The sequence below is a fragment of the Salmo trutta genome, chromosome 2 (assembly GCF_901001165.1).
Source record: "Salmo trutta chromosome 2, fSalTru1.1, whole genome shotgun sequence".
Taxonomy (NCBI): Eukaryota; Metazoa; Chordata; class Actinopteri; order Salmoniformes; family Salmonidae; genus Salmo; species Salmo trutta.
The window spans coordinates 38,581,928-38,726,106 of record NC_042958.1 but is presented as its reverse complement, the minus strand read 5'-3'; the positions used below and the strand labels follow the sequence as shown (position 1 = coordinate 38,726,106).

Here is a 144,179-nt window from a genome sequence, read left to right as displayed (position 1 = left end):
GGTGAATTTACTAAATTACTCACGATAAACGTTCACAAAAAACATAACAATTATTTTAAGAATTATAGATACAGAACTCCTTTATGCAATCGCTATGTCCGATTTTAAAATAGCTTTTCGGTGAAAGCACATTTTGTAATATTCTGAGTAGATAGCTCGGCCATCATGGCTAGCTATTTTGACACCCACCAAGTTTGGCACTCACCAAACTCAGATTTACTATAAGAAAAATTTGATTAAATTTGCTGTTCTTCATCAGAATGCACTACCAGGGCTTCTAGTTTACACCCAATGTTGTTTTGGTTCCAAATAATCCATAGTTATATCCAAATAGCGGCGTTTTGTTCTTGCGTTCAAGACACTATCCAAAGGGTGACGCGCCGGCGCATATCGTGACAAAGAATTTCAAAATATTCCATTACCGTACTTCGAAGCATGTCAAACGCTGTTTAAAATCAATTTTTATGCAATTTTGCTTGTAAAATAGAGATAATATTCCGACTGGGAGACGTCGTTTTTGTTCAAAGACTGAAAATGTAAAATGGACTCTTCACGTCCACGCGCGCACCCGTTTCATTGTTCTCAGATCGACCACTATCCAAATGCGCTACTGTTTTTCAGCCAGGGACTGCAGAGACATCATTCAATGTTCTGGCGCCTTCTGAGAGCCTATGGGAGCCTTAGAAAGTGTCACTTTACAGCAGAGATCCTCTTTTTTCAATAAAGAGGCTAAAGAAGGCCAAGAAATGGTCAGAGAGGGCACTTTCTGTTTGGAATCTTCTCAGGTTTTGGCCTGCCATATGAGTTCTGTTATACTCACAGACACAGTTTTAGAAACTTTAGGGTGTTTTCTATCCAAATCAAACAATGATATGCATATTCTAGTTTCTGGGCAGGAGTAATAACCAGATTAAATCGGGTATGTTTTTTATCCGGCCGTAAAAATACTGCCCCCTATCCTAAACAGGTTAAAGTCACCCAGAACTGTGAGGGGTGAGCCATCCTCAGGAAAGGAGCTTATCAAGGCGTCAAGCTCATTGATGAACTCTCCAAGGGAACCTGGAGGGCGATAAATGATAAGGATGTTAAGCTTGAATGGGCTAGTGACTGTGACAGCATGGAATTCAAAGGAGGAGATAGACAGATGGGTCAGGGGAGAAAGAGAGAATGTCCACTTGGGAAAGATGAGGATTCCAGTGCCACCACCCCGCTGACCAGATGCTCTCGGGGTATGCGAGAACACGTGGTCAGACGAGGAGAGAGCAGTAGGAGTAGCAGTGTTTGCTGTGGTAATCCATGTTTCCATCAGCGCCAAGAAGTCGAGGGACTGGAGGGTAGCATAGGTTTAGATGAACTCTGCCTTGTTGGCCGCAGACCGGCAGTTCCAGAGGCTGCCGGAAACCTGGAACTCCACGTGGGTCGTGCGCGCTGGGACCACCAGGTTAGAGTGGCAGCAGCCATGCGGTATGAAGCGTTTGTACCAATGTAATTCAAAGAGATGTGACTGTTACAGTAACATGTATAACGTTAAACTGCCTTTGTGACAGAGCTTTTCCAAAGCATTTATGATGCATGTATCCAATGTACTCCAACAAATGTCTATCTTCACAACTGCAGAGCAGAACCATCTATCCTTGTCTGTGGTGTTGTTCATCAAAGTGCTGGACATAAAGGACAATGCGCCAAGGCTTGCCAGAGACTACCAGCCATACATCTGTGACGGCACACAGTCAGGAGAGGTACGATGCATCCTTCACTATTTTCACTGAGAATAATGTGACATTGGCCTTCTGTACAGGTATGTGGGCTATGGGCTGAGTCACAAGGTTTGAGCTTCGCTTTCCTGACTGACAATACAGATGTTATGACATAATCACAGGCTATCTATGTTAGTGTACCTTGTCAGATACCTTGTCTTGTCTCAACTACAGTGCCTTCAGAAAGTATTAACACCCCTTGATCAATTTAGTTTATTTGTTTTCACATTTTGTTGTGTTACAGCCTGAATATAAAATGAATTAAATTGAGATGTTTTGTCACTGGCCTACACATGATACACCATAATCTCAAAGTGGACTTATGTCAAACATTTTTTTTTTTACTAATTAATAACAAATGTAAAGCTGAAATGGCAAGCCTAAATAAGTTCAGGAGTGAAAATGTGCTTAACAAGTCACGTAATAAGTTGCATGGATTCACTCCGTGTGCAATAATAGTGTTTAACATGATTTTTGAATGACTACCTCACCTCTGTACCCCACACATACAATTATCTGTAAGGTCCCTCAGTCAAGCAGTGAATTTCAAACACATATGCAACCACAAGAACAGAGTGTTTTTTCAATGTATCAGAATAATGTATTGAATATGTATTGAATATCCCTTTGAGCATGGTGAAGTTATTAGTTACACTTTGGATGCTGTATCAATACACCCAGTCACTACAAAGATACATGCGTCCTTCCTGAGGAAGGAGGAAAGAAACCACTTAAGGATTTCACCATAAGGCCAATGATGACTTTATAACAGTTAAATAGTTTAATGACTGTCAAAGGAAGAAACTGAGAATGATCAACAACATTACTAACCTAGTTGACAGAGTGAAAAGATGGAATCCTGTACAGAATAGAAATATTCTAAAACATGCATCCTCTTTGCAACAAGGCACTAAACTAATACTGCAAAAATGTTTGCAAACCAATTCACTTTTTGTCCTGAATACAAAGTGTTATGTTTGGGGCCAATCCAATACAACACATTACTGAGTACCACTCTCCATATTTTCAAGCTTCGTGGTGGCTGCACCATGTTATGGGTATGCTGGTAATCGTTAAGGACTGAGGAGTTTTTCAGGACAAAAAAGAAACGGAATGAAGCTAAGCACAGGCAAAATCCTAGAGGAAAACCTGGTTCAGTCCGCTTTCCACCAGACACTGTGTCACGACAGTGACGGATGGTGGCGCCCCTCCTCGGCCGGGCGGAGCTCGGCGGTCGTCGTCGCCGGCCTACTAGCTACCATCGATCCCTTTTTGTTTCACTTTCGTTTGGTTAGGTCTAGGTAGGCACGCACCTGTTTTGGGTTAGTCATTAGTAAGGGGGGGGGTTATTTAGGTTAGCGTAGGATGTATGTGGTTGTACGTGATTGTGTTGCTTGTCCGGGTTTTTTGTGCGAAAGGAACGTGTACTGAGTTTTCCTTCTGCCAGTGGTTTATTTTCTTTGTGTACACCATCGCAGAATATTTAAGGGCTGTGCCCCTATACTTTGGCGACCACATCCAGTTGCTTCAAATAAAGAAGTGTGGTCACGAACTCTCTGTCTCCTGCGCCTGACTCTACCTCTCCTGTTGTTCTTCGAGCCAGCCCGTGACACACTGGGCGATGGATTCACCTTTCAGCAGGACAATAACCTAAAACACAGAGCCAAATATACACTGGAGTTGCTCACCAAGAAGACAGTGAATGTTCCTGAACGGCCACGTTACAGTTTTGAAATAAATATTCTTGAAAATATGTGGAAAAACCTGAAAATGGTTGTCTAGCAATGATCAACAACCAATTTGACAGAGCTTGAAGACTTTTGAAAAGAAAAATGGATAAATGTTGCACAATCCAGGTGTGGAATGCTCTTACCAAGAAAGACTCACAACTGTAATCACTGTTGAAGGTGACTCAGGAGGTTGAATACTTATCCAGTCAAGATATATTAGTGTTTTATTTTTCATTTAATTTATTACACATTTTGAAATGTTCTTCCACTTTGACATTACAGAGTATTCTTTTTTTAGATCGTTCACAAGAAATTACAAATAAATACATTTTATCCCACTTTGTAACACAACAAAATGTGGAACAAGTTAAGGTGTGTGAATACTTTCTGAAGGCACTGTAAACTTGGGGATATGTCCTAGGAAGGACTTTCTATTCAGTTTTTCTTTTGACGATGGTCAATGAGAATCATTGTCAGTGAGAACCATTGTCTGACAGCTGCAGTATATCTGTGTCTTGTAGCTCATCCAGCTAATCAGTGCTGTGGATCTGGACAACCTATGGAGGGACACCATTTCTATTTCTCCATGGTCCATGAGAAGCACATCAACCCCAACTTTACCTTCAGATACAACCAAGGTTGAGTACAGATAGATCCTCTGACTGTCACGTCCTGACCAGTAAAGGGGTTATTTTGTTATTGCAGTTTGGTCAGGACGTGGCAGGGAATGTTTGTTTTATGTGGTTCGGGGTTTGTTGGTCTATGTTCCTATGTAAGAGGGCTGTTTGTTTAGAGTGTTTCGGGGTTGGTTGGGCTATGTTCTTGTTAGTTTATTTCTATGTTAGTTCTAGTCTTTCTATTTCTATGTTTAGTTAATTGGGTTGACCTTCAATTGGAAGCAGCTGCTCCTCGTTGCTTCTAATTGAAGGTCTTATTTAAGAGGGGTGTTTTTTCTATGGGATTTGTGGGTAGTTGTTTCCTGTTTTGTGTCTGCGCACCTGACAGGACTGTTTAGTGTCGGTCGTTGTTTTGTATACGTAATTTGTTTGTTTTTTCCTTCTTTTGATTTAATAAAGAAGATGAGTATACACGTTCCCGCTGCACCTTGGTCCAATCCTTACGACGCCCATTACACTGACTGTCATTCAAACTGGCCTATGTATTCATGAACAAAATTTGACATGACTTAGACATCTGTGTAGCAATGCACAGAAAGAAAAAATAGAAAAGCTTTGATATTTACGGTGTCCATATTAGGACAGCATCACACGCCTAAATCAACTTTCATGTATGTGTGATGCTGTCCTAATATGGATAACATACAAATCTTTAAGCTATTAAATCAGGTCTGCTCCTCAACCAGTATCTCCCTATCCACCACAGACAACAGTGCTAGCATCCTGGCATGGCAGAGGTTGTTCACCCATAGGGACAGTACCCAGTACATGCTGCCCGTGGTGATGGTGGACAGTGGCTCTCCAGCCCTCTCCAGTACTAGTACCCTGACCATCAGCGTGAGCAGCTGTCGGTCTGCCGGACACTGCTCCACAGGCGGGGTGGAGGCCCTGGCCCTATCCATGGGGTTCAGCTTCCAGACCCTTCTGGGTCTCCTGGTCTGCTTGGTAACACTCATAGTTCAGTGACACTGTACCCTTGGAATGGGCATATCTGCTTTTTTATATGATGGGTAAATGTTGAATGTGTTTACATGAAAACATATCATGATAAAATAAACTGTTTCAGATCTACAAGTTACAAGTGACTGTTTTTAACAGATCTGTTGTGTTAGTAAAGAGCTAGTGCAGTTCCACTTCACATAAACTTGGCAAGTATAAAGTGTGTGGCTATAAAATTGGATATCTTGAAATGTATCCCACTCTCATTAATAATAGTAATATTTCACTCAGCCTCACCAGTGTGCCCTAAACACAAATATTAAACATCTAAATGCTTAGCAAAGCACAATAATGTTTTCAGCTAGTGATGTGCTTATGTTACGGATACAGGTATCCTGTGTGTGTATTTGTTTTCTTTCCTTCTGCCCTAGTCACAGGTGTCACTCATCAGTCGCCAATCAGAAGACACACCTGATTCTTTTCCCTTACGCAATCACATCCCATTTACATTTACATTTACATTTAAGTCATTTAGCAGACACTCTTATCCAGAGCGACTTACAAATTGGTGCATTCACCTTATGATATCCAGTGGAACAACCACTTTACAATAGTGCATCTAAATCTTTTAAGGGGGGGGGGGGTTAGAAGGATTACTTTATCCTATCCCAGGTATTCTTTAAAGAGGTGGGGTTTCAGGTGTCTCCGGAAGGTGGTGATTGACTCCGCTGTCCTGGCGTCGTGAGGGAGCTTGTTCCACCATTGGGGTGCCAGAGCAGTGAACAGTTTGGACTGGGCTGAGCGGGAACCGTGCTTCCTCAGAGGTAGGGGGGCCAGCAGGCCAGAGGTGGATGAACGCAGTGCCCTTGTTTGGGTGTAGGGCCTGATCAGAGCCTGAAGGTATGGAGGTGCCGTTCCCCTCAGAGCTCCGTAGGCAAGCACCATGGTCTTGTAGCGGATGCGAGCTTCAACTGGAAGCCAGTGGAGAGAGCGGAGGAGCGGGGTGACGTGAGAGAACTTGGGAAGGTTGAACACCAGACGGGCTGCGGCGTTCTGGATGAGTTGTAGGGGTTTAATGGCACAGGCAGGGAGCCCAGCCAACAGCGAGTTGCAGTAATCCAGACGGGAGATGACAAGTGCCTGGATTAGGACCTGCGTCGCTTCCTGTGTGAGGCAGGGTCGTACTCTGCGAATGTTGTAGAGCATGAACCTACAGGATCGGGTCACCGCCTTGATGTTAGTGGAGAACGACAGGGTGTTGTCCAGGATCACGCCAAGGTTCTTAGCACTCTGGGAGGAGGACACAAGGGAGTTGTCAACCGTGATGGCGAGATCATGGAACGGGCAGTCCTTCCCCGGGAGGAAGAGCAGCTCCGTCTTGCCGAGGTTCAGCTTGAGGTGGTGATCCGTCATCCACACTGATATGTCTGCCAGACATGCAGAGATGCGATTCGCCGCCTGGTTATCAGAAGGGGGAAAGGAGAAGATTAATTGTGTGTCGTCTGCATAGCAATGATAGGAGAGACCATGTGAGGATATGACAGAGCCAAGTGACTTGGTGTATAGCGAGAATAGGAGAGGGCCTAGAACAGAGCCCTGGGAGACACCAGTGGTGAGAGCGCGTGGTGCGGAGACAGATTCTCGCCACGCCACCTGGTAGGAGCGACCTGTCAGGTAGGACGCAATCCAAGCGTGGGCCGCGCCGGAGATGCCCAACTCGGAGAGGGTGGAGAGGAGGATCTGATGGTTCACAGTATCAAAGGCAGCAGATAGGTCTAGAAGGATGAGAGCAGAGGAGAGAGAGTTAGCTTTAGCAGTGCGGAGAGCCTCCGTGACACAGAGAAGAGCAGTCTCAGTTTAATGCCCAGTCTTGAAACCTGACTGATTAGGATCAAGAAGATCATTCTGAGAGAGATAGCAGGAGAGCTGGCCAAGGACGGCACGTTCAAGAGTTTTGGAGAGAAAAGAAAGAAGGGATACTGGTCTGTAGTTGTTGACATGGGAGGGATCGAGTGTAGGTTTTTTCAGAAGGGGTGCAACTCTCGCTCTCTTGAAGACGGAAGGGACGTAGCCAGCGGTCAAGGATGAGTTGATGAGCGAGGTGAGGTAGGGGAGAACGTCTCCGGAAATGGTCTGGAGAAGAGAGGAGGGGATAGGGTCAAGTGGGCAGGTTGTTGGGCGGCCGGCCGTCACAAGACGCGAGATTTCATCTGGAGAGAGAGGGGAGAAAGAGGTCAAAGCACAGGGTAGGGCAGTGTGAGCAGGACCAGCGGTGTCGTTTGACTTAGCAAACGAGGATCGGATATCGTCAACCTTCTTTTCAAAATGGTTGACGAAGTCATCCGCAGAGAGGGAGGAGGGGGGGGAGGGGGAGGAGGATTCAGGAGGGAGGAGAAGGTAGCAAAGAGCTTCCTAGGGTTAGAGGCAGATGCTTGGAATTTAGAGTGGTAGAAAGTGGCTTTAGCAGCAGAGACAGAAGAGGAGAATGTAGAGAGGAGGGAGTGAAAGGATGCCAGGTCCGCAGGGAGGCGAGTTTTCCTCCATTTCCGCTCGGCTGCCCGGAGCCCTGTTCTGTGAGTTCGCAGTGAGTCATCGAGCCACGGAGCAGGAGGGGAGGACCGAGCCGGTCTGGAGGATAGGGGACAGAGAAAATCAAAGGATGCAGAAAGGGAGGAGAGGAGGGTTGAGGAGGCAGAATCAGGAGATAGGTTGGAGAAGGTTTGAGCAGAGGGAAGAGATGATAGGATGGAAGAGGAGAGAGTAGCGGGAGAGAGAGAGCGAAGGTTGGGATGGCGCAATACCATCCGAGTAGGGGCAGAGTGAAGAGTGAGAAGTGTTGGATGAGAGTGAGAGGGAAAAGGATACAAGGTAGTGGTCGGAGATTTGGAGGGGAGTTGCAATGAGATTAGTGGAAGAACAGCATCTAGTAAAGATGAGGTCAAGCGTATTGCCTGCCTTGTGAGTAGGGGGGGAAGGTGAGAGGGTGAGGTCAAAAGAGGAGAGGAGTGGAAAGAAGGAGGCAGAGAGGAATGAGTCAAAGGTAGACGTGGGGAGGTTAAAGTCACCCAGAACTGTGAGAGGTGAGCCATCCTCAGGGCAAGGAACTTATCAAGGCGTCAAGCTCATTGATGAACTCTCCAAGGGAACCTGGAGGGCGATAAATGATAAGGATGTTAAGCTTGAAAGGGCTGGTAACTGTGACAGCATGGAATTCAAATGAGGAGATAGACAGATGGGTCAGGGGAGAAAGAGAGAATGTCCACTTGGGAGAGATGAGGATTCCAGTGCCACCACCCCGCTGGCTCGATGCTCTAAGGGTATGCGAGAATACGTGGGCAGACGAGGAGAGAGCAGTAGGAGTAGCAGTGTTATCTGTGGTAATCCATGTTTCCGTCAGCGCCAGGAAGTCTAGGGACTGGAGGGTAGCATAGGCTGAGATGAACTCAGCCTTGTTGGCCGCAGACCGGCAGTTCCAGAGGCTGCCGGAGACCTGGAACTCCACGTGGGTCGTGCGTGCTGGGACCACCAGGTTAGAGTGGCAGCGGCCACGCGGTGTGAAGCGTTTGTATGGCCTGTGCAGAGGGGAGAGAACAGGGACAGACAGACACATAGTTGACAACTACAGAAGTGTTGTTTCTTGTATTATTGTCTCTTGTGTCTTTAGAGAACTGTTTCAATTTGATATCCTTTTCTTCTGTCCTGATTTTCTCTTTCTTTTCTTCTGTTAACTAGATATTCTTTGTTATTCTTCGTTAGCTAGCTAGCTTCTTCCAAAAGAGTCCCTAGCAACTGCTTAGCAACTGGTAAACAATTCAGCTAGCTAAGATAACTACAATTTTATGAAAAATAGTAACTTTTTTCAAAAGCCTATCTTCTTTGTTTGTTGCTTGTTTTTTCTCCTATTCATTCTTGCAGTTTTCTTTTGATTTTTTCCCGATGTACTTCACTCTAAAAACCATGTAAATTTCAATATTTGTAGGAGTTCATTTTTCAGCTGCTGCTGCTCAAATTGGAATTCCGTTTTCCAATCCCCTTTCCCTTGGTTTAAAAGTATCCCAATCAGTTGTCTCTAGAGTTATCTCTCTTTTGTTTTTGCACTTACATGTCACATTTGTCCGTTATTATGTGAGTATGTATTGTTATGGTGTATGACTGTTTGCTTGTTGGTGGGAAAAGGGGATACCAAGACAAGTCACCCATGGGCATACATTACCCGTAGGAAAACATTGTCTAAGAACCCTAGTTAGAACTGGGCGGACCACCCACTGTATTTTATTGGTTAGTTAGCTATTGGTTATTGAAGCAAGTAAGAATAGCTTAGGGGTTTTTGGATATTTATTATTTCTTTCCTTGGGTCCAGCTCAGCCCCTCCCCCTCCCCCTCCCCCTTTATCGTGTGTTTAACAAATAAACCATAAGTGTTTGACGGTAGATTTAGGTTGTCTGTTGTTATTAGTTCTCACTGTTCCTTTTCACTGTTATGATTTGCATGAGATATGTTACGGGTCTCGATTCCATCCCCCCTAGACTGCAGGGCAAAAGGGGTTCGTAACAGCTTATTTGTGGCAATGCTTCAATAACTGTTACATCTTCGAGGGATAGGGTCGGCCACTGGGTCACTCATCTCCCTGGAGTCATGGGACTTTATGGACGCTGACCAGCATCTCCAGGACCCTGGATCACGTCTTTTCAGACTAACCCTCTGGCATGGGGGAGTGGAGGAGGAGACAATCTTCTGAACAGCTAACAGTAATCCCATACATAATAGTACTTAACATCCCTGGACTTAATTTGTACGTCCCGAGGAAAGACACAAATGGCATATGTTATCTTCAATGTATGGTTAAAAACAGTAAAGCTAGCTGTAGTAAACACTATCAATGTTATGACAATTATACTTCTTGAACAGGCAATATATTGAAAGGTTTTAACATTATTTATGGCAACATAACTTTATATACATTTCCTCATTCTGCATTTCTTCATAATATGGGTTTCACATTCTCATGCCAGTATTCTAATATTCATGACAGTGTCATAAGAACATAATGAGTGCCTTTACACATGCCATAACTTTGCATTCTTGGCAGAAGAATTAGATAGGATCTGTAGTATTATAGTTTACAGGTAAACATTACCTGTAACTATCTTTATATATTGCTTTGTATACATACAAAATGCAAGCTGCTTATTTGTAGTCTGTTATAAATTTATAACTAATTTATGAGTTATTTGACAGCCTTGTCAAATAAGTGGTAGTTTAACTTTACAAACTCCAATACAGCCTTTAAACTTGTGTAGTGCTGAACTATCTTTTCAGAAATAAGTGTATTCACTTCTATTCAACGTACAATATGTAAATGTAAGTGCCCTCTCAAGGCCTGATGTCTGCTTGAGAGATCTGCGTGAAATACTGAGACAGTTTCTCCTCTCTTTGGTTCGGAGTCGGAAATGGCTGCTTGGAGCTGTTGTGTGGGTGCTGAATGCTGCAGCTGTGGTTGGATCTAGGTAATATCCAGGTGATAAGGGTACCTACCTCCTCCTCATCATCAACTAATTGGACTGTTCTGCTGTATAAGAAGGTCAATGTGGACTCCGAGGAGCTGCAATCAAACCATTGTTGTAGCGGTAGGGATAAGTCCAAGAAAGACAGCTTATGATGTGAAGAGAAGGGCCCTCTGTAAAATTTTAGATTGTTTATTTTCATCTCAGAATCATTGTGGGCCTCAAAAAAAGGGCCTCCCACTGATTTGAATGTATTACTGTTCATATGGAGCCTGGAAATACACCTTTCACAGGAGCCTATGAACACTGTTGGACAATCTCTCAGAATTAAATTAAAGTTAAAGTTGAGTCTCACAGTGGTATTCAGCAGACCGGGCAGGTGATGCAACGTGTCATTTTCGTCTTTTCAAGTCAAACACCTCACTACCATTCAATATGTGGCACATTGGTTTTGCCATTTTTTTCAAACTGCCTTAGCATCTAAAGTATTTCAGCCCATGAGGACGTTTAGCCTTCCAGTTGGGTTTTGTCATTACCCATGCTGCATATCACGGCTAATTTAACCCAACACTCCCTTTCTTTATGTACATCTGTCCGTTTAACAACCATGTGAAAGGTTCCACACTGTCAACAGTATAGATCTGTTGCTGCCATTGATCCAGATGTTCAATTCTGCACTTCTTTCAAAAGGAACTGCCAATCTTATCATAGTAGCACCGTGCCAAAGTCGAAAGGCTTCTCATTTTATAACTTTCATAGGAGAGACCAGAGACAGCTGTTAGATTGAGAAAAAGCAGTGCCAGTGCATGGTTTTCTCTTTAAAGGAAAACTATTAATGGTCTTCAAATGGGAAAACTTTAATGTAGGATTTTCTCAGTTATGGTTTGAGATTCGTCACCTGCTCATAATAACGTGGTATATCCACTTCTGTATGTTCATAGGTGTAATGAGATCTGGATGAAGAGAGATTAGCGCCATTACTCAAATTTCTCTCTGACATGTAGCATCACATTTCTCTGACATGTTGCATGAAATAAGTTGTAATGACCAGAGATACTATCTGCATATGGATGAGATTGAAGATGGATGGAAATGAAAAAAGTTAGCCTTTATCTATTAGATTTTAGATGTGAACAATTTAATACCATGAAGCACAGTGCATGGAACTAGAATTCCTCTTCTAAAAGAACCATGGTGAGAATGAATGTGTCTGAATGCTTTGGATTTGATTGATTCTAATGAACGTTTGACAGAACTCGGTGTCCGCAATGTTAATTCATTAAGAGAATGTCTGCATTGAATAATGATACATAAGTGTAAGAAAAATGATACTCCTTCTTTTGGTATCAGAAGATTCCAGTTGATCATTAAATTGAATAAGGCTGATCAGAGACTAAAAAAGTTAAATGTCAATGCTTCAGTATTCAGCAAAAACATTAAAATATGTATTCCTCAATCAATATTTAACTAGACTTGGCATATTTTTAGCTAAACTGGCACCCAGTGTAACGGCTGTCGTATAGATGGGACCAAGGCGCAGCGTGTTGAGTGCTCATAATTATTTAAACTCAGAACACTAAAGAAAATAACAAAGAGAAAACGATCAGCTCACAGTTCTGTTAGGTACTGCCGACTACACAGGATACAACTAAACAGAAAGCAACTGCCCACAAACACACTAGAAAAAACCCCAACATAAATATGATCTCCAATTAGAGACAACGCGAACCAGCTGCCTCTAATTGGAGATCATCCCAAAAACCACCAACATAGAAATAGAATACTAGAACAAAACATAGAAATAGAAAACATAGACAAACCACCCAAAACACCCCCTGTCACGCCCTGACCTACTCTACTATAGAAAATTACATCTTACTAGGGTCAGGACGTGACACCCAGAGATATATGTTCCTATCAGAGAGCCCTTTTACTGTACCACTAAATCTATCCCAGCTCTATGTGAGATGGAGTAATACATGACAGAAAATGCAGTACAACATTATGCAAACATTCATATTTTAGTCTATGCAATAGCTAATACCTTGGAGGTAGTTCTTTATCGTGATAGCATTCACAATGTCCGTAATGAGTTTCTCCCTTGCTTTTTGGTTTGAGTTCTCACTGTCACATAATTGAAAACCAAGAATAGTGGCATAATGTGTAATTATCTATTTATTGTTTAAAATCTGGTTTGTTTGTAATAGTTAGTTTCCATAAAATCAGATGAATAATTAATAATTTAAAGGCAGATCTCTGTTTCCCTTTTTTGGCTCATAACTGCATTCTGCAACACATTTGGTAGAGTCTTACCACTAGCCAGTTACAGATCTAGGTCCCAAAGTTTAATATTTGACTGTTTAGAAATGTCTTCTAATTAAACATTTGCCTTTCACAAATTACTAAAATACTGGGAATACGCTAGCCGAGAGCTATACTGTAGGTGCTAGTGGATAATTGAGTCGCCACAGGAACATATAGCTCTTGCCTTGCCCTCTATTTTTCATGGACCTTTGAGCTGGATTCAAATCAGTGAAACTTGTTCAACCATGATCAGAGATTAATGAATTAAGCCTTTGAATTAAGAAAGAAATACAGTCCACTCATCATTCATACCACAGCTCCTTTACCTAATTTAATATTGTTCTTACCTTTGGTTATTATGAGAATACCGTTATGGAATACTACAGGCTCTACTGTAGTCCCATTAATAAAGACATGACTTTAGGTTGCTGTCAGGCCATTCTCTCTCTGCTAAAGGATTGATACATTCTTATTAAATCAACACCAGAAAGAACTACCCTCTCTCTCCATCTCCTTCTGTATCACCCTCTCTCTTTCTCTCAGAGAGCCAAAAGGTTTGTTATTCACTTTTTCTTGTTTAGGCCATCACTCAAAATGCAGAGCTTTCCACTGATGTGCAGTGAAGCAGGGAAATGAGAAATGACTCTCACACATTTTAGCTCTTGTTCATTTTCAATTGCCTTATTATTAAATTAAAACACATACACACATGCATGTCGGGGTCGCACAGATGCATTGGAATTCGATCAAACCTGCAATTGCAATGTTTATGCAGTGTCTTTGCTTACAAACTAGATTACATTTGATCAGTCCCAGAACTAAAAAGACACCTACATCTTTGTAAAGTGGTTTAAAGGGTTTTGTCATAATGTGTTAGACATGGTAAACAGCTGCAATGCCAGCTTTGACATTGAGAGGAAAAATAATTCTGTCATACCACTAATTACCTGCCATTCATAATTTATTAAAGTCAGAATGTAAATAATAAATGGAAATTTATTTTATTTAGGATGTTTTGTCATTTATTGTTACCTGAGCACGTTTCAGGCTCTGTAAATGCAGAGTAATTTGCGAATCACAGGTTACGGCTGTCACAACTTCTGCCAAAGTCAGTTCCTCTCCTTGTTCGGGCGGTGTTCGGCGGTCGACGTCACCGGTCTTCTAGCCATCACCGATCCATTTTTCATGTTCCATTTGTTTTGTCTTGTTTTCACACACACACCTGGTTTCAATTCCATGTTGTATATTTTCCCTCTGTTTCCCCCATGTCCTTGTCAGGAATTGTTTATTTTGTAAGTACTCGTGCTATGTGTTACTGGTGCGCTACGGGTTTTGTACCCATGTGTTTGTTGTTTTGTATGCCGTTAGTTTTATATATTAAACTGCTTGGGCTATTCACCAAGTTCTGCTCTCCTGCGTTTGACTTCCCTGCCACCAGTTACGCACCCCTTACAACAGCAAACGACATGAGAGCCAAAATGAATGTGAAAAGAGTTATAGCTCCCTTCTCTAACTTCAGTCCTCCCCTTTTCTAACTCTTCACTATTCTACTTTCAAAGCAAGTGAATTTTCCATTCACAACAACAGGACCCACACTTAGAAGTAAATGAGCCTGGAACAACCTATTGGGGTTGTACAAATTCAGGGTTTGGCGGATACCAGGAGACGCTACCTGCCCCAATGCATAGTGGCAACTGTAAAGATTGGTGGAGGAGGAATAATGGTCTGGGACTGTTTTTCATGGTTCGGGCTAGGCCCCTTAGTTACAGTGAAGGGAAATCGTAATGCTAAGGCATACAATGACATTCTAGACTATTTTGTGCTTCCAACTTTGTGGCAACAGTTTGGGGAAGGCCCTTTCCTGTTTCAGAATGACAATGCCCCCATGCACAAAGGGAGGTCCATACAGAAATGGTTTGTCAAGAAAGGTGTGGAAGAACTCGACTGGTCTGCACAGAGCCCTGATCTCAACCCCATCAAACACCTTTGGGATGAATTGGAACGCCGACTTCGAGCCAGGCCTAATCGCTCCAAAATCAGTACCCGACCTCACTAATGCTTTAGTGGCTGAATGGAAGCAAATCCCTGCAGCAATTTACCAACAACTAGTGGAAAGCCTTCCCCGAAGAGTGGAGGCTGTTATAGCAGCAAAGGAGGGACCAACTCCATATTAATACCCATGATTTTGGAATGAGACGTTCGACGAGCAGGTATCCACACATTTTTGGTAATGTAGTGTATATACAGTTGAAGTCGGAAGTTTACATACACCTTAGCCAATTACATTTAAACTCAGTTCTTCACAATTCCCTGTCTTAGGTCAGTTAGGTTCACCACTTTATTTTAAGAATGTGAAATGTCAGAAAAATAGTAGAGAGTGATTTATTTCAGCTTTTATTTCTTTTGTCACATTCCCAGTGGGTCAGAAGTTTACACAAATTAGTATTTGGTAACATTGCCTTTAAATTGATTAACTTGGGCCAAACGTTTCGGGTAGCCTTCCACAAGCTTCCCACAATAAGTTGGGTGAATTTTGACCCCTTCCTCCTGACAGAGCTGGTGTAACTGAATAAGATTTGTAGGCCTCCTTGCTTGCACACGCTTTTTCAGTTCTGCCCACAAATGTTCTTTAGGATTGGAGGTCAGGTCTTTGTGATGGCCACTACAATACCTTGACTTTGTTGTCCTTAAGCCATTTTGCCACAACTTTGGAAGTATGCTTGGGGTCATTGTCCATTTGGAAGACCCATTTGCGACCAAGCTTTAACTTCCTGACTGATGTCTTGAGATGTTGCTTCAGTATATGCACATAATTTTCTTCCTCATGATGCCATCTTTTTTGTGAAGTGCACCAGTACCTCCTGCAACAAAACACCCCCACAACATGATGCTTTCACCCCCGTGCTTCACGGTTGGGATGGTGTTCTTTTGCTTGCAAGCGTCCCCCTTTTTCCTCCAAACATAACAATGGTGATTATGGCCAAACAGTTCTATTTTTGTTTCATCAGACCAGAGGACCTTTCTGCAAAAAGTACGATTTTTGTCCCCATGTGCAGTTACAAACCATAGTCTGGCTTTCCTTACTGCACACAAAGTGATAAAGTATCATTCACAAGTGATAGGCTAATATTGTCACCCATCAGACTATTCTTGATTTAATCATGTCTTTACATATACTAAATAAATATATGTGTGAAATTTGTTTTGATTTAGAATGGACCATTATCAGACACCTGTCTCGAAACAGGGGCAGGGGAATACTTACCACCTGCTTATATCCTATACTCAGTGGAGGCTAGTGCCTGGTCATATTTAAGAGGATGGATAACCCACGGTATAGTTGTGGACCGCACAGAGATGACAAATCAGTTGAAAAAAATCGTCAAGAACAAATTCTTTTAACCTAAATATACTGCTCAAAAAAATAAAGGGAACACTTAAACAACACATCCTAGATCTGAATGAAATAAATAATCTTATTAAATACTTTTTTCTTTACATTGTTGAATGTGCTAACAACAAAATCACACAAAAATAATCAATGGAAATCCAATTTATCAACCCATGGAGGTCTGGATTTGGAGTCACACCCAAAATTAAAGTGGAAAACCACACTACAGGCTGATCCAACTTTGATGTAATGTCCTTAAAACAAGTCAAAATGAGGCTCAGTAGTGTGTGTGGCCTCCACGTGCCTGTATGACCTCCCTACAACGCCTGGGCATGCTCCTGATGAGGTGGCGGATGGTCTCCTGAGGGATCTCCTCCCAGACCTGGACTAAAGCATCCGCCAACTCCTGGACAGTCTGTGGTGTAACTTGGCGTTGGTGGATGGAGCGAGACATGATGTTCCAGATGTGCTCAATTGGATTCAGGTCTGGGGAACGGTCGGGCTAGTCCATAGCATCAATGCCTTCCTCTTGCAGGAACTGCTGACACACTCCAGCCACATGAGGTCTAGCATTGTCTTGCATTAGGAGGAACCCAGGGCCAACCGCACCAGCATATGGTCTCACAAGGGGTCTGAGGATCTCATCTCGGTACCTAATGGCAGTCAGGCTACCTCTGGCGAGCACATGGAGGGCTGTGCGGCCCCCCAAAGAAATGCCACCCCACACCATGACTGACCCACCGCCAAACCGGTCATGCTGGAGGATGTTGCAGGCAGCAGAACGTTCTCCACGGTGTCTCCAGACTCTGTCACGTCTGTCACATGTGCTCAGTGTGAACCTGCTTTCATCTGTGAAGAGCACAGGGCGCCAGTGGCGAATTTGCCAATCTTGGTGTTCTCTGGCAAATGCCAAACGTCCTGCACGGTGTTGGGCTGTAAACACAACCCCCACCTGTGGACGTCGGGCCCTCATACCACCCTCATGGAGTCTGTTTCTGACCGTTTGAGCAGACACATGCACATTTGTGGCCTGCTGGAGGTCATTTTGCAGGGCTCTGGCAGTGCTCCTCCTGCTCCTCCTTGCACAAAGGCGGAGGTAGCGGTCCTGCTGCTGGGTTGTTGCCCTCCTACGTCCTCCTCCACATCTCCTGATGTACTGGCCTGTCTCCTGGTAGCACCTCCATGCTCTGGACACTACGCTGACAGACACAGCAAACCTTCTTGCCACAGCTCGCATTGATGTGCCATCCTGGATGAGCTGCACTACCTGAGCCACTTGTGTGGGTTGTGGACTCCGTCTCATGCTACCACTAGAGTGAAAGCACCTCCAGCATTCAAAAGTGACCAATACATCAGCCAGGAAGCATAGGAACTGAGAAGTGGTCTGTGGTCCCCACCTGCAGAACCACTCCTTTATTGGGGGTGTCTTGCTAATTGCCTATAATTTCCACCTGTTGTCTATTCCATTTGCACAACAGCATGTGAAATTTATTGTCAATCAGTGTTGCTTCCTAAGTGGACAGTTTGATTTCACAGAAGTGTGATTGACTTGGAGTTACATTGTGTTGTTTAAGTGTTCCCTTTATTTTTTTGAGCAGTCTATTTCATAAATATATTTACAGTAAAATATTATGGGGAATTGTGCGGTTGTGCGGCTGTTCGGCCATGGAAACCCATTTCTTGAAGCTCCCGATGAACAGTTCTTGTCCTGACGATGCTTTCAGAGGCAGCTTGAAACTCATAAGTGAGTGTTGCAAGCGAGGACAGATGTTTTTATGTGTTATGGTCCCATTCTGTGAGCTTGTGTGGTCTACAACTTCACAGCCGAGCTGTTGTTGCTCCTAAATGTTTCCACTTCACAATAACAGCACTCACAGTTGACCGAGGCAGCTCTAGCAGGGCAGAAATGTTACGAACTGACTTTGTTAGAAAGGTGACATCCTATGACAGTGCCACGTTGAATGCCAATGAGTTCTTCAGTGAGGCCATTCTACTGCCGGTGTTTGTCTATGGAGATTGGATGGCTGTGTGCACGATTTTATACACCTGTCAGCAAACGGTGTGGCTAAAATAGCCAAATCCATACATTTGAAGGGGTGTCCACATACTTTTGTATATATAGTTACATTTGAATAATATCCTAAAAATGCTCAATTATCACTACTCACGATCTCAATCAATTCTACAATGTCACTAAGTAACCAAGCCTCTAAATCACACATGAATAGTACAAGGTTCATCCTCTGATCCTTTGAATGGAAAGACAACATGTCGGTTCATACTGTAAATAGCTTTGATTGGTTGGAAGACGGCCTCTGGAAGTCATCATAATTACCATCTAGGTCTATGGAAGGGCGTGAGGAGCAAGAGTCTCCTAGGTTTTGTATTGAAGTCAATGTACCCAGAGGACGGAAAATAGCTGTCCTCCGACTACACCATGGAGCTACCCTAGAGGGTGCTATTGAGACTACTGTAGACATTCATTGCAGGTATTTTGGTGACGTGAACATATTTAGTATAGTTTTATCTAATAAATATTACTTTTTTAATTGTTTCTTTATTTTTCTGTGAATTTCTGTGTAGGATGGTCTTCCCCTTCCTACACTGAAGATCCTCCACTGACTATACTGTACTTTTATAGACCAATATCTTTACATGACAATCAAAATGGCATCTCAAATATTGTAGTGGCTGCATTGAAGCTACCAATTACCACTTCAATGCAAATTAAATGATGAGTTAAGTATGAGTTTTCCTTGAGTGAACATTTTATGGGTATTTGAAGGGTGTCTGCTTTAAAAGATGTGGGATTTCATCTTACTCATCATAAACAGCTTTCTACCCAAATCTTTTTTCTTCCCAAATCCTTCAGACTGTCCAAAAAGTCTCAAAATATGTAAATCAGGCTGCTCTCGTGATGAATTTCAATCTGAGTTGCTCTCAAAACTCCCTCCCTCACTCACACACACACACAGGCACGCACACACACACACACCAGCGGTTGTCAGTGCACGGTGGAGAATCAGAGAGCCTGCTAATGGAGAAAGACAGCTTGGTTGCTGCTTCATCAAAGTGCAGATCCATGTGTAGCAGGATGTGGGGAAATAGATCAGTTTCCTAGTCCGACGACTTCGAAATGCAGCTGCAGAGAGATCAGTCATACTTTCCCCACTGTATCTACGTTTTTTATCCGGCCGTGAAAATACTGCGCCCTATCCCAAACAGGTTAAATTCAAATAACACAATGGACACCATCCTGGAAGGTAAGTCTCAAAGGTAGCTGACAAGATGTCAAAGAGCTGCAAATTAAAATAGCAGCAGAAAAAACAATGTCAGTGTACTTTAACTCAAAATGTTAACTATTGTAGCTACTCATTTACTGCACAGTACATGTATTTTCCTTTTATATAACAGCTGATGCTGTACATTTAAGACCTGTTCTATATCTAAATCTTTAGTTTTCATGACCTAATAATCTAATGATCTAATGATCTTTATTCTAAATAACTAGTTAAAAACTAAACTTTTGTGGATGTTTCCCCCGCATAAACTTTCCAACACTTCGGAAAATTCACTTCTGTTTTGGAGGAAGACTGCTACATCCACCATACTGTGTTTACTTTCCGATGTGTGATAGCTTTGTGGGGGTGTAAACCGTGGGAGGAGACAGAGAAACAACACAAGATTGAAATCTGCCATGGCAGATTTTGAGTTCCCAAGCATCCTACTCTGTATCTATCCACCACATGGTAAACCTGTATAAGTATCATGTGTTAGTGTCTGTGAATTCAGGCTCACACTCAAACTGCCTCCCCCAGTCCTCTTCTAGTGTCTGCGGCATATGGTCATTGTGATGGAGAGTAAAAGGAAATGACAGGCCATTTGAAGATGCTCTAGTCCCCATCCTATGAATAATGCAGAGGTTGTGGTGTGCATGTACGAGCAAGCTGCAAAGTTTCTCGGCCTCCGCTGTCTCCCAGGGAGAGAATGAGACAACACCACTGCAGGGAGATTAGGCAAACACATCTAGAGCCGAGGACTTGGTCAAACTCAATTAAATAGCACCAGGATAATATCACCTTTTCATTGTTCCCAATGGTTTTATTATAGAAATACACTCTGGATGTGGCACCATTTTGAAATAACTGAATTGAGCCACTGGGCAGTTTCTACTGAGGAATGAGAAACTTATCTACTTCAGAATATATTAAATAAATACCTAAATAGAATATGAAACATTTGAAGGATCAGTCTCTAAAAACAGTTTCAAATGTACAGAAAGTGTTAAGTGACAGTTCATGTTGAGTGTTATGCCATATTCAGTAAACACAAGTACTGTCCACTCACTCACTCGTCCTAATGCTCCAGCTAGCTCATATGGCAGCATAAAAGGTTCTCTTCCACTGCTGTACTCTTATCATAAATCATTTAAGGTATAATGTCCCTGCTTTTCAACTGATGTAAAACATAGATAAGAAACGTTTAGTTCAAAACACAAATGGTGTGTGTAATAGAATGGAGGAAATTGGATCCCTTAGGCTAGCTGGAGGAGTGTGCCCTGCTGATGACAGCTAGTCATTGTTAGCATTGTGCTGTTTTTGTGTACTGACAGTGCAAATAGACTAGACACTTAGGGCTTGATTCCATCTGTATGGCAGAAGTTCCTCATTATAGCGCAATTAAAATGTTAAGGTAATTTCCGATTGAGCCGACATATGCAGCATATACCGTGAATCCAACGCTGGAACATTACCTTTAAATATAAATTGCGCTATACTGAGGGACTTCCACGATACGGATTGAATCGAGACCCAAAACTTGAATTTCGCATCTTGGATGTGCCTTGATTCATCAAGTCAGTTCTCCAAGTCTATTTAAGAACAAGCTTTCCTACAGTCCCTCTTCATGGCAGGTGGCACACTCAAATAAATCACATTAATTGAACAGTGGTTCCATGTTGCGTGTAACAATTTTCCATGTCTACATGATAAACTAACACACATGACACCCACACATCCCATCCCGAGCTTGGCTTATGATGACAAACATACATAAGAGGACAAAGTGGTGCTAATTAGACCTTTGTTGATTATGGCTCATTAATGCTGATGTTGCTCTGACATGTTTTGCCGATGTATAGAAGTTTTCCCATGTATCGTCTTCTCATTACTCCAATTCTTTACTGTTGTAGATGCTATGCGAATGCCAAAAACAAGGTCAAGTTTTCTGTTCAAGACATGGTACTTGTATAGTGTACTTCATTCTACATTGTGCAACAAGCTATATCCCGTCATTTCTACTAAGTAACAAAATGTATAAAGAGATTAGCAGAAATTAATATTTTCTCTGTGGAAGAAGCCTTTGTATGGGAACAGTGTAGAGAAATTCTGATCATGCCCAATCAACAAAAATAGTGGAAATCTAATAACTACTGTTATTTTGCTTTGCCATTTATATGTAAATTATAACAATGAAACAGTTAAGAGTTAATGATTTATTTGACATTCCTGCCTTAAAGGTTAATCATTTTGGATTCAACATGAATTATTACAAGTTTGTTTTCTCCCCAAACCATTCATTCAACATGTTCATATTGGTAGATTGCACGTACTGTAACCTTACTCACTGAATATTGAACTTTAATAGTGAATCTGTCACTCTACTACTTACCAATAATTTATTGTCGTTGACTGCATACTGTTAGCCATCACAAATACTGTAACTGAATGATAGTTAGGCTTGATGAATAAAAGGCTTCTAATTTCTCCTGCTCCCCTCTTTAGTGCCCTCTCCACACAACTCTGTGATATGTCATTATATCTTAAATTGCTATAAGGCATCATGTTACATGGAAAGTCATGTTTCAATAATGGGTCAAATTTGAATTAACTTGAAGTTTTTCATTTATTTAAAATCTTTGTGAAGATTTTTCAAATGTTCTTGCTGCTTCTACATCTTTGGCCTACTTTTGGAGTCCTCTCTAATACCCAGGGCACGCAAGGAGTAAGCTGTTGCACTCACAGCTCACAATATAATTATTTATATTGTGCAGATCTGGGACCAGTCTAATTTGGGTGGAACCATACACAGCCCTCAGGCTTGACATTTCGCTTGCTGAAGGCAGAGTCCTTTGATCTTTCTTTCCCCCCTTTTCTCTTGTTCAAAAGAACAACAGCGAGGGGAAAAAAGTCACGTAGTCGAGGCGGAGGCCGTCTCCCTGCTACCAGCATGCTGGGACGGATGGTCAGACTTCTAGGTGAGAAGTTTTGTTGGTGAAAATGGAAAAAGTAGAATACTAAATCATTAAGTTTTGTTTCATGCTGGTTAAACTTGGAAATAAATATTCACTGGTTTACATTAGCGAGGACTGACTCCTCAGATAGCTACAGAGTTGAAACTACAGTCTCGTCTGAAAAGTACAGCGCATTTGGAAAGTATGCAGACCACTTAACTTTTTCCACATTTTGTTACGTTACAGTCTTATTCTAAAATGGACTAAATACTTTTTCCCCCTATTAAATCTACACACAATACCCTTTAATGACAAAGCGAAAACCGTTTTTTTTTAATGTTTGCAAATTTATAAAAAATAAAAAACACGAATATCTTAGTTACATAAGCATTCAGACCCTTTGCTATGAGACTTGGAATTGAGCTCAGGTGCATCCTGTTTCCATTTATCATCTTTGAGATGTTTCTACAACTTGATTGGAGTCCCTCTGTGTTAAATTCAATTGATTGGGCATCATTTGGAAAGGCACACACCTGTCTATATAAGGTCCCACAGATGACAGTGCACGTCAGAGCAAAAACCAAGCCATGAGTTCGAATGAATTGTCCGTAGAGCTCCGAGACAGGATTGTATTGAGGCACAGATCTGGGGAAGGGTACCAAAACATTTCTGCAGCATTGAGGGTCCACACGAATACAGTGGCCTCCATCATTCTTAAATGGAAGAAGTTTGGAACCACCAAGACTCTTCTTAGAGCTGGCCGCCCAGCCAAACCGAGCAATCGGGTGATAAGGCCCTTGGTCGGGGAGTTGACCAAGAACCCGATGGTCATTCTTACAGAGCTCCAGAGTTCCTCTGTGGAGATGGGAGAACCTTCCAGAAGGACAACATCTCTGCAGCACTCCACCAAACAGGCCTGGTAGAGTGGCCAGACAGAAGCCACATGACAGCTAGCTTGGGGTTTGCCAAAAAGCATCTAAAGGATTTTCAGACCATGAGAAACAAGATTTTCTGCTTTGATGAATGCCAAGTGTCACATCTGGAGGAAACCAGGCACTGCTCATCACCCTACGGTGAAGCATGGGGGTGGCAGCATCATGCTGTGGGGAGGGTTTTCAGCGGCAGGGCATGGGAGACAGGTCAGGATCGAGTGAAAGATTAGCGGAGCAAAGTACAGCGAGATCCTTGATGAAAACCTGCTCCAGAGTGCTCAGGACCTCAGATTGGGGCAAAGGTTCACCTTCTAACAAGACAATGACTCTTAGCACACAGCCAAGGAGTGGCTTCGGGACAAGTCTCTGAATTTCCTTGCGTGGCCCAGACATGAATCCGATCGAATATCTCTGGAGAGACCTGAAAATAGCTGTCCAGTGACACTCCCCATCCAACCTGACAGAGCTTGAGAGGATCTGTGGAGAAGAATGGGAGAAACTCCCCAAATACAGGTGTGCCAAGCTTGTAGCGTTGTAATGTATGTGCTAGGAGTCAGGAAGCAGGTGCAGAAGGTGAGTTTAATAATGAGAATAAGAAGATAAACAAAACAGGAGACGCTTACCGAACTTGAACAAAACCAATACTTCCAGGTGTGCATAACGATGGGGAGCGGTTGTGTGTAATGATGGTTGTCAGTTATGCGTAATGAAGGTTGCCAGGACTGGTGGTTAATAAACCGGCGAAGTTGAGTGCAGGGAACAGGGAACGGGAATAGGCGTTACAAGCATCATACCCAAGAAGACTCGAGGCTGTAATCACTGCCAAAGGTTCTTCAACAGATTACTTAGTAAAGGGTCTAAATACTTATGTAAATGTAATGTTTCAGTTTTTTTAATAATAAATATTCTAAAAAGTCTAAACCTGTTGTTGCTTTGTCATTAAGGGGTATTGTGTGTAGATTGAGAGAAAACATATTTTTTTAATCAATTTTAGAATAAGGCTGTAACATAACAAAATGTTGAAGAAATGAAGGGGTCTGAATACTTTCCGAATGCACTGTATACCCTTCAAGTGAAATAATAGTGTCTCTGCGCCTTGCGAACAGACCTCAAAGTAGGTTTGCAGATGAGTAAACTCTCTTCACACTCCTTTTGGATTATTACTTCGTGGAGAATGGTCAAAAACTATCTGCCAGGATGTTTCTAGGCTGTATATAATGAAAAGGTGTGAGATGTTGTGTACAGCTTCTCTCTCTCAAATTGTTTTACATTTTGATTGTGAAATTGTTACCCAACTTTTTTCCTCACTTCAAATCCTAGGTTCGCTTCCTGTGCATTCATTACATTGTAGAGCGAGAGGCACTGAAGGAAAACAAATGTGGTATGCATTGACACTTTGCTTATCCTTACAGAGAGAGACAACGGGCTCCCGAGTGGCACAGCGGTCTAAGACACTGCATCTCAGTGCTAGAGGCTTCACTACAGACCCTGGTTAGGTTCCAGGTTAGGGTTTGACCGGGGTAGGCCATCATTGTAAATATTCATTTGTTCTTAACTGACTTGCATAGTTAAATCTTTTTTTTTTAAACAACAGAATAACAACAGCCAGCCAGAAACACTGGTCTCTGATGACTTGGGAAATACATACGGTACTGTTGGAGAAATGTTAAGTTGAAAATACAAGAGTGTACATTGTATAGCCTTGAATGTACTCAACCACATAGAATATTAGAACAAAATTGACAGTGAATGATTACTGAGAAACCTGTTGTACACCTTCGCCTCCTCTCGATCCCACTGCCTGGCTGTGAAATGAAGGCCATTACAGAAAATGATTCCAACTACAGGCAGCCAAGAGGTCAGACTCCTTTAACAGTGTTCCACCAGACAATGTACAGAATAAGATGTCCCTCCACCCTCCCTTGTCTCTAAAAATGGCCCCCTCCTCAGAGCAATTTGTTGGTGATATAGTTATAACGTGGAACGTCTAGGGCCTGAAGTTACCCCCCAAAACACCAAGCCTCCGGGGCCAGCAGGGAGTAATCTGCCCCGGTACAGATTGAGTCCCTGATAACAGCAAATCCCTGACTGCTCCTAAGTATCCCCAGGCTCTGGGTGCTGGAGAAACTTTTGCCTGATTTTGATTGACATGTGTAGTCTGGTCAATATCAACAATCAAAACTGCATTCAAGGCTGATATTTGAAACTACTGTAAAACTCAAGGCCATCTCTATCAAAAACAATAGGATACTTGTGTCATTAGTAAGTATGGATGTCAAAGAGTAAGGTTTTATTATAATGGCAGGATTATGAGAAATGTACTGGGTGGGGCTTGATCACCAAGTGACTGATGTACAGTACAGTATTACACCAATTTTCATTGTGAGACTAAGAGAGTATTGTTTTAGGATGACGAAAGACACAAAAGCCTAATTATGAACTTGTGTGACATGACAATGAATTATCTCTGTTTCCACATGCAAACAAGCTTGGTGTCAGGATGGTACTGTGTGTGTGGTGTGTGGTAGGAATAGACTATGAGACTGCCTCAGTCAATGAGTTCAAGCATCCAGCAGAAAGAATCCAAATATAGTCTTAAGGTCAACAAGAATGTGATGGAGTAGCATTTTGATGTGAATAACACATGAAAGGATGTATTGTCTGTCAAATGGTATAGTACTGTAGAAAACATAATCAAAGGATTCAAGGGCAGATTTGACTGCTTATAAGTCAAACAGTTAGGTATAGTCTTTGAACGAATCTTTCTAAATTAGTTAATTGGATTGTGAAAAAAGTTACGATAACTGTTCCTGTTTCTTCGCATTACAACTCTTGAGTGGCCAATACGGCACAGTAGTGTCAGTATTAATTAGTACACATGCTTATCTTTGCTCCTCCTGGCCCATGGTGTCACGTCCTGACCATAGTAAGTTGTTATTTTCTATGGTAGAGTAGTGCAGGGCGTGACAGGGGGTGTTTATCTGTTTTTGTATTTCTATGTTCAGTTTCTAGTTTTGTACTTCTATGTTGGTTTTTGTTTGGCATGACCTCCAATTAGAGGCAGCCGGTTGTCGTTGTCTCTAATTGGAGGTCATATTTAAGTTGATGTTTGTCCCACCTGTTTTTGTGGAGTGTTTGTTTCTCCTGCGTCACAGTTTGTTGTTTTGTCCTTCAGTTTATTTTTGTATTGCAATGAGTTTCACAGTCTAAATAAATATGTGGAACTATGAACACGCTGCATTTTGGTCCGATCCTTCCGACAGCCGTGACAGAATCACCCACCAAAAAAGGACCAAGCAGGGTGCCCAGGAGGAGCAGGGATCCTGGGCCAGGGAGAGGAGTAAATGGAGGACGTCCTGGACATGGGAGGAGGTAATGGCAGGGGACAAGACCCTGCCATGGAAGCAGGTGGAGATAGCGAGGGAGGAACGGCGATATTACGAGGAGCTAGCCCAACGAAGGAAGCACCAAAATATTTGGGGGGGGCACACGGGCAGATTGGCTAAGGCGGTTTTAAGACCTGAGCCAACTCCCCGTGCTTACCGTGGGGAGCGAGTGACCGAGCAAGCACCGTGTTATGCGGTGATGCGCACTGTGTCGCCAGTGCGCACCTTTGGGCGGGGGGGCGGGGGGTACTGTCACATCCTGACCATAGTAAGTTGTTATTTTCTATGGTAGAGTAGGTCAGGGCGTGACAGGGGGTGTTTGTCTGTTTTTGTATTTCTATGTTCAATTTCTAGTTTTGTTTTTCTATGTTGGTTTTTGTTTGGCATGACCTCCAATTAGAGGCAGCCGGTTGTCGTTGTCTCTAATTGGAGGTCATATTTAAGTTGATGTTTGTCCCACCTGTTTTTGTGGGTGATTATATTTTGTGAGTAGTGTTTGTTTCTCCTGCGTCACAGTTTGTTGTTTTGTCCTTCAGTTTATTTTCGTATTGCATTAAGTTTCACAGTATAAATAAATATGTGGAACTATGAACACGCTGCATTTTGGTCCGATCCTTCCGACAGCCGTGACCATGGTTCATACCCTTCAGATGTTCTCCCTTTGCTTTTCTTCAAAGCTTTGGAAACTATGTCAATACCTGTAAGGAGTGCGAGCATATTTACCAGCCCAAGTGAAGGAGTGCGAGCATATTTACCGGCCCAAGTGAAGATGCATAGCAATCTTATTGCATGCTGTTGCATCACGATGAGTTACAGTACTGTCAGTTGTTTTCATGCACCTTGGCAAGCTGTCGAGAAGAAGCCCGAGAAGCTGCCTCTTCTGCATATTGCATCACAAAACTTTATCAAAACAGATGAAACCATGCGGTGAGATATTCATACACAAAAGCATGCAATCCCATGGCACGTGCTTGCTCTCTCTCTCAACACACAGACGCACGCAAGGCAAGCACATGTGCATGTACTGTATGCACACAGACACAAACAGAGTACATGCAAAGTACACACACACCATATGTAGTGGAAAAATGTGTATGTGTAAATGTCACTGTTCACATGTTCTGACCAGAACTATTAGCACACACAGCTAGGAGGCTGATCACCACAGTAGGAGCATCTGGCTAATTTGCAAAAGGCTCTTTAAGAGGTCCAAGAGCGTGCAAGCCATTCATCACACACGCCTTAGCAGAGCGTGAAGCCTGCTTTGTTTCCGACTGGCCTTTCATGTACAAAGCCTCATCTAGAGGACACGGGAAACAAACAGAAAACTTTCTCTCCTCCTCCCTCTGTACCCCTCTCTTACATTCTCTTTCTCTACCCCCCATCTGGATCCCAGAGTTGTGCAAAGAAAATGTGTGTTTGTGTGTGTCTGCGTCTTACGCCTGCTGATATTCATTGCAGGAAAAAGGCAGCTCTGCATCGCCATCTCCTCAAAACAGCCCTCATTTTTTTTCTCAAAGCCTATCTGGTTCACCTTGATAAGATACGACACTGACATACATATTTTTTTATGTTCAAAAGAATTGAAAGTCCCCTCAGTCTTTTGAGGAAGTGAATGTAATTTTTATTGTCCACAAAAATGATAAAAACTTCCGCAAACATCACAATATTTATGCCTCTTCAAAATAAATAAGAATCATTTTTGATTAACATGCTGACTTCCAATGGGAACAGTTTAAAAGGCATTTTGTTTGAAAGAAAATACTTCCTTTGCCTCCTGTTTTCTCACCAGACTTACCAATTAACAAAATGATTCATTCTGCAAAATAATTTTTGGACAAACAAATTTGCTGCATTTACTGTGAGCTACAGGAGAGCAATGTATTTTAGTTATGTAACCCATGGGGCGGCAGGTAGCTTAGTGGTTAGAGCATTGGACTAGTAACCAAAATTGTTGCAAGATCGAATCCCTGAGCTGACAAGGTAAAAATCTGCCATTCTGCCCCTGAAAAAGGCAGTTAACCTGTCATTTTCCTAGGCTGTCATTGAAAATAAGAATTTGTTCTTAACAGACTTGCCTAGTTAAATAAAGGTATAAAATTTAATTTCTGCACAGCATTGAAACCCATTCAAAAAAGCCTTCACTTAATTCAAGTCAAAGTTGCAAGTATCCTTGGGCAAAGCTCTTTTAAAGAGTAAATGTTGGACTGTGAATTCCAAATTCCTTTGCAAATAATGAAAAACACTTTATTTAAATGTTCAATCCAGGTGGATATGGATTTTCCATCTCAACCATAATGTTACATCCTTGTTAATAGATCATTATTACACAAAATTGGACTTGATTGAGCCTAAGGGAAACAGACTTCAAAGGCAAACACCACATTCTAACATCTGTTAAATGCAATGTGAAGAGGAGAAAATGTACGCAGATTTCAGGGCTCTCTCAGGAAATTAACAGCATTGGTTCCTTTTCAACAGATCTGTACACTTGACTACTTGACACAAATAGCAATGAACCGCCACATTTAACCATGGCAAGGTGACTGAGAATATGGTTGAATACAAACAGTGTAGTTATACCCTCCGTAAGGCAATCAATCAGGTAAAACGTCAGTACAGAGACAAAGTGGAGTCGCAATTCAGGGACTAAGACACAAGACGCATGTGGCAGGGTCTACAGACAATCACAGATTACAAAGGGAAAACCAGCCACGTCGCGGACACCAACGTCTTGCTCCCGGACAAGGTAAACACCTTCTCCGGCCGCTTTGAGGATAACACAGTGTCATCGACTCAGCCCGCTCCCAAGGACTGTGGGCTCTAATTCTCCGTGACCGATGTGAGTAACACATTTAAGCGTATTAACCCTCTCAAGGCTGCCGGTCCAGACGACATCCCTAGCTGCATCCTCAGGGCATGCGCGGACCAGCTTGCTGGAGTGTTTACATACATATTCAATCTCTTCCTATCCCAGCCTGCTGTCGCCACTTGCTTCAAAGATGTCCACCATCATTCCTGTACCCAAGAAAGCAAAGGTAACTGAAATAAATTACTATCACCCCGTAGCACTTAGTTCTGTCATCATGAAGTGCTTTGAGAGGCTAGTTAAACTTCTTACAGCTCTTTAAGGATAGGGGGCAGTATTGACAATTTCGGAAAAAATATGTGCCCATATTAAACTGCCTCCTACTCAAACTCAGAAGCTAGGATATGCATATAATTAGTTGATTTGTATAGACAACACTCTGAAGTTTCTAAAACTGTTTGAATTATGTCTGTGAGTATAACAGAACTCATATGGCAAGCAAAAACCTGAGAGAAATCCTACCAGGAAGTGGAAATCTGGATGCATGGGCTCTCTTCAAGTCGTTTCCTATTGAACACACAGTGATGTAGTAATAATTGTACACTTCCTAAGGCTTCCACTAGATGTCAACAGTCTTTACAAAGTTGTTTGAGGCGTCTACGATGAACAGAGACCGAATGAGAAGGCTGGGAAGTTGGTCACCCAGGGAAGGACATCACTTCATTGGTTCGCGTTCAGGAGGGAGGATCCTCTGTTCCAAAACGTTTTTCAAGACACAGGAACCGTCCGGTTGAAATATTACTGAATCTTCACATTCTAAAGGCCCTAAAGATTGATGTTTTACAACGTTTGACATGTTTGAACGAACGTAAATACAACTTTTTTTACTTTTCGCCGTGACATTGTCCGTGCGCTTCATTCGGAGTAGTTGAACTGAACGTGCGAACAACAAGGAGTTATTTGGACATAAATTCTGGAGTTTATCGAACAAAACAACATTTATTGTGGACCTGGGATTCCTGGAAGTGCCTTCTGATGAAGATCATCAAAGGTAAGGGAATATTTCTAATGCTATTTCTGATTTTAGATGACTCCAAAATGGTGGCTATCTGTATTGCCTAGTGTATTTTTCTGAGCTCAGTACTCAGATTATTGCAAAGATTGCTTTCCTCGTGAAGCTTTTTTGAAATCTTTCACAGCGTTAGTATAAAGGAGATGTTCATCTATAATTCTTTGAGTGACAGTTTAATATTTTATCAACGTTTATGACAAGTATTTTTGTAAATTGTGGCGCTGCTTCACCGTAAGTATTTGAGGGAAAATATTTCTGAACGCCACGCGCCAATGTAAAATGCTGTTTTTATATATAAATATGAACTTTATCGAACAAACAAATGCATGTATTGTGTAACATGATGTCCTAGGAGTGTCATCTGATGAAGATCGTCTAAGGTTAGTGCTGCATTTAGCTGTGTTTTGGGTATTTGTGATGCATGTAGTTGCTTTGAAAATGGCTGTGTTTTTTTGTGTCGATGTACTCTCCTAACATAATCTAATGTTTTGCTTTTGCTGTAAAGCCTTTTTGAAATGGACAACGTGGTTCGATTCAGGAGAAGGGTATCTATAAAATGGTGTAAAATAGTCCTATGTTTGAGAAATAGAAATGATTAGATTTGTGGTTTTGAATATGGCGCTCTGATTTTTCACTGGCTATTATCAAACTCAATCCCGCTAACGGGATTGGTGTCGTAAGAGGTTTTAAAGATCATATCACCTCTACCTTACCTGACACCCTAGATCCGCTTCAATTTGCTTACTGACCCAATAGATCCACAGACGATACAATCGCCATCACACTGCACACTGCCCTATCCCAACTGGACAAGAGGAATACCTATGTAAGAATGCTTTTCATTGACTATAGCTCAGCCTTCAACACGATAGAACTCTCCAAGTGAAGGTAGGAAACAACACCTCCCCTTCACTGATCCTCAACTCAGGGGCCCCACAAGGGTGCGTGCTCAGCCCCATCCTGTATTCCCTGTTCACCCGTGGCCACAAACGCCTCCAACTCAATCATCAAGTTTGTGGACGACACAACCATAGTAAGCCTGATTACCAATAATGACGAGGCAGTCTACAAGGAGGAGGTGAGGGCCTTGGCAGAGAAAATGGTGGCAGGAAAATAACATCTCCCTCATGGACTTCAGGAAAAAGCAGAGGGACCATGCCCCATCCACATCGACCGCAGCAGAGAAGGTGGAAAGCTTCAAGTTCCTCGGCGTACACATCACACAACAGCGTTTTGGCTTGGCCCCTAAGACCCTCACAAACTTTTACAGATGCACAATTGAGAGCATCCTGGTACGGCAACTGCACCACCTGCAACCGCAGGGCTCTCCAGAGGGTGGTGCGGTCTGCCCAACCCATCACCGGGGGCACAATGCCTGCCCTCCAGGACACCTACAGCATCTGTTGTCACAGGAAGGCCAAACAGGTCATCAAGGACATCAACCACCTGAAACAATGGCCTGTTCACCCTGCTATCGCAAGGCAATCAGACTGTTAACCTCTACGGGCTAGGGGGCAGCATTGAGAATTTTGGAAAAAATATGTGCCCATTTTTAACTGCCTCCTACACCAACTCAGAAGCTAGAATATGCATATTATTGTTCAGGTTTGGATAGAAAACACCCTAAAGTTTCTAAATCTGTTTGAATGGTGTCTGTGAGTATAACAGAACTCCTATGGCATGCAAAAACCTGAGAAGGTTTCATGCAGGAAGTACCCTGTCTGACAAGGTGTGGTTGTTCTTGCTTCTGTTTATTGAAGAGTCAGGATCTTAGCTGTAACGTGACAATTCCTAGGGCTCCAATAGGCTCTCAGAACCCGGGAAAAACCTGAACGATGACGAGGCAGCCTCAGGCTGAAACACATTATCTCCTTTTCCAAGTGGCCCATCAGGGGACAATAGAATTAGGCGCGTGCGCGATTCGCCCCCGTGGAGTATTTTCATTCGGCTGTTTAGCTAATTGCAGATTCCCGGTCGGAATATTATTGGTTTTTTACGAGATAAATTGCATAAAAATTGATTTTAAACAGCGGTTGACATGCTTCGAAGTACGGTAATGGAATATTTAGAAATTTTTTGTCACGTTCTGCGCCATGCGAACGACCGTGATTTAGCATTCTGATAGTGTCTAGAACGCACGAACAAAACGCCGCTGTTTGGATATAACAATGGATTATTTGGGACCAAACCTACATTTGTTGTTGAAGTAGAAGTCCTGGGAGTGGATTCTGACGAAGAACAGGAAAGGTAAGACCATTTTTCTTATAGGAAATGTGATTTTGGTGAAGGCTAAACTTGCCGGGTGTCTAAATAGCTAGCCCGTGATGGCTGGGCTATGTACTTAGAATATTGCAAAATGTGCTTCATCCGAAAAGCTATTTTAAAATCTGACATATCGAGTGCATAGAGGAGTAATGTATCTATAATTCTTAAAATAATTGTTATGCTTTTTGTGAACGTTTAGTGTGAGTAATTTAGCAAATTGTTAGTAAATTCCCCGGAAGTTTGCGGGGGTATGCTTTTTCTGAACGTCACATGCTAATGTAAAAAGCTGCTTTTTGATATAAATATGAACTTGATTGAACAGACATGCATGTATTGTATAACATAATGTCCTAGGTGTGTCATCTGATGAAGATCATAAAAGGTTAGTGCTGCATTTAGCTGTGGTTTAGGTTTTTGTGACATTATATGCTAGCTTGAAAAATGGGTGTCTGATTATTTCTGGCTGGGTACTCTGCTGACATAATCTAATGTTTTGCTTTCTTTGTAATGCCTTTTTGAAATCGGACAGTGTGGTTAGATTAACGAGAGTCTTGTCTTTAAATAGCTGTAAAATAGTCATATGTTTGAGAAATTGAAGTAATAGCATTTCAAACGTTTTAAAAATCGCGCCACAGGATTACACTGGCTGTTACGTAGGTGGGACGAATTCGTCCCGCCGGTTCCATAGAGGTTAACCTCTCTGGGACAGTGGGACGCTTGCGTCCCACCTACTCAACAGCCAGTGTAATCCCGTGGAGCGATATTCAAATACCTTAGAAATGCTATTACTTCAATTTCTCAAACATATGACTATTTTACACCATTTTAAAGACAAGACTCTCGTTAAAACCTCTTATGGCTAGGGGGCAGTATTTTCACGGCTGGATAAAAAACGTACCCGATTTAATCTGATTATTAGTCCTGCCCAGAAACTAGAATATGCATATAATTATTAGCTTTGGATAGAAAACACTCCAAAGTTTCTAAAACTGTTAGAATGGTGTCTGTGAGTATAACGGAACTCATTTGGCAGGCCAAAAGGTGAGAAGATTCTGTACAGGAAGTACCCTGTCTGACCATTTCTTGCCCTTCTTTGTCATCTCTATTCATTACAAAGGATCTCTGCTGTTACGTGACACTTCCTACGGCTCCAATGGGCTCTCAGAGCCCGGGAAAAACCTGAATGACGTAATTCAAAGCCCTGGCTGAAACACACGAGCGCTTTTGCTAAATGGTCTATCAGAGGACAAAGGGCTTCATGCTCGTGCACTGGCCGCCCCCGCCTTTCTGTTTTTCCCCCTATTTACCGAAACGCAGATTCCTGGTCGGAATATTATCGCTTTGTTACGATATAAATTGCATAAAAATGGATTTTAAACAGAGGTTGACATGCTTCGAAGTACAGTAATGGAATATTTAGAATTTTTTTGTCACAAAATGTGCCATGCGCACGACCCTGATTTACCATTTCGGATAGTGTTCAGAACGCATGAACAAAACGCCGCTGTTTGGATATAACTATGGATTATTTGGAACCAAACCAACATTTGTTATTGAAGTAGAAGTCCTGGGAGTGCATTCTGACGAAGAACAGGAAAGGTAAGACCATTTTTCTTATAGTAAATCTGAATTTGGTGAAGGCTAAACTTGCCGGGTGTCTAAATAGCTAGCCCGTGATGGCTGGGCTATGTACTTAGAATATTGCAAAATGTGCTTCATCCGAAAAGCTATTTTAAAATTGGACATATCGAGTGCATAGAGGAGTTCTTTATCTATAATTCTTAAAATAATTGTTATGCTTTTTGTGAACGTTTATCGTGAGTAATTTAGTAAATTGTTAGTAAATTCCCCGGAAGTTTGCGGGGGGGTATGCTAGCACCCAATCGGACAGTGTGGTTAGATTAATGAGAGTCTTGTCTTTAAAATGCTGTAAAATAGTCATATGTTTGAAAAATGGAAGTTTTCGGATATTAGAGAAATTTGTATATCGCGCCACGCCCATCATTGGATATTGGAGCAGGTGTTCCGCTAGCGGAACATCTAGATGTAAGAGGTTTTAATCTAACCACACTGTCCGATTTCAAAAAGGCTTTACAACGAAAACAAAACATTAGATTATGTCAGCAGAGTACCCAGCCAGAAATAATCAGACACCCATTTTTCAAGCTAGCATATAATGTCACATAAACCCAAACCACAGCTAAATGCAGCACTAACCTTTGATGATCTTCATCAGATGACACACCAAGGACATTATGTTACACAATATATGCATGTTTTGTTCAATCAAGTTCATATTTATATCAAAAACCAGCTTTTTACATTAGCATGTGACTAGCATGTGACTAGCATTCCACGTGACTAGCATACTCACGATAAACGTTCACAAAAAATAATTATTATTTTAAGAATTTTAAGAATTAAAGATACAGAACTCCTTTTTGCAATCGCTATGTCCGATTTTAAAATAGCTTTTCGGTGAAAGCACATTTTGCAATATTCTGAGTAGATAGCCCGGCCATCACAGGCTAGCTATTTTGACACCCACCAAGTGTGGTACTCACCAAACTCAGAATTACTATTAGAAACATTTTATTATCTTTGCTGTTCTTCGTCAGAATGCACTCCCAGGACTTCAACTTCAATAACAAATGTTGGTTTGGTTCCAAATAATCCATAGTTATATCCAAATACCGGCGTTTTGTTTGTGCGTTCAAGACGCTATCCGAAGTTTAAAGAAGGGTGATGCGCCCGACGAATTTCGTGACAAAAAATGTCAAAATATTCCATTACCGTACTTCGAAGCATGTCAAACGCTGTTTAGCCTCTCTGGGCCAGTGGGACGCCCACCTACTCAACAGCCAGTTGAATCCCGTGGCGCGTTATTCAAATACCTTAGAAATGCTATTACTGAATTTCTCAAAAATATGACTATTTTACAGCATTTTAAAGACAAGACTCTCGTTAATCTAACCACACTGTCCGATTTCAAAAAGGCTTTACAACGAAAGCAAAACATTAGATTATGTCAGCAGAGTACCCAGCCAGAAATAATCAGACACCCATTTTTCAAGCTAGCATATAATGTCACATAAACCCAAACCACATCTAAATGCAGCACTAACCTTTGATGATCTTCATCAGATGACAATCTTAGGACATTATGTTATACAATACATGCATGTCTGTTCAATCAAGTTCATATTTATATCAAAAAACAGCTTTTTACATTAGCAGGTGACTAGCATGTGACTAGCATTCCCACCGAACACTTACGGTGAATTTACTAAATTACTCACGATAAACGTTCACAAAAAACATAACAATTATTTTAAGAATTATAGATACAGAACTCCTCTATGCACTCGATATGTCCGATTTTAAAATAGCTTTTCGGTGAAAGCACATTTTGCAATATTCTAAGTAGATAGCCCGGCATCACAGGGCTAGCTATTTAGACACCCAGCAAGTTTAGCATTCACCAAAGTCATATTTACTATAAGAACATTTTTATTACCTTTGCTGTCTTCGTCAGAATGCCTGTTTACATTCAACGAGAGAGAAAGTAAAAGCATGCTATCCCCTCATGCACGAGCCTCAGTCTAAAGGCCCTCTGATAGAGCACTTGCCAAACGCGCTAGTGTGTTTCAGCCTGGGCCTTGAATTACGTCATTCAGCTTTTTCCCGGGTTCTGAGAGCCTATGGGAGCCGTAGGAAGTGTCACGTTACAGCAAAGATCCTCAGTCTTCAATAAAAAGAGCCAAGATTAACAAGAACTTGTCAGACAGGCCACTTCCTGTTCAGAATCTTCTCAGGTTTTTGCCTGCCATATGAGTTCTGTTATACTCACAGACACCATTCCAACAGTTTTAGAAACTTTAGGGTGTTTTCTATCCAAAGCCAATAATTATATGCATATTCTAGTTACTGGGCAGGAGTAGTAACAAGATTAAATTGGGTACGTTTTTTATCCGGCCGTGTAAATACTGCCCCCTGCCCTAACAGGTTAAAATCAATTTTTATGCTATTTTTCTCGTAAAAAAGCGTTAATATTCCGACCGGGAGTCGTTGTTTTCGTTCAAAGAGAGAGAAAGTAAACATGGTGTCGGCTCGTGCACGCGCCTCCAGTCTCATTGTCCTCAGATCGACCACTTACAAAATGCGCTACTGTTTTTCAGCCAGGGCCTGCAAAGCCACCATTCATCGTTCTGGCGCCTTCTGAGAGCCTGTGGGAGCGTTAGAAAATGTCACATCATGCCAGAGATTCCCTGTTTTGGTTAGAGATGATCAAGAAGGCCAAGAAAAAGTCAGAGAGAGCGCTTCCTGTTTGGAATCTTCTCAGGTTTTGGCCTGCCAAATGAGTTCTGTTATACTCAGAGACACCATTCAAACAGTTTTAGAAAGTTTAGGGTGTTTTCTATCCAAATCAAACTAAATTATATGCATATTCTAGTTACTGGGCAGGAGTAGTAACCAGATTAAATCGGGTTCGTTTTTTATCCGGCCGTGCAAATACTGCCCCCTATCCCCAACAGGTTAAATAGCCATTAATAGCCGGCTACTGCCCCATATACATAGACATGGAATCACTGGTCACTTTAATAATGGAACACTAATCACATGAATAATGTTTACATACTGCTTTACTCATTTCATATGTATATACTGTATTCTATTGTACTGTATTTTAGTCAATGTCACTCCGACATTGCTTGTCCTAATATTTATTATTTTACTTTTAGATTTGTGTGTATTGTGATTTGTTAGATATTACTGCACTGTTGGAGCTAGGAACACAAGCATTTCGCTACACCCGCATCTGTTAAATATGTGTATGTGACCAATAAAATTTGATTTGATGTTTGGTTTTTCTTTGTGAGTCTGACTTAATACGTTTTCTTCATAATCTCTGTGAAAAACACAGAACAAAAACAAAACGTCGACACTCTTCATGACTTTCAAATGAACAGTTGAGTGACTACTCTACCGATTAGCCACCGGAGACTGGGCACTTCAGGAAAAAAGGTTTTGTTTTTTTACGAAAAGAGCAAGAGAATTCATCAAAGCAAGACTGCTGGGTCTGTGCCCATGTCAGGAATGAGAGAACAGGTTTCTCCACATAAATATACTGTAGCCTACCATGTACGCTGGACCTCAGCCCAATTTTGAAACCTTTTAATGTTTTTGCTCACAAGGTTTCCTCTTCCGTCAACTCACTTTTGAAATGACTTGTCAAAACATGCCAAGTCACCCCTTTTGAAATCCAAAATCCAAGGCAGATAAACAAACCCAACCTTTGAAGTAATTAGTATTTTTCCAATCTGACTTTGTTTTCACAGACTCTCACCCCCTTTTCTGCCCTTTGGTAGTTTAGTTGTTCATTTTCTTTTTTTATCACAACACATTTGTTGTCTAAGTTCAGGAATGTTTTGGCTATGACAACACGCTGTTGCCGTTGCTCTTGCCGTCGTTGTTGCCATACAGGTCGGCTAGCTTCTTGAAACGTGGCCCCCAGGTGCTGAGATAGTCATAGTTCTGCTCCGAGTCTGTACTTAGCGACTCCAAGGAGCTTAACGATTCAGCTACCGAGCCACTCCCCTCAAAGGCGTACGTCTGCAAAGAGTCATACGGCGGAGCTGACGGCTCAACATCTGCATCTTTCAGCCGGTCCCAGATGAACTCTCGGAACACCACATTGTCTGGCAGGGTTTTATAGACAGGCTGCGAGGAGGAGGACATTGGGTAGGGGAAGAAGGTGTGGGTGTCAGGGGTGACGTCTCGCCGGACCTTGGGGTCTCTGATGACGTTGAGGTTGCGGAGGGCTACCATGTCGAAGGCCTCCGTGTCTTCCTCTCCTCCACCCTCGTCGTCGTAGCGGACGATGTTCTCCCTCACGTCCCTTGCATCCTCCAGAATCAACGGTTCCTTCTTCTTCCGACGCATCGACACGATCAGCAGCACCATCACTGAACAATGGAAAAGAAGAGAAAGAGAGAGAAAGGAGGAGAAGGAGGAAGGGGGGGTCTGGGTAAATGTTTATTCATCGCCAGTTTAGAATACTTCCAATGACCATTTCTTTAATATAAAGGCATAGTACATTTAGGATGATACATCTACATTAGATAATAGCCCATATTTGATGAATGTGAAAATGAAATGTTGAAACATTTCAGATGAATATGTCCTTGAATCAATACATTTCTCTCCTCTATCCTCCATTTTGTGCACTACTTCCATGTCCCAAAACCATAACTCTCCTCACCAAAGCAAACTGGCAAATGTCTAATGATCCGTCATTCATCAATGTCGCACTGGTGCAGTGAAATATCGCTCTGTGAACCCATATTTCTTCCCCTAACTGCATCTGGCTTCCGCGGGCTAGTGTGAGGTCACCAGGAAAGCGAATGCAAACACCGCTTCACACCTCATAATAATAGAGAAAATGTAGGGGTGGAAGGGGTGGGAAAGACACAGATGAATGGAGATTCTTCTGACTGCTGTTTGGTGACCATTTTCTGACAGCATGACTCCTTGCTGCTTTTCTTTCTGTCTGATCAATTTTCTCTCTTTCTTTCTCTTAGGAAAAAGCATCTCTGTCTGTGTCTTCCTCTTTTTTTCTACATAGAGGCCTATAGTATCCATAGCCATGGGAATTAGGGGTGCAGCAGCACCGCCTGATAAAAATAATTAAATATATACACATACATACACACATATATACATACACATATATATCTATACAGTGCCTTCGGAAAGTATTCAGCCTTATTCTAAAATTGATTAAATCGTTTTTTTCTGCTCATCAATCTACACACAATACCACATAATGACTAAGCAAAAACAAATGTTTGCTAATTTATAAAAAATAAAAAACAGAAGTATCACATTTAAATAAGTATTCAGACCCTTTACTCAGTACTTTGTTGAAGCACCTTTGGCAGCAATTACAGCCTAGAGTCTTATTTGGTATGACGCTGCAAGCTTGGCACACCAGTATTTGGGGAGTTTATCCCATTCTTCTTTGCAGATCCTCTGAAGCTCTATCAGGTTGAATGGGGAGCATTGCTGCACATTTATTTTCAGGTCTCTCCAGAGAAGTTTGTTTGGGTTCAAGTCCGGGCTCTGGTTGGGCCACTCAAGGACATTCAGAGACTTGTCCCAAAGCCACTCCTGCGTTGTCTTGGCTGTGTGCTTAGGGTTGTTGTCCTGTTGGAAGGTGAACCTTCACCCCAGTCTGAGGTCTTAAGCAGGTTTTCATCAAGGATTTCTTTGTACTTTGCTACATTCATCTTTGCCTCGATCCTGACTAGTCTCCCAGCCCCTGCTGCTGAAAAACAGCATGATGCTGCCACCACCATGCTTCACTGTAGACATGGTGCCAGGTTTCCTCCAGACCCTTGCCTGTCCTGACCCTCTACCCGCCCGCCTGACCACTCTGCCTGTCCTGACTCTGTACCAGCCGCCTGACCACTCTGCCTGTCCCTGACCCTGAGCCTGCCTGCCGTCTTGTAACTTTGCTCCACCTCTGGATTTTCCGACCTCTACCTGACCTGAGCCTGCTAAACTTCTTCCAATTAAGAATGATGGAGGCCACTGTGTTCTTGGGGACCTACAATGCTGCAGAATTTTTGTTTGTGCCCTCCCACAGATATGTGCCTCGACACAATCCTGTCTTGGAGCTCTATGGACAATTCTTTCAACCTCATGGCTTTTAATCTGACATGCATCGTCAACACTGGGACCTTATATAGACAGGTGTACCTTTCCAAATCATGTCCAATTAATTGAATTTACCACAGGTGGACTTGATATGTAGAAACATATCAAGGATAATTAATAGAAACAAGATGCACCTGAGCTCAAATTTGAATCTCATAGCAAATGGTCCAAATACTTATGTCAATAAGGTATCTGTTTTTATTTTAAATAAATTAGCAAAACATTCTAAAAGGGTGTTTTTGCTTTGTCGTGGCGTATTGTGTGTATTCCTTTTTAGAATAAGGCTGTAACATAAGAAAATACTTTCCGATATCACTGTACTTCCATTCATTTTTTTCAACTGGTACCGGGGGACATTCAGACGAGACTTGTGAGGCCTGTGGGCATCATAGAGCAAAACAACCAACATGTACATGTTAGTGGGAGTGTCACCTTTCCATAGAGGCATTATTAGTGTGTAGCCCAAACTGTTTGGTTGCCAGAGACAGAAGTTGGCAGATCGGCTGAGTCCCTAGACGCTTGTTGGTGTCGTAGAGCAAAACAGAGAACACCATTGTGTTTGTGAGATTCTCATCTTTCCATTTCAACAGTTCGGAGGCTACACAGGATTTTGTGAGTTTTTTATTATGCTAATTTACACTCGGGGAAGGAAATCAACTCTAGGGGGTTAAACGGGCCTATTTATATAATGAACATGAAGCCTTATTTTGCTGTGACTGTGCATCTTCCCATTTACACACACACACACACACACACACACACACACACACACACACACACACACACACACACACACACACACACACACACACACACACACACACACACACCAAACCCCTCCCTCTGCCACTTACAACAATGATTAAATATAACTTCTTCCTCTCTGACAACAAGCGGTTTCAACTTGCTATTTGCATTTGAGGTTTGAGCCAACATAATCAGTTTTATAGACACTGAAACACATTGATACATTATTTTACTGTAATAGACAAGAATTTAACCTCAAACTGCACAAAGAGAAGACATTACTAAAACAGGAGTATCAATGAATATTGATTCTGGAAAATATATGCTCAGTTTCTGTCGCACGCGGTTAGCGCTAGCAGCATTTTAGCCACAGACTGTTAAACTAGCTGTCTAATTTGTGTTTTATAAATGTGCAATGAGCATCAAAAAATTATATTAGGCATTGGAAACTTATTCTCTTTCTGAGAAATAAGTTAGGCCACTTTCTTAATATTTAACCATGCAAGTTGGTGAGGAACAAATTCTTATTTACAATGACAGCCTACCAGGGAACAATGGGTTAACTGCATTGTTCAGGGGCAGAACAACAGATTTTTACCTTGTCAGCTCGGGGATTTGATCCAGCAGCCTTTTGGTTACTGGCCCAATGCTCTAAGCACTAGGCTACATCTGAACAAAGTGAACAGGCTAGCATGGTGTTCAAACAGTTGGACACGGACACAAGGGTGTGTTCATAACAATTCAACTGTTCTACCATTTTAATTAGCAAACAGATCCAAGCTGGCTAGACTTTAAATATAAAGATTAGTTTGCTACTCACTAGCATGTGGGCTTGTGCTTGAGAGATTGTTTATGAGACCTGTGTTATTTTCAACAATGCCTGCTACAAGAAGTTGGTAATTATTATTATGCATGGTTCTGGTTAAATTTGTCAAAAAAATTGCATTTTCATAGACAGACCTAAAAGCCAGATCAGTGATTATTGCAAAAAAAAAAAGCAGGTTAAACTATTTTGATAAAATAATTAGATTACTAGTGGGTCTTATGGTTGTGTAAGGCATGTATTTAGCCTAGGTATAATTTCACAAGCCCTGAATTCATTAGATTATTGCTGACTGTTTAATTAAAATGCAGTGTGTGTTATCTTTTATTGTAAAACAAAGCCTATTTAGAGGTAAAACATAGATATACAGTACCAGTCCAAAGTTTGGGCACACCTACTCATTCCAGGGTTTTTCTTAATACCCACATGTTTCAAGCAGACCACCATAATCTGTGTGCCCAAGAAAGTGAAGGTAACCTGCCTAAATGACTACCACCCTGTAGCACTCACGTTGGTAGCCATGAAGTGCTTAGAAAGGCTGGTCATGGCTCACAAAACCATCATCCCGGAAACACTAGACCCACGCCAATTCGCATACCACCCCAAAAGATCCACAGATGGCACATTCTCAATCGCACTCTACACTGCCCTATCCCACCTGGACAAAATGAACACCTATGTGAGAATCCTGGACTTCCTGACGGGCCGCCCCCAGGTGGTAAGGGCAGGCAACAACACATCTGCCATGCTGATCTCCAACACGGGGGCCCCTCAGAGGTGCATGGTTAGTCCCCTCCTGTACTCCCTGATCACCCATGACTGCGTGGCCAAGTACAACTCCAACACCATCATTACGTTTGCTGATGACACAGCGGTGGTAGGCCTGATCACCGACAATGATGAGACAGCCTATAGGGAGGAGGTCAGAGTACCTGGTAGTGTGGTGCCAGGACAACAACCTCTCCCTCAACGTGAGCAAAAGAAAGGAGATGATCGTGGACTACAGGAAAATGAGGGCTGGACACGCCCCTTTCACATCGACAGGGCTGTAGTGGAGCGGGTCGAGAGTTTCAAGTTCAAACTATCATGGTCCAAACACACCAAGAAAGTTGTGAAGAGGGCATGACAATGCCTTTACCTCCTCAAGAGACTGAAAAGACTTGGTGTGGATCCCCAGTTCTTCAAAAAGTTCTACAGCTGCACAATCAAGAGCATCCTGACCGCTTGCATCACCGCCTGGTATGGCAACTGCTCGGCATCCGACCGTCAGGTGATACAGAGGGTAGTGCGTACAGCCCAGTACATCACTGGGGCCAAGCATCCTGCCATCCAGGACCTATATACTTGGCTGTGTCAGAAGACGGTCCAAAAATAAATCTGAAGTTATCGGCACTCATAGTCAGACAGCCTGAACATCTTGATTCTATGTTTAATTGAGATCTTTAGTGAATAAAGCATTTAATGATCACTTTGACTGCTCTACGTATGGTCTGGATCACTAGTAGATGTGCAAATGTTTTTAAGAGCCACATTACTAATGAAGGGTCTGGGAAACACCTCATATACTAACGATACATCGTAAGAAGGTTCTAACGATGATCATAATGCTACAAAGGCTTTTGGAAAACAAGGCCCTATTCTAGTCTACTATGGCTGGAGGACACCTGGGCTGACAGCACCTGAGGACGCAGAAGCAGCAACACCCCTGGACTCTCTCCTCTGGGCTCTCCTCTTAGCCAAAACAATGCAATCACTCACAATCACGCCCCCAATTGCAGTGCCACAGATTCAAACATCCTTTGATGGAGACGCCAGATCTGGGAGCAAGGACAGAGAGGAGAGAGAAAAGGGTTGTGTGTTAATGCAAGAGGGGGAGGCAGGGAGGAGCGGAGGAGGACCCTTGCTCCCTTCGGCCTCAAAGTAGACTTTGATCTGAAGCTATTCTTGTGATTATTGTGACTTTGCTATTGTAATTGTTTGTAGGCTTATGTAGTCTAAATTGAATCTATGATCATATGCTATCCATTTGTTTTTTGTGTTGTTCTTTGTATGTCATTTTAATATTTGACAATTAACCAATGATATTAGGGCATACTTGGCCATGATTACAGACACCAGTGTGTGTCTTTTGACAATACATAAACGAGTCACCCTGCAGTGTTTGTGATTCTACCCTGATGAAGACAGCTTGCCTGTCGAAACGTTGGACATTACATTTTTGCATCTGAGCTCTTAGAGTGCGCAGCTCTCCTCTATTTTCAAGTTTTGCACTCCGCTAGCCAGCACCTCGCCTAAATAGGTGTGCATTTCTTTTTCCTCTAGGGGTGGAGGAGGGTCACGCAGGGAGAAGGGGTAGGGGACAGCAGAGAAGAAGAAGTGGAGGAGAGAGAGAATGGAGAATAAGGAGACAAAGTTAAGCAGCACAGACTGATGAAGGCAGATGAGGTCTCATGCACCCACGGATCAGCTCATGTACACACACACAAATACACGCATACGCACAAAAACAGATATAGGCTTGGACTGGAAGCCATAAGTTCTAAGCCTGTGGCCTGGGGCCATGCAATTGCTTTTCATTAGTAATGCTGGGTTCAGAACTCCACCACTACCTCTTTCCCCTGTTGCTCTTTTCATCTTCTCATTTATTATAAAAAGTATTCTCCTTTGCAATAAAAAGAAGGTTTACTTTTGCGAACTAAAATGTAAGTGAGTGTTGGCTGGCCCTATTGTATATCCTCCTTTTCCGCCTGAATGACGTGCCCAAAGTAAACTGCCTGTAGCTCAGGCCATGAAGCCAGGATATGCATATAATTGGTACCATAGAAATGTTAAAATAATGTGGGAGAATATAACACAATATATACATAGTAGGAGAAAATCCAAAGAACAACCAACTAGATTTTCTTTTGAGAGAGACCATCCTCTTTGAAATGCAAGAGAAAGGTCATATTGTAAAATAGCTCCCTGGCTTCCTATGGCTTCCACAGGGTGTCAGCAGTCTATGTTCAAGGTTTCAGGCTTGTAACTTCAAAAAACAAATAAGAAATATCAGTTTTTGTATGAGGACACAGTCTTAGAAATCCGTGTTTTTGCACTCCATGACGAAGTTGTGCAGCTGCTAAAATCAGTTTCCTATTGAATATACTTCTTTCCAAAATAAATATTATAGTTTGATTACATTTTAGGGTGTCTGAGGAGTAAATAGAAATGTATTTTGACTTGTTGAAACAAAGTTTAGGGGTAGATTTTTGGATTCATTCTCTGCAAGTTGAACAAGTGGATTACTCAAATCGATGGTGCCAACTAAACTGACTTTTTGGGTAATAAAAAATGATTTGATCTTACAACACGACATTACATGTTATAGCTGGGACCCTTTGGATGACAAATCAGAGGAAGATTTTCAAAAAGTAAGTGAATATTTCATCTTTATATGTGAATGTATGAAACCTGTGCCGGTGGAAAAATATTTTGATGTGGGCGCCGTCCTCAAACAATCGCATGGCATGTCTTTGCTGTAACAGCTCCTGTAAATCAGACAGTGCAGTTAGATTAACAAGAATTTAAGCTTTCAGCCGATATAAGACACTTATATATACCTAAATGTTTAAAACCCATCATAATTATTAGAATTTATTTGAATTACGGGCCCTTCAGTTTCACCGGAAGTTATTCCACTAGCGGGACACCGATACTTTTAAGACTCCATCTCAATGTTCAATTAAGTTCACCAGCGCATTAAACTATTCTTCGGACTGTGCTGTGATGTGGTGTAAAAACCCTGTCTCTGGATTTAATGGGCAATAATAAAGACCATTGGTGATGGTTCATTGTTGCATTTTGTTTGTGGCTTAGTTAATTAAATCTAATTTGTAAGTGCAATCATTAATAGAAAAACCTGCCAAAAAGTGAGAATCCTTTACACATACTGTACCTTCTCCCTATATCCACAAAGGCATGCCCAAACCCTGCAAACAATGAGTCGTTAGGACGTCCCCAGGTCGTCACGAAATGGTCGCTGAAGTCAACAGGCGGTTTCCCCTGCAGGTTTTGTCTAGTTCCCGGTTTGTCCCGGGCACTTCCCCGAGGACGTTTTTTAGGACTTTCTTGGGATGTTGGGTCATGGTCCCCTCAAGGTTTTTGTCTAGTTCCCGGTTTGTCCCAGGGACGTCACCCGATGGTCGCAAAGAAATGCTCTCCCACCAAAAACAGAAGATCTAACCATGGTACGCGCACCCTAGTTTCATTACACATCACCCTTTGTTACTGTTGCCAAGTACATCAAGGCCCTGATTCATGAACCACTGATCCAGTCACAGCTCTTTGGCAATGGTAGAGACACCCACACACAAACAGTGCTCTTGACATTGTGTTTTCAACATACATATTTGATACACAGTACATGACTACACTGTGTATGTGTATTCATACAATCATTATTATTTAACATGTCCTCACCTGGGATTTGAATTGACAACCTCTTGGTTCACAGCATTCTAATCATCCTGCTACGCCACCATGTCTGAATCAATGAGTACGGTTACATACACATGTGATTATTGTGGATAGTCTCTTTAATATAATAATTGTATTTTTAAACATTTACATGCTTTGCAAGAATAGCGATTTTCCTATTAATCCTGTTTACACATCTGAAATCAGGCTACCTAATGGTACTCTGATATATGCAGAAAATCGGCAATCAAAATAAATGTTTTACCACAGCGACCATGTTATTTTTGGGAAGCATATTTGATTCTGTGAAAACTACTTCAATGACGCATACATTCAGTTGCTCCGAATTCGCTTCACTCAAGCTAAAGAGGGAGGCTTGCTCGGCTGGTGCTAGCAAATGCGCAAATCAAATAATCGGCATTCCAGCGGTGTAAGGTTTACATGTCATAATAATTTGAACGATTTCTCAGAAAACCAGGTATTTTAATCGGCCTACGCTTACTTTGATTTTGAACAGACTCCGATTAAGATAAGCGGAGTAAGGTGTTTAGATGACTTTTGCAGAATCTGCCTACTGCCATAATCAGTTTAATATCTAATTATTACTGTGCATGTAAACATACTCAATGACTGATTTCAACACTTTCCACTTCAAAATCAATCTCAGCTCTGTTAAAAATACACTGAAAAAAAAATATTACATTTGTTGTGGTGATTCAGGAGTAACATTAAAACTGAATAATATGACCCACCAATATTAGACAACTATACTGAAAACCCAAACTCAAATTGCTGAAATAAGTAAATTAAATCAATTAGAGAAATGCGCAAATCAAATAATCGGCATTCCAGCGGTGTAAGGTTTACATGTCATAATAATTTGAACGATTTCTCAGAAAACCATGTATTTTAATCGGCCTACGCTTACTTTGATTTTGAACAGACTCCGATTAAGATAAGCGGAGTAAGGTGTTTAGACTTTTGCAGAATCTGCCTACTGCCATAATCAGTTTAATATCTAATTATTACTGTGCATGTAAACATACTCAATGACTGATTTCAACACTTTCCACTTCAAAATCAATCTCAGCTCTGTTAAAAATACACTGAAAAAAAATGGATGTGTCACTGCAACCTTGGCCAAAGCTTTTGATACGGTAGACCATTCCATTCTTGTGGGACGGCTAAGGAGTATTGGTGTCCCTGAGGGGTCTTTGGCTGGTTTGCTAACTATCTCTCTCAAAGAATGCAGTGTATAAAGTCAGAACATCTGATGTCTCAGCCACTGCCTGTCACCAAGGGAGTACCCCAAGGCTCGATCCTAGGCCCCACGCTCTTCTCAATTTACATCAAAAACACAGCTCAAGCAGTAAGAAGCTCTCTCAACCATTTACATGCACATGAAACAGTCTTATGCTCAGCTTATACTCAGCTCTACAACAAAGATTTCTTAGTGTCCAAAAAGTTATCTCTGCCCTTAACCTTGTTCAGAACACCTCCAAAACAAAGGACATGTTGTTTGGTAAGAAGAATGCCCCGGTGTGATTACCAGCTCTGAGGGTTTAGAGCTTGAGGTAGTCACCTCATACAAGTACTTGGAAGTATGGCTAGACGGTACACTGTCCTTCTCTCAGCACATATCAAATCTGCAGGCTAAGGTTAAATCTAGACATGGTTTCCTCTATCGTAATCCCTCCTCTTTCACCACAGCTGCCAAAATAACCCTGATTCAGATGACCATCCTACCCATGCTAGATTACGGAGACGTACTTTATAGATCTGCAGGTAAGGGTCCTCTTGAGAGGCTAGATGTTCTTTACCATTCGACCATCAGATTTGCCACCAATGCTCCTTATAGGACACATCACTACACTCTCTACTACTCTGTAAACGGGTCATCTCTGTAATTCCGTCGCAAGATCCACTGGTTGATTCTTATTTTTAAAACCTTCTTAGGCCTCACTCCCCCCTCTGAGATACCTACTGCAGCCCTCATCCTGCACATACAACACCCGTTCTGCCAGTGACATTCTGTTAAAGGTCCCCAAAGCACACACGCATCCCTGGGTCGCTCCTTTTTTCAGTTCACTGCAGCTAGCAACTGGAAGGAGCTGCAAAAAACACTCAAACATGACTGTTTTATCTCAAACTTTTCATTCAAAGACTCAATCATGGACACTCTTACTGACAGCTGTGGCTGCTTCACGTGATGTATTGTTGTCTCTACCTTCTTTCCCTTAGTGCTGTTGTCTGTGCCCAGTAATGTTTGTACCATGTATTGCTGCCATGTTGTGCTGCTACCATGCTGTGTTTTCATGTGTTGTCTTAGGTCTCTCTTTGTGTAGTGTTGTGGTGTCTCTCTTGTCGTGATGTGTGTTTTGTTCTATATTTTTATTTTATTTTTAATCCCCCGTCCCTGCAGAAGGCCTTTTGCCTTCTGTTAGGCCATCATTGTAAATAAGAATTTGTTCTAAACTGACTTGCCTAGTTGAATAAAGGTGTTAAATAAAAAATACCCAGCAGTGTAATGATGCATCCCAGAATGGCGACCAGGGCCCCTGTACTGAGGCCGGCAGGAAGTGTGTATGGCATGGCTCCACACGATTGGGCCACACCGTCCGAGTCACAGTCACACACGTTCACTGATAAGGTGTTGGTGCTACTGAGGGCGGGGCTTCCACTGTCGACAATCAACACGGGCAGTCGGTACAGCATCTGCTCCTGTCTACGAAACCCTCCATGTTTCGTTACGATAGATGCCGTGTTGTCTGGAAGGGAGGGTCATGAACATGATCAGTCAGGAAGAAGGGGAAGAGTATTTAGAGATCAGATTCTGCATAGTCTGTGATGAGCCTACAGACTGTGGATCAACCCTAGAATGATTGATATCATCTATAATTTAAAACAACTTTAATATAGGAGATTTCTTTATCTCACAAATCACATATACTATAGCTGCAGCGACAACTTTATACTGTTTTGTTTTCATGCTTTGTTTTTGCTTTGTTTTTTATGCTTTGTACTACAGTCCGCAAAAACGCTACAGTAAATACTACAGTATACAACAGTCTGCAAAAACACAACAGTAAATACTACAGTATACTAGTCAGCAAAAACACTACAGCAATTAGTACAGTATATACAACACTTTTTTTCACCAGTATTTATACTATAGTAAACTGTAAATACTGCAGTATACTATAGTATTCCTACCGTAGTATATATACACACAATAGTATTTTTTTCAATTGGGCAGTGACATATGAATAGTAACAACTGAGGAATAGAAGAGAAAGCTCAGAGGCATAATGTCAGGGAAGTCCAGACCAGAAAAAATTGACATAGGAGGAAAATATTTTGTGCAAATGGACATGATACAATTAGAGATTAAATTATACTTTCAAATTGGGTCATTACATTTCAAAACCTGTTTTTGCCTCCACACTTCTAAACCTGCAATTAACATTCATAGATATTCTTATCCATTGAATGGATTTAAAGGTGAAAGAAACATGAATAAGCCATCAGAATCATCCTCAGAAAGTATATTTCAGTAACTACTTTCAATCAAAAAGGTCTTGAAATGTCTAATGTTTGAAAATCCAATATTTACAAAGAACACATCTCAATCCACATTTGCAGTACTGTTGTGGCCATGGTTGACCCTGATCTTACATACCTTACAAACCCTGATCCCTTACATTAAAAATGTTCCTCACATTCTTCTCTGTTGTCAGTAATGGACTGTTGTGAGATAATTGGAGTAATTTGACGAGGAGGAGACACCTACCTTTGTTGTCTCGGAGAGTGAAGTTGGTGTTGCTAGCCACAGACGCAGGTAGGGCAAAGTAGAAGCGATGACCACTGGGAGGCTCATCCTTGTCCACGGCGCTGATGGTCTGGATGACCTGTGGAACACATGACCACACACAACCACTATGATTGTCTGAACCTCTAATGACACAACCAAATTGTGAAGCTGATCGGTTGATTCATTGTTTGATTGATACAATTGCCTAATTGTTGCCGCTAAAGGTCATAAATCCATATCTGTAGTTTCTTTGTTTTAGTCTGGCATCTCCATAAGAATGAATTAACTGTGCTGGTTGAACATGGTGCCTAATTGCATTCACAGGTTAGGATTAATTTACAAACTAGCATAAATCTCGCTTAACACAAGGCCAATGCAATAGTGTAACTAAAATGGTGCAAATAAAGCAGATTTGGAGTCATAGGAAATATTTATTTTGTAACGTTGGCTATGATTTTAAATCACTTAACACTTGCAGTAAGTTCTTATTTGGCAAGAGGAGCCTACTGCAGCCTTTTAGGGATGAGATTCTCTCTGAAACATTATAGGGATGGATTAAATTGTTTTTTCCCCCTCATCAATCTACACACAATAACCCATAACGACAAAGCAAAAACAGGTTTTTAAAAATGTTTGCAAATGTATTAAAAATAAATAACTGAAATATCACATTTACGTAAGTATTCCGACCTTTTAATCAGTACATTTTACATTTACATTTTAGTCATTTAGCAGATGCTCTTATCCAGAGCGACTTACAGTAGTGAGACATTTCATTTCATGCATTTTTTTTATTTTTTATTTTTTTTGTACTGGCCCCCCGTGGGAATCGAACCCACAACCCAGGCGTTGCACACTCCATGCTGGCATTGCAAACACCATGCTCTACCAACTGAGCCACAGGGAAGACAACTTTGTTAAAGCACCTTTGGCATCAATTACAGCATTGAGTCTTTTTGGGTATGACGCTACAAGCTTGGAGCAATTGTATTTGGGGAGTTTCTCTCATTCTTCTCTGCAGATCCTCTCAAGCTCTGTCAGGTTGGATGGGGAGCGTCGCTGCACAGCTATTTTCAGGTATCTCCAGAGATGTTAGATCGAGTTCAAGTCCGGGCTGTGACTAGGCCACTCAAGGACATTCAGAGACTTGTCTTGAAGCCACTCCTGTGTTGTCTTGGCTGTCTTCTTAGGGTCATTGTCCTGTTGGAAGGTGAACCTTCGCCCCAGTCTGAGGTACTGAGCGCTCTGGAGCAGGTTTTCATCAAGGATCTCTCTGTACTTTGCTCTGTTCAAATTTCCCTTGATCCTGACTAGTCTCCCAGTCCCTGCAGCTGAAAAACATCCTCAAAGCATAAGGATGCCAACACCATGCTTCACCATGGGGATGGTGCCAGGTTTCCTCCAGACGTGACGCTTGGCATTCAGCCCAAAGAGTTCAATTTTGGTTTCATCAGACAATATAATCTTGTTTCTCATGCTCTGAGTCTTTTAGGTGCCTTTTGGTAAACTCCAAGCGGAGGTGCCTTTTGGTAAACTCGCCACTTTACCATCTCGCCACTTTACCATAAAAGCCTGATTGGTGGTGCTGCAGAGATGGTTGTCCTTCTGGAAGGTTCTCCCATCTCCACAGAGGAACTCTGGAGCTCTGTCAGAGTGACCCTGACCAAGGCCCTTTTCCCCCGATTTCTCAGTTGGCCCGGTGGCCAGCTCTAGGAAGAGTCTTGATGGTTACAAACTTCTTCCATTTAAGAATGATGGAGGCCACTGTGTTCTTGGGCACCTTCAATGCTGCAGAATGTTTTTGGTACCCTTCCCAAGATCTATGTCTTGACACAATCCTGTTTTGGAGCTCTACGGACAATTCCTTCAACTTCATGGCTTAGTTTTTGCTCTGACATGCACAGTCAATTGTGGGACCTTATATAAACAGGTGTGTGCCTTTCCAAATCATGTCCAATCAATAACATTTACCACAAGTGAACTCAATCAAGTTGTTGAAACATGTCAAGAATGATCAATGGAAACAGGATGCAACTGTGCTCAAATTCGAGTCTCATAGCAAAGGTAAATAAGGTATTGATGTTTTTTTTATAAATTAGAAAAAAATCTAAAATCCTGTTTCTGCTTTGTCATTATGAGGTATTGTGTGTAGATTGATGATGTTTTATTTAATACATTTAAATAAAACATTTAATGTTTTATTTAATACATTTAGAATAAGGTTGTAGTGTAGCAAAATGTGGAAGAAGTCAAGGGGTCTGAATACTTTCAGAATGCACTGTAACTACTCATAAACCAACATTTAACATGTCAAATATCCCCTTATCAGAGTACAATAAACTAACATTTAGCTTAACCTCTACACAGACTTGTGTCAACATCACGATTATGTAGTGGTCTGACTAAAGCAACTGAAATGTGTGGTGCCTCTCGAAGTGGCAGTTTGGGCCCTGGTCAAAAGTAATGCACTATAAAAGGAATATGGTACCATTTGGGAAGCAATCCCAGGGCCATCATAGTGAATGATATACACAGCCATTCACACATCTACAGTCTAGCATGGTGTACTGTCACCACTGCTTCAAATCAAGTTGTCCAAATTTGAAGCCAGAGAGAATAAGAAAAACCTCAAACTTAAGACATCCCTCAAAAACCATGGACCACATCCACATCCAAAATAGCTGTTTTCACATCTTAAATTTCAAATGTGAAACCATATTTACATATGTATTAATGTTTAGTTTACAACATAACATTTTCACTTGAGGAGAATAAGATGTTTTCACCTCATGTGAATTGCAGATTCACATGTGAAAAACATTCAACATGCGAAAATCTCACTTTCACATATTGAATTGAAATTTCACGTGAAAAACATTCAGATGTGAAAATCACAGTTGCCGTTTCATATGTAAAAAGAAACATCAAAATGTGAAAATCTCACTTTTACATGTGAAATTGCAAGTTCAAGTGGAATAAAATCACGTGAAAATCTAATTTTCAGTTTCATATGTGAAAAACTTCCACATGTGATTGTTTTTCACATGTGAACTTGCAATTCCCCATGTGAAATTGAGATATTCACGTGAAAGGTTTTATCAAACGAAACTGCAAATGTTATTGTTTTTCACATTTGTAATTGCAGATTCACGTGTGGTTGAAATACTATTATTCTCCTCAGATGGTGTTACCATTAGGGATGTGATAAATGGAAAATTGTTCTTTCGTTTAAACTGCCAGCTTTCTGTTATAGTACCTTTCATGAAAAAAATTGAAAACAATATGTTTTAGGTTTAGTTATAGTGAAACATCAATTATGGTCTACATTTTGACAGTTTGTAGCAAAAGTGATATAATTTTATATTTTAGGGAGTGAACGTTATTTATAATTGTCACGTCCTGACCAGTAAAAGAGGTTATTTGTTATTGTAGTTTGGTCAGGACGTGGCAGGGGTGTGTTTGTTTTGTGTTGTCGGGGTTTTTGGGTTGTGTTCTATGTTTGGTATTTCTATGTTTTATTTTCTATTTTTTCTATTTCTATGTCTAGTTTATTGTTTTGACCTTCAATTGGAGGCAGCTGTTCCTCATTGCCTCTAATTGAAGGTCCTATTTAGTAGGGGTGTTTTTTCTATGGGATTTGTGGGTAGTTGTTCTTTGTATAGCCTAGTAGCCTTACAGGACTGTTTCATCAGTGTTTTTGTATACGTGTTTATTTTTGTTTTCCTTCTTCAATAAAAAAGAAGATTAGTATACATATTCCCGCTGCATTTTGGTCCAATCCCTACGACACCTGTGACAATAATAAGGATTACATGGAGAAAATCTGACCTATATTTTATTTATTTATTTCACCTTTATTTAACCAGGTAGGCAAGTTGAGAACAAGTTCTCATTTACAATTGCGACCTGGCCAAGATAAAGCAAAGCAGTTCGACAACATACAAAAACACAGAGTTACACATGGAGTAAAACAACATACAATCAATGATGCAGTAGAAAAAAATAAGACTATATACAATGTGAGCAAATGATGTGAGATAATGGAGGTAAAGGCAAAAAAATGCCATGGTGGCAAAGTAAATAAAGTATGGCAAGAAAAAACACTGGAATGGTAGATTTGTAGTTTGAAGAAAGTTAAAAGTTAAAATATAAATAATATGGTGCAAAGGAGCAAAATAAATAAAATAAATAAATACAGTAGGGGAAAAGGTAGTAGTTTGGGCTCAATTAAAGATGGGCTATGTACAGGTGCAGAGATCTGTGAGCTGCTCTGACAGCTGGTGCTTAAAGCTAGTGAGGGAGATAAGTGTTTCCAGTTTTAGAGATTTTTGTAGTTCGTTCCAGTCATTGGCAGCTGAGAACTGGAAGGAGAGACGACCAAAGGAGGAGTTGGCTTTAGGGGTGACCAGAGAGATATACCTGCTGGAGCGCGTGCTACAGGTGGGTGCTGCTATGGTGACCAGTGAGCGGAGATAAGGGGGGACTTTACCTAGCAGGGTCTTGTAGATGACCTGGAGCCAATGTGTTTGGCGACGATGATGAAGTGAAGGCCAGCCAACGAGAGCATACAGGTCGCAGTGGTGGGTTGTATATGGGGCTTTGGTGACAAAACGGATGGCACTGTGATAGACTGCATCCAGCTTGTTGAGTAGGGTATTGGAGGCTATTTTGTAAATGACATCGCCGAAGTCGAGGATTGGTAGGATGGTCAGTTTTACGAGGGTATGTTTGGCAGCATGAGTGAAGGATGCTTTGTTGCGAAATAGGAAGCCAATTCTAGATTTCACTTTGGATTGGAGATGATTGATGTGAGTCTGGAAGGAGAGTTTACAGTCTAACCAGACACCTAGGTATTTGTAGTTGTCCACAAATTCTAAGTTAGAACCGTCCAGAGAAGTTATGCTGGATGGGCGGGCAGGTGCAGGCAGCGATCGGTTGAAGAGCATGCATTTAGTTTTACTTGTGTTTAGGAGCAGTTGGAGACCACGGAAGGAGAGTTGAATGGCATTGAAGCTCGTCTGGAGGGTTGTTAACACAGTGTCCAAAGAAGGGCCAGAAGTATACAGAATGGTGTCGTCTGCGTAGAGGTGGATCAGAGATTCACCAGCAGCAAGAGCGACATCATTTATGTATACAGAGAAAAGAGTTGGCCCAAGAATTGAACCCTGTGGTACCCCCATAGAGACTGCCAGAGGTCCAGACAGTAGGCCCTCCGATTTGACACACTGAACTCTGTCAGAGAAGTAGTTGGTGAACCAGGCGACGCAATCGTTTGAGAAACCAAGGCTACTAAGTCTGCCGATGAGGATGTGGTGATTAACAGAGTCAAAAGCTTTGGCCAGGTCAATGAATACGGCAGCACAGTAATGTTTCTTATCGATGGCGGTTACGATGTCGTTTAGGACCTTGAGCGTGGCTGAGGTGCACCCATGACCAGCTCTGAAACCAGATTGCATAGCGGAGAGGGTGCGGTGGGATTCAAAATAGTCGGTAATCTGTTTGTTGACTTGGCTTTCGAAGACCTTAGAAAGGCAGGGTAGGATGGATATAGGTCTGTAGCAATTTGGGTCAAGAGTGTCACCTCCTTTGAAGAGGGGGATGACAGCAGCTGCTTTCCAATCTGTGGGAATCTCAGACGACACGAAAGAGAGGTTGAACAGGCTAGTAATAGGGGTTGCAATAATTTCGGCAGATAATTTTAGAAAGAAAGGGTCCAGATTGTCAAGCCCAGCTGATTTGTAGGGGTCCAGATTTTGCAGCTCTTTCAGAACATCAGCTGAATGGATTTGGGAGAAGGAGAAATGGGGGAGGCTTGGGCGAGTAGCTGTGGGGGGTGCAGTGCTGTTGAATGCAGTAGGGGTAGTTAGGTGGAAAGCATGGCCAGCCGTAGAAAAATGCTTATTGAAATTCTCAATTATAGTGGGCTTATCGGTGGTGACAGAGTTTCCTATCCTCAGTGCAGTGGGCAGTTGGGAGGAGGTGTTCTTATTCTCCATGGACTTTACAATGTCCCAGAACTTTTTAGAGTTGGAGTTGCACGAAGCAAATTTCTGTTTGAAAAAGCTAGCCTTGGCATTTCTAACTGCCTGTGTGTATTGGTTTCTAACTTCCCTAAAAAGTTGCATATCGCGGGGGCAGTTCGATGCTAATGCAGAACGCCACAGGATATTTTTGTGTTGGTTAAGGGCAGTCAGGTCTGGGGAGAACCAAGGGCTATATCTGTTCCTGGTTCTAAATTTCTTGAAAGGGGCATGCTTATTTAAGATGGAGAGGAAGGCATTTTTAAAAAATAACCAGGCATCCTCTACTGACGGGATGAGGTCAATATCCTTCCAGGATACCAGGGCCAGGTCGATTAGAAAGGCTTGCTCGTTGAAATGTTTCAGGGAGCGTTTGACAGTGATGAGTGGAGGTCGTTTGACCGCTGACCCATTACGGGTGCAGGCAATGAGGCAGTGATCGCTGAGATCTTGGTTGAAAACAGCAGAGGTGTAATTAGAGGGCACATTGGTTAGGATGATATCTATGAGGGTGCCAGTGTTTGCGGCTTTGGGGTTGTACCTGGTGGGTTCATTAATAATTTGTGTGAGATTGAGGGCATCAAGCTTGGATTGTAGAATGGCTGGGGTGTTAAGCATGTCCCAGTTTAGGTCGCCTAGTAGCACGAGCTCTGAAGATAGATGGGGGGCAATCAGTTCACATATGGTGTCCAGAGCACAGCTAGGGGCCGAGGGGGGTCTATAGCAGGCGGCAACGGTGAGAGACTTGTTTTTGGAGAGGTGGATTTTTAAAGTAGAAGTTCAAATTGTTTGGGTACAGACCTGGATAGCAGGACAGAACTCTGCAAGCTATCTCTGCAGTAGATTGCAACACCGCCCCCTTTGGTCGTTCTATCTTGTCTGAAAACGTTGTAGTTAGGGATGAAGATTTCACAGTTTTTGGTGGACTTCCTAAGCCAAGATTCAGACACAGCTAGGACATCCGGGTTGGCAGAGTGTGCTAAAGCAGTGAATAAAACAAACTTAGGGAGGAGGCTTCTAATGTTAACATGCATGAAACCAAGGCTATTACGGTTACAGAAGTCATCAAAAGAGAGCGCCTGGGGAGTAGGTGTGGAGCCAGGCACTGCAGGGCCTGGATTCACCTCTACATCCCCAGCGGAGCAGAGAAGGATAAGTATGAGGGTACGGCTAAAAGCTATAAGAATTGGTCGTCCGTGACGTCCAGAATAGAGAGAAAAAGGAGCAGGTATCTGGGGGCGATAAAATAGCTTCAAGGTATAATGTACAGACAAAGGTATGGTGTGATGTGAGTACAGAGGAGGTAAACCTAGGCATTTAGTGATTATGAGAGAGATATTGTCTCTAGAAATATCATTGAAACCAGAAGATGAACATTTTATCAAATGATTTGCATTTTAATGAGGGAAATAAGTATTTGACCCCTCTGTAAAAGATGACTTAGTACTTGGTGTCAATACCCTTGTTGGCAATCAGAGGTCAGATGTTTCTTGTAGTTGGCCACCAGGTTTGCACACATCTTAGGAGGGATTTTGTCCCACTCCTCTTTGCAGATCTTCTCCAAGTCATTAAGGTTTCGAGGCTGTCGTTTGGCAACTCAAACCTTCAGGTCCCTCCACAGATTTTCTATGGGATTAAGGTCTGGAGACTGGCTAGGCCACTCCAGGACCTTAATGTGCTTCTTCTTGAGCCACTCCTTTGTTGCCTTGGCCGTGTGTTTTGGGTCATAGTCATGCTGGAATACCCATCCACGACCCATTTTCAATGCCCTGGCTGAGGGAAGGAGGTTCCCACCCAAGATTTGACGGTACATGGCCCCGTCCATCGTCCCTTTGATGCGGTGAAGTTGTCCTGTCCCCTTAGCAGAAAAACACCCCCAAAGCATAATGTTTCCACCTCCATGTTTGACGGTGGGGATGGTGTTCTTGGGGTCATAGGCAGCATTCCTCCTCCTCCAAACACGGCGAGTTGAGTTGATGCCAAAGAGCTCCATTTTGGTCTCATCAGACCACAACACTTTCATCCAGTTGTAATCAGAATTGTTCAGATGTTCATTGGCAAACTTCAGACGGGCATGTATATGTCCTTTCATGAGCAGGGGGACCTTGCGGGTGCTACAGGATTTCAGTCCTTCACGGCGTAGTGTGTTACCAATTGTTTTCTTGGTGACTATGGTCCCAGCTGCCTTGAGATCATTGACAAGATCCTCCCATGTAGTTCTGGGCTGATTCCTCACCGTTCTCATGATCATTGCAACTCCACGAGGTGAGATCTTGCATGGGGTCCCAGGCCGGGGGAGATTGACAGTTCTTTTGTGTTTCTTCCATTTGCAAATAATCGCACCAACTGTTGTCACCTTCTCACCAAGCTGCTTGGCGATGGTCTTGTAGCCCATTCCAGCCTTGTGTAGGTCTACAATCTTGTCTCTGACATCCTTGGAGAGCTCTTTGGTCTTGGCCATGGTGGAGAGTTTGGAATCTGATTGATTGATTGCTTCTGTGGACAGGTGTCTTTTATACAGATAACAAGCTGACATTAGCAGCACTCCCTTTAAGAGTGTGCTCCTAATCGCAGCTCATTACCTGTATAAAAGACACCTGGGAGCCAGAAATCTTTCTGATTGAGAGTGGGTCAAATACTTATTTCCCTCATTAAAATGCAAATCATTTTATAACATTTTTGACTTGCGTTTTTCTGGATTGTTTTGTTGTTATTCTGTCTCTCACTGTTCAAATAAACCTACCATTAAAATTATAGACTGATCATTTCTTTGTCAGTGGGCAAACGTACAAAATCAGCAGGGTATCAAATACTTTTTTCCCTCACTGTAGCTACCTGCAGATTCATACAGGGTAGTAACCTTATGAGTTGGGATTATTGTTCATTGTTTAGCTAGCTAAACAAAAAACTCCACTATAGTAGAATGTTTATGATCTCACTGTCGATGCTCACAATGCTCAACAAAAGCCATCTTTCAATCTCTGTTAATTTCTATAAGTCAGCCAGCTCAACTCTGGACTGTTGTGTATTAAAATCAGTCTCGTCCGGCCAAAAAATATAGAATGAGCACATATGGAATGAACTCCAGTGAAGGCTTCAGTTGGAAAATGTAGTTCCCTTTGGTTATTTTAAGACTGATTAATTACTATACTTGACTGATTTGATTATTTTATTGTGTGTATATTGCCTTTAATATGTGTATTTCTATATCTTGCACGCCTCATTTGAAAAAGACACCTGGGTCTTGTTATTCAGTGAAAGCATAGAATAAAGGTAAAACTTAAATAAAAATAGACTGAACTCAGTCCCTGTTTCTCTCGCTACCGAAACATGTGCCATGACATTGTTGTTTCCGACTCCTACCTTCAATTACATTTGTTGTTCCCGACTCTCACCTGAAAGAAATATCTATAATGAACTGATAATTGGAACAGGAACACACACTTAATATGTTAATAACTGAGATCGTTAGAAAATAACATAAAATATTTACACTTATGAACAACAGATTTAAATATTCATAAAAAAATAGCCAGCTCACTATGGTAGCTATGAGTAACTTCTGTTTGTTTTCATTCTTCAGTCAACACAGGAACCCAACAGAAAACTAAAATGAACACACTGTAAAGTCAGGGGATGCTTGGTGGGACTATGTCTATTTGGCGCAGGTTGGAAGATTGGGGGCAGTGGAATGCCAAGAAAGTCACGTATGTAATGGCTACAGTGATGGAAATAATTAGAAGCGTGTGACCTCCCTGCTTTTCCCCTCCACTCCATTGTAATATCAATTAATATTATGGTAGTAGACAGACGCACCAATGATCCGTAACAAGTGGCGTCTCTGGAGAGAGCTAGTGCCATGAGACCACCCCTAATTAACCTGTCTGGGCTATATTTTCACGGCCGGATGAAAAACGTACCCAATTTAAACAGGTTACTATTCTGGCCCAGAAACTAGAATATGCATATTATTAGTAGATTTGGATAGAAAACACTCTGAAGTTTGTAAAACAGTTTGAATGGTGTCTGTGAGTATAACAGAACTCATATGGCAGGCAAAAACCTGAGAAAAAGTCAACTAGGAAGTGGAGGATCTGAGAATTGTAGTTCTTCTTTCTAGTCCCTTTCAAAACTACAGTATCTGTGGGGTTACGTTGCACTTCCTAAGGCTTCCATTGGCTGCCAACAGCCTTCAGAAAGTTGTTTCAGCCTTCACCTGTTACTGGGCAGATAATAGGAGCTCAGTTTCTGAGTGGACTGCCTGGCAACAAAGGGATTGGATATGCTTCTTGAATGAATACGCTATTGTCCGGTTGGAATATTATCTCAATTTTACATTAAAAATACCATAAAGATTGATTTTAAACAGCGTTTGACATGCTTCTAAGTACGGTAATGGAACATTTTGACTTTTCGTCTCTGGTACCGCACTCGCGCGTTATGCCTTTGGATAGTGCTCTGAACGCACGAACAAAACGGAGGTATTTGGACATAAATATGTATTATTTAGAACAAAAACTAAATTTCTTGTGGAAGTAGCAGTCCTGGGAGTGCATTCTGACGAAGATCAGCAAAGGTAAGAGAATATTTCTAATACTAATTCTGAGTTTAGGTTGCCCCGAACTTGGTGGGTGTCTATATAGCTCTCTGTGATGGCTGATCTATGTACTCAGAATATTGAAAAATGTGCTTTCTCCGTAAAGCTATTTTAAACTCTGAGAAAGCGGTTGCATCCAGGAGTAGTATATCTATAATTCTTTAAATAATTGTTATATATTTTGTCAATGTTTATGATGAGTATTTTTGTAAATTGATGTGCACATTCACCGGAAGTTTTTGGTGGGAATACATTTTCTGAACATCACGCGCCAATGTAAAATGCTGTTTTTGGATATAAATATGAACTTTATCGAACAAAACATACATGTATTGTGTAACATAATGTCCTAGGAGTGTCATCTGATGAAGATCGTCAAAGGTTAGTGCTTCATTTAGCTGTGTTTTGGGTTTTATTGACACATGTCCTTGTTTGGAAAATGGCTGTGTGATTATTTTTGTCTATTTACTCTCCTACCATAATCTAATGTTTTGCTTTCACTGTAAAGCCTTTTTGAAATTGGACAATGTGGTTACATCAAGGAGAAGTGTATCTTTAAAATGGTGTAAATAGTTGTATGTTTGAGAAAGTTGCATTATGACATTTTGTTGTTTTTGAATTTGCCACCCTGATATTTCACTGGCTGTGTCCCGCAGGTGGGACGCTAGCGTCCCACGTAGCCCATAGAAGTTAAGCCTGAACAATGGCAGGTTATTCCAAACACCAGGCTTTCGGCTAATCTGCGCTAAAGAGCCACGGTGCCCGAACTACTGGCAAATTTAATAATTTCTTCTTTCAGGCCATTGGGGAGATGTCTTCCAGTGAGCGGCTGTGGGTTTTTAACTAAACACTAAGTTGTTGGGAAGGAGGCGGATGTGCAGATAGAGTCTATAGGAGTTTATTTGTGTGTTCTCTGCTGTTCCATCCCCAAGGGTGGACGTATGGAGAAAAACATGTTAATTAGAATGTAGGAAGGCTCTGCCTTGCCTTGTACAGCCACAATGTCCACCCATCCTGATAGCAAATAGATTGCTTGACTGTTCCATGTTATTCAAATAGTGTTCAAATGTCAACCTTTTCTCCTTCTTTTTTTCTTTTTCTTTTCTTAGGTGGACATTTGCATAATGCCACAGGCAGTAACCACTCAAAAACAAGACGGGGCATCTGAACTTCAAGTTCTATCTGGAGAACACGCGTGATACATGTGTTTCAATAGGTCAACCGTGAAACATTGGGCTGGCCATTCTACAGGAGTTAGAGAGGGCACCAAAGGCAGGCCATTCTTTGACCAGACCTGGGTTCAAAGAGTATTGGTTTTCTTTAAAATGTCTTCTGCCATAATGTTTACTTACTGTTTTACGCACTTCATATGTACAGTATACTGTATACTGTATTCTAGTCAAGGCTCATCCTATATAACTACAGCTGTACACATCTTTCCTATTCATATACTGTCCATAATGTCTATAAACACCATAATATACAGTACATAGTATGTATTTAGTCTGGACTCTGACATTGCTCATTCGGATATTTCTTAATTCCTTTTTATTTTTGAAATTTGTGTATTGTTTTGCATTGTTAGGTATTACTGCACTGTTGGAGCTAGAAACATAAGCATTTCACTGCACCTGCATTAACATCTGAAAAAAACAATAACATTAGATTTTATTTTTGAAATTAGCATTTAATTTAGCCTGCCTGGAGAGCCAGATGGACAGGGCTTAGAACATTCAATTGGTCCCATCTTGCCAGGCAGCTCAATCAAGTAAAGTATTTGAAAGAAAATGAATTCAAGCCTTAGGCCTGTATTCAAAAATTGAATAGGAGTGCTGATCTAGGGTTTGCCTTTCAGATCCTAGATCAGCACCCCTACTCTGAGACACTTTATGTATATGGCCCTAGGTTTGCTTCTGACACAACACTGTAGTGTATGAGAACAAGTAAGGAGGTGATGGCATGTAAAGGCTTAGCAATTTCCCCATGTATCATGATGTAACAAGGGCAAATGCATGTGATGTATAGGCTAGGTTATAGGGCAGCAGAGAGCTCTCTATTAAAATTTGAAAAAGCAGTGTCTTATTAAGACAGATTTTCAAAAGGCATGGACAGAAATGGAATGCTCTACAGCAGGGGTGTCAAACTCATTCCATGGAGGGCTATTGTCTGCAGGTTTTAGTTTTTTTCTTTCAATTAAGCCTGAGGCAACCAGGTGTGGGGAGTTACCTTAATTCATCAAGAACAAGGGAGAAGCGAAAACCCGCAGACACTCGGCCCTCCATGCAGTTTCACACCTGTGCTCTACAGTATAATCCAACATCTCAATTAGACAAATTAATCATTTCCAACACCTCAACCAAGACAAGAATAATTTCTCACCAAGATTATGCCGCCTTTGTCAAATCAAATTTGATTTGTCACATGCGCCGAATACAACAGGTGAAGACCTTACCGTGAAATGCTTACTTACTAGCCCTTATCCAACAATGCAGTTATGAAAATATTTAATAAATAAACTAAAGTAAAACAATAAAAATAATAAGAAACACAATAAATAACAACAACGAGGCTATATACAGGGGGAACCGGTACCGAGTCAACGTGCGGGGGTACAGGTTAGTCAAGGTAATTCTTACATTTATGTAGGGGTAAAGTGACTATGCATAGATAATAAACAGCGAGTAGCAGCAGTGTAAAAACAAAGGGGGGTGTAAATGCAAATAGTATGAGGGCACATTTTATGAATTTTCAGCAGTCTCATGGCTTAGGGGTAGAAGCTGTTAACTTGTTATGGATAGGGGGCAGTATTTTAACGGCCGGATAAAAAAACGTACCCGATTTAATCTAATTATTACTCCTGCCCAGAAACTAGAATATGCATATAATTATTAGCTTTGGATAGAAAACACTCCGAAGTTTCTAAAACTGTTTGAATGGTGTCTGTGAGTATAACAGAACTCATTTGGCAGGCCAAAACCTGAGAAGATTCCTTACAGGAAGTGCGCTCTCTGACCATTTCTTGGCCTTCTACACTCTCTTTATTGAAAACTGAGGATCTCTGCTGTAACGTGACACTTCCTACGGCTCCCATAGGCTCTCAGAAGGCGGCAAACCGCTGAATGATGTCTTTGCAGGCCCAGGCTGAAAAACAGTAGCGCATTTAGATAGTGGTCGATCTGAGAACCATGAGACTGAGGCGCGTGCACGAGGCGACACATTGTTTTTATTCTTTCGTCTTTGAACGAAAACAACGACTCCCGGTCAGAATATTATTGCTTTTTTACAAGAAAAATAGCATAAAAGTTGATTTTAAACAGCGGTTGACATGCTTCGAAGTACGGTAATGGAATATTTAGATTTTTTTTGTCACGAAACGCATCGGGCGCGTAACCCTTCGTCACCCTTGAATAGTGTCTTGAACGCACGAACAAAACGCCGCTATTTGGATATAACAATGAATTATTATGATCCAAACCAACATTTGTTATTGAAGTAGAAGCCCTGGGAGTGCATTCTGATGAAGAACAACAAAGGTAATCCAATTTTTCTTATAGTAAATCTGAGTTTGGTGAGGGTCACACTTGGTGGGTGTCAAAATAGCTAGCCATGATGGCCGGGCTATCTACTCAGAATATTGCAAAATGTGCTTTCCCCGAAAAGCTATTTTAAAATCGGACATAGCGAGTGCATAAAGGAGTTCTGTATCTATAATTCTTAAAGTAATTGTTATGTTTTTTGTGAACGTTTATCGTGAGTAATTTAGTAAATTCACCGGAAGTGTTCGGTGGGAATGCTAGTTCCGAACGTCACATGCTAATGTAAAAAGCTGGTTTTTGATATAAATATGAACTTGATTGAACAAAACATGCATGTATTGTATAACATAATGTCCTAGGCGTGTCATCTGATGAAGATCATCAAAGGTTAGTGCTGCATTTAGCTGTGGTTTTGTTTTTTGTGACATTATATGCTAGCTTGAAAAATGGGTGTCTGATTATTTCTGGCTGGGTACTCTGCAAACATAATCTAATGTTTTGCTTTCGCCGGTAAAGCCCTTTTGAAATCGGACAGTGTGGTTAGATAAAGGAGAGTCTTGTCTTTAAAATGGTGTAAAATAGTCATATGTTTGAAAAATTGAAGTTTTGGGATTTTTGAGGAATTTGTAATTCGCGCCACGCCTATCATTGGATATTGGAGCAGGTGTTCCGCTAGCAGAACGTCTAGATGTAAGAGGTTAAAAAAATATGTTTGAATGATTTGGATACAGTGCCTTCAGAAAATATCCATACCCGTTTTGATTATTCCACATTTTGTTGTGTCATAGCCTGAATTCAAAACATAATAAAAAACATTCTCACCCATCTACACACAATACCCCATAATGACAATGTGAAAACAGGTTTTTAGAAAATGTTTGCAAATTTATTGAAAATGAAATACAGAAATATCTCATTTACATAAGTACTCACACCCCTAAGTCAATACTTTGTAGAATCAGCTTTGGCAGTGATTAAAGAGTATTTTGTGGTAAGTCTCTAGGAGCAACATTTGTCCATTATTCTTTAAAAAAATCTTCAAGCTCTTTCAAGTTGATCATTGGTAGAGTTAATTGCTTTGCTACATTTTTGCAGGATTACTTTAGAGCCTTGTTGCAAGCACAATGCTTGTTTTGTAATATTTTTGTTCTGTATAGGCTGCCTTTTCACTCTGTTAATTAGCTTAGTATTGTGGCGTAATTACAATGTTGTTGATCCATCCTCCGTTTTCTCCTACCACAGCCATTAAACTCTGTAACTGTTTTAAAGTCATCATTGGCCTCATGGTGAAATCCCTGAGCGGTGTCTTTCCTCTCTGGCAACTGAGTTATAAAGGACGCCTCTATCTTTGTTGTGACTGGGTGTAAATGTAAATGTTCTAAGGGATAGTCAATGTCTGATTTTTCTCTACCCATCTACCAATAGGTGCCCTTCTTTGAGAGGCATTGAAAAACTTCCCTGGTCTTTGTGATTGAATCTGTGTCTGAAATTCACTGCTCGACCGAGAACTTTTCTTTTAGGGGGTAGATCAATTTTAATACTGCAGATAGAATGTAGCTTTCATCAATGTAATTTTCTGCATCATTTCAAATCCCCCATATATTATTTTGTAATAATATTATATATATACACACACACACACAACCCTTCAAAAGTCTGGGGTCACTTAGAAATGTCCTTGTTTTTGAAAGAAAACACCAGTCTCAAAGTCAAGAGTGAAGAGGATGCTGGCCTACTTGGCAGAGTTGCAAAGAAAAAGCCATATCTCAGACTGACCAATAAAAACACAATATTAAGATGGGAAAAAGAACACAGACACTGGACAGAGGAACTCTGCCTAGAAGGCCAGCATCCCAGAATTGTCTCTTCACTGTTGATGTTGAGACTGGTGTTTTGCAGGTACTATTTAATGAAGTTGAGGACTTGTGAGGCGTCTGTTTCTCAAACTAGACACTCTAATGTGCTTATCCTCTTGCTCAATTGTGCACCGGTGCCTCCCACTCCTCTTTCTCTCTGGTTAGGGCCAGTTTGCACTGTTCTGTGAAGGGAGTAGTACACAGCGGCTTCAGTTTCTTGGCAATTTCTCGCATGGAATAGCCTTCATTTCTCAGAACAAGAATAGACTGATGATTACCTCTAGGGGCTAGGGGGCAGTATTTTCACGGCCGGATGAAAAACGTCCCCAAATTAAACAGGTTACTACTCTGGCCCAGAAAATAGTAGTAGATTGGGATAGAAAACACTCTGAAGTTTCTAAAACTGTTTGAATGGTGTCTCTAAGTATAACAGAACTCATATGGCAGGCAAAAACCTGAGAAAAAATACAAGCAGGAAATGAAAATCTTGTGGCTGTACTATTTTGGAGTCATTGCCAATGGAACACACAGTGACAAAGGATTCATTTTGCACTTCCTATGGCTTCCACTAGATGTCAACAGTCTTTATAAAGTTGTTTGAAGCGTCTATGATGAACAGAGACCGGATGAGAAGGAAGGGAAGTTGATATCCCTGGGATGTCGTCACTTCATTATTGCGCGTTCATGCGCGTTCATGTGAGATGAGACCTTTTTCAAAACGTTTTTCAAGACACAGGAAAGGTCCGGTTGAAATATTACTGATGTTTCACGTTAAAAATGGCCCTAAAGATTGATGCTAAACAACGTTTGACATGTTTGAACGAACGTAAATAGATTTTTTTTTTAACTTTTCATCGTGACTTTTCCCTCCCGCGCCCTACATTTTGAGTAGCCTACTGAATGCGCTAACAACACGGAACAACATGGAGTTATTTGGACATAAATGATGAACTTCATTGAAGAAAAACAACATTTGTTGTGGACCTGAGATTCCTGGAAGTGCCTTCTGATGAAGATTATTAAAGGTAAGGGAATATTTCTAATGTTATTTATGATTTTAGATGATTCCAACATGACGGCTATCTGTATTGCGTAGTGTATTTTTCTGAGCAGTTTACTCAGATTATTGCAAAGTGTGCTTCCCATGAAAGTTATTTTGAAATCTGTCAATGCGGTTGCATTCAGGAGATGTTAATCTATAATTCTTTGAATAACAGTTTAATACTTTAACCACGTTTTATAATGAGTATTTTTTGTAAATTCACTGGCAGTTTTGGGGGAGACACATTTTCTCAACGACACGCGCCGATGTAAAATGTTGTTTTTGGATATAAATATGAACTTGATAGAACAAAAAATGCATGTATTGTCTAACATAATGTCCTAGGAGTGTCATCTGATGAAGATTGTCAAAGGTTAGTGCATAATTTTAGCTGGTTTTCTGCTTTTGGTGACCTTGAATTGACCTTGAAATGTGACCTTGAACTGAAAATGGCTGTGTGTACTTTTTTGGCTATGTACTCTCCTAACATAATCTAACTTTATGCTTTCGCCGTAAAGCCTCTTTGAAATCGGACAATGTGGTTCGATTAAGGAGATGTTTATCTTACAAATGGTGTAAAATAGTTGATTGTTTGAGAAATTGAAATTATTTGATTTTTGTTGTTTTGAATCTCGCACCATGCTAGCAATCCCGTCAGTGGGATTCTATCCTTAAAGAAGAAAGATCTTTGTTTCTGGCCATTTTGAGCCTGTAATCGAACACACAAATTCTAATGCTCCAGATACTCAACTAGTCAAAAGAAGGCCAGTTGTATTGCTTCTTTAATCAGCACAAAAGTTTTCAGCTGTGTTTACATCATTGCAAAAGGGTTTTCTAATGATCAATTAGCCTTTGGATTAGCTAACACAACGTGCCATTGGAACACAGGAGTGATGGTTGCCGATAAGGGGCCTCTGTACTGCTAGGTAGATATTCCATAAAAAATCATCCGTTTCCAGCTACAACAGTCATTTACAAGATTAACAATGTCTACACTGTATTTCTGATCAATTCGATGTTATTTTAATGGACCAAAAACAAGGACATTTCTAAGTGACCTAAAACTTTTGAATGGCAGTGTTTATAGTTATAAAAAAATATACAGTATTTATTTTTAAAAATCTTGCATGTCTTAATTTCCTCAAGTAACGAATAATATGCGTAATAATGTAGGCAGTTCATGTGAAGGATTGTTACCTATAACTAGGATTGCCATTACATTTTTGGCAAGCAATTATTATTTTAGCAAACAATTATTGTGATTCATCCTATATTATCCCTAACATCATTACCCCATAACAGATTTGGGAAACATACATACTCGTGCATACTCGACCCCACAAACTCAGACGTTCAAAAACTGTTTCATCCCCGAGCCCAACTCAAGAAAGGACTTGATGTGCGAATGCATATTCAATTGCAGCTGTTTGAGAAGGCATCCAAAAATAGACAACAAATGCTACATTTTATTAACCAATGTCAAGTCCCACAGTTGAAGTCGGAAGTTTACATACACCTTAGCCAAATACATTTAAACTCAGTTTTTCACAGTTCCTGACATTTAATCCTAGTAAAGTCCCTGTCGTAGGTCAGTTAGGATCACCACTTTATTTTAAGAATGTGAAATGTCAGAATAATAGTAGAGAATGACATATTTCAGCTTTTATTTCTTTCATCACATTCTCAGTGGGTCAGAAGTTTACATACACTCAATTAGTATTTGGTAGCATTGCCTGTAAATTGTTTTGGGTCAAAAGTTTCGGGTAGCCTACCACAAGCTTCCCACAATAAGTTGGGTGATTTTTGGCCCATTCCTCCTGACAGAGCTGGTGTAACTGAGTCAGGTTTGTAGGCCTCCTTGCTCGCACACACTTTTTCAGTTCTGCCCACAAATTTTCTATAGGATTGAGGTCAGGGCTTTGTGATGGCCACTCCAATACCTTGTCTTTGTTGTCCTTAAGCCATTTTGCCACAACTTTGGAAGTATGCTTGGGGTCATTGTCCATTTGGAATACCGATTTGCGACCAAGCTTTAACTTCCTGACTGATGTCTTAAGATGTTTCTTCAATATATCCACATAATTGTCCTACCTCATGATGCCATCTATTTTTTTAAGTGCACCAGTCCCTCCTGCAGCAAAGCACCGTCAATACATGATGCTGCTATCCCCGTGCTTCACGGTTGGGATGGTATGTAAGTCGCTCTGGATAAGAATGTCTGCTAAATGACGTAAATGTAAATGTATTCTTCGGCTTGCAAGCCTCCCCCATTTCCTCACAACATAACAAAAGGTCATTATGGCCAAAAAGTTATATACAGTTGCAAACTGTCATCTGGCTTTTTTATGGCGGTTTTGGAGCAATGACTTCTTCCTTGCTGAGTGGCTTTTCAGGTTACGTTGATACAGGACTCGTTTTACTGTGAGGGAAAAAAGTATTTGATCCCCTGCTGATTTTGTACGTTTGCCCACTGACAAAGAAATGATCAGTCTATAATTTTAATGGTAGGTTTATTTGAACAGTGAGAGACAGAATAACAACAAAAAAATCCAGAAAAACGCATGTCAAAAATGTTATATATTGATTTGCATTTTAATGAGGGAAATAAGTATTTGACCCCCTCTCAATCAGAAAGATTTCTGGCTCCCAGGTGTCTTTAATACAGGTAACGAGCTGAGATTAGGAGCACACTCTTAAAGGGAGTGCTCTTAATCTCAGATTGTTACCTGAATAAAAGACACCTGTCCACAGAATCAATCAATCAATGAATCAATGAATCAATCAGATACCAAACTCTCCACCATGACCAAGACCCAAGAGCTCTCCAAGGATGTCAGGGACAAGATTGTAGACCTACACAAGGCTGGAATGGGTTACAAGTCCATCGCCAAGCAGCTTGGTCAGAAGGTGACAACAGTTGGTGCGATTATTCGCAAATGGAAGAAACACAAAAGAACTGTCAATCTCTCTCAGCCTGGGGCTCCATGCAAGATCTGACCTCGTGGAGTTGCAATGATCATGAGAACGGTGAGGAATCAGCCCAGAACTACACGGGAGGATCTTGTCAATGATCTCAAGGCAGCTGGGACCATAGTCACCAAGAAAACAATTGGTAACACACTACGCCGTGAAGGACTGAAATCCTGCAGCACCCGCAAGGTCCCCCTGCTCAAGAAAGCACATATACATGCCCGTCTGAAGTTTGCCAATGAACATCTGAACAATTCTGATTACAACTGGGTGAAAGTGTTGTGGTCTGATGAGACCAAAATGGAGCTCTTTGGCATCAACTCAACTTGCCATGTTTGGAGGAGGAGGAATGCTGCCTATGACCCCAAGAACACCATCCCCACCGTCAAACATGGAGGGGGAAACATTATGCTTTGGGGGTGTTTTTCTGCTAAGGGGACAGGACAACTTCACCGCATCAAAGGGACGATGGACGGGGCCATGTACCGTCAAATCTTGGGTGAGAACCTCCTTCCCTCAGCCAGGGCATTGAAAATGGGTCTTGGATGGGTATTCCAGCAGGACTATGACCCAAAACACACGACCAAGGCAACAAAGGAGTGGCTCAAGAAGAAGCACATGAAGGTCCTGGAGTAGCCTAGCCAGTCTCCAGACCTTAATCCCATAGAAAATCTGTGGAGGGAGCTGAAGGTTCGAGTTTCCAAACGTCAGCCTCAAAACCTTAATGACTTGGAGAAGATCTGCAAAGAGGAGTGGGACAAAATCCCTCCTGAGATGTGTGCAAACCTGGTGGCCAACTACAAGAAACGTCTGACCTCTGATTGCCAACAAGGGTTTTGCCACCAAGTACTAAGTCATGTTTTGCAGAGGCGGTCAAATACTTATTTCCCTCACTGTATACAGTTGAAGTCGGAAGTTTACATAAATTTAGGTTGGAGTCATTAAAACTTGTTTTTCAACCACTCCACAAATTTCTTGTTAACACACTATAGTTTTGGCAGGTCGGTTAGGACATCTACTTGTGCATGACACAAGTAATTTTTCCAATAATTGTTTACAGACAGATTATTTCACTGTATATTTCACTTATATAGCAGTTTTGGAGTAGTGGATTCTTCCTTGCTGAGCGATATAGGACTCGTTTTGCTGTGGATATAGATACATTTGTACCTGTTTTCTCCAGCATCTTCACAAGGTCCTTTGCTGTTGTTCTGGGATTTGAATTGCACTTTTCGCAACAAAGTACGTTCATCTCTACAAGACAGAACTCGTCTCCTTCCTGAGCGGTATGACGGATGCGTGTTCCCATGGTGTTAATACTTGCGTACTATTGTTTGTAGAGATGAACATGGTACCTTCAGGCGTTTGGAAATTGCTCCCAAGGATGAACCCAAGGATGACTTGTGGAGGTCTACAATTTTTGTTTTCTGAGGTCTTGACTGATTTCTTTTGATTTTCCCATGATGTCATGCAAAGAGGCACTGAGTTTGAAAGTGGGCCTTGAAATACATCCACAGGTACACCTCCAATTGACTCAAATGACGGCTTTAGAAGCTTCTGATAGGCTAATTAACACAATTTGAGTCAATTGGAGGTGTACCTGTGGATGGATTTCAAACAATAGTACGCAAGTATAAACACCATGGTACCACACAGCCGTCATTCCGCTGAGGAAGGAGACACGTTCTGTCTCCTAGAGATGAAAGTACTTTGGTACGAAAAGTGCAAATCAAACCCAGAACAACAGCAAAGGACCTTGTGAAGATGCTGGACAAAACACGTACAAAAGTATCTATATCCACAGTAAAACGAGTCCTTTATCGACATGACACAAGTCATTTTTCCAACAATTGTTTACAGACAGATTATTTCACTTATATTTCACTGTATCACAATTCCAGTGGGTCAGATGTCATGGCTTTAGAAGCTTCTGATAGGCTAATTGACATGACATAATTTTCTGGAATTTCCAAGCTGTTTAAAGGCACAGTCAATTTAGCCTATGTAAACTTCTAACCCACTGGAATTATTATACAGTGAATAATCAGTGAAATAATCTGTCTGTAAACAATTGTTAGAAAAATGATTTGTGTCATGCACAAAGTAGATGTCCTAACTGACTTCCCAAATCTAAACCATAGTTAACAAGAAATTTGTGGAGTGGTTGATCAACGAGTTTTAATTACTCCAACCTAAGTGTATGTAAACTTCCGACTTCAACTGTATTTAAAAGATCCGAATAGCAATTCTCAAATCAATGCATCATTTTGAGCAATTGTACTTATTCAGTTTTACATTCTCTCTTCCCCCTCCCCCTCTGATCCTATTTTCCAAATGCCAGGAGTAGACGAATCGGCATCGCCAGAGCACAAGTCATTTAGCAACATTGAGGCCAATATATATTCCAGCCTTCCCGTTTTGTTTACATCATGTTGTGATAAATTTTTTCTCTAGTGCCCACTACACTGATCCTCTAATTATACACGCACACACACACATAGACACACACACCAAATGAGAAATTAGACCCGGGCAGACACCCACTCTGCCCCGGCATGAAATATCATTGTAGTGTGTGATATCATTGTAGAGCCAAGCCACTGGAAAATTCAAACACTTTCATTATTCAGCTAGGTGCAGCAGCAGAAATGACTAACATCTCTAATGAAGGATACAAACACCAACAATGCCTGCAATTTGATCTAAAAATGTGGATCTGACAAATGTGTCTCCCTCAATTTGACCTCAAGCTTTGAAAAGGGATGATACACAGTCTGAGGCTGATGCTGATTTTATTTACATTTGTTTCTCAGGTTGCCAATGGGAATCAAATATTGCGTGTGGGTGAGGCAATATCTTGAATGTTAAAAGTTATCATCTAATGGGATGCTTAAGTGCAAATAAGCAGTGGGTAAATCTGAATATGAACTGAATCAACAAGGTTGGTGAATGCAGTACCAATAATTTCCTTCCCCATCAGATAATGTATCTCCAGTTTCTCACCTGTCCAGGAGCTGCATTCTCACATAGGAGGGTCTCATACTCGATGGCAAACACCGGAGCGTTGTCATTGATGTCCAGCACTGTGATGGCCACAAAACCTTTTCCAATCTTTGTTGGATCCTCTGAAAAGGAGGGAGGGAGAGAAGTAGACAGACAGGAGAGAGAGAACAAGATTTTATAAGCATAGCTGGTTCCCGTCAGTACTTTACTGACTTAACTTTGTTAACCTTCATCCACTTACCCTACTATCAATCTTTCTCATGTCTTTTTAATTCATCACAAAGGTTGAGCGAAATGAGCAAAACTGTGACCAAAAGTGGCCATTCTAATGACATATCCAAGGCATTCACAATCAGCTGTCATCCTTAGCTGCTCTGGTGAGGATCAGCCAACATGATCAGGCAGCTAATTACGATTGGAGCGGAGCTAAAGCTTAGGTGAAAATGGCTAGGGATGCTTACGACATTGCATCCTATACCCTAAATAGTGCACTATCTAGAGCAGTGGCGGTCAGTGTCGTTTAAGATGAGGGAAGACCCAAAGATATTTTATGAGCATGGCCTTTTTTCTATTACAGCATATTGGATGCGCAATGTAACATTGATAGGTTTTCTCTATACCCATCATGAGGTTGTTACAACCTAGCCCATGAATGAAAGTTTACAACTTAGGTGCACAGGTCAAGAGAAAATATTGAGTAATAAAACCTTTCCAAGCCATAACCGGTAACAACTACACACAGCCTATACACAATGCCATAGTCAACATAGCTACTACAAGTAACGCATTACTAAATCCGCTACAATCATGCAGTACAGTCAACAAGCAGTTTAGCAGTTACACCGGCAGACCACGGTGGCAATACATTTATAAAACTAAAAGCTTACCTTGACTTGGAATAGTTCCAGTGTTGTATAGCAATAGCAAGCTAGCTAACATGGCATCCCTCTCTGTTTGAGCTGGGTATTTGAGTAGGCTAAACTAGCTAACTGCATTTGATAGCTAAGTGAAAGAGAAAGTGACCAAAAAAATCACTGAAATATAGCTCTCTCTCTTTTGCCTTTCCTTCAATTTTTAACAGTTTTGAAAAAATTAATTTCTTCAACTATTGTCATTCTCTCTCTGAGTCAACTACTCACCACATTTTATGCTCTGCTAGCTAGCTGTGGCTTATGCATTCGATCCTAGATTCATTTTATAATTATTTGATTGGGTGGACATGTCAATTCATGCTGCAAGAGCTCTAATAGGTTGGAGGATGTCCTCAGGAAGTTGTCATAATTACTGTCTAAGTCTATGAAAGGGCATGAGAACCAAGATCCTCCTAGGTTTTGTATTGAAGTCAATGTACCCAGAGGAGGACAGAAACTAGTTGTCATCTGGCTACACCATGGTGCTACCCTACATAGTGCTGTTAAGGCTACTGTAGACCTTAATTGCAGAACAGTATTTTTTCATCAATTATTTGGGTGTCGTGTCTTTGCACTATCATTAATGTTGACGATTGTTTTATCAAATCGATTAACTATGTTTAATTATTATGATGATTTAATTACTTCTGTAACAATCAACTCATCAGCAATCTTGGAGCACCATGGAAACATTTTATTTAACGAGTTAGCATTTCTCAAATTAACTCTTAGATATAATATATCTGACATTAGTCATTAATTGTTTACCTTCTATTAGCCTCATTCTGAATGTCGCAAAATCCTTGGATATCTGCACGAACCCTGGCATAAATGATGAATCAGCGATATACAAATATACAAATTGCGATATACAAATTAATTATTTAATTGCAAACTAAATAATCACACAGAATGACATAAACACATACAGAATAGGTTACACATTGATTGCTACATACTGCAATGAAAAGTCCCTAGGGGGTAGGGGGCGTTCCCTCCTTTTTTCGTAATGTCTGTGCTCACATGGGCATGGCCACTCACTTGGTTAAGACTTCATATGAAAAACAATTCTCTAATTTTGAAGGCTAACATCACATTACATCTTCTCACAAATAGTTTCATATTTAATCATGTCAGTTCCCAAACATTTGAATGTGAATCTGATCACTGAGAATTATACTGTAATGGCTTCGGTAGTCGTGTAGGAGGAATGAGGCGCAGGAAGCAGCGAACACAGGGTAGCGGTGTTTTTAATAACACTAGAGATAAACAAAAGTTCCCAAACATAGGGAATAAAAACAAATAGGCGACAAGGCAAAGCCGACGAACAACACGTCGTCAATGAACAAAATTAATCCCGCACAAACAACGGACGGGCCAGCTAAACTAAATACCCCCTCTGATAGCTAATTGGCCACAGGTGCCCAAAACCAAAAAAAGGGAAAAACAAAAAGGGGATCGATGGCAGCTAATAGGCCGGTGACGACGACCGCTGAGCGCCACCCGAGCAGGAGGGGCCGCCACCGTCGGTGGGAATCGTGACATATACACATCCAGAGATACAGTTATGTTGTTCTACTGTCCTTAGTTACATTGCAAATTATTAACAAATTCAACAGGATTGTTCTTTAAATACACATGGACCATTCCAAATGTTTGGATTACAGAAATACTGTTTAATTTTTTTACCTTTTTGATGTTACCGTACCGCGACGTCTCTCTCTGTGGTAACAAAAGGATTTAACGTCAATTTCTGAGAGTGGGAGAGAGCATTTTCCTGCAGGTATTTATGACCCTGATAAACTGTGGAGAGAGAGCAAGGAGGGGTGCATATGATCCTCCCCAAAGGGCAAGTCATGACAAGTGACGTGAATATATTTAATATAGTTTTATCTTAAAAGGATAACTTTTGAAATTCACTGAGGAGGATGGTCCTCCCCTTCCTCCTCTGAGGAGCCTCCACTGATAGAGTCCACCTCTGGTCAAAAGTACTGCAGTATATAGAATATAGGGTGCCATTTCAGACACAGCCTAAGTGACTGTAGTAGCACTGGCCATCCTGTACCACAGGCTCTCACACAAATGCAGCACTGAATAAAAGGCTGGCTTCTGAAAGCCTGGATGGACAATGATTTAGCCTGGCGTCGGCAGCCACGCTGACAGCAGACATGACGTGTTGGCTGACATTTGGGGACGGCTGATTTGGTAATAAAAAGGACACGTGGCACCCCGGGGCACAGACCTGTTGTCATTGGCGTCTTTAGAGCAAAGTCCGATTGCGGATGAAATGTGGGCGCAATCCGACCGCGGCTCAAATGCATGAAGAAGTGCTTCTTTCCCCTCTTTTGTTACAAAAGCCCATTTTACTCTAAAAGGCGTAATAAGGCGTCCTGGGCTCTGAGGGAGACTGCCTGGACGTCTGATTCTATAGCTGCTGCTTTCCACTGCAAAGAGAATAGAAGTCTGACTGTGTGTCACAGGCCACTGTTTCCTCAGTGAAGGGCTGTTGAGACATTTTGCACTGTTATTATTAATGTTTACTTTGTGTTACTCTATTGAGAGTAACAAGGAATCATTCGTGTTAGGCTTATATTTGTGCTTGAATCACAACGCATTTACTTGAGTGATGAAGATTACCATGTTTGGTTTTGTGACTATTTGTGCATTGAGTGCAAGACTGATACAATGACAATTTGATGTACATTTTATCTTCATTGTGGTTTTAAACTCATACTGATTATAGTTACTTAGTAGAGTAACTAGTATGTCGTTTAATGGAGCTTGTGAGATGATTCCTATCCATTGTGTCTGCGTGGCAGAGTGGGCCAGGGGGGATGAGCGAGCGCCTTTGTCCTTGAAGCCGTGGAGGGATGAGTCAAAGGCATCACAGCACCTCTCCTCACATTAGCATAGTTCACTAGCGGATTTACCATCGCCTGCGCCTGCCCTTAGTCAGCAGCTCGCTCCTCACACACGCCATGACTCACGGAGACCCAGAGGTCGCAGTGACCGCCATAGGTCAGAATTAACATTCGGCTCCATCGCAGAAGGGACTACAATACTTTATGCAGGGCCTTTATAAAACATTGACTAGTCTGACTTTGAGGCCTGATGTGGAAAGTTGTGTGTGTGTGCGCTCTTACGGCTCTCCATGGCGAGTATGGTGAGGTTGTGGACAGAGTTGACCTCTCGGTCCAGGGGCTTGGCAGTACTGATGACCCCACTCAGAGCATCCACAATGAAGAAACGCTCCAGGTCTGTGTTTCTATCGATGGAGTACCTGGAGACAGACACACCGATCCACAGTCAGTAAGTCAGACAGACAGACATAGCTATGATGAGGTATTTTCCTTTTGTAGAAAGTTCTTATTGATTTTAAATTATTAACTGTATCTCTGAAACACTTTTGGAGGAATAAGAACTTTGTACCATCAAGACGTGCCAAATGAACAATTTAAGAGTGCTTTTGGATTCAGTCCATTGGTACAGATCATTACTGAGCTGTCAACATGTGGAATGATGTAGTTTTCTTATCCATTTACAATGCTAGATAAAACAATCATGTTGAACTATGAATGAGGGATCTATACATCTTCAACTTTTAGATTTTGACGAGAACTGCTCTCAAAGTTTTTTTAAGATAGAAGTTAGACAGAGATGGGTTAACTCTGAACACAGAACAAACACTATCCATTCCTATACAGCAGCTCATATTTCTGGACAAAATGACAACTTCAATAAGCCTATATCCAAAGAGAACTATTCAATGTAATTTTACTCAATATAATTGGTTGCATTAGTTCCACAATAATTTAAATGTTACCATTAGTAGGGCCATTTTATGCAAGATTATTAAAGACGCCGAGAGCCGCCACACCCACAATGGCTTAGATTTTCTGATTAACATTACTAACAATCCTAAGGGTCCTAGCATGAATATCACCACACAACACTTTTAATTTTCAATTAATACATAATGGGAGGGAGTCTCATGAGTGACATGGGGCAGATTGCGTTTATGAGTGGTTGCCATTCAAAAAAATATATAACAAAAAAAAGCCATGTAGCTGGTACAGACTGTTGACCCTTCTGGGGGATTGCCCTTCGCTTGTTGATGACATTTCACTTTTGCAAATGTTGCATTCCCTCAAAAACCACAACACCATCTGGCTTTAGTGCGTGTCACACAGTCACAGAGGGAGTTTAGAACTCATGGTGTCAGTGGTTTAAGTGTGTTGTGTAGGTGGTGCTTAAATGTGTCTCTACTGAGATGTGAGAAGGTGAACGTGTATTTACAGTCCTACTCTAAAGGTGTTTGGACCTCCTGTCAACCTGACGGTGTAGCAACATGTTGAAAATAATTGGTGAAATGACTTGGAATTCACCACTCTGTTGAATAGGGCCAGCTGGGTATAGTTGTTTTAGGAAACAGGTGCCACTTCAGAAATTGGCTGGGACAACAGAGAGATTGGCTGTGATGGTCTGTAATAACTGGAGAGCTGGGCTCTACCTGATGGCACTGTTGGAGGAGTCCGGATCGTGCGCAGAGACCCTCCCGATGGAGGTGCCAACTCTGGCGTCCTCAGAGACCACCATCCTGCTGAGCTGCGTTGAGAACACAGGCGACTCATTCACGTCCTCCACCGTCACCTTCACCGACGTTGTGTCGCTGAACGAACCCAGGTGCACGAACGCAGAGTCGATGTTCCGATTGGTGGCTTCGATTCGCACATTAAAGCTGTTCTTGGTCTCAAAGTCTAATGGCTGAACAAGTAAGACCACCAATAAAGAGAGACAAATATAGATTAAAAGAAAGAAAAGAAAAAGCTATTTCATATTAATAAAAAAACATACAGTTGAAGTTGGAAGATTACATAGACTTAGGTTGGAGTCGTTAAAACTTGTTTTTCAACCACTCCACACATTTCTTGTTAACAAACTATAGTTTTGGCAAGTCGGTTAGGACATCTACTTTGTGCATGACACGAGTAATTTTTCCAAAAACTGCTTACAGACAGATTATTTCACTAATAATTCACTGTATCACAATTCCAGTGGGTCAGAAGTTTACATACACTAAGTTGACTATGCCTTTAAACAGCTTGGAAAATTCCAGAAAATTATGTCTTGGCTTTAGAAGCTTCTGATAGGCTAATTGACATACTTTGAGTCAATAGGAGGTGTACCTGTGGACATATTTCAAGGCCTACCTTCAAACTCAGTGCCTCTTTGCTTGACATCATAGAAAAATCTAAAGAAATCAGCCAAGACCTCAGACAAAAAATTGTAGACCTCCACAAGTCTGGTTCATCCTTGGGAGCAATTTCCAAACGCCTGAAGGTACCATGTTCATCTGTACAAACAATACTACGCAAGCATAAACACCATGCGTATAAACACACAGCCATCATACCGCTCAGGAAGGAGACGCGTTCTGTCTCCTAGAGATTAACGTACTTTGGTGTGAAAATTGCAAATCAATCCCAGAACAACAGCAAAGGACCTTGTGAAGATTCTAGAGGAAACAGGAACCCATGTATCTATATCCACAGCCAAACTAGTCCTATATCGACATAACCTGAAAGGCTGCTCAACATGCTCCACATGTTAAAAAACAGAACTATTTGGCCATAATGACCATCGTTATGTTTGGAGGAAAAAGGGGGAGGCTTGCAAGCCAAAGAACACCATCCCAACCATGAAGCACGGGGGTGGCAGCAGTGAAGCATGGGGGTGGCAACATCATGTTGTGGGGGTACTTGCTGCAGGAGGGACTGGTGCCAAAATAGATGGCATCAAGAGGTAGGAAAATTATGTGGATATATTGAAGAAACATCTCAAGACATCAGTCAGGAAGTCAAAGCTTAGTCGCAAATGGGTCTTCCAAATGGACAATGACCCCAAGCATACTTCCAAAGTTGTGGCAAAATGGCTTAAGGACAACAAAGTCAAGGTATTGGAGTGGCCATCACAAATCCCTGACCTCAATCCTATATACAATTTGTGGGCAGAACTGAAAAAGTGTGTGCGAGCAAGGAGGCCTACAAACCTGACTCAGTTACACCAGCTCTGTCAGAAGGAATGGGCCAAAATTCACCCAACTTATTGTGGGAAGCTTGTGGAAGGCTACCCGCAACGTTTGACCCAAGTTAAACAATTTAAAGGCAATGCTACCAAATACTAATTGAGTGTATGTAAACTTCTGACCCACTGGGAATGTGATGAAAGAAATAAAAGCTGAAATAAATCATTCTCTACTATTATTCTGACATTTCACATTCTTAAAATAAAGTGGTGATCCTAACTGACCTAAGACAGTGAATTTTTACTAGGATTAAATGTCAGGAATTGTGAAAAACTGAGTTTAAATGTATTTGGCCAAGGTGTATGTAAACTTCTGACTTCAACTGTAGCTTAAGAGTATAGGTCAGCCGGATTCCAGATATCAACAGAGTGACTTTCCAATCAAGGTAAAGCATGTTCTGATTGTCTAGTTTATAAGCACTGGCCACATTTGCTATAAATGGTGAGGGCAAGCCATAAAGATACTGTATTTGAATGCGCATCGCTCATGCCAACATGGCCGCGTGGTACACCAGTATATTGAAGAAATACAACAACCCTATCCAACCTTGCACATAATCAGACTCTTTCATCCAGACATTTTTATATTGACTTACTGTGTAGTGTGAAAGCAAGCTTTTAATTGCAAGAAAAGGCACACAACACATCACGTTGAAAGGCATTTAAAAATGGGAGTGTTTAGAAGGTATATTGTCATATTTTTGTCTTATTGACTCACAGTTGTAGCCCTATAATATAGGACATTGATGTGACACATTTATTGTCTGTGTTTATTGTCTGTATGACTTTCCACTCTGTGGTACTCGTCTATGACTGGTGATGGTGAAAACAAACAAAAGATCAGATTGAACCCGGTGACAACTGGCTTGGGGCCAACAATAGCTCTCACACCTACAAAGTCTCATGGCGGCCAGTCTCAAATTCTTGAGTGGCCTGGGGATATCTTTTTAAACCTTCAAAAAAAACACTAAAATAGCCTGCAAGTAAATACACTATTGACATAGCAGTAATGTTTTATATTTCGACCACTAAGTAAAAAGTAAGTGAAGTTTATGAGTGCTATAGGCTATAAAATAAAAGCCATTATAATTGGTCAACTGAAAAAACGCATGCCTATAATGCAATTGAAGCTAGACATCAAAGCATTAATATTACACAACTCTGCTACGCCATAGCATCCAATCACATTCTCAGAGTGAGTCATCATCTTTGGACAGTGCAAGGCCATGGCCAGATAGAGATCGATGGAAACGGATGAAAGATATGCATTCGTCACTATCCGTTTTTGTCCGCCAAAAGTTTGACTTAAACTTTTGACGGACAAAGTCAGAAGTGTTGCATGTGTAAAAACAACATTGTCCATGAATGTATGGTCTCCATATAATTTTTTTGGGGGATGGATACAAAATCTCTGCATGTGTACCTTTTGAAGGATGATGACGCCCTCTTGCGTGTCCTCATCTGTAGTGATGTTGAACAACCCAGGTCCGTCCTCCATGATCCTATACTCCATCTCTGCGTTGGGGCCTATGTCTGCATCCACAGCCTTGACCCTGGCCACCACGGATGCCACAGGCAAGGACTCCAGCACAGTGTACTGATAGTTCTCTGGAGGATAGCGGAGTAGTGGTTAGAGATGAGGTGGTTTCCTTACTCCTTAGCAGCTCATATTTATATTGCCCCCCAGCTGCCTGTGATTTCCCTCTCTCACAATGACTGGTAAAACAGCAAATTAATGGATTTTTTTTTTTTCTTCTCAATTTATAAGAGGAAATAGTGACATTATATTTAATGAGTAGTTTTACATTGAATACATTTATGGTGGTAAGGACAAATATTTTTTCTTGAACCTACAACTTTTAGAACAATGGAGTTGTTTGTATTCACATGAAAATGTATTACACATTCTGACCACTCCACGCTACATGAAACATAATGTTTCTTGACCAAAGTGAATGGAAGAGTCCCCGATCCGTGCGTAATACAGTTGAAGTCGGAAGTTACACCTTGGCCAAATACATTTAAACTCTGTTTTTCACAATTCCTGACATTTAATCCTAGTAAAAATTCCCTGTCTTAGGTCAGTTAGGATCACCACTTTATTTTAAGAATGGGAAATGTCAGAATATTTCTTTCATCACATTCCCAGTGGGTCAGAAGTTTAGTGGTTGAAAAACGAGTTCTAATGACTCCAACCTAAGTGTATGTAAACTTCCAACTTCAACTGTGTGTTTTGGTGGGATGAAATGTCTACTGGAAGATTCTATTACATGCAAACTCTCCCATTGTGTTCCCAAAGTCTTGTCTGCACTTCTCCGACTTAAAGCATAAAAGGAGGGAATCATATTCACAATCATAATTTCACCAATCACTATGGCAGAGCTCACCCCAGTGGCTCCCGACATTGCCCTCCTGACATTGTTTGCTGCCTTGTAATCTTTGTAATGGCTTATTAATTTGCCATGGAATAGAGGCTCCTTAAAAGACAAAAAGGCATTCCTCCCCTTCCCTCATACGGTGTATGCCCCTCTTTGCCACCTTCCTCCAGCCTCCCCTCCTATCCTCCAAGGTCTAGTGTTTCTAGACTCTATAAACTGTTGGGCTGTGTAATACTGACCCATGACCTTGGGTGGGGGGTGAGGGGGATACGGGTGGGGGGGGGGCTTTTCACCAAGCCTGGTGAAAGCGGCCGATCGGTAGGACTATCAGCGGTAAAGCAATTGCCGGGGCCACAGATTATCATGAGAAACACCTCACACCTTTGAATCCCAACGCCTGACCTGGAACCCATTAGTGGGCTGTGAAATAGGCTGATGACAAACATTTTTTAGCCTAATCCTGGTATCTACATTCTCCCCTCACTCCCTGCTCTGACATGGAGTGAGGGGAGGAGAGGTTTATACCTCCTAGGGTATCCTACATTTGAAGCCTTTGATCAAAAAAGTCATAAATGTGCTGTGAACACCCTGATGATCAGATGGAGAGATACACAATGTTTATCAAATTTACACATATGCATGAAAGGGGTACTGTGGTTAAATGAATCTGCAATATAAAGTATAGCCTACATTTTCACTCAAAGCTTTCTCCCCAAAACTGTCATTGTGAATGAGAGTGATTTTAGAGATTCATGTCAAACCGCCACTATAGTGAGACTGAGATGACAGTGAATGGAGGGTTTCAGGGCATTGTCTGCGAGGGAGAGAGACACAGTAGATGGAATGTTGTCAGTGTCAGTGACGCACAGAGCATAAAGGACTCAGTCTTACTACGAGAGAAGTGTGGCGGGTTGTCATTGACGTCGGTGAGAGTAATCGTGACAGAGGTGGTGCCTGAAAGGCCGCCCATCTGGCCCACCATGTCTTTAGCCTGGATGACCAAAACGTATTGGTCTTTCACCTCTCTGTCCATGTTGGGCAGCGCTGTCCGGATGATGCCTGGAGAGGAGAAAGAGGGCGATTCAGAGATAGAGAGAGGGATGACAGGAAAGAAGAGAAAGGGATGACAAGAGTGGTGAGAGAGGAGGGAAGGACAGGAGTGGATAGAGAGAGGGGTGACAAGAGAGGAGAGAGAGAGAGTGGGGATGATGGGACATTTTTGAACGGAGAGCAAAGGGGTGAAAGCATAGTTTGCTCAGCTGTACCTGTGTTGTCAAGGAATGTATTACCTGTCTGTCTTACTCTGTTATAATCTATTCATCATACAGAATTTACATGGACTCAAAGTGTCAAACATGCAATATTATCTTTAATTTTTGCAACAAGTGTCCAGTCCTGACACTAAAGTGCAAACACTACTGTGGTCAACTTTATACAGTATCTCTGCAAGGTCCTGAGTAAATTTTAGTCTGAAGCAAAGGCCCGTGGCCCAGTGCAGTTGCTTTGCTTTGGAAGGAATACACCGACTAATAAAATTTGAAATGAGCATTTTATCTCTTGACTGGAAAAATTATAACAATAATCCCACAAAATTACCACAAATCTTGATTGGAAAAAAAGTCATAATCCTTCCAAGGCAATTACTGTTGCATTCATAGTTAACGACTTACAGCACGTAACTCAGTTTCATTTATTAAAAGGCATTTATTGGGGATTCCAACAGAACATGGAAGATTACTCATTAAGTAGCTCCTGAAGAATTGGATCACGTACGTTTCCTTGCTCTAACTCTCTTGTAGGGCATTTTTGACATGTATGGTCCGGACATTGATTTGCTTAAACAATGCAAATAAATTGGTATGACTTATTTGGAAACTAACATTTCTAATCTCTCTTTTGTAGTAAATAAAACATGAGAATTGTGTCTTTACAACAGTAAGGCTAAGTATGTATGTAGGCTAAGTAGGCTAAGTATGTATGCATGGATTAGAAGTCATGCATAGAGGTCCACTTGTCTCTAATGTAAATAATAGTAAATTATTTATATTGTCTTTGGAAAAAATGCTTTAGAAGCTTATTTACCTGTGTGTACCCCTACACCTGCTGACCAATGTTCCCTCTAAACTGCGCACATGCGTGTAAGAGCAGTAGCCCAGAAAGAGAAGCACGATATTGAATTTCACTCAATTTTCTAGAGCAGTGGTCACCTGCCGATTGCGATCGACTGGTCGTTCCCCAAGGCATTCATAGCCATGTGTTCCTATTTTTGTTATTCGTTGCCGTAAATGCACCCAATGCAGCTGCCCTGTGTGCCGGGTAGGCGAACTGTTGCCATTTTGAACCATTTCATGTGTCTGAAGGTACAAACCCTGCCTTCCCGGCGGGCCCAGAGAGGAAATCAAGTGCACTATAAATCTACCGCTGGCCAATCGGATGGCTCAGATTACCGTGCCTGCAATAAAGTAGCAGGCATAAAAGAAAGCTACAGCAAAATTGATACTGTGATATTTCAAAATGTTTAAAACCATGACTAGAAGGAGACTGTCAACAAACACAGCAAGGAGCTGCTGTTTTTATGACTGAGTTCATGTTTAAATACTTAGTCAGCAATGTCAACACTTTTATAAGCCATAAAATGTGGGTTTTTCCTATTTCCACTCAACCCTACAACAAGCACTGCAGCAGTAATTAATGAGTAGGAAAGCATATCTATAGGCTTGTGTTGCTATTATTAGCGGCTTGGGTCTTTTTTAATATTGAGGAATATTTCACTTTCTCTTTTCATAGGAGTAACAACATGATTTTGAGCATGAGGCAGAAATAATGCGGTGCAACTCGATCCAATGCGGTGCAACTTGAAAGGGATGTTGAGAGGCGGACCCTCAGTCTGCTGCTCTCTCCCTCCGCAGAGACTGACCATCAAATGCAGGCACCATCAGCCCAGTAAAATAAAAATAAAAAGCTAATTATTTCAATGCTCATTCAGCTGTGCCTCACAATGAATACAACAACAGATCTATTACCGGTGTGATCATGTAGCCTACCTCAACATTTTAAAATATAATTTTAAAATGTCCCAAACAACAATGCAGTGGCAGGGCAATTCAAGTAAAGCCATTATGCGGTGATAATGTATTGGGGCTATAACTTACACAACAAACCTCATTGCTACAGTACTGTTTTTAACTGGTTAATGTTGCATAGACGTACATTTTTTAAGTTAGGTAAAAAAAAATATATATCTCGAATTACGTTAGATCTCGGCTTACATTTTGACTCAGGAAGTGATCTTGACTCAGAAATGGTTGGTGACCACTGTTAGAGAGTTTTCCCTGTTAACACTATCAACATTTCCCTTTACTGTGGCAATTGTGATCAAATGAATTCAAAATTAGCCACTTTTAATGCTTCATGCAGAAACAAAACGAACTATGCAAGAGATTTTGTTTAGGCAGATCGCATTGGAGTAGGATTCTATTGCATTGACATGCACTACTCAGCCCATACTCTACATAGACCGGTGTGACATAGACAATCAGAGCTGCAGTAGGCCCATATGCAAATAGAGCATTGCCATATATGGATCTGTGCCATTTACTTTGAACTGCACTGTGATGAGAGCATGAGCGATTGCGAGTAGATGTGCTTGTTTTGAGATCAAAGTGAGAGCTGCATGTAGCCACTTGTGCACATTTTGTTCATATCCTTTGCTACTTAGTGAGTTATTAGCGTAGTTATAGATCATTTGTAGTCAGCAATAGGGGAGTGATTGCTTCCTACGAGCACAAAATGTGTACATTTCTAGGCAAATTTGAAAAGCGAGTCAGGTAAAAAGCAATTTTTTTTGTCCTAAAGGGCTAGTGTTGCATTTTGAGAAGGCTTGAATAAAGCTAAGTAGCAAATAGGAAGAGGGTAGCATAATTTGTCTGATAATAATGGAATGGGAATAATAATGCTTTTTATTTTGTAAAGTGGTTTCTTGCATCAAAAAACACAGCAACATTTTCAGTCACCTCCTTGTCTGAAGGAGTCTTATGAAATGTAGGCCTATATTAAACACCACACATTGGCTGCTACTGTAGGCTGATGATAGAACAGCTATTTCCATGTTAAAATGTTATGGGATGCATTTCATTGTTTTTGATGGTAGGCCAGAGTAGCCTATATTATGATCAATTAGCCACAGAAGACAACATGGCCACTGTAAAAAAACATTTTTTAAAGCGGGTAGAGCCTCAGTATTCACAGTAAACGCCAGCTAGAAGTTGCACAGCATTTTCACAGAGTTGAATTTTGCGCTCATGTCATAGGCGTCGTAAGGATTGGACCAATGCGCAGTGGGTAAAGTGCTCATCTTCTTAACCTCTTGACGCACGCCCAGGATAGGGGGCGCTACAGCGATCTTTGAAAAAAATACGTGCCCATTTTAAACGGCCTCCTACTCAAACTCAGAAGCTAGGATATGCATATAATAGATGTGGATAGAAAACACCCTAAAGTTTCTAAAACTGTTTGAATGGTGTCTGTGAGTATAACAGAACTCATATGGCAGTCAAAACCCAGAGACAGATCGTAACAGGATGTGGAATTCTGAATTGCAGACTCAACTTCAGCACTTTGCCTATAAATCACACCGTGAGTTAAGATTCATTGAGCACTTCCTATTGCTTCCACTAGATATCCCCAGTCTTTACAAAGTGGTTTGAGTCTTCTACTGTGAAAACTGACCGAATGAGAGGCTGTTGATCTTGGTCACATGGGGAGGGCCATCACCATTATGAAGCGGGCGCCCCTGGCTACCCTCCCCTTTCGAAACGTTTTGAAAGACAATGCAACCGTCCCCATGGAATATTATTAAAGCTCTGGTTGAAAAAGGCCCTAAAGATTTATGTTGTACAACGTTTGACATGTTTGAACGAACTTAAATATAATTTTTTTGCGCTTTCGTGATGAGAAGTCCCGCGCACGACGGAACATTTTGTGTAGCCAATTTTCTATTGTTCGGTTATGAATATGGCGAAATGATTTTACGCTGGATGTTGATCCCGCATGCGGGATGGGTGCTTTATTAAAGAAAACACTTAAAATAAACAGACTACGAAAACAGTCCCATAAGGCTCACAGGCTATACAGAAAATAACCACCCACAAAACACAAGAGATAACAAACCCAACTAAATATGGCCTCCAATTAGAGACAACGACAACCAGCTGCATCTAATTGGAGGTCATTGCTAAAAACCCAACATAGAAAAATAAAACTAGATATACACATAGAAATAGAAAATATAGAACCTAAACCAAAAAACACAGAAACACACAAAACAAACACCCCCTGACCAAACTACAATGACAAATAACCCCTTTTACTGGTCAGGACAAAAAAAAAACACAAAAACAACCCCAAACTTAAAGGGAGGGAAGGGAGGGTGGCCACCGTCAACGACAGTCCCTGTGCTACACCCCCCCTTCCCAATCCTCCCACTACGGACGTGGCTCTGGCGCTGGGCGCAGCTCCCGTTCAGAAAACTCTGGGCTGCCCGGCATCGCTGGAGACTCCGGGCTGAGAGGCGTCGCTGGAGACTCCGGGCTGAGAGGCGTCGTTGGAGACTCCGGGCTGAGGGGCGTCCCTGGAGACTCCGGGCTGAGGGGCGTCCCTGGAGACTCCGGGCTGAGGGGCGTCCCTGGAGACTCCGGGCTGAGGGCCGTCGCTGGAGACTCCGGGCTGAGGGGCGTCGCTGGAGACTCCGGGCTGAGGGGCGTCGCTGGAGACTCCGGGCTGAGGGGCGTCGCTGGAGACTCCGGGCTGAGGGGCGTCCCTGGAGACTCCGGGCTGAGGGGCGTCCCTGGAGACTCCGGGCTGAGGGGCGTCCCTGGAGACTCCGGGCTGAGGGGCGTCCCTGGAGACTCCGGGCTGAGGGCCGTCCCTGGAGACTCCGGGCTGAGGGCCGTCGCTGGAGACTCCTGGCTGAGGGCCGTCGCTGGAGACTCCGGGCTGAGGGCCGTCGCTGGAGACTCCGGGCTGAGGGCCGTCGCTGGAGACTCCGGGCTGAGGGCCGTCGCTGGAGACTCCGGGCTGAGAGGCGTCGCTGGAGACTCCGGGCTGAGGGCCGTCGCTGGAGACTCCGGGCTGAGGGCCGTCGCTGGAGACTCCGGGCTGAGGGCCGTCGCTGGAGACTCCGGGCTGAGGTGCGTCGCTGGAGACTCCTGGCTGAGGAGCGTCGCTGGAGACTCCTGGCTGAGGAGCGTCGCTGGAGACTCCTGGCTGAGGAGCGTCGCTGGAGACTCCTGGCTGAGGAGCGTCGCTGGAGACTCCTGGCTGAGGAGCGTCGCTGGAGACTATTGGCTGAGGAGCGTCGCTGGAGACTCCGGGCTGAGGGCCGTCGCTGGAGACTCCGGGCTGAGGGCCGTCGCTGGAGACTCCGGGCTGAGGGCCGTCGCTGGAGACTCCTGGCTGAGGGGCGTCGCTGGAGACTCCTGGCTGAGAGGCGTCGCTGGAGACTCCGGGCTGAGAGCCGTCGCTGGAGACTCCGGGCTGAGGGCCGTCGCTGGAGACTCCGGGCTGAGGGCCGTCGCTGGAGACTCCGGGCTGAGGTGCGTCGCTGGAGACTCCTGGCTGAGGAGCGTCGCTGGAGACTCCTGGCTGAGGAGCGTCGCTGGAGACTCCTGGCTGAGGAGCGTCGCTGGAGACTCCTGGCTGAGGAGCGTCGCTGGAGACTCCTGGCTGAGGAGCGTCGCTGGAGACTCCTGGCTGAGGAGCGTCGCTGGAGACTATTGGCTGAGGAGCGTCGCTGGAGGCTCAGGGCTGAGGAGCGTCGCTGGAGGCTCAGGGCTGATGAGCGTCGCTGGAGGGTCAGGGCTGAGGAGCTTCGTTGGAGGCTCAGGAGCATCGCTGGAGGCTCAGGGCTGAGGAGCGTCGCTGGAGGCTCAGGGCTGAGGAGCGTCGCTGGAGGCTCAGGACTGAGGAGTGTCGCTGGAGGCTCCACGCTGAAGAGCGTCTCTGTGGGTTCCGGACTGGGGACCTTCGCTGCAGGCTCCGTGCCATGGGTCATCACTACTGGTTCCGCGTCATGGATAATCACTGGAACCTAAACCAAAAAACACCGAAACACACAAAACAAACACCCCCTGCCACGCCCTGACCAAACTACAATGACAAATAACCCCTTTTACTGGTCAGGACGTGACAGCTCAGCAGACCTGAAATTTGCTCAGTGATGAAAAAAAAGAGAGAACATTGCCGCTGACGACCCAAAAGCATACACTCTCATAGCAACATTGTGAATAGAGCTTGGAGACTTGACAGAAGGATGCATACATTTCACAAATTATTAAGCCTGGGATCACTGAGGAAAAACATTGTTGAGGTATTTAGACAAACTGCCTAAACCTTTGTTATGCTTACAAGTCAAAGACTCTGTTAAGTGTTTTCTTTTCTCTCTCTGTCTTTCTTTATCAATGCCATTAAAGCCCTCAAGCTGAAAAGTGTTATTGGCCAGTCTAAGTAAATGGCTCAATTAGTGAAATTATACGCCGCTGTCCGCCTCTTTATCTGAGGCCTCTGCCATGCTCTCGCTATGCCATAATGATGGTCAATAAAGCCAAGTATTTGTCAATAACCATACAGAACAAACTAATGAATTGTGGGTGAAGTTTTCCTAATGGGAGAACCACAGCTGCCTCTTCTTCAATGCTTTAGTTCCCTGTTTAAGACGAGGAATCAACATGTCAGTCGATAAACTGATTTATTTTTAACTCCTAATGCGTTCATGTTGATCAAAGTATCTGTCTATGGAGCTACTGTATGTGTGGATCGGATCCATCCATCTGCTCCTATATCCTAGCTGCATCCCGCTTTCCTCCATCCATCCACTCATTCATCGATTCATCAGGTTTGCTGCTAGTTTCTCCCACTGTGTAACCCTGTAGCCATTTAAAGAGCATCAACAGCGCTCGTGTTAGCTGCTGTGACACCTGTGAACCCTGTTTGCTGACATGCATGAGAGAGCTAGCTTCAAGCCATCAATTCATCAGAGGTCCCTCAACCAGCTGAGGTACAAAATTAACAAAACATTCCTTGTTCTCTCAATCAATCAAAATTATTTATAAAGCCCTTTTTACATCAGCAGATGTCACAAAGTGCTATACAGAAACCCCAAACAGCAAGCAATGCAGATGTAGAAGCACGGTGGCTAGGAAAAACTGTGGTAGAGAGAGAGATTTGAAAACAGCAGGTCTGGGACAAGGTAGCACTTCCGGTGAACAAGTCAGGGTTCCATAGCCGCAGACAGAAGAGGAAGGAAGATCAGGTCAGGGACTCAACCCACTCAAGTGATGCACCCCTCCTAGGGACGGCATGGAAGAGCACTAGTAAGCCAGTGACTCAGCCCCTGAGGCCTTATATTATTAGAATGCCAATGGAGAGAGGGGAACAGACCAGGCAGAGACACTAAGGGTGTTTCGTCACTCCAGTGCCTTTCCATTCACGTTCGCACCCCTGGGCCAGACTACACTCAAATATAGGACCTACTAAAGAGATGAGTCTTCAGTAAGGACTTAAAGGTCGAGACTGAGTCTGCGTCTCTCACATGGATAGGCAGACCATTCCATAAAAATGTAGCTCTATAGGAGCTGTGCCACTCTGGCTCCCGAGTAGCGCAGTAGTCTAAGGCACTGCATCTCAGAGCAAGAGTCATCACTGTAGTCCCTGGCTCGAATCCTGGCTGCATCACATCCGGCCGTGATTGGGAGTCTCATAGGGCACAATTGGCCCAGCGTCGTCCAGGTTTGGCTGGGGTAGGCCGTCATTGTAAATAAGAATTTGTTGTTAATAATAAAACGGGAGAAACCCCTACCTCCAGCTGTTTTCTTAGAAATTCTAGGGACACCACAGAGACAAAGAAACAAAGTTCTAACTTGAAAGAACAAAACAGTCTTAAAAAGCTTTCTGAAGAAGAAGTTGGCTGTTATAAAAAGTTGGCTAATGGCCACCAAACCCCCCCCCCCCAAAAAAAAACAACAGCGGCTTCCCCAAAAAATTTAAATGAAGCCCGTAAGAAAATAGGTTGTGTTTGCAGCCGGCAGTAAACCAAGTGAATCATCTCACTAAGAAAAGAAAGGCTTCACATCTCTGTTAACCCCGCACCACGGCCGTGTCGTTCCTGGGGAGAGCCGATGATTAAAATCCTTCTGTGGCTGTCACGGCATGGCCCCGCATCGGCATTGTGCCGTGTGTCCCTGGGTTGCCGGAAAATACACATTATAGCAGCCGCGGATTTCCTCTACCCAGCGCTGGTGGCAGAGGGGTAGGCCACTCTCCCTGCAGAAAGCCTAGGATCCTTGATATTTGTCTAGGGAAGAGGAAATACAAGTGTGGGGACTGGAGCACTTTACTAGGATAGGAACCCCTCTGGCCTACCATCCGTGTAGCTATGAGAGATATTGATGAAGGGGATGGACACTTAAACAGGAGTCGTAGGCCAGAGGGGTCCACTTACACCCAATTGATCCATGTTAGATAAAAACAGGCCATATACAGTATACGGTGAATCAGCGTTACAATTTACAAAATTACTATTCGAAAACATTGGTAAATTATAATATTGTCATTCAAAGAATTATAGTTTAACATTTCCTAAATGCTACTGCATTGTCAGATTTCAAAATAACTTTACTGGGAAATCTCACTTTGCAATAAACGGGGTGCTGTGCTAAGAACAATAGGCTAGGATATACAGGTTAGCACCATCTAATATCAATAATACTATTGTCAATAATCCCTTACCTTTGATTATCTTCATCCATTGGCACTTCCAGGCATCCCAGGTCCACAACAAATTTGGTTTCTTTCGACAAAGTTCATAATTTATGTCCAAATAACTCCAAGTTTTCCATGTTGTTAGGCTTCGGTAGGCTACTCAAAAGTAGGGCGGGGGGGGGGAAGTCACGATGAAAAGTTTAAAAAAAGAATCTATTTACGTTCGTTCAAACATGTCAAACGTTGTTTAGCATCAATCTTTAGGACCATTTTTAATGTGAAACATCAGTAATGTTTCAACCCGACCTCTTCTGTGTCTTGAAAAACGTTTTTGAAAAATGTCTCGCCTCACATGAACTCACATGAATGCGCAGGTGCGGGCAATAATGAAGTGACGACATCCCAGGGACGTCAACTTCTCTTCCTTGTCATCCGGTCTCTGTTCATCATAGACGCTTCAAACAACTTTATAAAGATCGTTGACATCTAGTGGAAGCCGTAGGAAGTGCGAAATGAATCCTTTGTCACTGTGTGATCTATTAGCAATGACTCGAAAAATAGTACAGCCACAAAATTCTCATTTCCTGGTTGTAATTTTCTCAGGTTTTTGCCTGCCAAATGAGTTGTGTTATACTTACAGACACCATTCAAACAGTTTTAGAAAATTCAGAGTGTTTTCTATCCAACTCTGTTAATAATATGCATATCCTAGCTTCTGAGTTGGTGTAGGAGGCAGTTAAAAATGGGCACATATTTTTTTTTTTATTCTCAATACTGCCCCCTATCCCCAACAGGTTAACTTTTAATAAATCAGTGAGTTCACTTATGGTCTATAAGTCTGTCTGACTTATAAAACCTCAGCATGTAAGCAGATCTCCCCTGGATGTGTTGTAAGAAGAAAAAGATGGTGATAAGCCAAAAATAATGGAACTACGCCCAATGTTCTGTTTTCTTCCCATGCTTTGCATGAAGCTAGCGTCCCCCACAATGGGATGGTGGCTAATGAGCCAACTAGCTAGCTGTAGCTGAGGACAACAGCTGTACCCTCCAACGAAGCACCCCAAGAGTCAGAACAACTACTTCACATCCCAGCAATGTTATGCAGTTTCATTGCTTTATATTTGTCGAATTAAACAAAAAAATATATATATTCTTGAGTTTAGAGAATGTATATGGAAAATTCTCCAGCATTGAATCAACACTGCCAGTGTTAAATTTAACACTGGGTCACAGTATATATTGGTCCACACTTTTCAGTGTTAAATTAACATTGTGCTTAGTGCTGACGCTGTTACACTTTGTCAGTGTTAGGGACTTTACACTTTTAGTGTTATGCAATAACACCTTATAAAGTTGTTTTAACACTAGCAAGTGTATATAGTTTGAGACAATCAGGTTTTATAATATCACCTCATAATCAATCAAATGTATTTACAAAGCCCTTTTTACATCAGCAGATGCACAGCCTAAAACTCCAAACAGCAAACAATGCTGATGTAGAAGCATAGACCACCTAAACAGGTACAACACTTCCACTTTCACAGGAGGCCAAAAACAACTAACTGAAAGCCACGCCCCCACTAAGCCACACCTCCAATATAATTTTCCAGTGTCCCTTGCCTTTAAGAGTGAATTGTAGAGTTACCACCAATGACTGTATTTGTTAGTGACAGAGAAATGGTTGTTGAATTCATACATTTTCAGTCATTTGGCCTTCATCTAGTGAGTTATTATGTAAATATTATCATACAAATGTAACTCTTTATGACAATACATTACATATCTCATTAGGCCTTATTTTGAGACCTAGTTTTACCGTAGGACTATGGCCTGGAGCGCATTGTTTACAGACCACATCAGGCCTACAAGTCACATTACGATGGTTTACAAAGTGAAGCATAATTACTATTGGAATCCAGGCAGAGTTAGGAACAGCTGGAATTTTCATTCACCCACAACCTGCATTCAGAATGGCTGTCAAGATTGTGAACAGTGATAAAGGAGACTATCTAAACCATTTAAACTGGAACAACCATTTCAGTAATGTGTGCAATAAATCTAACTAACTGATTGGATTAGATTAGAAAAATGTATGTTTTTTATCTTTGTGTAGCATAAGATTGATTGAGTAATCAATGTATATACAAAAACACAGATAATAAAACATTCCAAAAAACAACAACCTACAGTAGAGCATGCTGGGAAATATGATAATGATCGGCATGGTTTGGATGGGAATTTTTTTTTCTCCCAAGGGTAAAGCACTCCCAAACTCAACTCTGGTTATTATCACCAACACTGGGGTTATTTTACACCAATGAGTGTTAATTTAAAGATGCCTTATGAAGAAATCGCTCAGCCATTTCCTGGTTGCAAAAATTGTAATAGTTAGCTTAATTTCAGTTTGTGACAAAACAAGCAAGTATAGTGTAGAGAATCATTGTACCATATAAATCGCTTTGAAATATTGTATACAAAATATTGTATTTTTAGCTGGTGTATAAAACCGAAAGTAAGACAAGAAAATGTAATTTAAGGGAAGAATAGATGTAGCGCTATAGAACAGATCTACCTCTTCATAGACTTGCTTCAATGAGAGTGACAGATCTATAACACACATTTCTATGTGAATATGGTCGGTCGCCCCCAAAAAGTTACATATTGCAGCTTTAAATCTTAGAGTTCATTTAAAACCTGAATCAACACTAGAAATGTTACACTGAAAAATAACAGTACTTATCACTGGCCAATTATCTGTTTGTGATAGCATACATACTGCTACCATGTGTATCTGCTACAATGTAAACTGACATTTTCATGTGAGGCATTTGAGCAGTTTGATAGCATAGCACTTTTTAAAAAAATACATTAAAAAATCCTTAGGAGTATATTTATGCACCTGTGCATCAATCTAATTAACATAATAAAAAAAATCAGCTTAAGATGGAGATATCAGTTTTTGTATGAGCTGTGTCATAATCGGTCTTTCGCATCTGCGGTGGAAGGTCGCCAAGTTACAGTGGTGTTTGTTAGACCAACGGCTTAGACCTTTAGTTAATAACATTTAGTCATACAGTATGTCTGACCAGTCCAGACTGCATGTTCAATTCTTATTCCCAACAGTCAGCAGCCTACCTGTTTTTGGTTCCACTGAGAAGTAGGGTTGTCCGCTGATGATGCTGTAGACCACCCTGGCACTGTTCCCATATGTGGGATCATCTGCGTCTGTGGCTGCCACTTGGACCACCATTGTTCCTGTAGACAGACAGCATCTAATTAGTTATCAAGACAACATCAGCTATTTTTGTCCACCAGAGCTATTTGTAGACAAATGGCTCTCACATCAACAGTATGTGTGACATTTCCACAAAGCTTACAAATGTCAATGTTATATATTCAGTAAAAATCACACTTTATTCTATATGGGCTGCAATTCGGGATGTTCTATATATATGTATATGTGTATATTTGTGTAGATATATATATATATATATATGTGTGTGTGTGTGTGTGTGTGTGTGTGTGTACATATATATATATATATATATATGGGTGAGATGTATATATATATATATATATATATATATATATATATACATATATATGTGTGTATATATGTTTGTAAAAATACATACTGTAATAACACATTTCTGCCCAGTATCCTTGGTGCTTGTTTTTGAGTTCGGAGGAAATGTCTTACCCATGGCATTTAACATTTGGAGTTCTGATTTCATGTTAAAGTGAGTTTAGATCTCTATGCACTCAAATATCTGAAACTGGAAACACTTATCTCCCTCACTAGCTTTAAGCACCAGCTGTCAGAGCAGCTCACAGATCACTGCACCTGTACATAGCCCATCTATAATTTAGCCTAAACAACTACCCCTTCCCCTACTGTATTTATGTATTTATTTATTTTGCTCCTTTGCACCCCATTATTTCTATTTCTACTTTGCACTTTCTTCCACTACAAATCTACCATTCCAGTGTTTTACTTGCTATATTGTATTTACTTTGCCACCATGGCCTTTTTTGCCTTTACCTCCCTTATCTCACCTCATTTGCTCACATTGTATATAGACCTATTTTTCTACTGTATTATTGACTGTATGTTTGTTTTTCTCCATGTGTAACTCTGTGTTGTTGTATGTGACGAACTGCTTTGCTTTATCTTGGCCAGGTCGCAATTGTAAATGAGAACTGGTTCTCAACTTACCTACTTGGTTAAATAAAGGTCAAATTAAAAATAAAATAAAAATGTTTGTCTAAATCTTCCCAATCGCCAAATGTTCAAGCATAAACTGTGCTCTGACTTCTTCTACAAATGCTGCTGCACAACACTGTAACCTATGGATACCATACACCGTTACCAGTGTTTGTACTGTACACTGAATCAAATTAAGGTTCTTAAATGGTTGAAGCTGAGCAATTCGCTCATGCTTTGCTGGGCAGTACAGTCATATCTGAGTAAGATCATAACATGGTGACAGAAGTACTTCAACCTCGTCAAATATAAAACAGGAGAGACTATTTCACAGAACATAATAATGTTACTTGAGTTTTGTCTGGGTTTAGAGAGATGAAAAGTAGCTAACAGCTGACTGCTCTCTCATGTCTTGTTATTGAGCCGAGCAGCCCAAGCAGAGTCGTTGGCATGGATACTCACAGACACAGAGCTACCACGAGCAGAGCCCATGCAGAACGAGCAACACTCAGGGAGCGAGTGACAGACAGACAGAGATCAGCAGCTAAAGAATTTACTAATAGAGGAAGTTATTTCTGATGTTGGTTTTCGGGCAAAGCCGGGCTGGGCCTTAAATTAGGCAGAAGCAATTGGGCCTGGGTAGGGTAGGGCCTGAACATCACTGGCATGGGTAGGTCTCAGGCTAAAAATGAATGCCCTTGCAGGGCTCTAATCTACGGTTCATCAGAATTCTGAAAGGTTCTTGAAATGTATGGAAGCCTGTAGATGTGTCCCTTTCATAACACACATCAAATTGGCCAGTGTTATCTAGTGTTGATTTTTCTGTGGAATATTTAAAGTGTTGATTCAAGAGTTAAATTAACACGCAGTGGTGTAAAAGAACCCCAGTGGCTCATATTTCCCAGAATGCTCTATTGCAGGTTGCAATATCTATGTTTTTACATTAACATTTATTTCATTAATCTTATGCTACTCAAATATAAATAATATACATTTATCTAAACAATTCCAATCTGTTATTTGGGTTTATTGCACCTGTTACTGAAATGTTTAAGGTAGTCTCATATCATAGTCTTCCCAACCCTGGCAGTAATTCTGAATGCAAGTTGCAGGTGAATAAAAAGTCTTATTGTTGGGTAGCCCCACTACAGGACTTTGTGAGACAGCATACTGTGACTTGCAGACCTGATAACTATGAGTTTCAGGCCACTGTATTAGGGTAAAATCAGGCTCTACATATTGTCTTAAATAATTTAATGACAACATTTTCACTTATTCCTTGGTAAAGGCCAAAGGACTGAAAATGAATGAATGTCTCTGTCACTAGCAAACACAGTCATGTGGGGTACTGGTAACAACAACAAAAAATCACTAAAATGGCATCCTGGGAAATATGTGAAAGGAAACTAGGTGTATGTCGCAGGTCACAGGAGAGGCATTTGAACATAAACATGATTTTTTTTTTTTTTATCAAAATGCATTTTTTGGAACATGTGAACTTTCATATGCCTTAATAACAAACTTGTATTCCATCCATAACACAATACAATTGTTAGATTACAAGCCTAACTGGTTTAGCCACAGAAAAAGACAGGAACATTCCCACTAGCCATGACTGGCTGAGATCATGGCTGGGCTGGACATGCCGGGAGATGAGTTTTGATTGGTCTGCCAGGTACCATGCTTCTGTCTGTAATGTGAGCTGTTTCGAATGTGTTGATAGTCCTTTCTACCGTGCCGTTTTTAAAAGATATAACGTTAGCCATCAAGAACAACAAAAGTTCTGCTACTTTTCTCAACAACATTGATGCCATGAATTGAGCAGGCGCTATCGACAGATCAGTTGGAAAAAGTGATGGGCTACTTTCTGCACATGCCACGGTCAGTGTGTGAACCGGAGTGACTTGACACAACGCTGGCCAAACAAGATTTAAGTTGGCTACAAACAAAACAGAGTTAAATGGTTCCAGTCTGCCGTGAAGAATTCACCCATGTATACAGGTAAGAGTCTAGCTGCATTTTCAGATATACATTTCTAATTTTGTCAGAAAGTCATTTTTTATTGCAAGTTAAAACGTACTGTTAGCTAGCGAAAGTTAGCTTCCTGGCTCACTAGCTACAGTGAGGGAAAAAATAATTTGATCCCCTGCTGATTTTGTACATTTGCCCACTGACAAAGAACTGATCAGTCTATAATTTTGATGGTAGGTTTATTTGAACAGTGAGAGACAGAATAACAACAACAAAAAATCCAGAAAAACGCATGTCAAAAATTTTATAAATGAGGGAAATAAGTATTTGACCCCTCTGCAAAACATGACTTCGTACTTGGTGGCAAAACCGTTGTTGGCAATCACAGAGGTCAGATGTTTCTTGTAGTTGGCCACCAGGTTTGCACATATCTCAGGAGGGATTTTGTCCCACTCCTCTTTGCAGATCTTCTCCAAGTCATTAAGGTTTCGAGGCTGACGTTTGGCAACTCAAACCTTCAGCTCCCTACACAGATTTTCTATGGGATTAAGGTCTGGAGACTGGCTAGGCCACTCCAGGACCTTAATGTGCTTCTTCTTGAGCCACTCCTTTGTTGCCTTGTGTTTTGGGTCATAGTCATGCTGGAATACCCATCCACGACCCATTTTCAATGCCCTGGCTGAGGGAAGGAGGTTCTCACCCAAGATTTGACGATACATGGCCCCGTCCATTGTCCCTTTGATGCAGTGAAGTTGTCCTGTCCCCTTAGCAGAAAAACACCTCCAAAGCATAATGTTTCCACCTCCATGTTTGACGATGGGGATGGTTGTCTTGGGGTCATAGGCAGCATTCCTCCTCCTCCAAACACGGCGAGTTGAGTTGATGCCAAAGAGCTCCATTTTGGTCTCATCTGACCACAACACTTTCACCCAGTTGTCCTCTGAATCATTCAGATGTTCATTAGTGAGAGACAGATGTCCAAGGCAACAAAGGAGTGGCTCAAGAAGAAGCACATTAAGGTCCTGGAGTGGCCTAACCAGTCTCCAGACCTTAATCCCATAGAAATCTGTGGAGGGAGCTGAAGGTTCGAGTTGCCAAACGTCAGCCTTGAAACCTTAATGACTTGGAGAAGATCTGCAAAGAGGAGTGGGACAAAATCCCTCCTGGGATGTGTGTAAACCTGGTGGCCAACTACAAGAAACGTCTGACCTCTGTGATTGCCAACAAGGGTTTTGCCACCAAGTACTAAGTCATGTCTTGATGAGTATTCAACATTGGGTACACAGATTAAGTTGATAATATTCATGTACGTTCACACCTGCTCCCCTCCATTTGAGATAAGCAGGGATTATAGCTTGGATACGAGTTCGACTTTATTCGTAATTGGCATGTGAATATGAATGACACAATTCAAACAAAGACAAACCCATATTTGCCCTGCTGTGCTTTGAGGCAATAGGTAGTTGGCAATGCTCTGAGCATGGGTTCTTAAAACTTTTTCAGCCTGGGGCCCAAATGAGAAATTCTGTTTTCCTGTGACCAAAGCTTATGAAAATATGCAACTATGCGAAGATTTGTACATTTCATTACCCTTATGCCTAGAACAAATGCAATATCGACAAAAACAAATAACAATGAAATGAAATACTCATATAAATATCTATTCATGTTTATTTTTCTCCATTAAAAACACATATCTGTCTAGGTTGGAACAGTACAGATGAAAAATGATCAGGCCTACTGCACATCTCACTGTAGAAAGTATTGTTGAAAGTCAAAGCTGGATCTGTTGCTGTTAAAATACAATAACTATTTGTTTATTCTGAACTGGAATACACTGATTGATCAAATCACACAGGTTGACGTTTTCAACAAGCATGTCTATTCTGGACTCAGGTTTTGACAGTGCAACACGGAGGTCATGCTCAGCATTGAGTCTGTTTCTGTACTTGTTTTGTAAGTAGGCCAGAGTTGAGAACCCTGACTCGCATAGGTATGTGGCGCCAAATTGGATCAGAGCATCTACTGCTTTCTCAGTCAGGCAGGAGACCACTTCTTTCTGTAGATGAGCAACCCAGAACTGTGTGAGCGTGTTTGCCTCTAAAAGCATCTTCCAGGACCTCGTAGGGTAGGAGTTGAATAATGATGAGTTTATTATGGACAAAAAATACGAGATTATTTTTGTTTGTCAAATTGCAGGCAAGCATTGATCATCACTTCACCAGAATAAGACCCTCAATTTTTTTGGAATGGAGCATCAAGCTCATAACCTTGCACTTTCACCATCCTGTGAAGTTCATTATAATTTCTTTAATCTGTAGCCTACTAACATTTTGATGAGGCGGTAGCCTTGTTCTAGCCTCACCCATGTACCCAACAACCGGATGTTCCGGTTTTCAGGGGAAATGGAAGGAGAGCCTGTGACGCAACTTCTGCTTTTGGACGTTATCAAGACGACACTCCATCTTAACTCCTCCACATTTACTTTGAACAGTGCATCAAGACCAGTGTGTAGGAGGATCTAGTTTCAGGTGTTTTTTATGCCTGCTACGTTAGGTAAGCCTTGATCTGACATTACATTCCCTATGCCTTGTAATGAGCTCTCATCTGCTCCTTGGGCACCTCTGTCTGCCATGTAGACCTTGGACTTGTGCCTTGTCACATGGCCAACTGTCCTCAAGCCCCTTGTCTTTTATTTGACATCCCAGAGGCGTGATTAAGCCAGTCTTCCCAGATCCCCGGGCCATAAGGTCTACCGTGCGTAAGGACTAGCAACCGTAGCCTAATTACTTTAATTAAATTAATGATTTCCCCTAAATTGAACCCATTCATCACGGGTAGCCGGTCTATGCCCATTAACAATTTAAACACATCTATAAAGGAGTTACGGAGGACGAGGTGCTTGGCCGGCTCCATTATTTTACTGCACTGTAAATTGCCCTGAGCAGCTATTTACAAAGAGCGGGATGCATTATTCATATGCTTTTCTAACAACTTCAGGCGAAACCCTGCGATGTAAATAAACCAGCGTGACTTGGTGTGCTTGTGTTCACGGTGTGTGTGGAACTGGGAGCTCATCCTTTACTGCAGATGATGTGCTAAGCTGCTCTCTCTCACTCTCTCTCTCTCTCTTATCCCCTGTTGGACACGAGACACCAAGCCCTTGTAGTGTAAGCCCTCTACTTCCCTCTGGGGTATGTGGGACGCTAGCGTCATATTTATATCCAAAAAACCCATTTTACATTGGTGTGTAATGTTCAGAAATGTTTTGCCTCCCAAAACATCCGGTGAATGAGCACATCAATTTACAGAAATACTCATCATAAACGTTGATAAAATATTCAACAGTTATTCAAAGAATTATAGATACACTTCTCCTTAATGCAACCGCTGTGTCAGATTTCAAAAAAGCTTTACGGCAAAAGCAAATTTTGCAATAATCTGAGTACAGCGCTCAGATATCAAAACAAGCCATACAGATACCCACCATTTTGGAGTCAACAGAAATGACAAAAATTACATTATAAATATTCACTTACCTTTGATGATCTTCATCAGAATGCACTCCCAGGAATCCCAGTTCCACAATAAATGTTTGTTTTGTTCAATAAAGTCCATAATTTATGTCCAAATACCTCCTTTTTGTTCGTGCGATTAGTCCACTACTCCAAATGCAGGAAGTGTGCGCAAAATGTCACGACGAAAAGTCTAAAAAAGTTACATTTATGTTCGTAGAAACATGTCAAATGATGCATAGCATCAATCTTTAGGATGTTTTATCATAAATCTTCAGTAATATTTCAACCGGACAATTCCAATGTATTCAAAAAAGAAAAGGAACACAGCTAACGCTCACGTGAGTGCGCGCCTCTGAGCTCATGTCATTTTCTCACTCATCTACTTCCAGGAGCTCTTGTTCTCGCCCTATTCACAGTAGAAGCATGAAACAACGTTCTAAAGACTGTTGACATCTAGTGGAAGCCTTAGGAAGTGCAAAATGAACCCTAAGTCACTGTATACTGTATTGGCAATCACTTGAAAACCTCAGATTTCCACACTTCCAGGTTGGATTTTTCTCAGGTGTTTGCCTGCCATATGAGTTCTGTTATACTCACCGACATCATTCAAACAGTTTTAGAAACTTCAGAGTGTTTTCTATCCAAATATACTACTAATATGCATATCCTACCTTCTGAGCCTGAGTAGCAGGCAGTTTACTACGGGCATGCCTTTCATCCGGACGTCAAAATACTGCCCCCTACCCTAGAGAAGTCAGAGCCCTGTACTGTACCCCCATTGACTCAGGGCTGCCTAATCCTAAGGAGATTTCACTGCCTATGTTATGAATGTTATGAGCAAAGCAATGAATTGGCCTGGAAAATACTCTTACCTCTGCCAGTAGATGCCTAGCATAGGCTCTATTTCAACTTTATTCACACCAAATTGTACTGTACCTCAATGTCTCCACTTGTTTGCATCTATGCCTATCAGCCCGAGGAAGATAAGACACATAGATGCAATGTTCTCCTGTCTCTGGATCTGCATGATGAGAATACTGCGCCTGTATGTGCTTGCGGCTGTCATATCACTTAACCCTGAAGATTGGAAGACATTATCTGGCACTTGGCATTTGGCGCCTGTTATTCCTCTCCCTGGCAGATTGTCACATGAATTTAAAATGGAGGCTTAATCAATATTTGCATTCACATAGGATTGGCTCACGGTGTCCCCAAGCGCCTTGTGGTACACTTTTGTTTCCGTGGCAAAACACCTCGGGAGGTGCTCGGTTACATGTCCCATTGGATTTGAATAATCTGCCATCTCTGAACTCGCTAGATTCATTGCTCTACATTGGGGTTTCGTGTCTTTGTTTGTCTAAGCAAGTATTTCATCGCTTTCACCATTCAAACTGCAATACAATGGGAACCACTTAAATGAACTGACCGGTTGCAGTAATTACTTTGTAGAGGGTCAGATTAGATATTGGAGCTTTTAAAACCACAGTGTTTTGAAACCACAACAGTTAACACTGTAGAGACAACATCTGTGTGTGGATAAGGACCCTCTTCAGCATTTATCTACCTCACAACTTGCTAATACAAATGTGTGTATGAATATCATGCACAGCCTGACAGACAAATGAATGCCACAGATTCAGTTTCATGTTTATAATGAAGCATTGGCTGTGTTCATTAATATCCGAAGTGAGAGAGATGAGAGTGGGAGAGATATAAATTAAGGATATTGAAGATTATGGTGGGTAGATGCAAGAGATATAGAGTGAGATTAAGAGAGAGAGAGGGAGACCGACAACATACAACAGAAACGAGGACAAAGGACAAACAAACAGAGGGAGTTGCAGAGAAAGAGGCTCACCCAATGCTGACATCTCCGGTACCCCGGCCATGTAGTGCCCGTCCATGAACTTGGGCTCATTGTCATTGATGTCCTGGACCTTGACCAGGAACTCTGACCTGGGCTCCACAGGGATGTTGGTGATCCGGTCCACGGCCTGGGCCTGAAGCGTGTAATAGGCCTGCTCCTCCCGGTCCAGACGCTTGGTGGCATGGATGTCTCCCGTGTTCTCGTCGATGGTGAAGATGGAGGTGGAGCCCTCTCCTGAGAGCACGTATTTCACCTTGCCATCCCCTTTGTCCATGTCTGAGTGGAGCTGTTATTAGAGACCAGAGACCAGTCAGTGGATAGGAGACATTCAGAAGGATTGGTGACTTATAATAACATATCCAATTATATACTTCACCATTATGATCCATCCATTATTTTCATCTGTATTATTTTAACATAGGTTCAAGGGTGGGTTTTCATGTGCAGAAACATGGTGCTAAAAAAATTAACAACTCTTTGAACAAGTGAACAAAGTGCACATTGTTTGTAAAACAGGAAACCAGAAGTCTCAAATCTCTGAGCATGGCTGTATGTCTGCTATATGAATGCACTTTGGCAGTAATAAGGAGCGTCGCGTTGAGTGTTAACACAATTCTGTAAGATGTGAAGCCCAGAGCTGCCCAGGGATTACAGTGTGGTACGTTTGAAGGAGGGTTATTTCTCAAGCACTTCACTGCGTCTGGCTGTATCCATTTTTGTTTCCAAGTCAATAGGTGTATCAAATGATTGCCTGGTTATCGCTGCGGGCTTAGTGTATGTTTTATATATCCAATAGAGTCTCAGCCGGAAACCAACAGTATTTTATTCATGGATTCCATCAGGCTGTTGATGAATGGCATGTCTGGGGCATAATGATGGTATTGGTTGCATGGGCATGCCTCAGCGTGTGCCTCCTGACACTCCAATAGGGAGGCCATATGTTTATTCACCATCCCCTGCTGTCAGGGGCAAACTTGAGGTAAATTGTCAACCACAGTAGAGAGTGAACATTTAATCTTGAGAAAGCCATCCGTGGCAGTGTGTTCAGGTAAATACCACGGACAGGGAGGACAAAGCTGACAGCCCATAAAGCATGCAACTGAAGGTCACTGGTCAGCTAAATGAAGTATGCAGTCTCTCTCTCTCAAAACATCAGTTGTTAGCTTTACACTTGGCTTTTTTATCACTTTCTTCAATACCTGCTGTAGAAGTAGAAGGGACCCTATGGGCTTCAAGTGTTTCACTTTAAATCTATTCAGAAGTTAGTGAATTACATAGGTCCTATTAAAAAGTGTATCCCTGTAGAATACCGCCTCCTTCAGTTAATCTAACTTGTTTTTAAACCGTCACTGCTCATTTTCAGGTGCTATTTCAAACTTCTGCGGTTATTATGTGCAACTTTCATCAAGCACCATAGTTGCTTCTCTTAAAATAATTTAAATATCCCTTTTGTAATTCTTCTCTTTGCCTCCCTTGATGTGAGCCTAGCACATCAGCGTACCTTAAAGATACCGCCGGCAGCGATGCAGCGAGAGTACAAATGGTTGAGTGGAACAGAACAGAAATGCTCCAGTGAAATCAATGATGAAACTTATCATCACTTTGTATGCAGACAGTCCTCCTGGGACAATCATGTTTGCTTTGTGTTCACTTGTTTACCTTAGAGTGTAAAAAGACTGGAAGAGTAAAACTTTAAGGAAAAACAATGTCACCAAGGCCATATCTCACCTGTTATCCATATTACGCTATATGGCACATTTTCATCACAATCGCTGAGAGGTCGTTTGGTTTTTAATGGTTCTGGAGTCGCTTAATGGGGTTTTAATTTTCGCTGTACTGTTCAGTCACAGTGTGTTAGTGCTGTTATTATTTCACTGTCCATGTCTCTTTTCTTCCTCCCTGTTTGGCTGACGTACTTTGTAGAAAACGGCAAAGACGACTAGAGGCCTTGGAAGAAAGAGATGCATGTTTCAAGCTTTGAATTTCCACTAATCTCTCAGGAGGAGAGCGAGAGAGTTTTCTTCTATTCAATGGACACTGTGTACACAGTTTTGAGCCAAGTGAAAATACAAAGTCCATACCCAGAAGCATCCTGTGAGTAGCACTGGCTCTGGTACACTCAAACAGCCTATTGGCTACAGCTACTGCTCCGGGGTGCGTTAATCAACAATCGCCCTGCAGAATCGTTTCACAGAGCACTGTGGATCGAACACTCAAGTGTAATGGGGTTTCCACGGGGATGATGACATGGTTCACAAACAAACCAAAATAAAACCCTTAAAGAAACAGCATTGGTTGATCTGACTGTGTTTTGTACTTGTGGGGTGCTGTAATACATGTTGTGGGGAAAATAAAAGGAAGCATATGCTGTGAAAAAAATTCTGCCTTAGTTGTAGGCCATTAAGTCAAACTAGGTACTGGATGGACTACACTCTTAGATAGAACAAAGGAGCTTTCTAAAACCTAAAAGGGTTATTTGGCTGTGCCCATAGGAGATCCCTTTGAAGAACCCTTTTTGCTCCTCGGTAGAACCATTTTAGTTCCAGGTAGAACAGTTTTGGATTCAGTGTACAACCCTTTCCACACGGGGTTTTACCTGAAACCAAAAAGGTTTATCCTAATGGGACAGCCTAAGAACTGTTTTGGAACCCTTTTGTGAGTGTATCAAAAGAGATACTGTATAGTTATCAGGGGGCAACATTGCTTGGAGCATTAGTGATCACCATCCTCTCTAGTTCCCTTTGTTCGTAGCTATGTAGTTACTATGCCTTTGCTCATAAACAAAACCAGCACGCACGCAAACACACACAAACATACACACACACATAGACATATATACAGGACTGAATATCATTGGTGTCCAATGGCTAATTGGTTGAGAAACACATAATTACTCATGAAAGACCAAATCACAGCCAACATATTTTCCTTAGCAATGATACGAGACAACAAACTGATACTTGTAGTGACAGCTCAGGGCTCTGTGCCCTCTTCTATCCCTCTTGATTTCTGGTTGAGGTTTGGGTTTGGGCAAGGGACAAGAGTGGCGGGAATTGTAGTTCAACGTTTCTTGTTGTCCTCGGCTTGACTTTATTAAAACAAACTTTATTTGGTTTAAAAGATGTAAATACAATAAATACAATAAAAGAGGGGGTAGGGAAGGGTATGGGATAAAAACATGGTTTATGGTAAGGATTTGGTTTGGGGGAGGGTTGGGGATGGGATATGGACTCGGTTTAGGGTCAGGGTTTTGGGTTGGGGGAGGGGATAAACAACTTAATTAAAAATATAATGAAAAGGTATGGATAACTCTGCTCTTCTAGATGCAGAGGGGGGAGTGCTTTGTGGCTGTGATTGACTGGTTGTATGAGTGGTTGTGGTTGTTGTTGTAATGAGCTTAGTTTTTTTGTCCAACAGGTGCGGGAAGATAGGATTACACACAACACAGGTCATTTCCAGAAAAGGTAAGTATTGTTTGAGGTTAAGACCATTCCAGGTAAGTACACTGAAAATATGCACAAAAAGCTTATATCTCTCAAATGTTGTGCACACATTTGCTTACATCCCTGTTAGTGAGCATTTGTCCTTTGCCAAGATAATCCAACCACCTGACAGGTGTGGCATGTCAAGAAACACATTAAACAGCATGGTCATTACACAGGTGCACCTTGTGCTGGGGACAATAAAAGGCCACTCTAAAATGTGCAGTTTTGTCACACAACACAATGCCACCAATGTCTCAAGTTTTGAGGATGCATGCAATTGGCATGCTGACTGTATGAATATCCACCAGAGCTGTTGCCAGATGGTTTATTTCTCTAACATAAGTCACCTCCAACGTCGTTTTAGAGAATTTGGCAGTACGACCAACCGGCCTCACAACCGTAGACCACGTGTAACCATGCCAGCCCAGGACCTCTACATCCGGCTTCTTCATCTGTGGAATCATCTGAGAAGCCACCCAGACAGCTGATTAATCAATCAATCAATCAATCAAATGTATTTAAAAAGCCATTCTTACATCAGCTGATGTCACAAAGTGCTGTACAGAAACCCAGCCTAAAACCCCAAACAGCAAGCAATGCAGGTGTAGAAGCATGGTGGCTAGGAAAAACTTACTAGAAAGGCCAGAACCTAGGAAGAAACCTAGAGAGGAACCAGGCTATGAGTCGTGGCCAGTCCTCTTCTGGCTGTGCCGGGTGGAGATTATAACAGAACATGGCCAAGATGTTCAAATGTTCATAGATGACCAGCATGGTCAAATAATAATAAATACTGTGGGTTTGATGAAACTGTGGGTTTGCACAACCAAATCATTTCTGCACAAACCATCAGACACCGTCTTAGGGAAGCTCATGTGTGTGCTCGTCGTCCTCACCAGGGTCTTGACCTGACTGTAGTTTGGCATAGTAACTGACTTCAGTGGGCAAATGCTCACCTTCGATGGCCACTGGCACACTGGGGAAGTGTGCTCTTCACGGATGAATTCCCGGTTTCGACTGTACTGGGCAGATGGGCGAGTGGTTTGCTGGTGTGGGCAGGCATAAGCTACGGACAACGAACAAAATTGCATTTTAGCGATTGCAATTTCAATGCACAGAGATACGTGACGAGATCCTGAGGCCCATTGTCACGCTTTTCATTCGCGGCCATCATCTCATGTTTCAGCATGATAATGCACAGCCCCATGTCGCAAGGATCTGTACAGAATTCCTGGAAGATGAAAATGTCCTCGTTCTTCCGTGGCCTGCATACTTAGCAGTTTTGGGAGGCTTTGGTTCAACGTGTACGACGTTGTGTTCCAGTTCCTGTCAATATCCAGCAACTTCGCACAGCCTTTGAAGAGGAGTGGAACAACATTCCACAGGCCACAATCAACAGCCTGATCAACTATATGGTGGTCACTCCAGACACTGGTTTTCTGATCCATGCTCTTTTCAGACGGGCTTAGAATTTTTATTTGCAGAGCGAGAAGCTAGGGTGGAAGGATTCCACTTCGGAAGATTAAGAATTTTCCGAATATGAGAATCATGTCTCTGTCAATTTGGAGTCTGACAGTGAGTTGGAAAAAGAGGATGAGATTGACCCTCAGTTGCATCCTTATGTGATAAGGATGCAACACTGACCGACTGGATGACGGTTACTCATGTGCAGGACATAAAGTGTTCTTTTGGACTGTTCATCACAGACACCATCCAGAAAATCATTCTGGACTGCGCTAATTTGGAGGGAAGGCATGTTTTTGGAGAGAGATGGAAGGAGATGGACCAAACTCATTTACTTGTATACTTTTGTTTTTTTATCCTTGCTGGTGTTTTTAGATCCAATGGGGAGTCCACAGAATCCCTGTGGGATGCAAAAACTGGCAGAGAACTTTTCCGTCTCTGGAAAACTTCCACATTATTTCCAGGATTATCCACTTCGATAACCGAGACACCAGACCAGCTCGGCGGCAGAGAGACAAGCTAGCTGCAATAAAGTCAGTGAGGGTGGACCTCCTTTGCCTGCATTACAACCTTGGGCCCAACGTTACTGTTGATGAGCAGCTTATGCCATTTAGGGGCCGCTGCCCCTTCAGGCATTACATACCATCTAAACCCGCAAAATATGGAGTCAAGATCTGGGCTGCCTGTGATGCTGCTTTATCATATGCGTGGAAGCCAGATGAAGGAGCCCCTGAGAATAACCAAGGGATTGTCCTGGACGTGACACAGGGACTCCGTGGCCAAAAAATCACATGTGATAACTTTTTGGATCAGGAACTCCTTAAAGAGTTCCTTATGAGGATGCTGATGATGGAAGAAACAGTACAAAAAAAGCCATATCTCTCACCTCAGTGTCCTACGTGCCAAAAAAAGGTAAAAATGTCGTACTCATGTGTACGCTGCATAGGGATGGGAGAATATGTGGCCAGGAACATCAAAAAACAGAAATCATAATGGATTACAATGCCACAAAAGGAAAAAAAAAAGCTGGTGACTGGCTACAACTGCAAAAGTAGAACCCTACGCTGGCCACTTGAGATAAAATTCAAGATCTTGGACATTTCGGCGTACAATGCGTTTGTCATCTGGATGGCTTTGAACCCAGATTGGAACAGAGGGAAACTCCAGAGGAGACGGCTCTTCTCGAGGAGCTGGGAAAGGCATTGGTAAGAACCCAAATCCAGAGGAGGCAACATATCCCAAGGACCCCAGCTTCTGCAGCCATCGTCAGGACAATTCAGGAGGATGCTGGTGCCCCATTTGCCCGACCCACAGAACCAACAACTCCAATACTGGAAGTATGAGTGATGTTGTTGTGTGTGTGTGTGTGTGTGTGTGTGTGTGTGTGTGTGTGTGTGTGTGTGTGTGTGTGTGTGTGTGTGTGTGTGTGTGTGTGTGTGTGTGTGTGTGTGTGTGTGTGTGTGTGTGAGATGTTAGTAAAATTCCTATCAATCTAGATTGCAGCCAGTAGCAATAAGAAGCGCTGTGATGTGTGTGGACCCAAGAAGGACAGAAAGACAAATGCATCAAGTGCAAGAAAAACACTTGCAACACGCACAGTAAATCTCTGTACCTTATGTGGTGTGTAGACTGGCCTTAATTTGTGTTCAATGGTGCTCATTTATCATTTCCATAAAATACTGTATGTAAAACTTGCGCTTTTATTGATAAATGGGATCTAGCTGAGGTAAATGGCAAATATTAACCATGTAAGCTGTCTATATCGCCTGTAATTGATATGAGTCAACATAAGTATTATTACGTAATTGTTATGGCTATATTGTTTTAAAAATCCAATAACGTTGTGGGACCATCAGACCCGCGAAAATTGGGTGAATAACTAAAACATGAACACCACACAAGGGTTAAGGTACTGTATCTGTATCAGATGAATCTGTATTCCCAGTCAAGTGAAATCTCTAGATTAGGGCCTAATGAATTTATTTCAATTGACTGATTTCCTTATATGAATTGTAACTCAATTAAATCTTTGAAATTGTTGCATGTGGCATTTATTTTTGTTCAGAATTTATATTTTAAAAGCCTTGAATGTTTTTAGAAGTTCAGTGCAGCTAAGTATACATGTTGAAAGGTCAAGCATGTCTTTAAAATGCCACTCTGGATTAGTATAAGGTAAGTATAACTGTTTTTAAAGGGATTAGTTAGGGGTTAAAAAAGGGGTGTGTCTCTTTCCAAGTTAAAATGTCTTAAAATCTGCCTCAGGCATGCTGTTCCTCCATAAGAAAGAAAAAAATGGTTTAATCTAATCAAATTTTATTGGTCACATACACATGGTTAGCAGATGTTATTGCGAGTATCGCAAAATCCTCATGCTTCTAGATCCGACAGCGCAGCAGTATCTAACAGCTAATATCAACAATTCAACAACAAAACCTAATACACACAATCTAGTAAAGGAATGGGATAAGAATATATGAATATAAAAATATATGGATGAGCAGTGACAGAGCGGCTATGATGCAATAGATAGTGTAGGATACAGTATACTGTATATACATATGAGATGAGTAATGCTAGATATGTAAACATTTTTAAAGTGGCGTTATTAGTGACTAGTGTTCCATTTATTAAAGTGGCCAATGATATCAAGTCTGTATTGTACGCAGCCGCCTGATGGCTGTTTAACAATCTGATGGCCTTGAGATAGAAGCTGTTTTTCAATCTCTTGGTCCAAGCTTTGATGCACCTGTATTGACCTCACCTTCTGGATGGAAGCGGGATGAACAGGCAGTGGCTCGGGTGGTTATTGTCCTTGATGATCTTTTTTGCCTTCCTGTGACATCGGGTGTTGTAGGTGTCCTGGAGGGCAGGTAGTTTGCCCCCGGTGATGCGTTGTGCAGACCGCACCACCCTCTGGAGAGCCCTACGGTTGTGGACGGTGCAGTTGCCATACTAGGCGGTGATGCAGCCCGACAGGATGCTCTCAATTGTGCACCTGTAAAAGTTAGTGAGAGTTTTAGGTGACAAGCCACATTTTTTCAGCCTCCTGAGGTTGAAGAGGCAATGTTGTGCCTTCTTCACCACACTCTCTGCGTGGGTGCACCATTGCAGTTTGTCGGTGATATGTACACAGAGGAACTTAAAACGTTCCACCTTCTCCAGTGCTGTCCAGTGGATGTGGATAGGGGGGTGCTCCATTTTCTGTTTCCTGAAGTCCACGATCATCTCTTTTGTTTTGCTGACATTGAGAGAGAGAGGTTATTTTCCTGACACCACACTCCGAGAGCACTCACCTCATGCCTTTAGGCTGTCTGTCAATGTTGGTAATCAAGCCTACCACTGTTGTGTCATCTGCAAACTTGATGATTGAGTTGGAGGCGTGCATTGCCACGCAGTCGTGGGTGAACAGGGAGTACAGGAGGGTGCTAAGAACGCACCCTTGTGAGGCCCCAGTGTTGAGGATCAGCGGAGTGGAGATGTTGTTTCCTACCTTCACCACCTGGGGGCAGCCCATGGGGTGTCCAGGACCCAATTGCACAGGGCGGGGTTGAGACCCAGGATCTCAAGCTTAATGATGAGTTTGGAGGGTACTATGGAGTAGAATGCTGAGCTGTAGTCAATGAACAGTATTCTTACGTAGGTATTCCTCTTGTCCAGATGGGATAAGGCCGTGTGCAGTGTGATGGTGATTGCATCGTCTGTGGACTTATTGGGGCGGTAAGCAAATTTAAGTGGGTCTAGAGTGACAGGTAGGGTTGAGGTGATATGATCCTTGACTAGCCTCTCAAAGCACTTCATGATGACAGAAGTGAGTGCTACGGGGCAATAGTCATTTATTTCAGTTATCTTTGCATTCCTGGGAACAGGAACAATGGTGGCCATCTTGAAGCATGTGGTGACCGCAGACTGGAATAGGGATTGATTGAATATGTCTGTAAACACACCAGCCAGCTTGTCTGCGCATGCTCTGAGGATGCAGCTAGGGATGCCATCTGGGCCGGCAGCCTTGCGAGGGTTAACCCTTTGAAATGTTTTTCTCACGTCAGCCACAGAGAAGGAGAGCCCCAGTCGTTGGTAGTGGGTCGCATCGGTGGCACTCTATTGTCCTCAAAGTGGGCAAAGAAGGTGTTTAGTTTGTCTGGAAGGAAGACGTCATTGTCCGCGACGTGGCTGGTTTTCTTTTTTTAATCCATGATTGCCTGCCACATACATCTCATGTTTGAGCCGTTGAATTGCGACTCCACTTTGTCTCTATTCTGACACTTTGCTTGTTTGATTGCCTTACTGAGGGAATAACTACACTGTTTTGTATTCGGCCATATTCCCAGTCACCTTGCCATGATTAAATGCGGTTGAACGTGCTTTCAGTTTAGCGTGAATGCTGCCATCTATCCACGGTTTCTGGTTAGGGAAGGTTTAAATAGTCACAGTGGGTACAACATCTCCTATACACTTTCTTATAAACTCGCTCGCCGAGTCAGTGTATACATTAATGTTAGTCTCTGAGGCTTTCCGGAACATATCCCAGTCCACGTGATCGAAAAAAATCTTGAAGCGTGGAATCCGATTGGTCAGACCAGCGTTGGATAGACCTAAGCACGGGCGCTTCCTGTTTTAGTTTCTGCCTATAGGATGGGAGCAACAAGATGGAGTAATGGTCAGATTTGCCAAAAGGAGGGTGGGAGAGGGTTTTGTATGCATCGCAGAAGTTAGAGTAGCAATGGTCGAGCGTGTTACTCGCTCATGTACTGCATTCGATATGCTGATAGAATTTAGGTTGCCTTGTTCTCAAATTAGCTTTGTTAATATCCCCAGCTACAATAAATGCAGCCTCAGGATTTATGGTTTCCAGTTTGCATAAAGTCCAGTGAAGTTCCTTAAGGGCCGTATTTTAAAACAGATACAGTATGAGCAAGTAAAACATGAACATCCAGCGCATAAAAAAAAGGCAAAAAATGTCAGCTTTCAGTGCAGTTTAATAAATGTCCATGGCTAAAAAAGGGTGGCCTCCAGTGCAGTGCCCCCACTCTGCATAGGTGTGTTAAAAAGGTTGTAAATATTTTTATTTTCATTTTGGGTTAAAACCATGACTAACCAAAGTAAAAATATCAGTGGGAGAAAAAGTGGATCAAATCTGGTTAAAATACAAGACTTCCATGGTTGAAATAGCAGAGTAAAAGTATTAAAATGTTAAATATTTAAGAAGCACAGAGAGAGGGTGCTGGATAAAATATGTGCATGTCAGCTTGTTCCTCCTGAATCATGGGCTTCAGAGATGGATTGTCCACCATCCTGAGGGTAAACCTGTGCCCCAGAACAGCCATCCTCTCCTCTATTGTCCTCAGCTCTGACAGTTTGTGTACATATTGTGTGTTTGTGTACGTGGGGAGTCTGCATGCCATCTTGATGGCCAGATTCTGGATGATCTGCAGTTTCTTGATGTGAGACTTCCTCAGATTACACCAGGCCGATGTCATGTACTCAAAGAGCAGCTGGATATAGCACTGATACACTCGGATGGTTGTTCCTGGGGAGTCTTCCCCTTTTTCTTCTGTATAGTACTCTCAAGTGGTTCCTTCTCCAAACACACTGCATGGGCACTCCAAGACATGTTCTCATGGATTGTGACTTCGGGGAACTTGGCTGTCGGGGTTGGAGGGTGTGCCCATCAAGTTTCAGCTTCCCTTTCCTGTTACTTATGGGGTGCTTGGAGAAGAGCACGCACTGTGTCTTCAGTGGGTTGAGCTTGACTAGCCACAAATTGGCCCAGTTCTCTCATTAGCAATGTACTGTATATGAAACATTTATATAAGCCAGTGAAGAGTTACACTTTTTACAGAGGGATAGGGTTCTACCTAAACTCTTTTTCATCCTAAGAACTGTTTTTAGAAGATTGTGTTAATTGACAATAGGTGTGAGAATCCTTTAAAGTGTAGCTATATTAAGGGAATATGTGTGTATGTATCTGTTATTCCCTTAATAATTATACATATACAGTACTGACATAGTTGATATCTTTGCCATGATTTCTCTGTCAAATTAGTAGGAGAATAGATGTGACTCTGAGTGAACCAGCAGACTAGTGTAAGGTACACAGCAAATTGGCCAGTGTTACCTAGTGTTTTTCACTGTAACATTTCTAGTTTTCATTCAGGAGTTAAATTAACACTCAGTGACTGAGTGGTGTTAAAGAACCCAACTGTTGGTTAATAACCAATGTGATTAATGTGATTTTTGTAAAATGTACTCTAAATAGAGTAAAAAACTCAAGACTACTCTCATCATTATCACATTTCCCAGCTTGCTCTATTGCATGTTGATTTTACTTTTTTTTCAATATCTGAACTTTTGCCTTAACTTTGAATGGTTTATTAATCTTATGCTACACAAAGATAAATAACATACATTTTTCTAAACTAATCCAATCTGTAGGATTTATTGCACCTCTTACTGATATGGTTGTTCCAGTTTAGATGATTTAGGTAGTCTCAGTGATCAATCTTCCCCAGCCTGGCAGTCATTCTGAATGCAGATTGCGGGTGATTTAAAGGTTCCAATTGTTATCCTCACTTTGTCTGAATTCCAATAGGAATTACACATCACTTTGCAAGCCAGCATAATGTGACTTACAGGCCTTATGTGGCCTGTAGAACAGTAGTTTCAGACCACAGTGTTAGGTTATAACTAGGCCTTCAGAAAGGCCTTATGATATATATAATGTATTGTCATAAAGAGCCACCAGGTGGATGCAATTAATTATCAGGTAGAACAGAAAATCAGCAGGCTCCAGATCCCATCGGGTAAGAGTTGAATGCCCCTGCTTCAGATGATAAAAGGGTTCTTGGTGGAACCATTTACAGTATAGAAGGTTCTAGAAAGAACCATTCAGAGGGTTCTAGGAAGATTAAATGGTTCTACCTAGCACCAAAAAGGGTTCCCCTTATTGGGACAAGCCGAATAACCCTATATTGTTCTACTTAGCACCTTTTTTTCTAAGAGTGTATAGAATGGAATTAACAAGACTTGTCACACTAGCGTTGTTTTAAAAGCTAGACTAAGCATTCATTTAGGTACCATTCTGGGTCTTTAGACTTGAATGTGTAATGAAGGAGCACTGGGAAGAAAGGGTTCTTTGATGATTCTTTGGGAGGGGTTGTGTGTTGTTTTTATTTTACACAAGGGAGGGTAGCGCATTTTTTCCCGTGGTTTATATTAGCTCTTTTGCAGGTTTTACTATAGAATTTCTTCCATCTAGCCAAATTTCCTCATCTGCTTGCATGTGCCTCCCCTATATCAAGGTAGGCCGTCATTGTAAATAAGAATTTGTTTAGTTAAATAAAGGTTAAATACATTTTTATTCGATACATGGGAATTTAACAGCTAAATTTGTTGTATGTGCACTATGTATTTAAGCACAGACTTCTATCAGCAACAAGTCAATTTGATGGAAACACAACACTGATGGGCAAATGTGCATATTATTCTTATGCAGATTTAAGAATATTCACAAGAAAATCTGTCACCAATTGGAGGGAAACTTAGCTGTAGACACCTTCAAGACTCTGGCAAGTGCGGTAGTCCAGTTTCACTTCGATTATTCCTGCACATCATGGATCACCAGCTGTCCCTAACATCTAAAGAATAAGTTACAGACCAGCCAAAACAAGCTTGTAAGCCAATAAATTAAAGCCAATAAATTACCCATAGGGGAACCCCAGGAGGATAAACACATGCAAATCACTGTGACCATTGTTCAATGTGAATTTTCAAAACAAGATGGCAAAGAAAGAAAACAATGGTCCCTATTCAATCAATCCATATGTAGATAGAGACCTGCCAAAACTTATTGTACAGATATTGTTATAGATATATATCTGCCAATACACGGTGTACACATATCGTTTTGACAGAAGTCTATCCCCATGTCATGTGGCATAAGTCGATAACACATTTTTTCTTGGAATTCAAGAGTGCATGTTTGAAATCATGTACTCAACACAATAATGGCTGCGCATGTAACGGCCGTCGTCAGAAAGAGACCAAGGTGCAGCGGAGGATGTGTTCATCATAACGGATTTTAATCAACAAAACAAACAAAACATGACAAGAAACGACAGCCAACAGTTCTGTCAGGATTAACAAAAACCTAGACAGAAAATAATCACTCACAAACCCCAAAGGAAAAACAGGCTGCCTATGTATGACTCTCAATCAGCAACAACGATCTACAGCTGTTTCTGATTGAGAGCCACACACGGCCAAATCAAAGAAACAAACCAACATAGAAAAATAAACATAGAACGCCCACCCATGTAACACCCTGGCCTAACCAAAATAGAGAACAAAAAAACCCTCTCTCTGGCCAGGGCGTTACAGCGCAAAACAATTAGAAAGCCAACCACATTTAAATTCCAACTTGCTTCTCAATGTTGGGAAGAATGGTATTTATTTTATCTTGGTTAATTGTTTTGATTGAATAGTGCTCAAGTAAAGAACCATTCGGCATACACAAAAGACCTGAGTAAAATTGTCTGTGGATGTGGATAGCTCAGGCATTAAAGTGGATAATATGACTCCTGTGACTTGCTCTCATTATTACTGAAAAAAACTATTGTTACTGAAACTTGATACCTGTGACTGAAGAGAACATGGGGGATAATAATTTAATTCTCGTTCACATAGTCTACAATACCACTACAATCCGATGGGATTAAAACCAACTCAAACAAGCAATACCACTTCAAACAATAAGATACCTTTATTAACCTCAACATGAGAGGGCCTTTGGGAGGGGACACTTTTGATGAGTAAACACATTCTCTGCAGAATTTAATACACATCCCCTGCCCAAGAAACACATGAAATAATTATACCGTCTTAAACATCCCTTCTGTGGGATATCAAGAACAGTCACACAGAACTCAACAAGAACCTTAGATCATATCCCAATCATTTCTATATCATCCCATAGTTTTTGCTTTACATATCTAGCTGCAGCCCAGGGCATAATTTATTACTGTTAGACGATGGACTCATCTCCTCCACTGAAAATGAATGGGCCTCATTCCAAGAATAGGATGACTTCACACAAACTCTTTCCAACAAGACAATTAAGGACACAACTGAATTCAGTCTGAAAAGTCAAGAATAATACCTATGGGCATTGAAATTAAATAAATAGTCTGACCTTATTTCACTGCAATATTAAAGCAAAACAATGCAGAACAGAAAAACTATTCACAACTTGTGAATTTTGGGGAGAGAATATTTTATGGGACAAACCACATTTCCATCCACAGATGTTATGAGAGTAAAGTCATATGCCGACATATAATTTGTTTGTTCGACACAGTGGAATTTTCTTTTTTGTCCGTAAAATTAATTATGTGAGAAATGGCGGTGTAACTGGCTTTTTGTGCAAATATTGATGATATAGTGTGTGGTCCTCCCACTATGACTTGGAAACCATGCAGTTTATTAGGCTACAGATTAAATAAATTGTAATGAACTTCACAGGGTGGGGAAAGTGCACAGTGAAGAGCTTGATGTTCCTATCCGATATATATTGAGGGTCTTATTCTGGTGACATGATGATTGATGCAGACTAGCTTACCCGCACTGTATCTGCGAGCTGTTGGCTACAGTGAACGTGCCAAGAGCAGAGTAGGCACATTTGATATGAAAAGCAATAGTTTTTGTGACAAAACTGTCGGTAGAGTTCAAAATGCGATGGAAACACATTGAACTTTAGATTATTATTCGTTACATGAAAATTAAGCTGAAAAAATACAAATGTTGTGCATTACACCATCACACACTGATTTTTTATCTGCAAGAAGTCCGTTTGCTGGAAACACACCACTGTTGGGAAAAAGTGCATATTTTCTTTATGCAGGTTTTAGAATATTTGCAAGAAAATCTGTAGTCAGTTGGAAGTTAACCTAGCTACTGACAGCATATATTACCTGAAAGCCTCACTGATGACTTGGATACATTTCCAAAATAGTTTCTATCTACTGGTGCATTAGACAAAATGGATAACCGGTTCAGCACTTGATACACCCAGATTAACCTGTTTGGGATAGGGGGCAGTATTGAGAATTTTGGAAAAAATATGTGCCCATTTTTAACTGCCTCCTACACCAACTCAGAAGCTAGAATATGCATATTATTGTTCAGGTTTGGATAGAAAACACTCCTATGGCAGGCAAAAACCTGACAAGGTTTCAAGCAGGAAGTACCCTGTCTGACAAGGAGTCGTGCGTCTTGCATCTGTTTATTGAAAAGTAAGGATCTTAGCTGTAACGTGACAATTCCCAGGGCTCCGATAGGCTCTCAGAACCCGGGAAATACCTGAAGGTTGACGAGGCAGCCTCAGGCTGAAACACATTATCGCCTTTGGCAAGTGGCGGCTCAGAGGACCTTTGAATGAGGCGCATGCACGATTCGCTCCTGAGGAGAAATTTTATTCGGCTGTTTAGGCTCAATGCATATTCCCGGTCGGAATATTATCACTTTTCTACGAGATAAATGGCATAAAAATTGGTTTTAAAGAGCGGTTGACAAGCTTCGAAGTACGGTAATGGAATATTTAGACATTTTTTGTCACGCCAATGCGCAAGACCGTGATGTTGCATTCTGATAGTGTCTAGAACTCACGAACAAAACGTCGCTGTTTGGATATAACGATGGATTATTTGGGACCAAACCAACATTTGTTATTGAAGTAGAAGTCCTGGCAGTGTATTCTGACGAAGAACAAGCAAGGTAAGAACAATTTTCTTATAGGAAATGTGATTTTGGTGGAGGCTGACCTGGGTGGGTGTCTAAATAGCTAGCCCTGTGATGCCGGGCTATGTACTTAGATTATTGCAAAATGTGCTTCATCCGAAAAGCTATTTTAAAATCGGACATATCGAGTGCATAGAGGAGTAATGTATCTATAATTCTTAAAATAATTGTTATGCTTTTTGTGAACGTTTATCGTGAGTAATTTAGCAAACTGTTAGTAAATTCCCCGGAAGTTTGCGGGGGTTATGCTTTTTCTGAACGTCACATGCTAATGTAAAAAGCTGTTTTTTGATATAAATATGAACTTGATTGAACAGACATGCATGTATTGTATAACACAATGTCCTAGGTGTGTCATCTGATGAAGATCATAAAAGGTTAGTGCTGCATTTAGCTGTGGTTTGGGTTTATGTGACATGATATGCTAGCTTGAAAAATGGGTGTCTGATTATTTCTGGCTGGGCACTCTGCTGACATAATCTAATGTTTTGCTTTCGTTGTAAAGCCTTTTTGAAATCGGACAGTGGGGTTAGATTAACGAGATTCTTGTCTTTAAATAGCTGTAAAATAGTCATATGTTTGAGAAATTGAAGTAATAGTATTTCTAACGATTCAAAAATCGCGCCACTGGATTTCAGTGGCTGTTACGTAGGTGGGACGAATTCGTCCCGCCGGTCCCATAGAGGTTAATGAATGTCGATACTGTAATCTGATTAGTCATTCCATGAAAATGACGGCCTCACATTCATTGTCTCATTTGATTTAGAGAAAAAAGCAATTGACTCCTATTAATTTCAAGCTATAGTGCAATATGTTATATTTTAATTACATATTAAAATGAATAAAAATAGGGCTATCATAACTTTCTTGAGGCCCAACAGCTATAGAGTACAATGCCGAATGATCCAAAGTATTTTGTGAGCCAACATCGTACATTTTTTGTATGAAAACAGTCGAGACCACAAGGCAGGTTGTGTGAGTGTGATTTTGAAATGTATACATCCCCCTGGTCTTTGGATTTATACAATAGTTTCAACAAAGGCTGAGGACACCATATCAAATAGGTCTGACTTGGATCCGGGGGCGCTACAGCAATTTTAGAAAGAAAATCGTGCCCATTTTAAACGGCCTCCTACTCAAACTCAGAAGCTAGGATATGCATATATTAATATATATATATTATATATATATTAATACTTGTGGATAGAAAACACGCTAAAGTTTCTAAAACTGTTTGAATGGTGTCTGTGAGTATAACAGAACTAATATGGCAGTCAAAACCCCGAGACAGATCGAAACAGGAAGTGGAATTCTGAATTGCGAACTCAACTTCACATCTTTGCCTGTAATTCACACAGTGAGCTATGGTTCATTGAGCACTTCCTATTGCTTCCACTAGATGTCCCCAGTCTTTACAAAGTGATTTGAGTCTCCTACTGTGAAAACTGACACAATGAGAGTCTGTGGAACGTGGTCACACGGAGAGGGCCATCACCATTATGACGCCGGCGCCCCTGGTTACCCTCCCCTTTCGAAACGTTTTGAAACACAATGCAATCGTCCCCCTCGAATCTTATTGGAGCTCTCGTTGAAAAAGGCCCTACAGATTTATGTTATACAACGTTTCACATGTTTGAACGAACCTAAATAAGAAAAAAATGCATTTTGTTGAAAGAGTAGCCCCGCGCACGTCGGAACGTTTGGTTCAGCCTTCAGAACGCGCTAACAACAACAAGCTAATGGAACATAAAGGATGAACTTTTTCGAACGAAAATACTTTGTTGTGGACCTGGGATTCCTGGAAGTGCCTAAGGATGAAGATAATCAAAGGTAAGGGATTATTGACAATATTATACAAGACTAGATTTGATATGCGATTGTTCCAAGATGGCTAGCCTATTGCTATTGCTAGCCTATTGTTCTGAGTATCGCATCCCCTTTTATCGCAAAGTGTGATTACCCAGTAAAGTTATTTTTAAATCTGGCATTACAGGTGCTTTCAAGAGATATTCATCTATAAATCTTAGAATGACAATATTACATTTTAAAAATGTTTTCGAATAGTAATTTAGTAAATTGTAGCACAAGATGCATTTGAGGGAAAATAGTTAGTCAACGTTACGCGCCGATGTAAAATGCTGTTTTTATATATAAATATGAACTTTATCGAACAAAAGAATGCATGCATTGTGTAACATGATGTCCTAGGTGTGTCATCTGATGAAGTTTGTAAAAGGTTAGTGCTGCATTTAGCTGTTTTTTGGTTATTTGTGATGCATGTGGTTGGTCGGAAAATGGCTATGTGGCTACTTTTACGATATACTCCTCTAACATAATCTAATGTTTTGTTTTTGCTGTAAAGCCTTTTTGAAATCGGACAACGTGGTTCGATTCAGGAGAGGTGTATCTATAAAACGATATAATTTGAAAAAAAAAATGAAAAAAAAAAATTATTACATTTTCTTATGCTAATGGCGATAGGATTTTTCGCTGGATGGGGTTAAAACTCAGGGGTTAAAAGTCAACACAGAACTTAGACAACAATTTTTAACAACTCAATCCCCTACCTCTAACCATATCTCAAACAATAATAGTACTTATGATAGACAAACAACCCCTTCCCAAGACACACTATGTATCCCTCTTGTGCTCCCTTCACATGAGCAAGATTCTGTTTTAATAGGGGGCATCAACCATAAAGACATGTTAAAAGAATTGGATGATATCTCAGTTACAATAGTCCCGGAGGTCATCCATTTTATTGGCCAATGAATGGACGGAAGTGGTGGCCAGTTTTCCCTTTGCCTTAGTCTCAACAGGGCACCCGACCTTTCCTCTTAGGTAGCACATGAAGAGCCCAGGAATGATCAGTCGAAGTCGAAGCCGAAATTGAGGTTAGTATCTGCTGATCTGATGTTCAAAAGTATTTGTTGATCATAAGAAATGATAGCAGATACATTTCATGTATTTTCTGTAGGATAAAGGCCAAAATAATCACAAAATAGTTAATTGAGTCAGAACTCTCAAGACGGCAGCCATACAGTACGGCACTATCTCATGGGTTTGTGGTAAGTGAATGGAGAGAGTGAGTGGATACGATTGGGACTGACCTCTCAGTGGAGGCACACTTGTAGCACTCCGGGCTGTAGGACGCTAATACATTTGAAAGGGAACCTCTAACAGAATGCTAATGAGTGAGCTGATCTTAATATCTCAGACACATGTTCCTGTGTGTGTGTCTGTGTGTGTGAATTCTTCAAAATGTAACGACTGTCGTTATAGGATTATTGCAGAGTATGTTTGCCACCAGAGTAGGAATGCTTCATCTAAGAGCTAAAGGGTGGAAAGCATCTTGCAACTGAAGGTGATCAGTAAAGCCCAAGCTGCAGATCCATTTGTTTTGAAGTTACAGACTACCTGTTGATAGAGTTAGTACAAAATGATGTTTACTTTGCTTAGTTGTGAACTCAGTCCAAGTCTACTTTAAGCTCAACTTTCCAGCTGCACATCCACAGATGTTTTACGATCTCCTGCTTCTATAGTTGTGCCCGTAGTTGTGTCTTTGGCAGGAAAAAGCATGCATAATACTGCCCTGAAAGCAGCCATTAAGGGAAGAAAGGGGAAAGAAGGTTATCCATTATTTGGATCGTTATTCAGGTTTCCGCTTTTGGAAGCGGGCTCTAAAAATAAGTGAGCTGCAGCACAAGGGTCTGTTGTGCACTACGACAGTCCATTTCATGTGAGCAAGTGCAGTATAACAGAGTCAGTATAACACAGGGTACGTTTTTCAAAGTTTGTAAAATGGCTTTAAAAAAATATGAGTTCTTTACACATTCAGGGAAGTACACCCAAGACACAAAATCTAAAGCTTAGACATGAAAGTTGACAACTAATTCGGCATGAAATGTATACTGAATTGCATGCCTACTTAGATAACTAATTCAGCCCAGACTCCACACTGGTACTTGCAAATATTTTGTCACTCGATCACCCTGTGCACAAAACGATAATCACCACACACTGACGTAATGTTTACCGCCGAGCGTCTGTTAAGTGTAAGCGCTACTCCGACGACGCCATTCCCACTTGCTTAAATATGCGTGTCACCAATTTGCAGTTGACACTGTGTAGTTTTGAGTGTCTTTAATGTATGTTTTCACCGGCTTGCTGTGACAGCAGGTTATTCCAGGACAGTGCACTTACCCCAGGCATAGTGCCAAGGCATAATGAGAAATTTGCTTCTGAATTTCACAATCTGCCAGAATGCATTAAAGCCAAGCAGGGCTGCAGATGCAGTGGCGGCAGAATCAGCCAGGCCAAAGTGATGACTTCCCATTTCCCTCTCATTATATCATATTTCATACTGTTTCTGCTTAGAAAAATGACCAGATCCCACTAGGGGGTCTGTCAGATTGTTTGCAAACAGATGTCAAATTATGACTATCCTTGGCTGGCACAGTGGCACTATTGACTCAGTATAGATCATTATTAAGAGTGACTTACTGTGCAATAACGAACAGCCTATAAGTGTATAGATATTCTTACTCAAGAATTGCGGGAACAGAAGAGTCCAAAAGGATGATGAAATCACACTACATTATTTTGGCATAATTGCGGTCATTAATTTTGTCAATTCACATACAGACTGATACATGAGTACACGCGTACATCAATATGGAGACAGTGACTCAATCCCAATACCTCGGTGGGGGAGTGGCACTCGAAACTGGAGCAACTAGTGATAGGGAGAGATAAATTAGGCCTTGGGAAAGGGACATCACTACATCTCTCAAGCACATTAGAAACTGACAACTGATACCACACAATTTGTTAACGACAGGCATTGTATTTTTTACAATGCCTGTACTGGCGGTAGTAAAAGCTTTTTCTTATATTTCTCATGCTACAAATACGTACTTACCATATAAGCAACAAATGAAAACAGCAGAACAACAATGTGCCAGTAATGTAGCCATCCCCTGGCTGTAGGTTACTGAATCAGAACGTTCATTTAATAGCAGTTTCACATGCAATAGTCATATTTCCTTAACTCATTCATTACCCGTGTAAACATTTTAGCTAGAACAATTAAAACCACTGTTCGGAACTAATATTTATACAAAACGTTTTAGGGTCCATACACAGATCGGCTACATAGGTACACATCCATAGTATACAAATCTGCCCGATTCCAGCCTTACTGAAGCACCCCCAGATCATCACCGATCCTACACCAAACTTCACAGTGGGTGCGACACACTTTGGCTTGTAGACCTCTCCATGTCTCGCAACCACTGTGAAATTTGGTTGAGGATTGGTGATGAGCTGGGGGTGCTTCAGCAATGCTGGAATTGGGCAGATTTGTCTTTGTGAAGGACGCATGAATCAAGCCACGTACAAGGTTGTCCTGGAAGAAAACTTGCTTCCTTCTGCTCTGACGATGTTCCCCAACTCTGAGGATTGTTTTTTCCAGCAGGGCAATGCTCCATGCCAGACAGCCAGGTCAATCAAGGTGTGGATGGAGGACCACCAGATCAAGACCCTGTCATGGCCAACCCAATCTCCAGACCTGAACCCCATTGAAGACCTCTGGAATGTGATCAAGGGGAAGATGGATGGTCACAAGCCATCAAATAAAGCCGAGCTGCTTGAATTGTGCCAGTAGTGGCATAAAGTCACCCAACATCAATGTGAAAGACGCATGATTGAAAATCAGGGTTATTCCACCAAATATTGTTTTCTGAACTCTTCCTAAGTTAAAACATTAGTATTGTTTGTTTAAAAATGAATATGAACTTAATTTCTTTTCATCACTGCATCTTTTTTGTTATTTTGACCAGTTGTCATTTTTCTGCAAATAAATGCTCCAAATGACAATATTTTTATTTTGAATTTGGGAGAAATGTTGTCAGTAGTTTATAGAATAAAACAAAAATTTTCATTTTACCCAAACACATACCTAAAACCAGAGTAACTGATAATTTTGCAGTGGTCTCTTAATTTTTTCCAGAGCTGTATATACGCCAATATAGGTGTCACGCCCTGACCTTAGAGATCCTTTCATGTCTATTTTGGTTGGTCAGGGCGTGAGTTGGGGTGGGCATTCTATGTCCTTTTTTCTATGATTGGTATTTCTTTGTTTTGGCCGGGTATGGCTCTCAATCAGGGACAGCTGTTTATCGTTGTTGCTGATTGGGAGCCATACTTAGGCAGCCTGTTTTCCTTTGGGTTTTGTTGGGTAGATGTTTTCTGTTTAGTGTGTTAGGATACCTGACAGGACTGTTTGGCTGTCGTCTGTGTTTCTTTGTGAAGTGCCTTTTTTCATCTAAAATAAAAGATGAACACATTCCACGCTGCACCTTGGTCTACTCCATTCAACAGCCGTTACAGAACCACCCACCAACGGACCAAGCAGCATGGAAGGGAGCAGCACCAGGAGTGGAGCAAGCAGCGTGCTCGGGAGGTGATGGCATCCTGGTCGCTGGAGGTATTAGAGGCAAGAATAGACTGGACTTGGGAAAAGCTATTGGACCATTGCAACAGCCTGCCGGGGAAGCAGGTGGAGGTGAAGAGGCAGCCCCCCCAAAAAAATTTTGGGGGGCACACGGGGAGATTGACGGAGTCAGGCGTTAGACCTGAGCCAACTCCCCGTGCTTACCGGAAGCAGCGTGGTACTGGTCAGGCACCGTGTTATGCGGTAGAGCGCACGGTGTCTCCAGTGCGCGCTAATAGCCCGGTGCGCTACATCCCAGCTCCTAACATCTGCCAGGCGAGAGTGGGCATCGAGCCAGGACGGGTTGTGCAGGCCGTGCGCTCCAGACCTCCAGTGCGTCTCCAGGACCCGGTCTATCCTATGCCTGCACCCAGAACCAGGCCTCCTGCATGTCTCCCCAGCCTGGTGAGTCCTATGCCTGTGCCCAGAGCCAGGCTTCCTGCATGTCTCCCCAGCCTGGTGGATCCTGTGCCTGCGCCCAGAGCCAGGCCTCCTGCATGTCTCCCCAGCCTGGTGAGTCTTGTGCCTGCTCCCAGAGCCAGGCCTCCTGCATGTCTCGACATCCTGGTGAGTCCTGTGCCTGCACCCAGAACCAGGCCTCCTGTATGTCTCCCCAGCCTGGTGAATCCTGTGCCTGTGCCCAGAGCCAGTCCGGAGCCGCCAGAGCCGCCTGCCAGTCCGGAGCCGCCATAGCCGCCCGCCAGTCCGGAGCCGCCAGAGCCGCCCGCATTTTTAAAGTGGCTTTCTTTAAAGTGACAAGTGATACCTTTATTAAATCCATTTCTTAAAGTGGCCAGAGATTTGACTTTGTATGTTGGAAGCAGCCTCTCAATGTTAGGGATGGCTGTTTAACAGTCTGATGGTAGATAGCCTAGTGGTTAGAGTTGTTGGGCCAGTAACCCAAAGGTTGCTAGGATGGATCCCTGAGCTGACAAGCTAAACATCTGTTGTTCTGCACCTGAACAAGGCAGTTAAAACACTGTTCTTAGGCCATCACTGTAAAGTAAAGGTATAATAAAAAAAAGGTATAATAAAAAAAAAGTAAAAAATGGCCTTGAGATAGAAGTTGTTTTTCAGTGTCTCGGTCCCAGCTTTGATGCACCTGTACTGACCTCAACTTCTGCATGATAGCGGGGGGAACAGGCAGTGGCTCAGGTGGTTGTTGTCCTTTATGATCTTTTTGGACTTCCTGTGACATCAGGTGCTGTAGGTTTCCTGGAAGGCAGGAAGTTTACCCCGGTGATGAGTTGTGCAGACCGCACTACCCTCTAGACAGCCTTGAAGGTTGAAAGTGGTGCAGTTGCCATAACAGGCAGTGACACAGCCCAACAGGATGCTCTCGATTGTGCATCTGTAAAGGTTTGTGAGGGTTTTAGGTGACAAGCCACATTTCCTCAGCCTCCTGCGCTGTTGTGCCTTCTTCACCATGTTCTCTGTGTGGGTGGACCATTTCAGTTTGTGAGAACGCAGTGTCGAGGATCAGTGCAGTTGTTTCCTACCTTCAACACCTGGGGGCCGGCCTGTCAGAAAGTCCAGAACCCAGTTGCACATGGCGGGGTCAAGACCCAGGGTCTCAAGCTTAATGATGGCTGGTCTACGCATGCTCTGAGGACCCGGCTAGGGATGCCGTCTGGGCCGGCAGCCTCGTGAGGGTTAACACGTTTCAATGTTTTACTCACGCTGGCCACGGAGAAGGAGAGCCCACAATCTTTGGTAGCGGGCCATGTCAGTGGCACTGTATTGTCCTCAAAGCGCGCAAAGAAGTCTTTAATTTGTAAGGGAGCAGCAAGATGTCGATATCCGTGACGGTGCTGGTTTTCATTTTGTAATCCGTGATTTTCTGTAGACCCTGCCACATATGTCTCCCAGTCGCTGCCACCACCATGCTTGGGATGGTGCCATCCCTTCGGTGAAGCATGGTGGTGGCATGTGAAGCATTCCAGATGTGAGGCTTGGCATTTAGGTCAAAGAGTTCAATCTTATTTTTATCAGACCAGAGAATCTTGTTTCTCGTGGTCTTTAGGTGCCTTTTGGCAAACTCCAAGTGTGCTGTCATGTGCCTTTTACTGAGGAGTGACTTCTGTTTGGCCACTCTACCATGAAGGCCTGACTGGTGGAGTGCTGCAAAGATTGTTGTCCTTCTGGAAGGTTCTCTCATCTCCACAGAGGAACTCTAGAGCTCTGTCAGACTGATCATTCTTGGTCACCTACCTGACCAGTTCTTGGTCACCTACCTGACCTCCTTTTGACCGGGCAGCCAGCTTTAGGAAGAGTCTTGATGGTTCCAAACTTCTTCCATTTTTAGGAATGATGGAGGGCACTGTGTTCTTAGGGACTTCCAATGCTGCAGAAATGTTTTGGTACCCTTCACCAGGCCTGTGCCTCGACACAATCCTGTATCGGAGCTCTACAGACAATTCCTTTGACCTCATGGCTTGTTTTTTTCTCTGACATGCACTGCCAACTGTGGGACCTTATATATATATATAGTGCAGGAAATGCAGAAACTGATGACAATGCAATAAATCATTTTTGTTTGAAGTTGAATTGAACAGTATAAAACAATAAGAATGGAGAAAGACCCATTGAAATCCTAAGGTCACGCACAACTCATAAAGCAAATTTAGAATTTGTATTATTCAAAACATAAAATATTGTCAAATACCGTCATACAGTAACATTTTGTAAAACTACTGTGATATTAATTTTTCGCCATATCACCCAGCCCTAATACCAGGTGTAAGGCAGGTGAAATTCTCCAGCCAAAGGTTCAAATCAGTAACCCAGATTGACCTTTTGCACTGCTCTCATTCCAACTTGTAAATGTCAGGACTGTACAAAGAAAGCAATGAAATGACTAACAAAAGACAAAAATACAGAAACATATTTTTTCCCTGTCACAATCATAGTAAATACACATAATCCCTGAGTCCAATACAGGCTATGCAGTATACTATCTAATGGTATACTGCATATACTGCAAGACACACAAGACTTTAAACAAGATGTGAAGTGGAAACAACTTGCCTTCATTTCATATAGCCGGAAACCTTTAAACAGGTCTGCATATGTATTTTTCTTAAATGCTATATTTAACCGCTCGAGCACTCAATAGGAAATAATAGGAGAGTTACAAATCATCTTATTTCTGCTGCTTGTGCCACTTATCTAGTTTACTGGCTGTCAGGAATTGAGTTAGAGTGCAGAGCCTGCAAACACATGCAGACCAGAGTGATTATTCTGCAGATTAGTGGAAAGCTGAAACCTGATTTGGTAATAAAACCAGAAAATTCCTCAAGAAAACAGAGATCCAGGAAAACCAAATAAAGGCCATCTTCTCAATATGAGCTCAGGCCCTCACTGAGGAACTGTCCACTTACATGTGGTGGTCGAATTAGCTGTGGTTACTACTAGCACCTGCTGTGTGTTGCTGATAGAGTGGTAACGCTTGAAAGAGAGTGTCTCAACACTGAACAAAATCACCTAAAGAAAAATGGAATTATATATAGAACAAAAAAACAACAGCATTCAAATGATCACTAAGGATACTTAATGATAAAAAAATATTTTATCTGTTTGGAATACATTGAACTTGAGAGAGTGACTAATTTCTGGAACATTAGTTTAATTGACCTATTCTGAAAATAGATATGGATGTGTTTAACGAAACAAATAAGCAGTTAGTGTGAATTTTCTTTACATATTGTACATGTGATCAGAGTGTTTAAATCTTGTAATATGTTATCTGAAAATATGGTGAAGTTAAACACTAGCTCTTGTTTGTTTTTCATCCACACTTGTATATAAACACACATTAAGTCCAAACACTTACCTTGACAACATACAAACACTTACCTTGCCAACATACAGAGGTTCTTCGCCTGTGTATTCCTCCAGGACGAAGAACTGGTTCCATACCCAGCTGCGTTTGTGCCTGCGAAGCATCTCCCAGGGCCCTACAGTAGTGTGCTGTGCCTGGTTCTGGCCCCCAGAGGCGGAGATCAACCCCCAGCAGCCCAGCTCCCAGAGGGGAAGCAGCAGAGCAAGGAGAGTTCCTGCTCTCCCCAAGCTTCCTGAGCCACACCACCTCATTTAGGCCCCCTCCAACAAGCACCAAGCACAGGAGAGAATAAAATCACACAGCGGAGGAGAAAATGTAAAAATCCTCAGGGCCTGCTTCTCACTGTCCTCTTGACACAATGTTTTCCAAAAAAAGACAAAAGACAAAGAGGATATAACCTTGAAGAAGAGAGCTTTGATTGTAGAAAAGGGAAAAAGTCAAGCTCTGTGTATAGGACTAGTCCTGCTATTCCTTGGTCTTGATTGTATACAAAAGCCTTGGTAATTCTCTCCACTTTGGAGACAGAGATTTGACATTGAAGGTGGATAGAGGGGGGGTCAATAGTGACAGGCAAGCTTGCTTCTTCACCACAGAGGTGGAGTAATTGGCACCTATCAGAATAAAGGGATGAGGAGAGAGAGAGAGAGAAAGACAGAGTGAGAAAGAGAGAAAGAAACTGCCGTCAGCAAAATTGCCTCGGTGACCGCAGTCACTTTAGACAGCTTGCTAAAGCAATGATAACGACATTTTTCAACCACTGTTAAAGAAATTGACCAAGAATGAAAATATGGTAAATACAATCAACATAACGTCTGCAGGGGCCCATATAGTTCTACATAATAACCTACATTCCCAATATGACAAAACCAAATTGAGTGAGGTCAAATGTTAATAAAAATATGAATGAGGCAAAATGACCTGTTTTTTCAATGTACACAAGCAAAGCAATTTCTACATTCAGGGAAACAATAACGGGTGGTCGGAATAACCATTAAGTGTCGTTCAGCCTTCAGCCTTCTTTCATACTGAATTCCCATTACTGAGGCTTTACCTTTTCCAAGGTTTTTAACTTTGTATAAGAGCACAAAGTAATAGCGCTATGGCTCTCCACCTGACGGTAACAAGGCACATGATCTGTGTGGCAAGCCCTCATCAACAAGATAAAAAATAAATCTGAACTGTCAGTAACGTGACAGACTGGCTCCAGTTCTGACCTCTACACCCAGCAGTCTGTTTGTGAGGACTGCGGAGCGCCACATAAGAACATGCAATGGGATCTCTGCCTGAGCTACTGAGCCACCATCATGCTGTTGCATGGGAATGACTACCAACAACCAATCATGCAATTAGGAAGTACTGGAAGTAGTGAAATAGACTTATGACCAACTGTTGTCTAGGCCTTCATCACTCCTTATCTCAGTGACACCACCTTTGGAGAAGTATTAACTAAGAAGCATACTGTGACTGTGACTTCATCACATTATTCCGACGCGAAGGATATCCTGTTTAGGATAGGGGGCAGTATTTTCACGGCCGGATAAAAAACGTACCCGATTTAATCTGGTTATTACACCTGCCCAGAAACTAGAATATGCATATAATAACACCCTAAAGTTTCTAAAACTGTTTGAATGGTGTCTGTGAGTATAACAGAACTCATATGGCAGGCCAAAACCTGAGAAGATTCTATATGGGAAGTGCCCTATCTGACCATTTCTTGGCCTTCTGTAGCCTCTTTATCGAAAATACAGGATCTCTGCTGTAACGTGACATTTTCTAAAGCTCCCATAGGCTCTCAGAAGGCGCCAGAACGTGGAATGATAACTCTGCAGTCCCTGGGTGAAAAATAGTAGGGGTTTTGGAAAGTGGTCGTTCTGAGAACAATGACACTGGTGCGCGCGTGCATGTGACGACTCTATTCTCTATTTTCAGTGTTTGAACGGATACAACGTCTCCCGGTTGGAATATTATCGCTACTTTACGAGAAAAATAGCATAAAAATTGATTTTAAACAGCGTTTGACATGCTTCAATGTACGGTAATGTAATATTTTGACATTTTTTTTCACGATACGCGCCGGTGCGTCGCCCTTCGAATAGTGTCTTGAATGCAAGAACAAAATGCAGCTATTTGGATATAACTATGGATTATTTGGAACCAAAACAACATTGGGTGTTGAAGTAGAAGTCCTGGGAGTGCATTCTGACGAAGAACAGCAAAGGTAATCCAATTTTTCTTATAGTAAATCTGAGTTTGGTGAGTGCCAAACTTGGTGGGTGTCAAAATAGCTAGCCATGATGGCCGGGCTATCTACTCAGAATATTGCAAAATCGGACACCGCGATTGCATAAAGGAGTTCTGTATCTATAATTCTTAAAATAATTGTTATGTTTTTTGTGAACATTTATCGTGAGTAATTTAGTAAATTCACCGGAAGTTTTCGGTGGGTATGCTAGTTCTGAACAAAACATGCTAATGCAAAAAGCTGGTTTTTGATATAAATATGAACTTAATTGAACAAAACATGCATGTATTGTATAACATAATGTCCTAGGAGTGTCATCTGATGAAGATCATCAAAGGTTAGTGCTGCATTTAGCTGTGGTTTTGGTTTTTGTGACATTATATGCTAGCTTAAAAATGGGTGAGTGATTATTTCTGGCTGGGTACTCTCCTGACATAATCTAATGTTTTGCTTTCATTGTAAAGCCTTTTTGAAATTGGACAATGTGGTTAGATAAAGGACAGTCCTGTTTTTAAAATGGTGTAAAATAGTCATATGTTTGAAAAATTGAAGTTTTTGCATTTTTGAGGTATTTGTAATTCGGGCCACGCTCTACCATTGGATATTGGTGAGGCGTTCCGCTAGCGGAACATCTAGATGTAAGAGGATATATTGCTTTCTCTGGAAAGGGCCAAAATCCCCGTCATTTGCGTGAAGAAAAGAGAAAAGGGGAGCGGAGGTCGGGCTGCCTTGTGAGAATTCGTAGGCGAGTGAGTAAACCTCCATTACCATACGTTCTATTGGCCACCGTGCAATTATTGGATGGATGATATATCATCAAGACTATCCTATCAACGGGACATTAAAAACGAATATCTTAAGTTTCACCGACTCGTGGCTAAACAACGACATGGATAATATAGAGCTAGCAGGATTTTCCATGCATCAGCAGGACAGAGAAGCTACGTCTGGTAAGACGAGGGGCGGGGTGTGTGTCTATTTGTCAGTAACAGCTGGTGCGCGATGTCTAATATTAAAGAAGTCTCGAGGTATTGCTCGCCTGAGGTAGAGTACTTTATGATAAGCTGTAGACCACACTATTTACCAAGAGAGTTCTCATATATATTATTCGCAGCCGTCTATTTACCGCCACAAACCGATGCTGGTACTAAGACCACACTCAACCAGCTGTATAAGGCCATAAGGAAACAAAAAAATGCTCATCCAAAAGTGGCGCTCCTAATGGCCTGGGGATTTTAATGTGTAACCAGAGGGGGAAAAAACTCTAGACCACCTTCAGTAAACATACAGAGACACATACATAGCTCTCCCTCGCCTTCCATTTAGAAAATCTGACCGTAATTCTGCCCTCCTGGTTCCTGTTTACAAGCAAAAACTAAAGCAGGAGTACTAGTGACTCGCTCAATACAGAAGTGGTCAGATGACGTGGATGCTACGCTACAGGACTGTTTTGCTAGCACAGACTGGAATATGTTCTGGGATTCATCCATGAGTATACCACCTCAGTCATCGGCTTCATCAATAAGTGCATCGACGATGTCGTCCCCACAGTGACCATATGTACATATCCCAACCAAAAGCCATGAACTACAGGCAACATCTAGACTAGTGCTGTCGCTTTCAAAGAGCTGGACACTAATCTGAACGCTTATCAGAAATCCCGCTACGCCCTCAGACGAACCATCAAACAAGCAAAGCGTTAATACAGGACAAAGATTCAGTCCTACTACACCGGCTCTTAAGCTTGTTGGATGTGGCAGAGCTTGAAAATTATTACGGACTACAAAGGGAAACCCATGCGCGAGCTGCCAAGTGATGCGAGCCTACCAGACAGGCCAAATGCCTTTTATGCTCGCTTCCAGGCAAGCAACACTGAAGCATGCATGAGAGCACCAGCTGTTCTGTACGACTGTGTGATAATGCTCTTGGTAGCCAATGTGAGCAAGGTCAACATTCACAAAGCAACTGGGCCAGATGGATTACCAGGATGTGTACTCAACGCATGCACGCACCAACTGGAAAGTGTCATCACAAACATTTTCAACCTCTCACTGACCGAATCTGTAATACCTACATTTTTCAAGCAGACCACCATAGTCGCTGTGCCCAAGGAAGCGAAGGTAACCTGCCTAAATGATTACCACCCTGTAGCACTCACGTCAGTAGCCATGAAGTGATATGAAAGGCTGGTCATGGCTCACATCAATCGCACTCCACTCTGCCCTCTCCCACCTGGATTAAAGGAACACCTATGTGAGAATGCTGTTCATTGACTACAGCTCAGTGTTCAACACCATATTGCCCACAAAGCTCATCACTAAGCTAAGGACCCTGGGACTAAACATCTCCCTCTGCAACTGGATCCTGGACTTCCTGACGGGCCAACCCCAGGTGGTAAGGGTAGGCCACAACACGTCTGCCACGCTGATCCTCAACACTGGGGCCCCTCAGGGGTGCGTGATTAGTCAAAATCAAATCAAATCAAATTGTATTGGTCACATACACATGGTTAGAAGATGTTATTGTGAGTGTAGCAAAACGCTTGTGCTTCTGGTTCCGACAGTGCAGCAATATCTAACATGTAATCTAACAATTCCACAACAACTACCTAATACACACAAATCTATGTAAAGGAATGAAATAAGAGTATGTACATTAAAGTGGCCAATGATTTCAAGTCTGTATGTAGACTCTCTGTGTTAGTGATGGCTGTTTAACAGTCTGATGGCCTTGAGATAGAGGCTGTTTTTCAGTCTCTTGGCCCCAGCTTTGATGCATCTGTACTGACCTCACCTTCTGGATGGTAGACGGGTGAACAGGCAGTGGCTCGGGTGGTTGTTGTCCTTGATGATGTTTTTGGCCTTCCTGTGACATTGGGTGCTGTTGCTGTCCTGGAGGGCGGGAAGTTTGCCCCCGTTGATGCGTTGTGCAGACCGCATCCCCCTCTGAAGAGCCTTGCGGTTGTGGGCGGTTCAGTTGCCGTACCAGGCAGTGATACAGCCCGACAGGATGGTCTCAATTGTGCATCTGTAAAAGTATGCCCCCTGTACTCCCTGTTCACCCACAACTGTGTGGTCAAACACAACACCATCATTAAGTTTGTTGATGACACAACAGTGGTATGCCTGATTACCGGCAACGATGAGACAGCCTATAGGGAGGAGGTCAGAGACCTGGCAGTGTGGTGCCAGGACAACAACCTTTCCCTCAATGTGAGCAAGACAAAGGAGCTGATCCTGGACTACAGGAAAAGGCGTGCCGAACAGGCCCCCATTAACATCGATGGGGCTGTAGTGGAGTGGGTCGAGAGTTTCAAGTTCCTTGATGTCCACATCACCAACAAACTATCATGGTCCAAACACACCAAGACAGTTGTGAAGAGGGCACGACAAGACCTTTCCCCCTCATGAGACTGAAAAGATTTGGCATGGGTCCCCAGATCCTCAAAAAGTTCTACAGCTGCACCATCCTCCCATCCAGGCCTTATACACTAGGCGGTGTCAGAGGAAAACCCCCAAAATTGTCAAAGACTACTCCAGTCACTCAATTCATAGACAGTTATCTCACCTACCGCACAGCCAGCAGTACCCGAGTGCCAAGTATAGGTTAAAACTGCTTCTACCCCCCAAGCCACAAGACTGCTGAACAATTAATCAAATAGCCACCCGGACTACTTACATTGACACCCCCCCCCATTTGTTTTCACACTGCTGCTACTCGCTTTTTATTATCTATGCATAGTCACTTACCCCTACCTACATTTACAAATTACCTTGACTAACCTGTACCCCCTCACATTGACTCTGTACCAGTACCCCCTGTATATAGACTCATTATTGTTATTTTATTGTGTTACTTCTTATTATTTTTTACTTTAGTTTATTTGGTAAATATTTTCATAACTCTTTCTTGAACTGCATTGTTGGTTAAGGGCTTGTAAGTAAGCATTTCACGGTATTCGGCGCATGTGACAAATAAAGTTTCATTTGATTTGTTATCTAGTTGAGAGCTGAGCAGGCTTAGCCACAAAATACTATAATAGATTGAATGACAGCTTGAAAACACTCAAAAGTCAGTTCATTCACCAGTGTAGAATGGAATACACGTGAATGACCAGATACCACTTGACTTCCCAATTCAAGTCAGTCAGAAGAAAACCCACCAAAATACCCAAGAGGCCTGCTAAAACTGAAAGCAAGCCCTTAAGAAAGAGAAACCTAGAGTCTTTATGGCACGTACATCTATTTCCTCCCTGACTTTTCCTTTTCTCTCCTCCACGTATACTATTGGCAGGTGCCTTGGCCAATGGACATAATAGCCTTGGCACGCAATGACTTCTCTCTTCCCACAATGTCTCTCTAGCACTCATTGGTTTTCTCCTCTTCCTCCACAGGGAGCCAAGTAAAAACAGCTAACATCACATCCTGTTGGAAGTCCTTTTCTCTGCTCCACTTATGCCTTAACGAAATCATTATAAAGTGCTGATAATGAAATGGAAATTCATCTCTATTTCACTACATCCTCTCACTGTCACCTGCGTTAATTTTCAGCAAACTTAACATGTGTAAATATTTGTATGAACACAGCAAGATTCAACAACTGAGACAGAAACTGAACAAGTTCCACAGACATGTGACTAACATAAATGAAATAATGTGTCTCTGAACAAAGGGGAGGTCAATATCAAAAGTAACAGTCAGTATCTGGTGTGGCCACCAGCTGCATTAAGTACTGCAGTGCATCTCCTCCTCATGGACTGCACCAGATTTGCCAGTTCTTGATGTGAGATGTTACCCCCACTCTTCCACCAAGGCACCTGCAAGTTCCTGGACATTTGTGGGGGGAATGGCCCTAGCCCTCACCCTCCGATCAAACAGGTCCCAGACGTGCTCAATGGGATTGAGATCCGGGCTCTTCGTTGACCATGGCAGAACACTGACATTCCTGTCTTGCAGGAAATCATGCACAGAATGAGCAGTATGACTGGTGGCATTGTCATGCTAAAGGGACATGTCAGGATGAGCCTGCAGGAAGGGTACCCCATGAGGGAGGAGGATATCTTCCCTGTAACGCACAGCGTTGAGATTGCCTGCAATGACAACAAGCTCAGTCCGATGATGCTGTGACACACCACCCCAGATCATGATGGACCCTCCAGCTCCAAATCAATCCCGCTCCAGAGTACAGGCCTCGGTGTAACGCTCATTCCTTCAATGATAAACGTGAATCTGACCATCACCCCTGGTGAGACAAAACTGCGACTCATCAGTGAAGAGCACTTTTTGCCAGTCCTGTCTGGTCCAGCGACGATGGGTTTGTGCCCATAGGCGACGTTGTTGCCGGTGATGTCTGGTGAGGACCTGCCTTACAACAGGCCTTCAAGCCCTCAGTCCAGCCTCTCTCAGCCTATTGCGGACAGTCTGAGCACGGATGGAGGGATTGTGCGTTCCTGGTGTAACTTGGGCAGTTGTTGTTGCCATCCTGTGCCTGTTCTGCAGGTGTGATGTTCAGATGTACCGATCCTGTGCAGGTGTTGTTACACGTGGTCTGCCACTGCGAGGACAATCAGCTGTTCGTCCTGTCTCCCTTTAGCGCTGTCTTAGTCGTCTCACAGTAGGACATAGCAATTTATTACCCTGGCCACATTTGCAGTCCTCATGCCTCCTTGCTGCACGCCTAAGGCACGTTCACGCAGATGAGCAGAGACCCTGGGCATCTTTCTTTTGGTGTTTTTCAGAGTCAGTAGAAAAGCCTCTTTAGTGTCCTAAGTTTTCATAACTGTGACCTTAATTGCCAACCGTCTGTAAGCTGTTACTGTCTTAACGACCGTTCCACAGGTGCATGTTCATTAATTGTTTATGGTTAATTGAACAAGCAGTGTTTAAATCCTTTACAATGAAGATCTGTGAAGTTATTTGGATTTTTACTAATTATCTTTGAAAGACAGGGTCCTGAAAAAGGGACGTTTCTTTTTTTGCTGAGTTTATGTGGATTAATATGTAATGTGTAATAAAAAATTAGAATTTCCTCACCACACGCAAATACGAACGGTTTTGCGTCTCAACGGTAGAAATGGGTGAGCGACATTTCCTGGTTGTAAGCAAACCACAATATCCAGAATTTATACGATTTCAGGACGTGGAGGACCACCCCATGGAGGTGTATCCAATTGATGTGAGAAATATCAAAATGTCTGTTTTTGTAGCCAGAGGATTTTGAAACGGAACTGAAGTCTTAACTGATTGGGTTGCCATGTCATCAAACGTTGAAAGTGATGTTATTCCATTGAGTTTCCCTTTCACTTCAAAGAGGAAAGCATCCGCACAGCGGAACATCAGCACAGCAAGAAAGAGGACAAGCTGAGGTAAGGTAGCTAATGTTACGTAGCTAACTAGCTAGCTAGCGAACTACATTTGTTTATCTAAACCAAATCTAGCTAGCTAGCTTTCATAATACTTTGGCTAGACATTCCAAAGTATATCAATGTAATTTGCAACTTTGCAAGCTAATATTATCTGGTTAGGTTATGTTAGTTAACCATTATCTAGCTAACTACCACAGAGGCTAACGTGACTGTGTTCTATTTAGAGTCCGATCCCATCAACATCTGAAGACATCAAAATAAAACTCAGCACCAGGAACTAGTGTAAGTCACCTTTTAAAATCTTACTGAAATCTACTAAATCTTTCTAAGAGTTCATGATGAGCAAATACAGTTGAAGTCGGAAGTTTACACACACTTAGGCCGGAGTCATTAAAAGTCATTTTTCAACCACTCCACACATTTCTTGTTAACAAACTATAGTTTTGGCAAGTCAGGACATCTACTTTGTGCATGACAAGTAATTTTTCCAACAGTTGTTAACAGAAAGATTATTTCACTTATAATTCACTGTATCACAATTCCAGTGGGTCAGAAGTTTACATACACTAAGTTGACTGTGCCTTTAAACAGCTTGGAAAATTACAGAAAATGATGCCAGGAGGAATGGGCCAAAATTCATCCAACTTATTGTGGGAAGCTTGTGGAAGGCTACCCGAAATGTTTGACCCAAGTTAAATCATTTAAAGGCAATGCTACCAAATACTAATTGAGTGCATGCAAACTTCTGACCCAATGGGAATGTGATGAAAGAAATAAATCATTCTCTACTATTATTCTGACATTTCACATTCTTAAAATAAAGTGGTGATCCTATCTGACCTAAGACAGGACATTTTTACTAGGATTAAATGTCAAGAATTGTGAAAAACTGAGTTTAACTCTTACATCTACACGTTCCGCTAGCGGAACGTCTGCTCCAATATCCAATGATGGGCGGGGCGCGAAATTCAAACTCCTCTAAATCCGAAAACTTACACTTTTCAAACATATGACTATGTTACAGCTATTTAAAGACAAGACTCTCCTTTATCTAACCAAACTGTCCGATTTCAAAAAGGCTTTACAGCGAAAGCAAAACATTAGATTATGTCAGCAGAGTACCCAGCCAGGAATAATCACACAGCCATTTTTCAAGCTAGCATATCATGTCACATAAACCCAAACCATATCTAAATGCAGCACTAACCTTTGATGATCTTCATCAGATGACACACCTAGGACATTGTGTTATACAATACATGCATGTCTGTTCAATCAAGTTCATATTTATATCAAAAACCAGCTTTTTACATTAGCATGTGACGTTCAGAACTAGCATTCCCACCGAACACTTCCGGTGATTTTACTAAATTACTCACGATAAACGTTCACAAAAAGCATAACAATTATTTTAAGAATTATAGATACAGAACTCCTCTATGCACTCGATATGTCCGATTTTAAAATAGCTTTTCGGATGAAGCACATTTTGCAATAATGTAAGTACATAGCCCGGCGTTACAGGGCTAGCTATTTAGACACCCACCCAGTGTAGCCTTCACCAAAATCACATTTCCTATAAGAAAAATGTTCTTACCTTGCTTGTTCTTCATCAGAATACACTGCCAGGACTTCTACTTCAATAACAAATGTAGGTTTGGTCCCAAATAATCCATCGTTATATCCAAACAGCGACGTTTTGTTCGTGCGTTCTAGACACTATCCCAACGCTAAATCTCGGCCACGAGCATGACGCAAAATATGACAAAAAATTTCGAAATATTCCATTACCGTACTTCGAAGCATGTCAACCGCTGTTTAAAACCAATATTTATGCAATTTATCTCGTAGAGAAGCGATAATATTCCGACCGGGAATCTGCCTGTCTGTAAACTGAGGAAAAAACCAAAAGCCGGGGGCGGGGCGTGTCACGCGCCTAAGGCTTAGTCCATTGACTGACCACTCAGCATTTGCTCTCGTGTGCTTCAGCCAGGGCTTTGAATGACATCATTCCTGTTTTTCCCGGGCTGTGAGACTCCATTGTTGACGTGAGAAGTGTCACGTAAGAGCAGAGATCCTTTGTAAACGACAGAGATAATAAAGAAGGGCAAGAAATGTTCAGACAGGGTACTTCCTGAACAGAAGCATCTCAGGTTTTTGCCTGCCATAGGAGTTCTGTTATACTCACAGACACCATTCAAACAGTTTCAGAAACTTTGGAGTGTTTTCTCTCCAAAGCTAATAATTATATGCATATTCCAGTTTCTGGGCAGGACTAATAATCAGATTAAATCGGGTACGTTTTTTATCCAGCCGTGAAATTACTGCCCCCTAGATGTAACAGGTTAAATATCCACCGACTATTTCTCACATTCTTTATGTTAGAAATATTGTTTTAATGTCCAATCTTTTGACGTTAGAGTTTTTAGACGGAACCACTCTCTATAGACAAAGCATTCCTTGGTGGATACTGAAAGGCAGAGAGGGAAGGTTTCCACCTGCTTAAATGTACGACCCAGTGTTAAGATGTCAAGACCGGCACAGCCCCCCCTTTCCCTCTTCTGTGGGAGAGAGGGGTTTGACTATCTTCATGTGCCAAGCTGATCTGGCACCTTTGATCCTCACCAAGGAGAGAGAGTCATGACACTACATATGGATCAGCCAAAGGCAGGGATCCACTTTCTCTAAAAATGTCACTCCGACTGGGTCAGAATCATCCTTTGCATGACCGTCGAGGTGAGGCTCGGACTCAGTCTTCACCACACCTGCCACCACAGATAATTCATCCTCACCCTCATCAGGTTCAATTTCTGAGCCATCAGACAGCAGAATAGGGTTTGTAATTGGCACCATTTTTCCTCAATACACATCTTCCCACTGCACTCAACTCTTCTCCTTCTTCCTTGCTGTCCATAACCATGTCTATCCATTCACCACGCACATGCCACGCCTTCATCTGCTTAACTACTTGCAGAACACGCACTGATGACCTTTCTCCAATACCCATCTTCTGTTCCTTAGTCCAATTTACTAGTCCATGTATCTCTGGCCTCTCAATGCTCCCAAATCATGCCACAGTCATCAACCAGGTCTCCTCCTCATCATCCATCCCTCATCATTTACATTTCATGACGACAGCATCTCAAAACTTCTTCAATACAGCTGCCTGAGGAGTCGGATTCGACAACAGTTGCTATCCATTGGAGTGCTGCGATTGGTTGGCCAAAATCCTAGAGCGGAGTTTGGCGAAGGGTCAATTGCTGAAATAATCTGGGCCATGTTCAATTCCCAAATGTGACCCGATTCAGGAAACTAGTAAACGTCTGCAAAAAAGCGTAATGAAATTGTTGCCAGCTGAGCTGGTAAGGCTGTTTTCATGTTATCCATAGGTAAACAAATAATCGCCAGAGTGTCAAATGTGCACTCCGAGAGCGAAACGAGATGGGTGGGGCTAAAGCTTAAGAGGTTGTGAACAATGCTGAATGGGTGTAGACAAAGAAGAACTCTTCACTAGATACCAAAACTGGATACCAAGGCCATTTTCTCAAAAGTGAGTTTATAAGATGATCAACTTTCAAAGCAGAATTATTTTCCCATTGTTTGTCAAATGCAGTGCATGATATAATATTTTGTAGCTCTGAGTCTCTACTTTTATCCAATATAAAAAACACAATTTCAAATTTTGCTTCATAAGACCAAATCCAGATGGTGAGTCACAAATGTTCTTGAAAGTTGCAAAGCCTATTTCTATCTGAAAGGTCCAAAATGTTCAAACCTGCTGAATGCGCCCCTGCAGAGTATCAAATGGCATGAATCACTTGCACCACCTACTTTTAATGTAATTTCAACTGCAATCCAGGTCATTTGGTTATGCTATTAGATGAAGCACAGTGATAATACATTAATCTGCTGCATAAATAAACAAATATCTGACATTTTATTTCCATTTGAACTTTGCTGTGCTGTTAATTAAAGAGGCACTAGAAATTGCCCAGTCATTTCATGGCTGCTAAAATTCTAATAATTTGTTTAATTTCAGTTTGTGACAAAACAAGCAATTATAGTGTAGAGAATCATTGTACCATCTAAACCGCTGTGAAATATATTTTCAGCTTTTTGAAGCTGGTGTACAAAACCAAAAGTAAAAGATCCCTAAACAAACCTTGAGAACAAGAAGCATGGAAATAGCTCACAGAACAGATCTACCACTTCCAAGATTTGCTGTCAATGAGAATTGGAATTCCATTGGAATTAAATTCCAATGGATTGCAAATGTGTTCTGTGGGCTATTTCTATGCTTCCTGTTCTTTAGGTTTGTTTTGTGTCTTTTACTTTTGGTTTACTTTTGGTTATGCTTTTAGATCCATGTTAGGGGTATCATCTCATGCAAGACCAAGGGAGTAATCTATCTCATCACCTGTTCATGTGGAAAAGCCTATGTAGGACAAACGAAAAGACAATTAAAACAATGCATAGCTGAACACCGCAGCTCAATCAGGTGTAAGCACATTGACTATCCAGTAGCAGCTCACTTTGTTGACCGCTGCCACTCTAACCTGGTGGTCCCAGCGTGCACGACCCACGTGGAGTTCCAGGTCTCCGGCAGCCTCTGGAACTGCCGGTCTGCGGCCAACAAGGCTGAGTTCATCTCAGCCTATGCTACCCTCCAGTCCCTAGACTTCCTGGCGCTGACGGAAACATGGATTACCACAGATAACACTGCTACTCCTACTGCTCTCTCCTCGTCTGCCTACGTGTTCTCGCATACCCCTAGAGCTTCGAGCCAGCGGGGTGGTGGCACTGGAATCCTCATCTCTCCCAAGTGGACATTCTCTCTTTCTCCCCTGACCCATCTGTCTATCTCCTCATTTGAATTCCATGCTGTCACAGTTACCAGCCCTTTTAAGCTTAACATCCTTATCATTTATCACCCTCCAGGTTCCCTTGGAGAGTTCATCAATGAGCTTGATGCCTTGATAAGTTCCTTCCCTGAATATGGCTCACCTCTCACAGTTCTGGGTGACTTTAACCTCCCCACGTCTACCTTTGACTCATTCCTCTCTGCCTCCTTCTTTCCACTCCTCTCCTCTTTTGACCTCACCCTCTCACCTTCCCCCCTACTCACAAGGCAGGCAATACGCTTGACCTCATCTTTACTAGATGCTGTTCTTCCACTAATCTCATTGCAACTCCCCTCCAAGTCTCCGACCACTACCTTGTATCCTTTTCCCTC

At 41.9% G+C, this 144,179-nt stretch overlaps 1 pseudogene; it reads right to left on the bottom strand.

Annotated features, from left to right (window-relative positions):
* Positions 1–38,143: 38,143 nt before the first annotated feature.
* Positions 38,144–130,516, bottom strand: LOC115155049 (cadherin-7-like; annotated as a pseudogene).
* Between the last annotated feature and the right edge of the window lie 13,663 nt (positions 130,517–144,179).